The sequence below is a fragment of the Diadema antillarum genome, unplaced genomic scaffold (assembly GCF_040938485.1).
Source record: "Diadema antillarum isolate AM-2024a unplaced genomic scaffold, OU_Dant_1.0 scf00000100, whole genome shotgun sequence".
Lineage (NCBI taxonomy): Eukaryota > Metazoa > Echinodermata > Echinoidea > Diadematoida > Diadematidae > Diadema > Diadema antillarum.
Genome location: NW_027270989.1, coordinates 507,787 through 647,740, shown reverse-complemented (window position 1 = coordinate 647,740; position 139,954 = coordinate 507,787). Strand labels below are relative to the sequence as shown.

The 139,954-nt window shown below is 38.8% G+C and overlaps 4 protein-coding genes and 1 non-coding gene across 5 annotated transcripts; 2 read left to right on the top strand and 3 right to left on the bottom strand.

The window, feature by feature from the left end:
• Positions 1–28,773: 28,773 nt before the first annotated feature.
• LOC139718846 (TATA element modulatory factor-like) lies at positions 28,774–63,341 on the bottom strand. Its single transcript, XM_071630311.1, has 18 exons — positions 62,986–63,341; positions 59,775–61,043; positions 56,805–56,817; positions 48,591–48,648; positions 44,619–44,722; positions 42,624–42,797; positions 40,273–40,440; positions 39,155–39,240; positions 37,397–37,523; positions 36,500–36,656; positions 34,796–34,943; positions 33,828–34,122; positions 32,886–33,048; positions 32,360–32,482; positions 31,788–31,928; positions 31,102–31,227; positions 30,169–30,279; positions 28,774–29,290 (listed from the first exon to the last, which is right to left on the bottom strand). Exons 1-18 carry the CDS (start codon positions 63,215–63,217, stop codon positions 29,261–29,263), a joined length of 3,525 nt encoding a protein of 1,174 aa, XP_071486412.1. The 5' UTR covers positions 63,218–63,341; the 3' UTR covers positions 28,774–29,260.
• A 674-nt stretch (positions 63,342–64,015) lies between these two features.
• Trnai-uau (transfer RNA isoleucine (anticodon UAU)) lies at positions 64,016–64,124 on the top strand. Its single transcript has 2 exons — positions 64,016–64,053; positions 64,089–64,124. It is a non-coding gene; the product is annotated as a tRNA-Ile (tRNA).
• Positions 64,125–74,339: 10,215 nt separating this feature from the next.
• On the bottom strand, positions 74,340–75,779 carry LOC139718821 (uncharacterized). The gene has a single exon (XM_071630286.1). It carries the CDS (start codon positions 75,777–75,779, stop codon positions 74,340–74,342), a length of 1,440 nt encoding a protein of 479 aa, XP_071486387.1.
• A 5,281-nt stretch (positions 75,780–81,060) lies between these two features.
• On the bottom strand, positions 81,061–107,529 carry LOC139718841 (DNA topoisomerase 3-alpha-like). Its single transcript, XM_071630305.1, has 27 exons — positions 107,360–107,529; positions 106,653–106,786; positions 104,114–104,189; positions 103,143–103,251; positions 102,462–102,513; positions 101,658–101,749; positions 101,180–101,350; positions 99,711–99,811; positions 99,108–99,182; positions 98,357–98,439; positions 96,080–96,177; positions 95,690–95,856; positions 94,738–94,914; positions 94,169–94,247; positions 92,575–92,758; positions 91,164–91,251; positions 89,804–89,870; positions 88,768–88,952; positions 87,850–87,923; positions 86,722–86,816; positions 85,919–85,975; positions 85,411–85,765; positions 84,809–84,909; positions 83,940–84,195; positions 82,340–82,491; positions 81,873–81,998; positions 81,061–81,138 (listed from the first exon to the last, which is right to left on the bottom strand). The coding sequence occupies exons 1-27, from the start codon at positions 107,516–107,518 to the stop codon at positions 81,107–81,109; spliced, it is 3,345 nt and encodes a 1,114-aa protein (XP_071486406.1). The 5' UTR covers positions 107,519–107,529; the 3' UTR covers positions 81,061–81,106.
• Positions 107,530–108,983: 1,454 nt separating this feature from the next.
• On the top strand, positions 108,984–129,651 carry LOC139718840 (eukaryotic translation initiation factor 3 subunit D-like). The gene is made up of 15 exons (XM_071630304.1): positions 108,984–109,178; positions 112,742–112,787; positions 113,183–113,319; positions 113,804–113,953; positions 116,352–116,473; positions 117,484–117,616; positions 118,229–118,324; positions 118,636–118,684; positions 119,997–120,127; positions 120,455–120,537; positions 121,129–121,258; positions 122,839–122,981; positions 125,772–125,964; positions 126,678–126,762; positions 128,176–129,651. Exons 1-15 carry the CDS (start codon positions 109,053–109,055, stop codon positions 128,193–128,195), a joined length of 1,644 nt encoding a protein of 547 aa, XP_071486405.1. The 5' UTR covers positions 108,984–109,052; the 3' UTR covers positions 128,196–129,651.
• Positions 129,652–139,954: the final 10,303 nt, after the last annotated feature.

The window sequence follows — 139,954 nt, the reverse complement described above, 5'->3', positions numbered from 1 at the left end:
AGCAAGAGGCAAAACACTCTGTCCCTCGGATAGGACATAAAATGGAGGTCCCGTGTATGAGAGAGTCACAGCTCATGCACGTAAAAGATCCCGCTTCATTCATTCATCACAAAGAGCAGGGTGTCTAACTCGGTAAAGTGGTCCCACCCCACATCCAACTGGACCCCATGGAAGACCAGCTTAGTGTAGCTGAATATGGGCAATCCAGCCATCTTCACAGATGGAAAATGAACAACAACAACAACAACTCCCATTTTCACCAGCATGTTTGCGAGAAACCGCGCCTTCCATAAACACCAACTCGTCGCTGTAATGAATTTCATTTGCCTGTAACTAGAACTGTTTTCACACATGGTCTATATTTACATTATTTTGCTGGAGCTAAATATTTGAGTAATCTCTGTGACAGTATGAAAGCGTCCCAAAATTTAAGCTCTTCCACAATCAATTAGAAGAAAAAATTATTTACACATATTTATCTGAGTCATATCACCAACATAGATATTTATTCTATATCAACATTGTGAAATTGAAAATTTTCCAAAAAGAACCGGAAGAGCAAAATTCATTTTCTCTTAACATCAAGTATTTTACTGAGCGGCTACAATCATCCATCAATCTCTCTTGTCATAGTCATCTACCTTTTTATCTTCACACCACGTGATTAGTTTCTCTCTCCCTCTCTCCCTCTTCCTCCTTTATTGCATGACGGGGGGGGGGGAGCCAGTTTGAGTCACCAAATCCTGAGATTTCTTCTTCTTCTTCTTCTTTTTTTGAATAAGGATACAGAGAAAATATAATCCTTTAATAAAACATTAAAGTAGACTGACAACCAAGTGAAAATTGACAGGTATATGATAAAGTGCTTTACTTTAGATACCACTTACTGCAATAAACAGGAAAACATTAAAAGTATCGTAACTTCCTTAAAGTATGTGAAATGACTACAAGCATGACAAATGAAAAACAGCAAAACGGCTGATTGCAAGTATATTTAAACCATATATGAATGAAACAAATAAATGATAAAATTTCATGAAGATTGTCGGGTATGACAATATCTAAAGGGATTCAAAGATCGCACATTGTGACCAAGTCTCACCACTGCTCTTTATAAGAAAAAATCAGTGAGTCTGACACATTTGATATTGAATTGAGGTACACACACACACACACATACAAATGACACACACATCAACTGCATATATTCAACATTTTGAAACCTAGTTATATTATTGAATGCAAATACTAACTAATTTTTCGTAGGCCGGTACCATCAAAACACACCATTTTCATAAAAAGTGGTAGGTGTGTTCTCTAAGGGGTCATTCCACAAGACCGACACCCACGAGTCATACAGCCCACGAGTTCGACATTGAAAACAGGCCCACGAGTCATACAGCTCACGAGTCATAGCAGCCCATTATTAGTTCGACACTAGGTAAAAACAACCCACGAGTTCGACAGATAACAACACGGGGCTTAATGTGTCGGTCTTGTGTGGGCCTTGTTTGCTTAGTGTCGAACTCATGGGCTGTATGACTCGTGAGTTGTATATAACTCACGGGCTGTATGACTCGTGGACTGCATGACTTGTGGGTTGTATGGGTGTCGGTGTCGGTCTCGTGACGTGCACCCTTCTCTGCAGTTCTCATTAATACGTAAACTGTGACTGTGATAACCAATCTGTGTCTATATCACTGTCCTTCAGGACAGAGTTTGGTAGGATGGAAAAGTCGGTGTCCACAGTCCACGGTGGACGTTGAGATTTTATATAAGTCAAGAGGTTTATTGTTTATCATTTGTCCAAGGTAAACGCACATTATAAAAAGTTAACCCTCAGTTATGGGGCTAAACTGCGAAATGAGTTGTCACGAGATCTACATGTAAATCTAAATGCACTTTTTGATGGTTTTAAAGAGACAATGTTTTGAAAAGATTATAATAGAGCAACGTCTAAAATGTAACGTGAATAATGGGCGCTATAATCGGACAAAACAATTATCGATATCACACCGATAACATTTTAGAGTTACACATTTTGTAGTTCACTCAAATTTGAGCTATAATGTATTTTGTTGATATAGTACCTCACCCCGTGTTATTTTTTTCTTTTCTATGGTATCGTGTGTTCATTTTTTTCTATCACTTTCTAATTGCATTTCTGTTCTTTTCTTTCTTTTCAGCTACGCACAGACAATATGCTTAAGAGTAGCCTTGGCTGAAGCTTAGAGTGCTGAAATAAATTTTAATGAATGAATGCATTCTTGTTTTCCATCCCTTCTTTTTTAACGTAGAAAAAGAAAGTTTTGACATAGAAGATATATATATATATATATGTATATATATATATATATATATATATATATATATATATATATATATATATATATATATATATATATAATGTGAGAAATAGTTCCCTGGGTCCCGAACGTACGCGGTGCCGCATTGTTGGATGCATATAGTTGAAAGAAATTGGACTGAGGCGGGACGTTGCTCTCGATCTTAGTCTCCTTTTTATTTGACAAATAAAAGGGAGACTAAGATCGAGAGCAACGTCCCGCCTCAGTCCAATTTCTTTCAACTATATATATATATATATATATATATATATATATATATGTATATATATATATATATATATATATATATATATATATATATATTATTTTTTTTAAAGGTGCCAGTCACCGGAGAGTCAACTGCAAAACTGTACGATCTCAACGATGTGTGGCAAATCGTTTGATGGCGATATAAGACTTTTTTTTCCTTTCTTTTCTTTTTTTTAGTATCTTCCGATGTATCGCAGATACGAGCTCATTATATACCTGGGATTGACAATGATATCTTTGCTCTAGTAAGAGACATATCAGAATGGTTTCGATCCTGGGGACGTTCCAAACCTATCGATGACGAGGTTTAGTATATCATTTCTTTGTCTTTAAATGTCCACAGTTGATGTCGTTTTCCATTGGCTATTTTTCCTCTGTGGTTAACAGAAATGGAAGACATAACTCGATATCATATATCGACTGAACTGGCCGTATTGCTGACATAGTCATAGGCCAAGACTTGAGAATGATGGAGAAAAGTATATACACATCATAATTATATTCACGGGGAGACGTTTACTTGTTATGTGCAATTCAGCTATAGCTTTTATTTACAATCCTTTACCGACATGGCATGCATGGAGCCAGGCTGTATAGAACAAGTGACTGTGCGGTGTGCTGATCGTTGACCTTAACAGTACAAAGTTACTTTGTAGACCTACATTAGATTTTGCAATAAATTAAAATCTTCATGTTGAATTATATAGCATCAAGTTTTTGTTAACAGAATGGTTTACATATAGTTTCTCCTGTTTATGATACTGCTGGTCATACAAAGGCTATTAAAGCATCATTACGCATTATGTAATGGAACAATTATCACATGGAGTATCAATATATATTAATCAGAGGAACGTAATAAAATTTTGTACATTGACGTGACAACACGTGAATATATTATATATATTTTTTTTTTCCGGCATCAGTATTCCATTGCTCTAACCCAGTTAATACAAAAGTGCTTCATAAAAAATGGTCCCATAAGCAATCAAGGAACATGTTCTCAAGTAGGGCCAACGAGTAATTCAATCACGTATAAGTCAAAGATATCAGGCTATAAAGCCTAACATCTTTGTTTTCATATTGATTGTTTCAACTGCCACAATTATCATTCTTGCAATATTTTCCTTATCTATTTGCTCACAATTAGTTTTGCGTAAATTCAAGCTTCGTGTACTCAAAATGAGAGAGTCAAGTGTTTTAATGTCAGTCAAACAAGTTTACCATACACATTTCCTGCGATACTTTGGAACAGCATTGTACAAAATACTGCCATTGTATATATAGTATGCATAGTCCTGTCTTCAAGTTTTCAATTTCACTGTGGTCAGTCTGTAGCGGATGGATTTGAATCGGAATACAGGTAAATCAATGTAATGGAGCAGAAATTATTGACAGCTATTAATCGTGGTCAGTAATATCAGCAGCGCGTGACTGAATTGGAGTCACACCTGAGACAGAGATATTTTTTTCTCCACTTTATAAAGAAATTGTCATTGTACATGCATGATATTCAAAACTGAGAGAAAATATTTGAAAAAGTGGCTCATTTTAATTCTATGTACATGAAAGCAACTCGTTTCAGTTTGTCAGGTTTTGAAGTTGTGTTAGTTGTGAAAGGATATGCGTCGATTCGATTAAATAATACGTTTCCTTTTTACTGGTTAGACGAATGTTATATATATATATATATATATATATATATATATATATATATATATATATGTCTCATACATAACTACCCATATTTTTCAATAGTTATAACATCATGTACACATCTTTTATATCTACCTTTTAATTTAGGATTAAGTTTTGTTCTCCTAGCATTAGTCATTTTCTTTACTTCACATTACTGCAAAGTACAAGCTCTGCAATGAAACACCTCAAGTGCAGTGAAAATAATGATATTATGGCCAAGCTGAAAAAGACATTCCTTAAGAAAATAGAGAAATGCTTCTAAATATCGATAACATACGATTTTTTCTTCTTGTCCCACACTAAAAGCATATGAACTTGTATTACTATCATGTATACTGCATGTATAAAAAAGGTTGAATATTCGATTATCTTTCAGTCATTTCTTCTTCTCCTGGCTTGAGAGCATGAGTCTTTTTCCTTTATCATTTTCATTGTTATCACTGATGATGAAAGTGTCTTTGATGTCCCATGTGCAACAAGATAATTTCCTTAAACGTCGCTTACGTGTGTGCGAAAGTCACAGCCCACGCACGTAAAACATCCCGCGGCTTCATTCTTTCATAGCAAAGAGCAAAGAGCATCTGTAACCCGGTGAATGGTCTGACCATTCAACTGGACCCCATGGAAGACAGATCAGTGCAGCTAAATATGGGCTATCCGGCCATCTTTTCAGGTGAAAAATATAAAAAAGGCCTTTCATTTTGTCTGGTGTCAGCGAAGAGATTGAGGGCTTGATTACCCAATAAGTCTTGGCGGATTTAGCTGTAAGAAGTATCATTTGTCGACATGAACATGGTACGTCCGAATTTGCATATTGCATTAAAAAAAAAAGGTTTGTATAAAACTGTTAAAATTCATTAAGTTTGCAAACATTAAAAAAAGTGCTGCTAATTTTCAAATTTGAGAGGGACATGTAAACTATAATCTTAAAAAATGTTTCGGCAATTTATGAATTACAATTTGGGCAGTTAAGAAGCTTTTGCTATCGAAACAATGATAGTCTAACAGGAACAAAAGAAAGAGTTTTGTAATGTAGTTTTTGAAACCCTGATAATGAATGGTCGATGTGTAACACAAAATAAACAGCTTCAAACCCCAGAACGTTTGGATTTTTAGTGTAAATGGACTGTACCTGCGACAAAAAGACGAACGACGGACAAAACACACTGACTTTCTGATGTATCTGCTGGTATATATAGCCTTAAAATTTGAGTAACGAAGTTTTCAGCAGGACTGTGCATTGGCCAGGATATGACTTTGGGGAAAGGACTGAACTTATAAGGCGAAGTGGTACTGTTTTATGGTGTCTACTAACCACTCTAGTGTGATGAAATTTATCATGCCAGTGATTTTGATTTGGGTGTAAATCGTTTCAGGTGTGGTCAAACATTGATTAACGTATTTGCCAATACCAGATCAGTACGAGTGCACGATTTACATGTCGAAATCCTCCATAAATTTTTTATATCTGACAACATTGTTATATGTACCACAGTAAATCTGCCCCTGATAACAGGGATTCCTTCATAACATTTCCTCAGAAATGAAATCATCTTGCAGCACCTGTGGGCCTATAATACGTAAGGTAGGCCTTCTTTCCTTGAGAAGGGCTTTTTGCAAGATCAATGTGTAACATTCGTAGGCAATTATTGTTCCATATGAGGAGAACAGTATTGAAAATGGAACTATCAATACATCCATGACCTGTAGGATTTTCTCGCTGAAGAAATTGACTTCCACGTCACGCTCCAGTTCAGCAAAATTGAACCTTACCCACCTAGTGATGTTTATCGTCATAAAGAAAATAAGGCCTGCTAAAACCAACTTGATCTCCACCACTGAACTTGCTGTCATCCTCTGAACACGAAGGAGGAATTCAGTAGTCAGCCATATGGCTACAACGGAGACTAGCGAGTAGAGGATGGAATAAGTGGGACTCGCGATGCCGTACTTTTTCACATATGCATCACTGGAGAGAAGACCAATCCCCGCTGACACACGGAAAACATCTCTACAGAAGAGTCCACAGGAGCAGAGGAGAAGAAGAACATCGTGTGACTCAAGAAACACATGAGAAATGGGCTTTAGGTGAATATCTCGAGGGAGCTGTGTCCTTGCCATACGACGTCCATGAACTAAGATTAGCCCCAGTGGAAAGACCAACACCACCTCGAGGCTCTGCAGCACATAATTTTCACGAAGGCCTGTGTACTGGTACCGTTGGGACACCACAAGGAAGGCAAGAATTAAGTGGCACCCAGACATCACAACTGACAGAGTCCAAGTCTTGTAGACGTATGCTTGAAGTCCAGTGGTTCCTTCCATCCGTGGGAACGTGCGTCGGTCATCCTCGTTCAGAGGCATTTGATGTGGCATTAGCACGTGTCTGACATACATCTTGCAGTGATGTGCAATCGACTGAAGCAAAGATCGGACGCCTTGTGACTTTGAAGTTTCAAAGTGATGCTGGCCAAGAGAAGGTGACAGGGTATCTCGCGGAGTCAATGATGTAAACATCTGCCACAGAATTGCCACTGCGGTTATGAGACACTGTTGGTAGAATGGGGTCATTCTAGAATAATCAAAGACCTTTTGAAGTGTTCCGTTGAAGTCACAGGGCAGATCTCCCGTGCTATAAGGGTTATTCATGATGTTGGCGATTGGCTTTTGTATTATAGAGACACATACCGAAATGCAAACTGATAGAAAAAGGGCAAGGGTAGCACTGTTCCGTCTGGTCGAAACAAAAACGGCATCGTGGTAATTCGCAACAAACTTTATTGACAGCGGAATAAATGACGACGATAACAAAAGAGATACCTCCTTTATACCGAACAAAACAGTATCGCCTTTGTTTTGGATGAGACAAACCACTTCCACAACAAGAAGATACTGTAGTCCCAACGAAGAAAATAGGCAAAAGAATATAAAAGTATTCTTTAAAGAGTTGCGTAAACACAATCCAGTGATGTCTGCTGCTGTGTCATTCGGAGAAGTGGAGTCGAAGCTATGCTGAGGTCTACTTGATGGAGCCGTATTTTCCATAGGTATGATGTGCATCGGATGTGACTGCGACCAATCTGCGTCCTCGTCACTGTCCCCGTTTATTGATAACCACGGAGTTTGGTCGGATGATGGAGAAGACGGTGTCAACGGTCCGTGGTGGACGTCGAGATCTGACGAAGAATTCTCATTCGGTGATAGCATGCTAAGAACTTGCGCACATTCTTGACACCTTTTAGGCCAGAGGACGAGTTGCCTTTTGTGAAAATTTTCACGATTGCGAATAAAGTGTAGTAGAAGCAGTTCTATGGAGAGTGCAGCGACACAGTGTACGACTTTTACCACTGCGTATGTAATCTCCTTTATGCCGAAACTCTGTCCCACGTCAGAAGGAAGATTTGGAAGGAAAGCGAGGCATGCTCCCAAGCTTGATAGAAAACATCCCAAAATTGACGAGTGGTGATAAAGTCTACCTTCAGAACCATTCTTTTTAAGCACATTCCTGCTTTCCATCTTCTCTCCCTTTTTAACGTGAAAAAAAGTCTTGGCACACGAGATATTTTTGAAAGGTGCCAGTAAGCTGCGGAGTAAACTGGAAACTATGCCCTTAGTGATGCGTGGCAAATCATTTAATGGCAATGTAAGATATCGTTTTGTGATATCATTCGATATTTTCCAGAGAGAAACTAATTTTACCTGGGATTGACATTGAATTCCTCATTCTGGTAAGAAATGTCACAAGATATATATAAATGGTTTTGATCCTAGCGATGTCAGGGACTTAAGACAGATTTCATTTTACATGCCCCATTAGATAATGAAGTTTGCTATGTCATTTGTTAGTCACTAAATATCAAATGGTTTATAATGTATTGAAAAGAATACCTACGAATGTTATTAAGCGAGTTTTAATGAGTGATACTCTTTGGCATAAAAGGCGTTTTGATATGGTATAATGACACGAACAATACATCATCAATCATTTTGCCTTCTTTAAGACGTTGTTATTGTGGCCGTACTTGCCAAAAGATAATTGTTATTGGCCAGATATAGCATGCTCGTGTTCCTTGTACACAGCCGTTCTTCAGCTAGACTTCCGGGTAACATGATCATCCCCTGATTGAGCTGCAATTAAGTATAATCGATGGACATGCAACTCGCAGACAACCCTGATCGTATACAAGGTCTGCAAGGGTGCTCGAGAGGGTTGCCCCTGTACTGACTTTCCTTTTTCAAAGTTCATGTTTTCAGAAACACATTTTCAGGATTTTTTAGACGATTGTTCAGATGACTTGACAGTTGTAAAACCATATACAAATGAAAGTAGTCTTATACGCTAATCATCCCCTATATTTAAACGCATTTGTCTGTCTCGCGTGACCGAAATAAAAACTTGCGAAAACTAAATATTTCGAGGTTGAGCCCTGCGATGAATCAATGGAATTGTCCGTAGTTAATGATATATTCATGTTTTCCTGAGCGTGATGAAGCGAAAATAGCTATGATACTCTGTACGATCGAACCTCTGTAGATATTGTAGAAAATTCAATTGAAGAACAGAAAAGCCTGCCTTAGCGAGAACCTGTCTGTAGCGGTCACCTGATGTGTATTAATGCGGCGACTGCACAATCCCCCAATAGAAGAGGCATGTTAAAACCCTATGTATAATGCCACCTGTCTCACGCAGCTAGCGGCCACTACTTTTGTCTCCATCGGCAGATCTTAATCTTTCTATAGCAGTCACAGACCCATTATGGAGCCACACCCAGGACCACAACTCAGTGTGTTATTAGAAGCATATGACAATAACAATACACAAAATAGCGAATAACCCGTCTTTGGTGGCCACCTGTCTATAACGACTACTGTCTTTTCATCTCCCTATTAGGATGGCAAATAGAGACAGGTTTAACTGCATGTGGAAACACGTAATTATATTAGGTTGTTTGTATTTGTAGTTTTTTTTATGGCCACACCTGCTGTCATTTTCCATGTACGCCTACTTTTTACGTTTGCAGATCTCAAAGCCAGAAATGGAAGTCATACTTGATGTCACAATTTATTATAGCAACTACAAATCTGCCATATTTGTGTAGGCAAAGTCAACGATTTGATAAAGATGCCTGGGCATATACGAGGAGACGTTCATTAGTCATTATGCAATTCAGTTAGCTTTCATTTAGAATCCTTTATCGCGATTAAACAGACTGAGGTGTGCTGATCGCTGAACTTAACAGCATAGAATTACTCCGTACGTTAGAGTTTACATGAAATCAAAATCTTCATATTCATTTATTACCAATTTGATGCTGAATGATAAACACGATAAATGGTCTACACAATTACCGCTGTTTTTCATCCTGCTGGTCGTAAAAAGGGCACGTAGAAGAGCAGCACCCATATATGAAAGGAATATAACATTTAATTTCATTTCATTTCATTAATGATATGCACATACAAATTTGATACGCAATATCACAATAAGCATCATTACATATTTGGGGGAGCGTAATAACATTTTTGATACTAAATGACAACGCATGAACATCATTTTTTTCTTTCTATGGAAATATTTCATGACAAGATAGAGTTAGTTAACATGCAAAAATCTATAACACAGCAAAAAAAAAAAAAATGAAATATATATTTCTGCCAAGACACATGCTCTGAAGCTGTGCCGTTAAGATCAAGCTCTTTTAAGACTGACATGTTTTGATATTTTCAATTTCTACATTTGTCTTTGCACTTTGTTTCATGTTTATTTGCTCACAATTATTTAATTCATATCAAATTTCAAGTAATCACAATGCTCATTTCGTATGATATCTTGGAGCAAGTTTGTACAGACGGTAAATTTGGGGTAATAGTCCTGTGTGCAATGTTTTTTCAGACACTGAATTCAATTTAGATTAATTGAAGAAAAGAAAATTGAAAGTTTTGAATGGTTGTCAATAGTGTCAGCAGCACGAGGCCGTAAAAAAAACACAACAAAAACAAACAAAACTATTGAAACACGTGCTGAATTGGAATTATACGCCTGAGACAAAGTTGGTATTTTTCTTCATTAGAATGAAATTGCAAAAGAAAAGACATTACATTTGAAATAAGAGGTATAATAAATATTTGCAAATCTTACTCGTTTTATGTCACATACCAGTTGAAAAAAAAAATCCTCTAATTTGTCAAGTTGTGAAATTTTACCAGCTTTGAAAGCGGATGGATCGAGTCGGTCAAATACTTTAAATGTTGCTTTGTACAAAATTAATAAATGTTGGACACTGTCTCGCACTGTGTGACTGTCCTATGGCTTGTATGGTGCAGATGAAAATTTGCTCTTGTAACATAAACTCTTTTTAACCTTTACATTACTGCAAAGTACAAACTGTTGAAAGAAGCGCCTTTGGAGCACTGGAGAAACAACTCTTTTTTGTCCAAGCTGCAAACAACATTTTTTTTTTCACTATTTTGTAAATACCTCTAAAACATGATTTTATCTTGTCCCACATCGCCATTATTGTTATTATTATTATTACTATTATTATCATTATCATTGTTGTTATTATTATTAACATTATTATCATCATAATAATTATTATCATCATTACTATTATGACATCGATAATTTTTGTATATCTGTAAGGGATTTAAAGTTTCCTATGTTAATCATGTACAGTGTGCGGGATTATTATACTTTATAAGTGTACAAAAGAGTGCATACATTAGACATGAGTGAAGGTAAATTCCAAGCTTAAACATATACAGACTAGGCCATTCAAATCAAAATAGAGCTACTAAAAGATTTGGAAAAAGCCCAAACACCCACGCATTCGAATTATTCACAATTCATATAGTCACACTTGTTATACATTGAAAATGCCCCAGTTCTTAGAAAAAAAATCAGTTGATTACATTCAAAATAGATATAAACACCAGAGTGAATCAGGAAATGTTAGAATTAATTTCATGTACCTTTCACTGGATTGAATTTAAAAGTCCTTAACGAAATTTTATAGTAGTCTTACTCCGAATAGAGAACTCCATGTGCGATATGCACATCTCATTGTCATCTGCGAAGACATAGGCCCGCCTGTATGATTAAGAATTTCTACTTTTCCTGCACGAAAGTACATTCTTCGCCAGAAATATTTGATTACCCATTTGTACGCTTCTGTGTGCAATTTGCGTAGAGATCCGGCATCCATGAAGTCGTGTATCTCCCAACTCGTGAGGATGACACGAGGATTTCATAAAAGTTCATTAATGTGTGGTTCTTCATCAGTGTCTAACCAATCGATATGTATTTATTTTTTCTTAATTAGCCGTTTTGAAGACTGTCTGGAGATTTTCCAAAAGGTTTTCGTCATCATTGAATGAGACAAAATAATGACAGGGGACTGATTTTTGTTAGTTTCTTTTTGTGTCGAAAGTTACAGTACATGCGTCATTCACAGAAGCCATCAAATAAGTTTCTTTAACCGTTTAGTATTTGAATTAAAACATATTCTTGACAAATAACGTTTGAATTCCTCAGGATGATATTGTTTCCTAGAAAAACACATTTTGTTAAGTTTAAAAGCAAGAAGAGAAATTGAGAGTAACTTTGAAGGAGGGGGAGTCTTGAACGAGAGTCCAGGTATAGATTTCCTCCGTAACTTTCGTTTACCGAAAGGAGATCGGTCTTGTAGCACCTATCTACGTGAGGTACTTTCCTTCAGTAGGGCTTCTCGCAAGATTACCGTGTAAGATTCGTAGGCAATTATTGTTCCATACGAGAAGTAAAGGATTGCGAATGGAATAAGCAATACATCCATGACCTGTTTCGTTTTCTCGCTATAGAAATTGACTTCCACGTCACGCTCCAATCGAAAAAAGTTAAACCTTACCCATTCATTGACGTTTGTTGTTATGAAGTAAATAAGGCTGGCTAAAACCAACTTGATTTCCTTAATTGAACTTGCTGTCATCCTCTGAACACGAAGAAGTAAAGAAGTAGTCATCCAAATGGATACAACGGAAACGAACGAGTAGATAAGGCAATATATTGGACGTGAGATGCCGTATCTTTTCACATATGAATCACTGAAGAGGAGACCGATCGCCGCTGACACACGGAAAATAGCTTTACAGAAAATCGCGCACGAGCAGAGAAGAAGAAGAACGTCATGTCCCTCCAGAAACACATGAGAAATGGGCGTCAGGTGAATGTCTCGAGGGAGTTGTGTCCTAGCCATATGACGTTCATGAATCAACATAAGCATCAATGGAAAGACCGACGCCACTTCCAGGCACTGCAGCACATAATTTTCACGTAGGCCTGTGTACTGGTACCATGGGGACGATACAAAGAAAGCAAGAATAACATGGCACCCAAAAATCACAAGCGACAGAGTCCAAGTCTTGTAGACGAATGATTGAAGTCCAGTGGTTCCTTCCATCCGTGGGAAAATGCGTCGGTCATCTTCGTTAGACAAACGACGTGGCATAAACACGTGTCTGAAATACATTTTGCAGTGATGTGCGATCGACTGAAGCAAAGATCCGACGCCTTGTGACCTGGAAGTCTCAAAGTGATGTTGGCCAAGGGAAGGTGACAATGTATTTCGCGGGGTCAATGATGCAAACATCTGCCACAGAATTGCCACAGCGATTATGAGACACTGCTGGTAGATTAGAGTCATCCTAGAGTTATCAAAGACCTTTTGAAGTGTTCCGTTAAGGTCACAGGGCACATCTCCCGCGCTATAAGGATTATTCATGATGTTGGCGATTGGTTTTTGAACTACGGAGACACATATCCAAATACCAACTGATAGAAGCAGGGCAAGAGTAGCACTGTTCCGTCTGGTCGAGACAAAAACGGCATCGTGGTAATTCGCAGTAAACTTTATTGACAGCGGAATAAATGCCAACAATGACAAATCAGATACCTCCTTGATACTCAGGATCATTACATTGCCTTCTTTTCGAACGAGACAAACAACTTGCATTATTATTAGAAACTGCAATCCAAATGAAGAAAGTATGGAAAAGAACATGAAAGCATTCTTTAAACAGTTGCGCAAACTCAACCCAGCAAAGTCTGCTGTTGTGCATTCAGCTGTATTCGAAGAGGCGGAATCGATCAAGCTATGATTAGAACTATTAATTGATTGAATCGTGTTTTCCATAGGTCTGGTAAACGTCGTCTGTGACTGCGACCAATCTGTGTTCTCGTCACTGTCCCCATTTATTGATGAGCACGGAGTTTGATCAGGTGATGGAGAAGACGGTGTCAACGGTCCGTGGTAGACGTCGAGATCTGACGAAGAATTTTCATTCGATGATAGCATGCCAAGAACTCGGGCACATTCTTGACATCTTTTCGGCCAGAGGACAAGTTGACTCCTGTGGAAGTTCTTTCGGTTGCGAACGAAGTGTAGCAGAAGCAGCTGTATGCAAAGTGCGGCCACACAGTATCCGGATGTTACTACCGTGTATGTAATCTGCTTTGTGCCAGAACTCTGTCCCATGTCAGACGGGAGATTTGGAAGAAAAGCGAGGCATGCTCCCAAGCTTAATAGAAAACATCCCAGAATTGATGAGTGGTGATGCAGCCTGTCGTCAGAAGTCCTGCTCTGAAACGCATTTGTGTTTTCCATCCTGTCACCCTTTAAGAATGAAGAGTACTTTGACACAAGTCGACGAGATTGTGAACGATGGCCAACACAGTCAAGTCAGATACAGAAATGAATCTCTCATAGCAATACCGGATCCTTGCTTACTTGCAAGAATATCCATGTCCTATGTATGTATCCCGGAAACAAGTACTTATTTTCTGTTGATGACAGCGCCGATTAATGAAAGCACAATTGCCCTGGTACTTAAGGATAATCATCAGAGATAAAGATGGCATGGTTTCGGGTCTTGGAACATCATGAGACAAAGGCTGAGACCACCTAACAGTATTTCTCAATTAGATTATGATTACAAGTACCAATCAATTGCGATGTTTTGTGGGGGATAACTCATATACCCTTTTAGGCGAGGGCTATTCAACAAATCGTGATACAAGGGTTATACAGTATTTATATAAGTGCCCAAAAAGTACTTTGCATATCTTAAGAAGTGTTCTCATCGCTGATGCCTCCAGACATGAAAACATATTATCATAAGTGTGTCATTAGTGATGTTAATAACAATTGTGATAATAGTTTTTATGAAGCGCATTTCAGACTTGTTTAAAATGTCAATGTGCTTTACAGACTATTATTATTCCGGTCACTAGATACATTATTTTCAACCAGCAATGACAGTGCTCACTCTCCACTCCCTGCTGGGGAGCATTCCAGCCAGTCGCAGCCATTTTACCGGCGCGCACATGCTGATCAACAAACACTAACATTCTTATCCTATACATACCGGGCATGTGTGTATAATGTGTAAAGACAAAAGTGCGGAGTCAGAAACGTGAAGAACATTTGATTTGTTGAAGCAGTCAATTCACATGTTGTACATTCTACAGAAAAGAAAAAACTCAAATTGATTTACTTCCCAGAAAGATTGGGATGAATACTAGAAAGAAATGAGTCTGATACTTGCGCTTAAATAGCAATTAAAGTTGCAAGATATGTACATTAATATTCATTCCTGACTTTGAGAAAGATTTTAAGATCAAGTGAACAGAAGATGTAGAAAGTTTCCTCATAATCGAACAAACATCGAAAGGTTAGAGCATTTGAAATGTATAATGGTATTTCCTGGAATTAAGAATCCATCACATTTCCGGATGGAAATTAGAACGAAGTGGTGACGTCATACGTCATCATGTCTTCTGCTTGCTTTAAAGCACGATTAGTCACCGCAAACCATCCTCTCTCGACATGAATTCGAGAAAATGATGGGGACACTGGCTATAGTGGATGAAAGTCCTGACTTTCAGTCGGAGGACCCGAGTTCGTATCCAGTCCAGTTCTTGCGTCCCTGGACAAGATGCTCTTATATCAACCGCATGTTCTTTCGACCTATTGTAGGCCTATAGGTGAAGAATGAATGCCTGCCAGTGACAGGGTAATAATGACAGGGCAGTCTGGTAAAGCAGTGGCAACACTAAAGTGGCTACCATGGATAAAGAAGACCTATCATTTTTGTTATTGTTATTATTATTATTATTATTATTATTATCATTATTATTATCATCATTATTATTGTTATCATTATCATTAATGTTATTATCAAATTATTATTATTATCATTACAATTATTATCATTGTCATCATCATTATCACAATTACATGAAGAAGAATTTGCGATTTAGCAGTGTATTGTGACTTTGGAAACAGGATCTACTATGTCAGATTGCGACATTATTGATTGATTGATTGATGGATGGATGGATTGATTGATTGAATGGTGTATATTTCTTCATAAATTTCAGAGCACAACATGTCAAACAGACACACACAAATTTTAAATACGTATACCATGGACCTAACAAGGTCCAAGCGTATACGTAGCTTCCTTTCTCAGCCACGAGGCTGATTGGCAAGTGTTGCTGTACACTTGATGATCAATAACAAATATCAATCACTAGATCCATTCTTATGACACATAGTAAAGAATAGAAAAGGAACAAAGAGGAAATCGCTAGTACTAAAGAATATAGAGCAATTCAAGTCTGTGAATAAGTTATAATAACCATAATAAACTATAAACTGCGAATAATTAAGAAATACTGATATTATTTTCATGTATATACGGAGTAAAATATACCAGGATAAGTCATTATTACGTGAACTTAACTGAGAAACGGAGATAATTATTACGTTATGATTTCGTCTATTGAATATCAAGCCCACAAGTATCAATGTAATATATATATATATATATATATATATATATATATATATATAGGGCTATATACATATAATACAGAGGCGCGGATCCAGGAATTCCGTAAAAGGGATACCTTTACAAAATTAAAGGGGGCGCACGCCCCCCCTTTTCTCTTTATTTCTTTTGTTTTAACAAAAAAATAAAGGGCCCCCCAAGATCCACAACTGATATATACGAAACTGCTTGGATTATGCAATATAAAGGCAATACAAAATCGTAAATCGTAAATTCGCGTTAATTTTCTAATCCCCGTTGCATACTTCAAGTATACCATGAAGTGATAAGGAGGCCTCAATTGATGCCTGACATGAAGAATGTTCTCTACACAAACCATAATTATGAAGAGCGATGAGAGGATGCCGTTAGATTCTTCTTTCATAGACGCAATGTGTCGCAACATCAGTTAAGCTTCAAATTGTCCCAACTTTTTTTTTTTTCAAATTTAACCTACTTCAATAACAATCCACAAACTATAATGGCTGTTATGTTTAAATCATTTTTCTTTTCATCCCTTCAGTCATCTTGTAAGGGCTATTGTGCATAAGGCGTGGTGTGGGATATGTTTTAGAGGAGTATGGGCTGTCTGTTTATAAGGCTTCTTGGACTACCGCTAATGTCTTATCAATAGACCTACATCGTTAATATATAATTATAGTAGTTGACCCATTCATGAAATTGTGTGAGCGGAGCTTATTTATTTATTACATGACATCCTTGCGTGGGCAGAGAGAGAGAGAGAGAGCGATATTCAATATTTAATTCATAAGACTACATGCACGAAAGTCCTTTTGGTTTTCTTTAAAATTTTGTCTGGGGTTTTGTTTTTATCCATCAAGTAGTCACATGACACTGACTGAGTCACATGACACACTGACTGAGTCACTTCCGCATCAGGTGGGAAGAACATTGCGCCATAGCGTGAAACGTTTAAATATCCATGTGAATACTAGTAAGCGGCTGGCTATGCAGTGTGGATACTTCGTATAGCATAATGGTAATGCACTTAACTCTCCTTTAAACGATGGTAGGTTCGACTCCTACTACGTAACATCCACACGCGCCATCCAGCCCTTTTTGACTTTTTTCTTAAAATGATTACAGTATATTTCTTCTTTGTTGCTTCCTCAACCTGTCGATATGCTTATGTGCGGTTTTTTTAAGTCTATAGAAAGAGTCTCATACTTAAAGGGGTAATACAATCCAAATAGGTGTCTATAAGTTAATCTGATATAAGAAAGAGTAAAATATTACGAGTTCAACGGTAAAATTTTAATCGAAATCGGGTGAAAAATAAGGAAGTTATGACGTTATGAAGTTTCGCTAATTTTTCAGGAAACAGTTCCTGAACGGTCAATATATGCAAATGGCAAAGTGAGCACGTCATCCCCTCGAAACTTGCCATTTAGTTTGTACATAAACTTTCAAAATTTCCAGTATTTCATTCAAACGCAGTTATGCCCTAGGCTTAAATCCTGGTATATCTTACTGATCACTATTCTGAAGTTATTCAACTAGGACTAACATGATGCTTCAGACTTCAAAGACATTAACAGTGAATTGTTGTCATTGTTTGTACATAATCAATTGAATATTGTGAGGTTATGACATGGTTGGCTCGCTCATTTGCATATATACATATCCATTGTTCAAGGACTATTTTGCAGAAATTAGCAATTCTTCAAAATGTCATAATATCCTTATTTTTCATCAGTCAAATTTTCACTGTTGAACTCGTAAGATTTTACTCTTTTTTATCAGACCAACTTATATTTGGACTGGTTTTCCCTTTTAAGTTGTATGTGGCCATGGTGGTCACAAAACATCGGCACACCATCGATCACGCACAGCTGCAATCGTATACAATATCACAGGAGGCCTAGGTGTTCATGAAAGATCGTTGAATGGGCTGTTAAGATATCAATAAACATACATCGAAAAATTGTGTTTACATGCTAATATTAACACTTTCCAAAGCGTCAAGATTTTTTGGCATTCATATAGTTTCAGGGTATGGTTTCCTATTTATTAGGGAAAGGAAATACAGATATTCTGCATTGATGAGATCCCGAAGAGAGCTAGCGAAATTTAGAGCTCTTGTAAAAATGAATGAGTAGATGGATGATAAGCACATGAAACGTAACACAACAGTCACGATAGTAGCACCTATGGACTTTAAGTATAATCTGCATGAGCGAGCTTCTCAATGCGAGCAGAGCAATCGGTAATATATATCACAACAGAAAACGCACGGTCATGACGTCAGAGTACAAAGTGCAGTGACGTGGAGCGTGTCAATCAGCACATGAAACCTAATTATACACGTTTGTCGGTAAGAATGACGCAGCAATTGCCTCCGAGTCAATCAATAAAACCGCAAATGTGCACCACTGTCCGGCTGGCTAAGCAGTGTGGATACTTCGTATAGCATAATGGTAATGCCCTTTTCTCTCACAAAAGCGACTGTAGGTTCGATCCCTACTGCGTAACTTTCCACACGCGCTATCCAGCTTTTTTTTTTCTTTTATCTTTCTTTAGTCTTCCTTTAAGCAAATTCTAAAAGCTTGTCTTTTAAAATCTCATGTTTAAATTTGCCGTGATCACCTGATATATCTGTGTTTATTCGTAATGACGCCTCGCTCGGGTGACTACATTTTGCTTTATCAAAATTGCTTACTTTATTTATCATTGATACCTTGAGTTTTATCATGAATATTATATACTATTTTGCACATTCCGAAGATTTTGTCATAATCTCGACATATAGAATTATTGCACATTTCGTCACCTTTCGTAATTAGCATGATGTACTAAACGCTTACTATATATCTTTGGAACCTACATCCTACAAGCTTTGCTGTTTAGCAGGTTCCTCATAACACATCATTACATCATGATAAGTGTATTGTGTTCTTATACATTTGTGCAATTCTATCTCAAATTGACTGTTGTGTTAAACACATTTTTTTCTTCGAAATCAAATAGAATATAAAACCTGAATATGAAATGTGGAATATGGAACAAGAATTAAAAAAAAAGTGCAGATTAGTTTCAGAGTTGTGCATGCCATTTTACTATATTGTTGGCATTATTCTTATACAGATAAGGGGGATTTATGAAAGGGGTATTACTTAATAACCTTTCCCATTGTGTTCTTATACATTTGTGCAATTCTATCTCAAAATTTTCTTCGAAATCAAATAGAATATAAAACCTGAATATGAAATGTGGAATATGGAACAAGAATTAAAAAAAGTGCAGATTAGTTTCAGAGTTGTGCATGCCATTTTACTGAATTGCTGGCATTATTCTTATACAGATAAGGGGAATTTATGAAAGGGGTATTACTTTATAACCTTTCCCATCTGTATAAACTGAGTAATTCCTTTTCCATCTAAGTTAACTATCTAACACCAGCGTCCTCAACTCTCTCCCTTGCCTTCCCACGTAACGGCCTATGTAATTACATGGCAAACATATACGTTTTGTTAAATTTATGTCTTCTTTCAGAATTTCAGTGTTCAATGATTTCAATAATCTCAATAATGCGTATTTTGCACAAGTCTTGGTAACAAGTCAGATCACTAATTCAATTTATTTCGAACGTTGGTAGACATTCTATTTTGTACAAATTTGCCCTTTGCTCTTTTCTCCTTTTGTTTTTATTCTGTCAATAGTGTATCGTGTATACTCTCTAAAAATCGATTGAAAATATTCACTCTTGAAGAAGTAAATAACAGAAAAGAGTGAATTTAGAGTGAAATTGGAGTGAATTTTGAGTGAAAATGTTAATTTCCACCCATATAAGAGTGGCATAAGGGATCACTTCAAATTCTTCGAGTGATCCCTGAGGTCACTCTGAAATGAGTTTGAATACATTCATCATTATTCATTATCTATTATTATTAATTTAAATTCATAACCGAAATTGTCTACTATCATGACAGCCTGCGAAACTTGATACTCATACTAGAGTTCTGGCAACAACAACAACAACAACAAAAAAAAAAACACACAAAAAACACACAAAAACAAAAACAAACAAAAACAAACCGAAACAAAAACAATGATAAATGAATGACTTATCTAATAAATAAAGAGATGACATATAAATCAATGAACTGAAATATGATATTGATAACACTATTAAATAGCAGCTTTTGACTTGTTAGCAATGAGCTATAATTTGCAGGAGCAGAACTTCTATAGCAGCACAAGCAGAAATTGAACAATGAATGGGTAATATTTCACGACAAAGACACTACAACACGAGCTCCCATGCATGACGTGAAGTACAACAGCACAAAGTGCAGTACGGAACGGGAACAGTCAAATACAATGTGTAGTGTGTCAAACCTCTGTACAGGAAACGGTTCCAGTCAAAAGAAGAAGAAGAAAAAAAAAAAAGAATAAGCGGCGTTTTATTTTCTCCGTCGATTCAATCAATATAACTGCTAATGTGCACCCACGCTTGGTACTGCCCTTATCTGACACATAAGAGATTGTAGGTTCGATCCCTACTACGTAATCTTTCCACACGCGCCAACCAGCCTTTTTGGAGGCGAAAGTATTTTTACTTTTATCTTCGATATTTATCTTTTTATGATTTTCTACAGGAGCCCGTTTAAAAAAAAGAAGAAGATAATAATAATTTGATGACTGAATGGAGAGATTAGTCATGCTATTTCGGACTTTTCATATTCATTTTTCCTTTTTTTCAAGTGCATGATTGAATTATGGACGCCCACTTCGATGTGTAGTAGGTAGGATGTCTTGCCAAACCTACACAGTAGCGAGGTTTTTATATCTGTGACGCACATGCATAATATCACATTTATTATGACTGTGAGAGTATATAGGAGGGCCTAAACAGACAAGCACATATAAAATGAAATTTCTCTCTGTTTTTCCTAAGAAGAGAAAAAAATGATAAAAGAAATAGCATGATTCATTTTATTATATATAAAAACAGTTGAAGTTCTGTCCAATCAGCAATCTGTACTCTATCATTTAGCCTCAACCCTTTATATCTTAAGCTATCATGATTGTGTTGCTTATTATGTAACATAAATGCAGGCCATCTGCGGGTAGACGGCAGATTTTGAAGTTGATAGCCTGGAGTATTGCCTCGCATCAATAATATTCATGGTACTGATAATGACAACAGTCTGGGACATCTTCCACCTTTCTATTCAAATATCAAGCAGTGAACAGATAAAAAAACAACGACAAGGACTATGTACTGTTTGAAGAATGCTTCCCAAAATGACAGGAATCTTGAAGATACAATAGGCCTATACTACAAAACAAGCAAAGCGGTCAACGAGGTGTAAATACCCAACAGTTCCTTTCGCAAAATGGCAAGTTTATAATAATCTGCATGCGTTATGGATGTGCTGACCATTCAAACACACAACCACCATATTTGTATCACCACTATATCAGCGTCAATATAATGGGATGGTAAAAAAGAAAAACACAACAATGACTTCATTGTGTACAACTTCAGTAACTTGGACAATGTGAGAGAACCTTCAAATAGAATTAAAAAAAAAAGAAAAGAGCTGGGTGTTCTTGTTCACGTCGGCTGCCTTGGCATTATGGATTGCACTACAGAATAACGCGGGAAAGTTTATGATTTCAAAAAATCCCAATACGTACATGTGAACTCTCCTTCCAACTTTTTTTTTTCTTTGAATAAAAATGGTAACGACTTGAGAGCCGGAGGAAATGAAGCATCATTCTATTGATGTTTGAGAAAATTGACCCTCAAAGGCAAATTAGCAAAGGAACAATTATGAATCATTTCCTGTTGCTATTCAGCTGGACCGTCGTATCCCTGAACTCGGAGCTAGCAGTATTTCCGGCAAAACAACTTTAATGTCTCTGCGGAGTCGACGTCCAAAAGTGGAAAGAGACAAACTGTAACACCACACAAAATATCTTAGTATTATAGACCCTTACACTAGATAACGGACTTGGACTTTCAAATTTATTAGCTCACTAGTTATACGCGTTCGTTTATAGCTCACTCTTACTGCGATAGGTGTAATAGTTTCCACCTGTAAAGTTATAACATTGTACGTACGACGAGATTTACATTGATGAGTTTAGGTTTAGACCAAACAATGTTAGATGTTAACGTGTCATGTGTCTTAATTGATATTATGACTGTTATCATCCATGTCATCTCTTATCTTCAGGCGTTCATCGAAGTTATGCGATCTGTATAATTTTCTTTGTTCCTGAAAAGTTAACGTTTTTTCCCCATCCATTCTGAAAATCCGTTGAGCGCGCCGCGCGTGCGAAACTTTATTTCACTCTGAACACGAATGAATGCTGTACATAGATTTATATCCATCCTTGTGCACATATTTCTGGCTGGCTATGCAGTGTGGATACTTCGTTTAGCATAATGGAAATGCCCTTATTGTTCACATAAGCGATGGTGGGTTCGATTCCTACCGCGTATATGTTCCACACGCGCTGCCCAGCCTTTTACTAATCGAGATTACTTTCTTTTCTTCTTCTTCCAATAAGTACTTCACTCTCAAAGAGTATTGTCGTACTGGGTGCTATAAGTGTGACTACAGGAACAAACATAACATCTGGTGCAAGAAGATAAACTTAATGGTGCAAGTAAAAAAACCTCCTTAGTATGAGGGTTATCGGAGTGTAAGTGGTTTCAAACTGCTCCGAAAGGTCTCGAGAGACGGAGCTGAAACCACAGCTGTGGGAAGGCCGTTTCTTTTTTTTTACTCCAATTCTTATACCAATCCAATCTATTCAGTTCATGAAAGAAATGCTGAGTCAACATATTTTATCACACGCACAAAGTATGTAAAAGTTGGACATATCTTATCAGTGGTTTCACTCTGCAAAAAGAAGAAAAAAAAAAGATCCAAGTGGACATAGACACCAATGGATTACTTAACATACTAGTAAATTACTACTACTACTACTACTACTACTACTACTACTACTACTACTACTACTACTACTACTACTCCTACTCCTATACTATACTACTACTAATAATAAGAACAAAAATAACTATAATAATTATCATATTACAATCCTAATTATTATAAAAAGAAAATCTGTAGATTCTCTTTTCTATTTTCTATATCAATTATGTAAGATGTCGTTGTGCTACTGTGACATTTAATCGTTGTAGTCTTCTGCACCAGGATACACCCAGTCTGCACATACCATATTTGGGTGCCACTCGCCTTCAAGTTTTGCTGAGCAATTTCACCGTCAACACAGCAGCTCACATGGAACCAATCCAATGACAGAGTTATACAAACATTATGCTCTGTTGTCGGGACGGCGGTGCCGATATAATCATATTTATTGCAGAAGAAAATCTCATAAATTCATACACCAATGCAAAATTCGCATCATGTATACAGCACTAACAGCAATGTACATGATAAAGTTTTAACTTCATATTTAACGCAATGGTATCCCTCATCATACATGTATTATCCGACAAAGGTATAGAAATCAATTTCTGCCTATACTTCAACAAACAATTGACTGACAATCTGACCACGTGCTAAAAATCACCTGCGTAAAAAAAGTGTCAATGAACTTTCTGCCACCATAGGACTGAAGACAAGGAGACACGCCCACAATCTGGACGGTTATCATTAATTATTATGCATGAGTCTTCCTGCATATCAGCACTCAGTAATGAATTGTTGTTTGCTTCCACAAATGTATCATGATTATTCATGTCTTGATGTGTTTACCGGTGCTTGCACTACATGAGAGCATGGACTTTATCATAAAAACAAACAAACAAACAAACAAACAAACAAACAAACAAACAAACACACAAACTTTATGATTATAAACTGACAGTGGGCGTGTCTCCTTTTGAAGTCAGTTTGAGTAATACATGTAATGACTTTCCTTTCATAGACTGCTGTCAAGCGATGTGATAGGGAGAAATGGGGATCATAGAACTCAAATCTAGAGACCACCATTCACTCGGCTGCATGGCGTGGCTCCCGTTGTTCTGCTGAAATGTGAGTTCATCTCCCCTTTTCTCCCTTCCAAGCAAGTCAAAAACTTTGGTAAGAACAATATCGCACACTTGTCAACGTTCTGGCAGCCTTTCCCATCATTAGACCTATTACCACATAATCATTTAGCTACTTGCTTGCGTCACATTTATTTGTACAGCCATCATCACTAATAATTTAACCGTAGGCATTGGGAGGAATCATCAAAATAGCCATTCCAGCGAAGACTCCCACGAATTGGTGGTTAGCAATCATACACTGAATTGAAGCTTTCTTTCGTATATACGGGTCTGTTGAGCATGGTTCAAAACGCAAAAAAAAAAGAAAGAAAGAAAAAAAGGAAGATGTAGTTTTATTACCCAAAATAATTTTAGTGCAATACACTTTCGCAGTCATATTCATAACATGACATTGGAGACTACATGATTATTGTACTCTTGTAATGTGTTGCTTCTGTGAAAGTCACCTGACAATTTAGAATACATTGTATAAAATTTATCGTCAAATAATCATAAATAGTATTTTTGGCCCTTAGATCTGGAAAGTAGGTTCTAAATTTCTCCATTTGAACTATCAAACTGTTGTAATTATTTGCATTCTTCTAGAATAATCTCATATGAAACAAAGTGATTACATAGTGCACAATGACACTATATTTAATGCAAGCTTGTATGGCATATCCATTTTTGCCATTGGTGTTTTTCACAGAACAGGACTAAACTTTGGACCTCAATGACCTCCAGTGCTGACCAGAGCTGAATCCACAGTATATCTGTTTGACGTCGTATGAAGGCAGCAGATTTATCTGGTTCTAAGCTTTTGATGAACAGTGTGTTTCCATGAATAATTTGCTGTTCCTACAAGACAATCAGGTTTGTAAACTCTGCAGTGATAAATGAAGATTTCTAAGCCTCCAAAAAGGAAAACACACAATTCCTCACATCAGTCTTCCTGACCTTCCAAATACATGTGATGAAAGATTACATGTACTAAAACAAAAGCAAAAAGAACATCGCGAAATGACATTTTTACTGATGTACTCAATTTTAGCACAGAACATTATTCTCCTACTTCCGTAATACAAGATATCGCTACAACATAATGACATTTAAACTCTATACTCTCAACACAAGTAAATCCAAAAGTTAGGAGTGAAAATTCAAAAAAACACTTTACCACAATATTTCACCTTCAGCTTTAATGAATAAATATTATTTGAAAAGGCTCCTCTACTTTATCTTATTCTTTGCGCTCAAAGTTGGTCTCTGTTCACTGTTAACACTTGCTACTTTAAGCATTAAAGCAAGAGTTCAGCATAAGTTCCAAGACAAGTAAATCTCAATTTCAGTCAAATGCTCAACAGACTAGATAAGTCAACAGAAATTCTGACGTGAGACGAAATAGATCAAAGAGAAAAATGGAATGTCATATTCAGGAGGATACATTTGTGTTTTCTCGCTTACTGTACAAAAAAAAACCCCAAAACTAACTGGTTGACAACTATTTCTTACCGCTTCGTTCCAAGATTTTGAGGTTCTTGTCATCTTCTTACTTCTTTGTGTACACTTTAAATTAATTTTACTGAATTTTCAGCATTTTCTCCCACAAACTGATGTCACACAATATAAACAGGGCTCGAATGTGTTGCCCTTGAATGACGAGCTGCCAATTGACTCGGACACTCTGCTCTCATCAAAGGAAGGTTTGCACATCTTTCTGAATACAAGGTGTGGTGTTGCTCACGTAACATATATCACAAGAAATCTGCCTAGATTTGGTTCAATCAATGGGTTATAAAAAAAGTTCTTATAATATATTTCACCTGCGTGGACTGGCAGACATGGTCTAACAATACTGAACTTGCTGAAGATGATTTACATTGTGCAATTATTACAGTGTATTTTGTTTTTTCAAATTGCCACCCTCTGTACAAATGTATTTGTAAGATTGTAACAGCTGATCTATATTTTAACAAACATGTCAGAAAAAAGGAATCAGTGGGAATCGAACCTGTCATCTACTACTTTCCAGGCAGTGACACTACCACCAGGCTATCCCTGGTTGCCGGCAGTGACACAATGAACTTGGAACAAGAGTTTTGATAATCTCTTGCTTTCATAATGTACATTGAAAACCTACTAGCACAGTAAGAGACACACTGGTCAGAATAGAGTGAGTACCGGTGCAACTTCCTCTCTTTTACAGGTACAAGCAACTCTATTTAAGGTCAAAGGTCAAAGCTGACAGTGTAAACAAGCTTGCTCTATATGGACAGCACCATATTCTTGTGTCTCAGCCCTATCTAGAAACATGGTATGCAGGGCTTGACATCGGTGGTGGCATGATGGTCTTGCATCACTAAAAAATTGATGTCAGGCCACCAAACTTCAAAGAAGATCTCTTTTGATGGTCTGACTGACCAACCAAGGTTCAAAATGGATTGTTGGATTGTTATGTTTCCTTTTATTTTGGGCCGACACACTTTTTTTTTTTGAGCCAGCAAACTTTGAAATTTAAAGATATATTGTAATAGTGGCCAACTGGTCCACCAGAGAGAGAGAGTAAAAAGGTTAGTGTTGAGCCTTGTGGTATGCAAGGAATTCTCTCATGAAATTTAGAAACACTCTGTAGAGGTGAATCTTCGCTGTTATTCTTTTATATTGGGTTTCCCCAAAACTGTTCATAATCACTTGCACAGGAACAACACACAATAAGTTTGAGATTGTGGTCTCTCCGCTTTCTGTATAAATATGAATCCACTTTCTAAATAAATATGAAACTGCTCTACTTCTGGCTACTTGCGACACACATCTAACTTTCCTGTTGACTGTGTATAGCCTGTGGCTTAATCGCAGAGCCCCTAGTGCAAAAAGCTCGCCATATGAGCATGGGGTGATTTATGTCATGTCATATAACAATTTCAGTAAAATTTCAGCAATTTTTATTTGGCTACATTAAATTTTGGACTCTGTTGTTTGATAGTCTCGTTTTTTGTTTTTTGTTTTTTTCCTGTCTTTTTATGTTTCTCTTTCGTTAAATGCTGTTATTGGACTGGGGAACTAATAATTGTCCCCAAACATATTTGGTTGTTTGACAACCAAATATACCTTCACTCTCAGTCCATGTACAATGGTGTTCCATGTCAGAAAAATCCACCTATCAGTCACACTCATTATCACACACCGCAGACACCTACATGCTGTTGTTACTCTCAGATGAACTACGCCATTTCTAAAATGGTCCCATCTGGTGTTCTCAAAACAGATTCCAACATTCAGTGACACCATCATATCTTGCCTAATCTTGCATATCTCGCATAATCTGCTGCCATGCCTGCAAAATCTGCATACACACTTCTGTAAATTTCTTTACACTTCACTTCCCTGAACACTGCTTAATAATCAAAATCATTTCTGACAAAATTAAGAATGTACATGGCAATTACCTCATTTCTAGTCTCTAACAGCACCAGAGCTTTGTAAATAGTGATATACCCAATATAAATACTCTATTTCATCTCAAAATATAGGAAAAAGGTAGCAATTTACACAAAAACTCTTAATTGAAGAAAATCCTTCAAACTGATTGTGTGACCTTAAGCAATACAAAGTACACAGACAAATTTGACATCTTCATAACAAACAACCTTTTTGCTTTAAACATCGAAGAGGTTTAAAGAGAAGATGGCAATCCTTCAACAACAGTAAAATCGACAAAATCCATTATTTCTAATTTTACGCAATGCCTCAATTCTTCTTATGGTAGAAGAACTGCCTACCAAACATTACATGGCTTTTTAATGACAAACTTCTTAAGCTCATGATTAGACTCATTGTTGCATTACACTCTATACATAAATACAAACACACCAGGTGCAAATTTAACTAATTTCTATTAACAATATCATCAAAGGAAGGCAAAAAACAAAAGTCATAAAATATAATTCTTATATTTCATAGATCTGAACACTTAATTTAACCATATCATACATACAAAGGTTTCAAGATTTTAGTTTACATCAGCCACTAGCAAGTTTTCCTTTCAAATATGATACAAAATTTGCCCACGCTATACAACTATGCGCAATGAAAAGCTGATAGGGACACATTAATTTAATGTGCACTCATTTTAGATAAAAATGCAGTTTGATTCATTTTTGCTAAAACAAAGCTTAAATGCTACCTATACTGTCATTTTAAAACACACATAGATAGAAAAAAAAAAAATGAGCGGTCCAGAAAAGATAAGTATTTCTTCCAGCAATTGATAAGATCCAAGTCACAAAAGGCCTGGTAGCATGGGTATTGACCGATTCTGTGACGCGCAATGTGTATTTTTGGCATGGGCAGCGCCATTATGCGGTGTCTTAGCCGACCCCCCCTCTCCTCTCCCCCACCCCCTTCCGCGCACGGAATGAAAAACTGACGCATGGTTGTTTTAGCCAATGGGCATGTCGTACTGAGTGCGCGAATGCTTGCTTAGTGCGCGAATCTTTGTTACACGTGCGCGATAAACATGTTGCCCGGGGGGGGGGGAGAGGAGGGGAGGTTGGCTAAGACACCTCATGGCTGCGCCCAGTGCCACAAATTGTCTGCTGCCCTCAACGAACCCGAATCGGTCAATACAGTGGAGTAGGAAGGCTTGCCTGGCTCTTGTGTTCGAGAATCCTCGTAATATATGATGTACAGCTTCATCACTGATGATCTCCCTGTCAGTCACACACACAGCCAAAGAATCTTGACAGGAGCCGACAGTAATCAATGACCATAGGCTTCGATGCACACATTTGCTGACATGTGGCGAACGGGCACTGTTTGTGTTGTTTTTTAAATGTATCTCGGTGGGCAGCGAATTCAAGATCGATTCGATCAGACCGCTCATGTTTCTCCATGCTAGCAGGGTCTTTAATGATGATTCTATCATAACACCTCTCTTCTGGCTGACAGGATTCATTGCACGTGGTTTTCAGACTTCCGATTCAATTCAGAGCGATGACTTCAAGGTGAGGGAGCCCTCTCTTTCTCTCTCGATCTCCTTTCAAATCTATGTCGATCCTCTAATCAAGTCTTCGATCTGAAAGACGAAATTGAAATGGATAGTTAAAGTGACACAATTTTCCATTTGGAAAATGTGAGCAAAAATTGCACTTTCATCATTTGCAAGAGCTACAATAGTATGGTTACCGTAAAGCAAGATATTTTTGTGGCATGAAATTTTTGCAAATCGGACTTTTTCATGGTAAAAAAATTTAACAAATTGCCTCTGGCATTTAATGCGTTAAGTGTAGAAAAGAACTTGGCATGCATTTAATTTAACAAATTTTGGCTCTCTTGAAATTCGTGAAATCAATGCACTCAAACATTCCTCATTTTACAGTACTAGATACTTGATTCCCATCCTCAAATAACAGACAATGACCATTTCTTTGGCACATACCTATGGTTTGACAAATTTAAAAAGAAAAAGAGAGAGAGAAAAAAAGGATTCTAAAGGCATAGTGAAAAGAAGAACACAAAGACACGCATAAGCACACACACACAAAATCAAAGAAAGAGTTATGCATCTTATAAGTTGATCCATGGTTACAAGCAAAAATTGGCAAAGCTATTTCACTGGTATTCAGTTTTGTCAAGGTTTTTAATCTTACCTACTGTCGAAAAGAAAGATCTGCTGAGGTTTAGATCTTACTTGTCATCTATGACGAAATTTTGTCAAGGTCTGAGTCTTACCAGGGGGACATTTCATGAAGCATTTCGTCCGACAAAGTTGTCAGACAAATTTGCTCTCAGCCAATCAGATGCAAGGATTTCAGTAGCTTGTAACAGTTTGTCAGAAAAATATCCGACCAAAATGCTTCATGAAATGCCCCACTGTTGTCGTCATGAAAGCTTTGTTGAAGTTTTTAGTCTTACTTGCTGTTGATGAAGTTTTGATAAAAGTTTGAATCTCACCTGCTGTCGATACATCTCCTTGACGTCCTGAAGGTCTAACTTAAGCTCCTCCACTTCCTCCGCCTTCTCTCCATACATCTGGAGCACTGCATTGTATCTGTGCTGAAGATCCTGTTAGGAATGATGAGTACATCACATGCTACAGTACATCACGTGCTACACACTAGGATACAAAGGTATCAAAGATATTATCGTGTGGAAAGATTTGTACTGTACAAGTTTGCCCAAAGTATTTTTGCACTAAATATGTCTGCACTGTAAAAATATTGCTGAGGAAGTTAGCACTGTAGAAATTTGCATTTCTACAGTGAATTTCTGTACATACGTACATTTCTGAACATTTCTACTGTAGAAATTTTGCTTGTGAAGGTTTTGTAGGCCCAAAATTTTGCATTTAAATAAGTTTGTAATGAATAACCCTTGAAAGGTTGCAGTGCACTGGCAAGGCAACAAATTCTGCAGACCCAAAAGGCATTGACACATAGTAACATTGAAGGGAAAATGATGAATACTTGGGTGCAACCATAGTTGGATGAGCAGAATTCCAACATTTTGTGACATTACGTACAGAAAACCAAATAAAGGAAATTAAATTCAACATATTTTCACTTTTCTAGCATAATAACATAGCCCTTGATTTTCCTTTCATAGAGCTGGGGTATAATGTTAACATATTATATTACAAACAACATTAGATTGAACATAACGTCATTAGCATTTGGGTTTCATTCCCCTTAAGAAGCAGACACATCGCACCACTGCAATACTCATTATCTGCTCACTGCATGTACTGTACATAAGAACAAACAAGACAACAGGGACTACTGGAAGTCAAACTGTCTTGTACTAAATATGTATGCAATTTCCCTCTTGCTGATACAATGTCCCTTGTGGTTAACAGGCTCTGCAGAAGAAACGCTGAGATATCATTACCTTGAGCTGTATCCGCAGTTCCGGCACATTACTGACTTCGGACTCCAGAGTCTCCGTCTGGTTGGTGAGCTTGACGATCTCCTCCGCCATCGACGATCTCGTCCTCTCCAGCTGGTATATCTCATTCTGCAGGAGGGAAAAGTTGGATCAAAGCAAAAGTGAATGATTTCTCAGGCTACGGATGCCACAAGAATATCTCTACATGCACCTCCAGAAGGCAAAAGAAGAATAAACGTGCGATAAATATAATTGTAAAGCTGAGCTTCACAATCAGTCTCAACATTACCTTAATACAATATTGCATTTTTCTGGTTTGGCTGTTTGTTCACCTGGTACGCATTTTCCTGTGTTGTTGTTTTCTTCTCTTTTGTGTGTTTGTTTGTTTACGGTTCTTTTCTGGGGGGGGGGGGGGGGGGGTAAGAGTGATGATCAAAGCAATAGAGTCCTCTGAGATGAGCCCAATCCAGTGGGAAATTTTTCTTTCCCATTCAGAATGACAGCTCTCCTACAAGAAATAGTAATTTTGCTTTTAAAGGACACATCCTTCTTCAAAGAGAGGACAGGAAGGAAAGAAAGAGTGATTTTCTTTGGTAGACGATTGTTTTGAACATTTCTCTCCATTCCCAGACACTGTCCATTTCCACATGATGACTGTCTGGAATTTCATTTGCTGAATAGGTACATACCTGGAGTTGAACGATCTCCCCTTCTCTCTGCTTTAACTGCGACTGCAGGCTCTCGATGATGGACGCGGCCGACCCCGACACAACGCTGTCGTACACCGATCCGATCATGGATGAGGACATGGTGCGTTCCAATATCTCTCCCTGCAAGACACACAAGATGGGTGCTTTTAGTTAGACAGAATGGTAATGCTTGCAACACAGAGGCAATGAGAATCTCAACCAATCAAGTATAGATATTTTTTTATGCTACAACGGTAAATAAGACAGACTCTAGGATACAACTTCCTAAAAAAATTATGGTGTAGGGAATGAGCATGTAAACCAATTGCTTGCAACATGGGTTGTGAGAATTTACAACTTCTTTCTGCAGCAGCAACTGAACAACAACCGACCCAGTACAAGTATTTTGGCTGTTGCCATGGTAACCGAAACAGGTCCTAGGACACATTCGTTTTCAAATTACTGGGAAGGGAAAGAGCATGTTTAAAAGAGCAGTGGTTGCTATGGTAACTAAAACAGGCTTTAGGACACACGTCCGTAAGATGAAAGGGTACAAAAGGAGCATGGCTAACCTGGGATGGTGTCCTGGAGAGGCTAGGGTTGAAGATGGGCCTCATCTCTGAGTGGATAGGGGTGCTGGCCCTGGAACCTGGACTGTGGGAGCCTGACATCTCCTCCTGCTGGAGACGCTTCTCCTGTGATACAACGACAAAAGATCATCAGTCTTACTTGAAATGGCATTACAGGTTGCCAAGATCAGCAAGAAGTGAAGGGGTCACACACAGGATATAATTTACACTACAAATTGAATTTAATGCAAGAGGACTGATTCATAATTCAATATTTCTGATCCAACAAACAACAATCTGCAATTAGACTGTACAAGAGTAATCTTAATGAAATGGGTTTCCTGTAATAAATCTGACAAACTATGCTTGAGATAAAACCACCCCACATCTTCCAATAACACAAACATTCCCTCCCCACACACACATACATACACACGAAATAAGATTACAAAATAAGTTTTCCTCCCTCAGTCCCACATGCTTGATATAATGTAGGCATACTGGCACTTCACTTCTGCACCTCAATTACCTTCTCCTCCAAGGCCTCCTGTGTGATGGCCAGCTTCTTGCGTTCGTTCTCCAGTCTCATCTTCTCCAGCTCCAGCTGCTTCTCCAGACCCACCTTCTCCTTCTGGGCGTCCCCCAGGGCCTTCACGTAGGACTGGAGCTGGTTCTCCATGTGGTGGAAGTCCCTGGCAATGCACATTGAAGCAAGTGGTCTTTAATTCCCCTATGTTGTTGTTGCCTATTAGTTCATGGCACTTTCCATTCATTCTGAATATATATAATGTCTTTTATATGTTCTAAGTTTAATGTAGTCTTGTTTCCAGGCACTTTTAATTTGTTTCTATATCCATTTTTCAAAGTTTTCAACGGCTACCAATTGCTACATGGATGCAAAACCTACTCTTTGTTTGTCTAGAAGTTCTTTTGTAGCTACCTATTGTCATATCTCCTATTTTCTTTCCACACTGTATCTCATCACCTCCATTCATGTTCCTCCATGGATTCAAACTGGGTTGCCACTTAGATATGATTTTTAACATTCGGTGATGAGCAATAAGTATGCTCCTTTCAATTTCTAAAACACCTATTTGACATACTATTTTCCTTTATACTGTTAATATTAAACTGTAACAAATATCAATTATGATCTTGTATAACCATTTAATTTAGTATATCTTTACGGCTCTCGTTTCTGTTTCATGTAATGATGGCAAGCCTACTCTGAGGGCACAACAATACCTAAGCTTAACTGGCAGGTCATGTTCACACGATTAAGATATGAGGAATCATATAGGTAATATCCATTCACAGCCAGTTAGCTTCCAGACATCTGTGCCAATTGGTGAACAAAGTAGATAAAGGGTTGACATAAATTTGTGTCAAGCACTAAAAGGGCTGTGCAGAAAGAAGCAAAAAACCTCACATCCTACCATCGATTGATCTTTAAGGAGGCAACTCCTCTCACCTTGTTTTGGTCTCTTCCAGATTCTCTAGTCGTGCCTTCTCCACCTCCAGAAGGGCTGAGAGCCGCGACTTTTCCTGCCGTGTCATGGCCAGCTGCGATTCCAGGGCCGCCATCTTGGACCCTGCCCCGAGGGCACCCTCCTGTGCGGCACGCTCGCGCTCCGTGGCGGCGGCGAGCTGGGACTGGGCGTCGGCCAGCCGTTCAGTCAGGCTGCGCTCCACCTGCTCCCACGTGGAGGACTGGGCGTTGAAGGTGGACTGGAGGTTTTCAATCTGCCTCAGCAGAGGGCGGGTGGCTGGAAGGAGACGAATCATACAGAACAAACCAAATTTATTCACTCATTAAACATGTACATATATGCATTTATTCATTCATCTATATGCAATAATTCATTCATTCATTCATTAATTCATTCATTCATTCATTCATTCATTCATTCATTCATTCATTCATTCATTCATTCATTCATTCATTCATTCATTCATTCATTCATTCATTCATTCATTCATTCATTCATTCATTCATTCATTCATTCATTCATTCATTCATTCATTCATTCATTCATTCATTCATTCATTTATTTTTAAGCATTTATTCATCATTTTCTTTTCTCATTGTCAATTTGGGTCTCACAGGTTAATGAAGGTCACCCAAATACCTCTCCAGCCTGCCAACCTGTTCTTCAGTTTTCATGTATCCACTGTGCACAGTAAATATCATTTTTATCTTATTTGCCTCATCACAGTGACTAAAATCTGAATATATTGTTGATCTTAACTTTCTCTACAGTCTTGATGTACGCATATCTATATGAATTTCAGCAATTTTCGAATGTCACACGGCAATTTTGAAAATGATAAGATAGAGAAAGATAAAATGAGATAAAGAGAAAAAAGTAATGGAATGTCAAAAAAACCCCAGAAAAATGAATACTATCACCAGTGGGGCTGTGAGGGTGCCCTACCTACCTGCAGACACACTCTGGCTGAGCTCCTGGTTACGAGCCTCCTCCTCCTGAAGCCTCTGCTGGAGGTCAGCGACCTCCTGACGGAAAGACTCCTCCTTCCTGGCACTCTGCTGCTCCGCCCGGTTCAGACTCAGCTGGAGGTCGTTCACCTACCACACCCAACAAAAGGGGTCACTTTAGGTCATGTAACTTTCTCGCCTACTCTGAAACCCATTTTGGTTCATTGCTGTCATTACAATTTCTACATCATCCTTGATATTTTACAGGCCTGTGACATCCTTCCACTCTTCCTGGTCCTGGACTTGCTAAAAAGGTTCACTTGCCATTACTTCGGGTCATTTGTAAATATTTAGTTTCATAGGTCCTTTAACTGATCATATCTGAATACATTATAATACATTACATTAAATACATAATTTCTCTAATCTTTGCTGGAACTAGAAGTGAAAGCTTGAAGAACTAGATATATCGCTACTGATATGCCTCCGCCATAATGCATGGTTCTCCTAATAGGTCTATAGTACAATGTCTTGACAATGTGTGATGACAGTTTCACACAATTGGCAAAATATTAAAAGGACAGGTTTGACACAAATGTGCTGAATGTTCACTTTCCTAGAACTAGGTTCAATTGGATGAATGATTAAAATGTCAGAGTGCAGGTATTTGGGGAACTGATGATTTTTACTTGACTTTTGACCCTTTTATAAGTTTATGCATTGAGTAATTTTCAAGGTATTGAGGAAAAGTATAATTTCAGTATCAAATGGGAAAATAGCATTATCTAAACCTGGCCTTTGACCTTTGACCTCACAGTTCCAAAGAGAATCACTGTTAGGTTGAACATGCATAAATATGTAAGTTTCATGATGATACCTGGAGTTACTTTCGAGATATGGAGGAAAAAGTGCAATTTAGCACTTTCACTTGACCTTTGACCTTTTGACCTTTGACCTTTTGGCAAGAAACTTCCCATAAAATATATATTGGGTAATACATGCCATACATCAAGTTTAAAAAAAAAAAACCTTCAGGCATATTGCATTCTAAGGAAAGTAGTGATATTTTGAGGAGTTGACCTTGACCTTTGACCCCCTGACCTTTGACCCACGACCCCAACTTCCCTAGATAATCACTGCCCATCAGTACAAGCATATATACTAAGTTCCATGAAGATACCTTGAACCAAAAATAAGCATTGCTACAACAAATGAATAATTTTTGTATGCACAATTTTAATTTATGCTTGATATATGAAATTTACAAGATAACAGCATGAACTATGGGTATCAGATTTTCTGAAAGCTAACATAACCGCCCCATTTATTTACCATCCATCTACAGGTGAGTGCTCAGTAACACAGTGCATTAATCTGGAAAACTTTGGGAAAGAAGAATGATGGTATTTATCAGTATGGACTATGAAGGATCAGGTTTGTTTTTAAAAGCTAACATCACCACTCCATTCATGTTCTAGCCATCTACGTGCCAGTGCTGCATTACCCAGTGCATTAACTTGGAAAACTTTGGAAGGAAGAATGATGACATTTACCAACATGAACTATGGGGTTATCAGATATGTTTTAAAGCTAACATCACCACTCTGTTAATGTACCATCCACCTACAGGTAAGTGCTCTCTAACATAGTGCCTTAATCTGGGAAACTTTGAGGAAGAGGAAAGATGGTATATAGCTCCAGCTTACCTGCAGCAGCAGCCCCTCCTGCTGCCTCCTGGCCTCCAGCTGGGATCGCTCTAGGGCCAGCTTCAACTCCTCCTTGGCGTTCATCTCGGCACTGAGGGCGCTTTCTTGTACTTTGCTCTCCTTGGCCGCCATGCTGCGATGCAGCTCCGCGAGTTCTCTGCAGACGGGGGATTGGCAAATAGGCAATTCCACAGTAAAGTGCTCAATACATACTACATGAAGAATACCATTACTGTGCATTTTCATGAATCGCTTTAATGACTGATCAATTCCTCTATGATATCACTTTAATGATTGATCAATTCCTGTATGATATTTGAGGAACTGTTAATGGATGGTTTTAAATACAAGGTGGAATTCAATGAAAGTCACACTGCAGAACACTTGCAGTAAAGACACAAACAGTCCTACCAAATTATTAGACTGCACATCATTTTATTGAAGTGTTAAAGCATGCTTAAGGACTTTAGAACCAAAACATTTCAGAGTGTGGAAATGGAAACAAAATTTTGATTCATTAGATTGTAATGCTATACCAGCATTATTTTTTGTTTTTGTTTTTGTTTTTTTCAGCAGGCTTTCATGTTTTCATCATCACGTGACTTGAATGAGAATCAAAGTTATGATGGTCAGAGACACGACATTTGTTTCTTCAACAATTGCTCCATACTTACTTTCTCCAAGGACTTAGGGTTAGGGTTAGGGTCGTAATTGGGTTTTACATTTAGTTAGGTTAGAATATTGGGATTAGGGTTAGGTTTATGTTTGTGGGTAGAATTTAGTTTGGCTTAGCGTGCAGATATTTCATGAGAGCACATGTCACAGGAGCAAATGTCATGGAACCATGGAGAGTAAGTCTTTACCCCAATTACATTTTGAGACCGAGATTTGACTTACTTGTACGAGCCATCGAGGGCGTGCTGCGTGCTGCGGACCTTCTCTCGGGCCTCATCTAACTCCGTCTTCAGTGATGCGATCTCCTTCTCCTGCCTCTCTACTGCCAGGTTCAGGGTTTTGATGGCATCTGGAGAGGCATTCACATATTTGGAATACAATCAGACATTGGAAATACATGTACATTTGCAGGTTAGGAATGCAGTCCAATGTCAGAAATACATTCAGAGGTTGGGACTGCAGTCGGAGGTTGGAAATACATTCAGAGGTTGTGGTAACACTCAGTGAGGGGTTGGATATGCACTCACAGATTGGAAATTATACAATATGTTGGAAATACATTCGGAGGTTGAGACTACAGTCAAAGGTTGGAAATACATTCAGAGGATAGACATACATTCCTAGGTTGGAAATGCCTCAAGGGGTGGACTACAGTCACAGGTTAAGAATACTTGCCTGTTCATTCCATTGTATACTAGATTTTTGTTTAATGCTTATCACTTAGTACATCCTTGCGGTTGTACAGTTAATTTTGTTTGTTTTTTCTTGTCTGTGACTGTGAGGCCCTGTAATATATAATATTTCACTCGATTTTCAATACTTGTTTATTAGTACATAATTATTTGTAAATAATGATTTGTAATCGTGTATCACTTCAGCTGTTCACTCCTAATCATGTTAATGGTAATTGCCACACCATGAAATGGATCTCCTCATTAAAAAGATAAAATAAATAAAAATAGCTGGGTGTGTTTTGATGGTGTCTCGTTTCTAATCCCCACGAATATCTCTCCTCGGAAAAAGATTATCTTATTCATGAATGATCATTTTCCTTCAATGGAATCAAATTTCAATTTGAGTCTTTTTTTTAAACATTCTGTTACAAACAAAGCTCCATCTTTACAAGTCATTCTTGTGTAAGCTCATTTAAAATTACCTTTCTGCATTTACAGATTCAAATTTCAGCTCCATTTTTTAAATATTCATTTATCATACACTCTGTCTCTACTATTGCACACAAAGCTGTATGTCAATCATGTCTAACCTGTACTGTCCTAAATGGAAATAATCCTTCCTTTAAAAAACATTAAAGAGAGATGAGATCAATGACAATCTACTTTGAAATCAGCAAGCTTTGCACAAAAAGGATGTTAAAGGGCTCGTATAGTTTTGATCGAGACCTGACTTCAGGTTTTTAACATTTTTGGGTGAGGTATTGAGGAACCACTTATGAAAGACTATGTAATTTCAAAAGGAATTAAATGTTCATTTGATGAAAATTGGTTAGGAGATACTCAAAACACAGCAATACTATTAATAAAAGGGGGGACCCACCTTAATGATTGCTTTGTTCTACTTCAGCCATTCCAAAACCAATTTTCATTAGATAAACTTTGAATTCTTCTCAGAATGGCATGCTCTGTACTATTTCATAAGTGGCTTCTTGGTATCTTGCTAACAGTTAAAAGCCAAATCCACAGCTCCTCCAATACTATACTATTCTTTTAAAGTTACTGCTGTTGTGAAAACAGCAGTGATGCTGACATTGGCTATTGCTTTTTTTTGTTTGTTTGTTTGTTTGTTCGTTTGTTTGGGGGTTTTTTTGTCTGTGTTAGCTGTATATAATGAAGTATAATTGTGCCTCATCTCTAATCATTATGCATGGGAGGCAAACTGCAATGCTTTTTTGTTTTTGGTTTTTTAATATATGAGTATATGTCACCTCTCCTCCTAAACATTATATGAAATAAAGTAAATCACCTTTCTGTTTCTTTTCCACATCTTCCTTGCCATTCAGTACTTCTTCCAAGTGTTCCACTCTTCCTTCAGCCTGCTGAAGCTGTTCCCTGTATCACATTATGAGTGACATAATAATGGCATGAATTGGGGCTTGGCATACCAGGGATTTGGTATACAGAAGGAGTGATATAACAATAACAGCAGCAACAAAGTCATAATACTACACAGTATTGTAACATACCAAAATTATGTAACTCTGAGAGCCTGCAAGTGATATACAACAGTTGTACTGTGTCATAGGGCTAATCCCATCCCAATTCACTAAACTTTTTTTTTTTTTTTTGCTGCAGATTTTCTTCTTTTTTTTATGACTTGTGCTTCACATGTTCCCTATTTAATACTTCAACCTCTTTCAAATTGTAGGCAACAATGTTTGAACTTTACTCTTCAGTGTAATAAATCTCAAGGTGCCATATACTCTTCTGTTATGCAGAGCATCCATATTTTACTGCTATCTAGCTCATATTTGATATAAAATAAATCAGATGGTTTGCCTGATAAGGAGACTGTTATATTCCCTTAGGCTGGATGTATATAATTAGTTGATTATTAGCATGCATGTTCCAACAAGAGGCCAGATGAGATATGAACAAGTAATGCTGCATAAACACAACATGTGGCAGAATTCCCATAAGGGAAATTTCCCTTTACACCTATAAACTTTACAATGCATAAAAACATGCCCACTGAGTGACATTAACCAGATGCAGTATGGATCAATAATTCTGTACATTCAGTGTGGGCGTTACAGTACAATCCTAACTGCCAGATTGTTCATTGTTTTACTGCTTTAACACTCTCAACTTGTCTTTTGCACTTTAAAATATAGATTCATTGTCTATGATAGTTCCCATGAAAGTGAAACAGGGCCCGGGTTTCTGCAAAAACATTTTGCCTGAATTGCCAAGAAGCTTTGATACACTTGAGTTGTACACATGCTATACTCTTCCGGTATGTTATATCAGGAGATGCCATGTCAAAAAAAAACCAAACACACACACATATAAACAAAAACAAAAACAAAAACAAGAAAGAGCCTTGAACTGTAAACAAGACCAGCAAGGCAAGAAGCCACTCACTTCTGTGATTTCACGAGTTTGTCCGTCTCTTTCTCCTTGGCCCGCAGTTTCTTGATGATGGTGGAATTCTGAAGCTGTTGTTTGGACAGCTTCTCTCCTTCCGTCAGCAGCTCCGTGATCTGCTCGTCTTTTTCGGCAAGGAGCTTTCCCGTCGTGTCGCTCTTCTCTCTGCACCAATAAATCAGAAAACGGCACAAAATTTCTGACTCAAGTGGGAACAAAAGTGGACGATGCGGATACGAGATACTGACAATTGTGTTGTACGGCTTCCTCCGCCAAGAAACCGCAATAGAGGTCCTATTCAGCCTGAAGATTTTCACTTTAAGGACACCTTAGACAAAGGAGTAATTAACAGGTCTCCACTTGGTTCTGTTTTGGACAGAGACACCGTAGCTTCATGGAGTGTGGTGTTCAAAGAATAGTGCAGTATGTGAACCGCTCATCTTTCGCTAGGGTAACCAACTTTGTGGCTGTACTTTTTTATTCCTCTCAAGGGTTACAGGATGGTTTTCTTGAAACAACATGTTGCAGTCGGTTCACTCCTTTCTTTCACCTTAAGCTTTTCTTCACAATTTGCCATGAAGAGAAACAAGCTAACCTTGTGCACTGCAGTGCATCATGTGACACTTCACAGGCATCAGGGTAGAACGTGACAAAATGTCCGTCCTAGCAATTATCTATTTCATATAATATTGCGATCCAAAATTAGAGTCAACTACATTGGTTGCTTTTTCATCAGCGTGCATCAAAAGGGCTGAGCTGAGATTAAATGAACACTTTTCCTTGCGCTTATGTTTTATCTGTGTTTCGAAAATACTCAAATCTACTACGCACCATGCTTACATTCCAGACTAGTCACTCATCATGATCTTCAATACTTGGACATTTAAAACTAGTAGTAACTGATAGGCTAAAAAACATTCTGTGTATTAGAAAGACTTTACAGTTGCTCAACATGGTGTGCATTTCAAAATCTCCTCCCATAACATACATTGTAAGGCAAATGGCTGGAGCATGCACAATGTATTTGGTATATGAGACTCCAGCTCTCCTGATTATTCATCAAGAGATCTCCTGCTTTGAGGGCATTTTCACAAAATCTCCCACTCATCCACTTGAGTTTGTTTGAATTTCTCCTGTTTAAGGTTTAGCTTCCCCCTCCCCCACAACTTCAAACATAAAAACAAATTCAAACAGAATGAAAATATTCATGATCTTTATTTACTGGATTATACCTCATCCAGTTTTGTCATAAATGCTAAAAGCAAACGCTAAGATGGCACCAGAGATCGTCTACAGACTATAACCTTAGAACGGGATCCCTTCTACAAGGGACGTCGCACTTTGCACAGAATATCGTGTGCGTGTTCACGGGATCAGAGTCTCCAGTTTGCAAAGGGGGTCCCGTTTTAAGAGATACTTGGGGTTGTAAGTCTGTGTAAGTGTTGGGGGTCAATATGGCAATGGACAAAGAAAATGACAGGACCTTCTGGAAGAAAAAATGGGGTCAACTGCGGACATGACATCGTAACTACATGCATGAGGAAGACTTCAGGAAAACAAACAAGACACAGTGTGTCCATCCCAGGACCAGCAGTACATATGCTGCACTTTTATTGTGGGGCGAAGCATGCACATCAAGGCTTCACTGCCCCATTAAGCATTAATTAATGGAGCTAAAAAAACACATAGAGAACAAAAAGTCATTTAAGTGGTGATGTGACGACAAACAAATGACATCTGTTTCATCCTGTTTCATGAAAGCAGTCACACACAGAAGGACCTCCCCTTTCCCCAGTTGCAGAATCTTAACATCTACCTCAATGCAAACAAACTTTGCACCAGTAATCAAACTGCTCATCAATATCACACGTATCTACCCAAGGACCCCTCCCCCTGCCCTCTTTTTTCTTACTTTTTAGGTACTCTGAGAGTTAATGTTTTGCTACAATGTACATTGCGGCCATATTTTAATATGAAAATGCTAAAGATAAAAAGTGAAGATCCCAAAAAAATCCTGAATGACACTACACTATTCATGGCAGAAATCATCAAATGTAATGTTGATGAAACAATGCAGGTCATATCTATTTGTCTTTCCTGTGACAATGCCAAATAAGATACTGATAAAGTAATAATAATTTTGCTTGTAATAACAATATTTGATGATGATGATGATGATGATGATAATAACAATAATAACAATAATAATGATAATAATAATAATGATAATAATAATAATAATAACAGTAAGATCATCATTATCATAGTAATACACACTAATAATCATTATTACTATTTCTTCTAGGTGGGCAGGGAAGGTAGACGGATTCACCACAGACTTTACTCACATGTCATCTAGGGCCTTCTGCATCTTCTGCGAGTCCTTCTTGAACTGGTCTCGCTCCCGGTTGGCCGTTTGCAGCTTCTTTTCCATGGCGCTGATTCGCTGGGTGAATTCCTTCGTCAGCTCGTCCAAGTCGTACGACTCGCTCTTGCGCGCCTCTTCCGATTCATGCACTTGTCTGCAGTTGGTGCAAAGAAGTTGATGCATGCCAGAAACATAATGTGAACGTGCACAATGGATGAATGTGTGTAATCAGTTTGATCCATGTCATCATTGAAAATTAAGCCACCGTGTAGCTAGATGAGGTGAAAACTTGGCAAGTGATTGTTATAAGTCAAAATGAATGATACTATTGATAGTGCCCTATTAAATACCTAATGTGAGTACAGTGCACTCCCGTTATAACGAACACGGTTATAATGAAATTCTGGTTACAACGAAGTAAAAATTCAGGCCGCAACATTACCCACTCTAATGTATTGTTATGTTCATTTGTCCGGTTATAACGAAATTTTGATATAACGAAAGAAAATTGCCGGCCCCAAGGATTTCATTATAACGGAAGTCCACTGTACTACATTCCTCCAATGCCATGAACAATGAGAAGACACTATTGACAAGTACAGCATATAGATAATGATTATGAAAAAAAAAATGGGAAAAAAAAGAAGAAAAAAAAGGTAGGCAATGTGTTTTAGATATTTGACAAAAGTCATGTTACTACACAGTGTCTCAAAATAGCACCTTTACTTTCTCTTGATTTTGCATTCCCCAGGAATATTTGCTACGCTGGAGAGATATTTTGATATTCCTACTAGTACTATATATGTGACATTTCACTCAAGAATATGTTTATGAACTATACACTATTCCAAAGTAGAACATCATTACATTTAATTGGACTTCCTGTTTCAAATAATGACATTAAACAAATGAGTGCCAGCCAGTTGAAACATTGTCTACTAATGCACAAAACGTCTACAGTACCATAAGGGATACCCTAATTAGATTTACAGATTTATATGGCAGAGAACTTTGTTTACTTGACAAACACCACTGTGAATCAACAACCTTGGCTTGTCAGGCATGTATCATGCTCTACTAATTTCATGAAATAAGATTTACGAATTTTTACATTGTATATAAATTTCAAAGCACAAACTGCCTCACATCAGGCCAGTCACAGATGATATCTATAACAAATGAGAGAATAACTGACATTCCCAGTAGACTAAATCTCTACTCACAGAGTGTGTTCGTAATATACTATTTCTCCAGGATTTTCCATAAATACATGAAAATGATGATTTTATGAACATTTCAGTTATATTTCATTTCTCTGTGTTAGAACTTGCCGGAGAAGCAGAGAACACTAACTGCAGTGATATAACTATTATTTCTGTTGCTGATCTTATTGTTATAATTATTCTACCAATTACAACTTTATTTCTATGACTACAACCACTACTACGTACATGTAGTTTTGAGTGCTACTGCTACCACTACTAACACCACCATTACCACTGCTATTGCCAATAATTATCATCATCATGATCACTATCATTATCATTCTCATCACATCATCATCATCAGTAATATCATAATCATCATCCAATCATCACCATTATCACCATCATCATGATCATCAGCCACCATAATCATAATCATCCAATCATCACCATTATCACCATCATCATCATCACCATTATCACCATCATCATCATCACCATTATCATCATCATCATCATCATCATCATCAGTCACCACTATCATGATCATCAATCATCATGACCATCACTAATAATAATCATAATCATCATTATCATCATCACCACAGTATCATCATCATCATCATCATCATCATCATCACCAGTATCATCATCGTCATCGTCATCATCATCATCATCATCATCTAATCATCACCATTATCACCATCACCATAATCATCATCATCAGCATCATCATCATCACCATTCTCCTCCTCCTCCTCTTCACTCACGTTTTCAGGACAGAAACGGAGTCTTGCAGCTCTCCATTCTGCTGGCTCAGATGAATGATCTGTGCTTCCCTGGCCTCCAAAACTTGTGCCATCTCTGCCAATTTCTATCATTCCCCCAAAGAGAAGAAAAGAAGTACTCTGCAAATTTAACGATACTGCATAGCAATTGAATACTGTAAAAGTGGATATTTTCGCGCGACTAATTTTTCGCGCTTGGCCGGGTAAGAAGAGTTTCGCGTGTTTTTAATTCCCCAAAGTCAAGACATCAACTAAGAGAACATAAGGCATGCAAAAATATTCGCGTGCTTTTATTTTTGCGCTAGCTTTTGGTTGCCCGAAAATTTCAACACTGCGAAAATTTCCACTTTTACAGTAGTCTAGATTCTCAGTGGTTGGAAAATTTGACATTTTCACACATCTTGAGCTATTCATAATGCCACGTGCAGAGATACAATATTTTGTTGATCTTTGACGAAACCTCGCTCTTCTTCCTTGCTTTTACAATGTGCTACTGTGCGATATCAAATACATACCATATCCTTTCCTCCACATCAACAGCAGTTACAACTGCGGTAGTTACAAGAGCACATTATAAATTTCAACAAAACTAGGAAAATTTTTTACATTCATAAGTATGATAGAGTAAAACCTGGACCTCACCTCTCATCTCTAAACCCTAGGACTCAGAAATGCTTTCATCTCACTAAGAAAACCCCAACTCTATTCAAATCCTTGAAATCCTATACCCTTGAAGGCACAATCTTACATTGTAGGTGCACACATGGAACTCATTCCCCAAACTACATATACACACTTTATCCATTTTTCCCCTTTTTTTTTGGGGGGGGGGGGGGTGGTGTGAGGAAAGAAGATTGCATTACATATTTTCTTGTTGCAAACACCTTGAATTCCAAGATACTTGAAGATGACTCTAAGGTAGATCAATGCAACAAATCTATGATAATTCACAATACCAGTTGCAAGGTGATCATTCTTTATCTAGATTAATGACTTTCCTTGTTTCATTTTGTAACAAGAAAACAAATGTGGCAATTACATATCAAAAGAATATAACGCATTTCCGTCATAATGTTCTTTTACAGCAGTAGACACCAATAGACCATCCATACTTCACAGTTGAACAAATGTTAGCCGGATTTACTGACACATTACCACTACCTGTGCTAGATCAATAGACATCAAACAAATGACTGGAATTGAAAACACCTTTCTCACATACATACACGGTTGCATGAGATAAAACAAATAACATCACTTGCTACATTGTACTTGTACTTGTCAAACACAAGTTGCTGCACAAAACCTTTCCAAGGACTTTGCCTCCAGCAAGTTTGAAAAGTTTAGTAAACTTCTGGTTGATTGACAAATCAAATACTGCAGTACTAGATGGAGATTTATGTGCATCATATCAGCCTTCAATAACAACAGACTGGCAAATATTCTGCACTCCTTCTATTAAACAGCTTACAATGAAATTTCCATTAAAAAACAACAACAACAACAACAATAACTCCATACATTGTATATGCAAACTAACAGACACTTTGACCCCAAATTTTGATGTGAAATTCTGCTCCCACATGGTCTTAACTAGAGATCAAGTTTTGTGAAAATAAAGCTGACTTACGCTTGCACAACAGGGCCACACAATGATGTGGAAAGAAAATGAAGAAATAAAATGGATGCGACAGAGAACTTCACCCCAATGTGTCTTCTGCACCAGAGCAAATGTCTTTCTGCTGTCCACTCCCAAACAGCGCTAGTCTTGTACCCTACACTGGAAACCGATCAATGGCATGTTTATACAAAAAGTGTATGCCCCAAGAGTTTTTTCTCAGCAGATAATTAGGTGCATTTTCAGGCATCATACTGCTTCTGACTGAGCTCCTCTTTTATCTGCTCCAGATTTCACTCCTTCTGTCTTCTTTTAACCCCCTTTCATCAGTTTCACTAGACCACATTGGCTAAGTCTCAACACACACAAATAGAGAACAATGACACTGTTTCTACAGTGAGTGGCTACACATAGCTGTCAATAGTGTTTTGATTGCCCAATCTAGAACAAACAACAAGGTACGTAATACCCTGTCGGTGAGAAGAAAGTTAAAAAGCTGTAACGCCACCTCTTTTTTCGTTCTTTCTTTTTTTTCCCCTTTTCCGAAGAGCAAACACGCTGTTGGGTTCCTTTCAAATGCAAGAATCCACACATCTTCCATATTCTCCAATATCCATAATAGACTGCCACTTGCGAATGCACTGTTCTATTACGAGGGCTGCTAGAATGTGCAGTATGAGAACAAACAAGAGACCCGCTTCTAGACATGCTAAAATTCCTGGATGCTTTTGGCCCAAATGCCCCCCCCCCCAAAAAAAAAAGAAAAAAAGAAGAAGAAAGAAGTATGCCATTCATTCCAATGTGCAACATGCTCCAATTAACCTTATTTCTGCAGGGGACTGTCTTTAGTCTTTATAGATGGGTAGGAGTTACCAACATTTAGCATAAAATGTAAAAAATTTGATGACATGTTGATGGTTACCACTGCATATATATAAAAGATGTGATAACAGATTGGGGGGGGGGGGAGGAATCTGCTCTTTGGCACATTTTGACAAGTATTCTGGGAATTTCAAGTATTTGTGCACTTAATGCAATAGCCAACTTCTGGGGAACTATTAAAAGATGTGAAAAAAAAACCAAACATGTTAAAGTCTGCCATTACCATAGATGGGGCTTGACACTAACTTTTTTTTTTTTTTTTTTTTTTGGGGGGGGGGGGGGGGGGGGGGGGGAGCCTGTTTGAGTCACTAAAATCTCTTGAAATCTGAAATTTTGATGGCCCGAGAAAGATATGTGGTGGCCCCGCCACGAAAGCATATGTAACGATCCATTTTGAATTTCAGCTGCCCAAACAGGCCACCAAAAGACGACCATCTTTAAAATTTAGTGGCCCTACATCAATTTTTAGTGGCCCCAGGCCACCGAGCCACAGCTAACATTGAGCCCTAGCATTAGACAACCTGCTTGTATCAGGGACGCCAGTGGCATTTGTCTCCAGGGCCTGAAATTTTTTTGGGGGCATCACGAGCGCGAAGTCCCTTGCAGCTGGGGTCTGCGGTTGTGGATGCTCTCTGATGCAATTTCAGCCTATTTTGGACCATTCCAGAATACTTTTGAAACCTTTTTTTTTTGGTGGTAATTTTAATATTTGTACGCAAGTGATGTTTGTGAATGAATAAATTCACACTTGCAAACACTGAAACCCAAGGAAAAAGGATAAATTGGAAGAAATGAATACAGAAGTGGCAAAAATTATCAAATCAGAGATGACACTGAGAATAATAAACAGAATATGAAAATCACAATTTTTCAGACATTTAAAAAAAAAATCTGAAATCAGATTATCTATAAAACATGCCTTTAAAACTTGCTTTTTTTTTTGAAAAAAAAAAGAATGTTGCTATTTGTATTCCCAAATTCAATGGTATTTGAGATGTAGATGCTGAGTGGGTAGGGGAACTCTTTTTAGGGAAACCTGTGGGGCAATTTGTACGTCAGCTACGTGTAACAAATAAGAAAAAAGTCAGAGTTCAGTCTAGATTCTAGGTGATTCTATGGAGAAAAAGTCTGTCCTGAAGGCAGAATTTGAGATTCATGGAAACCACAACAGCTATCCACACTGTGCTATAAAGCTTGCCCAACCTAGCAATAACTATACAACTGCATTCAGAGTAACTCCCTGCATTAAAGAAAATATGAATTCACAGGTTCCAGGTATACACGTCAAACCTGTACGACTCATTTACATCACGACTCAATTGGTATTAAAGAAGCATCCACCAAACAAGAATGTTGGTCCATAGACGAATCTTGCCAAAGAATGTAGGAGTGTACTACAAGCATAGTATATTTTAAACGATTAATGTGTTTCCATGGAAACTGGAGCAGCTTACCTTCAAGAGTTTCTCTGGCTGCAGTGCATCACTCTCTTGAAGCTCCTCTTTGGGTGAGGTCGGACCACCAGCACCTAGCATCATAAACAGAGAGAGGGAGACAGCAAGAATGAGTGTGAGTGAGAGGATCACAGAGACTTCTACTTAGCCTGATGCTCCCGCAATCACTTTCACCACCCTTGAATACACGCCAATCGGATCTCGGAGCCGCCTTAAGTAGCAAAGTCTCCCTCAGTCCGTGACTGGCCGCTGACTATTTGTCCGTCACGCCGGCGTGACGCAAAGCCTTACCCACTGACTCTCACTTAAGCATGACAGCAAACAAGTCTTCTAGGAGCTTCTGCCTCTTTGCTCTTCTCCAGACACTTGTGGATCTTTTATAGTGAATCAATGTTTGGAGATTGTTGTTGTAATGTGTGACATGTACAAGCACATTGCATGTGTGTTTATAGTGTCCATAGACAAAGCCTACAGATGTAAACCAAGATCTACAATTCGAGAAAACACTAAAGAAGAAAACAACAAAAGCAACTTTGCAGTGAATGTGTATATAATTGAATGTGTGTGTGGCCAAACCCTAATGCTTGCTAAGGTCACTTTGAAGTGTATGTACTAGATCTGATTGTCAACTGTCAACATTGTACAGACTGACCCCTCTGTTAGTGATTAAAAAAAAAGTTACCCATCACTCAAGTTACAAATACAGTACATAGGCCTACATTGTACATACAATGCAAAGTTGATGAAATTCAGTCCACCAGACTTAAAAAAAAAAAGAAAGAAAAGAAAAAGCTCCTATACAGTGGTATGCAAACATTGCATTCTGGTAAGGCTGCAACCATGACTCCTTTTCTTCTTCTTTTTTTTTCTTTCTTTGTTCAGACATGGCTTTGAAATGACGCAGGTTCCAGTGTTGGCAAATGAATTGTTTACGGTAAGCTTTGAGCTGTCCTCATATAATCAGCACATAAAGTGTACCGGATTCGCTTCGACAGATGGTCTGTCCAAACACTAGGCCCATTCAGGCACAAGTTATGAGGTTCTGCATTGCCATGCGAAATTCAATTTTATTTGCCGCTATTATCAAAATGCATGGCCCCCCTCAAAAAAAAAAAAAAAGACTCATTCAGATGCAAGCAAACACTTTGAGGAAGTCCACCCAAAAAATAAATAAACTTCGAAAGAAAGAGAAAAATACTCCCTTCAGAACGATACAAAAATACAAACAATGGATAAGAAATAAGGAATCTATATGACATTTTGAAATGTCACATTTCTTTGGAAAACAGTTCTTGACCGTCAGTACCTATGAATATTCAAATGAGTGAGTTGATGATGTCCTGCTCTCACAATTTTCCATGCATGTTAAATATGAAATTCTGAAAAATTGTTTGTTTTTTGCTGATAGAGGTAAAAGTATATATCTCCATACTAAAATGATACTAGAGTTAACATTTGTTCTTTTTTATCTTGGGTGGTTTTAAGGCAAGTTTTATATTGCTACAGCTGAAATATGAGGGGGGGGGGGCTGGTCATTTCTGTATATGAAATGAATAAGAAACTCTGGTTGACAGTGTTTCCCACAAAAATGCTGCAATTTCAAAATGTCATAACTTCCTTATCCGATTTTGATCATTTGTGCATTGTTCTGCAGGGATTTTTTTTTTCTCTTTCTTATGAATTTGATAAAATTTTGGAGTGAAATTTTTCTTTAAATCTTCAAGCTGCACATGCTGTACCTAGACAAAGACTGGAGGAGTGATCCTGGGTACTTCCGCCTCAGATCGACCGATCTGTAGGCCTACATGATCAGTGCTAGGACCTAGTGCGGCAGGTTGCATCATGGGATTAAAAACAAGAGACCCGCGGGTCTAGCGCTCACCTGAGTATCGCAAGTTCACCTTTCACGCAGTCACTAATCTAAATTATTCACAGCTCTACCAAAATTTGACCAGGCATTCTCAAGTAGAAGATGAAAATGTACAATAAGGGCCCAATTTTTTTAAGATTCCTTAATTTGGGGGGATTGGGGCCCCCTGGGGCCCTCTGGGTGGGGCATGGTGCCCATTTTGATAAATTGAGATCCTGAACACCTAGGGATGCTACCTGCCAAGTTTGACAAAAATCCATCATGAGGTTTTCAGGAAGAAGATGAAAATGTACAATTCAGGCCCCCATTTGGACCCTTCCAACCACCACCCCCCCCCCCTACCCAAGAGGGGCACCCCTGGATCTCCTATGAACAAACTTGAACCTACAGTCATTAATGTACTCACTCATAGTATTATCTCAGCTCTATATATAACTTCTGATTCTAGAGAAGATTTATAAAGATTCCTTCATTTGGGGGATTTGGGACCCCTGGGGGCCCCCTGGGTGGGGCATGGTGCCCATTTTAACAAATTGAGATCCTAACCCCCTAGGGATGCTACCTGCCAAGTTTGGTGAAAATAGGTCATGGGGTTCTCAAGAAGATAAAAATGTACAATTTAGGCCCCATTAGGACCCCTCCTCACCCCCTCCCTCCCCTGGGTCCCAAGGGGGGCACCCCTGATTCTGCCATGAACAAACTTGAAACTACAGTCATCAATGTACTAACTCATAGTATTAACTTAGCTCTATCACTTCTGGTTCTAGAGAAGAAGATTTTTGCGGATATTCCTTAATTTTGGGGGGTTTGGGCCCCCTGGGGGCCCCCTGGGTGGGGCATGGTGCCCATTTTCACAAATTGATTTCCTAACCCCCTAGGGATGCTACCTGCCAAGTTTGGTGAAAATGGGTCATGGGGTTCTCAAGAAGACGATGAAAATGTACAATTTAGGCCCCATTAGAACCCTTCCCCACCCCCCTCCCCTGGGTCCCAAGGGGGGCACCCCTGATTCTGCCATGAACAAACTTGAAACTACAGTCATCAATGTACTAACTCATAGTATTAACTTAGCTCTATCACTTCTGGTTCTAGAGAAGAAGATTTTTACAGATTCCTTAATTTTGGGGGGTTTGGGCCCCCCTGGGGGCCCCCTGGGTGGGGCATGGTGCCCATTTTAACAAATTGAGTTCCTAACCCCCTAGGGATGCTACCTGCCAAGTTTGATGAAAATCGGTCTTGGGGTTTTCAAGAAGAAGATGAAAATGTAAAAAGTTTACGCACGACGCACGACGGACGACGGACGACGGACGACGGACGACGGACGACGCACGACGGACGCCGGACGAAGGGCGATCGCAATAGCTCACTTGAGCCTTTGGCTCAGGTGAGCTAAAAAAACCCTGAGCTGTTTTTCTTTTTGTTTGTTTGTTTGTTTGTTTGTTTGTTTGTTTGTTTGTTTTTTGCGTGCCACTCATGTACCCTGCATGAGGCAAATTTTGCAAGAGGTTTTTTTTTTTTTTTTTTTTTTAATATCAAGATGATGTGATGACTGCATCGCACAGAAATTAAATTGGTTTTTGCACCACATTGCAAAAATCTGTTTTTGAAAACTGTTCAAATTTCATGTGTGGGTATGGATCCACTATGCTATTTTTGTGTGCATCATGTGTTTGTTTGTGTGTGTGCATGTGTGTGTGTGTGAGTAGTGGAGGAGATGGGGAGGGTGGTCAAAGGACTATATTATAAAGCTTTAAAAAAAGATACACTGTACTACAACACTTACTATGTACATAAAACTGTCCAATTTCCATCTTTCCCTAAAAAGGTTGTAGCACCATGGATATGTATCATTGGCCCATACTGCCTTTAATCATCTCAAAGACCTATCTTGAAATCATAAACATTCCAAATTTCTTTTGAAATTTCATGTCAGTATTAAAAACACTTCTAGATTTAACATGTTGTGGTGCAGTCTGAATACAACTATTTTCTAGTTCATTTCTGACTGCAGATTTGACCCAAAATACAAAGGGCAACTTCTACAAATTGTGCAAATAATGAAATTCTTCAACTATTTCCTTCATATTGCTAGCTTGGTACAGTACAATTGTAGAGAGTTCACAGTGTGGCAAAAAAAGAAAAGAGAAAGGAAACAAAAATAAAATGTTTGTTTTAGGACAACTTAGGCCAAGTCTGTTCCCTTGTTTCTAAGGACAGCGTGAGGGTTTCATACACTTAAATCTTTGATTTGTGAGCTCTACACTTGCCTAGAAGGGTTTCAGTCCACAAAGTTGTCTCATTTCAATCACAAGACAAGTGCCATAATGTGTCTCGCCCATTCGCGTACAAGAAATTGTACGTGAATGGGATATACAACTTGTAACAGATTAAAAAAAAGAGACATAACAGATAAAAAAAGAGATATAACAGATAAAAAGTGATATAAAAGGGTAAAAATTTATGGCAAACAAGAAACGTGCCATGAAAATTCAACATTGGGCCCTTAAAGTTTGTTGACCCCTGCCTGTGACCTTTGACCTTGTGGTGACCATTCACTCACCAAGGGACATCTACCATCCAAGTTTGGTCACAAACGGACCTATGGATCAAAAGTTATGACCCATAATAGAAACGCGCCATAAAAACTTAACATTGGGCTCTAAAAGTTTGTTGACCCCTGCTTGTGACCTTTGACCTTGTGATCACCCACTCCCCAAGGGACATCTACCATCCAAGTTTGGTCACAAACGGACCTATGGATCAATAGTTATGACCCATAATAGAAACGCGCCATAAAACCTTAACATTGGGCTCTAAAAGTTTGTTGACCCATGCTTGTGACCTTTGACCTTGTAATGATCATCCACTCCCCAAGGGACATCTACCATACAAGTTTGGTCACAAACGGACCTATGGATCAAAAGTTATGACCCATAATAGAAACGCGCCATAAAAACTTAACACTGGGCTCTAAAAGTTCGTTGACCCATGCTTGTGACCTTTGACCTTGTGGTGATCATCCACTCCCAAGGGACATCTACCATCCAAGTTTGGTCACAAATGGATTATGGATCAAAAGTTATGACCCATAATAGAAACGCGCCATAAAAACTTAGCATTGGGCTCTAAAACTTCGTTGACCCCTGCATGTGAGCTCTCATGCTCATGCCTTCATGCTACAGCAGGGGGCCATCACATCTTTATCAATACCATTTGCAGTCCATAGCAGGTTGCTGTAAAACGAATGAAGGTTTGCGTGCATTTTAATTTTCGCGCATTTCGCGAGAGCCTAGATTCGTTGAATTAAAATGCACACAAAAGTTCTTGTCTACAACTCATCAATGCACTGAATACCAGAGACAATTTGTGAAAATCTGATGCCGTGAAAAAGCTGTCGCCTCCAGTTCACAAAAATTTCATGCCGCTAAAATATCTTGCATTAAAGTATGTGCTGCAGCTCCTGCTAGCACCTCAGTTCATTTCAGGGAATGCAGTTTAATACAGGGGGCACACTTTGACGAAGGTCATGTTATTTCTTGTCAAAATATTACACAATGTTCAGTTTGCATAGTATTATTGCCTGCGTACAACTGTCTTTTCGACAGCAGAAGGCATTCTATTAGTACTGATGTACAAACATACTCTATGGCTTCAATCAGCCATAACTGTTATTGTACTGTCTACAATTTTTTTTTTCATTTTTTTTTTATAATACGGGAAGTGCCTCTTACACATTTCAGTGTACAGTGCACACATCAGACATGTTTACTTTGCTTCGACATGAATGCTTGAGCAAATATTTGAAGAGGTCTCAAACATTTTTTTTTAATACTCTTCTTTTAACAGAAGCATCCATTTAATCATCCTGATTATAATGCAGTTGTGACTATAGCTGTATAAGACTACAGCTGTTAATAGCTCTACATAGTAATGTTGGAAACGTTTCCCCAGTATATTATTCATTGTGAGTGCTGCCACCAGCACAAAGTACTGACTGCTAACAATCAGTCATGATACTGGCACCATTCACATGTGATGCGTCCCCACAAAAGCCGGTATATAGTGTTGAGAAAATATATTTTTTGATTTTTGGCAGATCGGATGAATTTGCCAGATGCTAAGACTTAAAACGAACTTATATAACTGGCTTAATACTCCATTGCAAGGAAAATACAGTGTATGTTTAAAAAATAATAAGAGGTAGAAAACTGTGACGGTTATAAGACCTATAGGTGTATACTGCTAGTGACATTTGCTACTGTGACAACTGCTCTGGGCCCCGTTTTATCAAAAGATATTTAAGCGAGTGTAAATTCCCTTACCACACATGCTGCCATAGACTTTATGATAGAAATCAACTAACTATATTTATAATCAATTATAACTCTTCATAAAACAGGGCCCAGGTCTCATTTTCTAAAAGGACTTATGTCGGGTCAGGGTGAGAGTTGTGATAAGGTTTTAGGTTTAGTTTGATGCGAGAATTACGATTATACGTAGGTAGAATTTATGGTTGACTATAAGCGTGCAGATATTTCACGGGAGCCATTGTCACAATCTGCGCAAATGTCATAGAGCCTACTGTATACTGCCAAAATCACCTTTACAAGCATTTTTCTTCCTTTAATGATCTCTTCTTTTATATGGGTAACGTGATGACCCACACTAAAACCAATAAAATAATGGCACTATCAGAGACATGGCATTGCTATCAACACTGTCAGTGAGAATGAACCACTTCCAGAGATGAACATGGGTCATGTCACACGTCATGACAGTGCTCATGGCTTTTATCATAACCTTGATGGCACTGTGAGAGTGACAATTTTGGTTTGACTGTAAGGTTTGAGGTGCTGGTCATGTTTACGTACATCTTGTACACATTCTAGCAGTGGACTTGGCATTCTTTTAGAAATTTTGGCTCAATTTCATTTTTAATTTGATTGAAAAGGAAAAACACACACTTGTTTTGACTTTCTAGCTTTTAAAGATTGTACCTCTTTAAAAAAAAAAAATTAAAGAAAAATAATTACAGCCAGCAGCTTTGCGCTGTGACTGGGATACCACGACAGTGCATGAATGATGCACAGGTCTTTAAGTGCATCAGCAGGAATTGTGTACATGTACATAAGGTTACTTTGGAATGCTTTACCCCTGGACAACTTACTTTACATTGTAATTGTAAGCTGGCATTCTACACTAAATTTGAGTTGTCCTTAACAGCTAATCACTAGGCTCCAAAAATCTGACAGCATCTTGAGGCATGAATGAAGTACATGTATACACACCTCAACCAGGGAGGTGACGTTTCACCTCCCTGTTTCAACAGACCTCCTGTATTGTATTCTTAAGCATGACGTCACGGAACAGTTTAAACACTGGAGCACACAGGTGTGCTGAGTCTGCCACAAGTGACCTTTCAAGGGTTCAAGATACTGGTTAGCCTATAACAATGGCGTACATACATTTAATGTAAGTGTGCAGAGGGCATTTGTAACACACTGGTACACCAAGTGTAAAAATGAATCTAAAATATGAAGAATGAAAATATGGCTCTTAATAACATTGTACATCTGACATATTGCCGGAGTCAACATCTGTAGGGTACACGTATGTAGTTTCTATTAGTTTGTTTGTTTTGGTTTTGGTTTTCTTTTGCTCTTCTTTGAAAAACTGCACAAATACTAGTATTGAACCCTGCACTTAATAATGTATGTACTGTATACGCGTATGTGCGTGTAATGCACAGCTGTGCAACTGTATGTGTGTCTGTCTGTCTGTCAGTTTTTTTCATGATTGCATTCATAATTTATGTGTAGGTCAGAGAGTACAGTAGAGCTTTACAACAGTTTTTCCTTAAATCCTGTTTGTATGATAAACCTAGAAATTTGGCATTGCAAAAAAGAAACAACAACAAACAGACAATACATGCAACACAAACATGAAGGATTACACAGCAGGTCTAGATAAAATATTTACTGGAAATCCCTGTTATTTCTTAGCCTAACAATTCAGTCCATGGAAGGTGTTGCAATAGACACCCCACCCCCATTTGATTCTTTGTTTTTAAGGCACTTCATACATGATGTAACACCTAAACAGATCCTTGTCATCTGATTAGTTGTTTGATATTGATCATTTGTCCCATTTTATACTGTTACATCATCATTCGTGCATTTGTGGCTCCATTTACCATGTAATCTGGGATCTATGCGATTTGTTCCATTTGCATGCACACCGAGAGCCCGGCACACTACCTACAAAATGTAAGTAAAACGCTTGCATTTGCAACATTATGCATGCCATCAAGTATATTGACGGACAGTGCACTACAATATATACATGTAGTGCTCAGCACTCTCTCGATCTCAGATCTCACATTTTATTCTCCCTTGTTTCTAAATTCATAAAACATCAAATGACAAGAATTGATGTTTAGGTATTATTGAAAACAAATGATAAATGTTTTTCATTTGTGCAATGGACAGAATAGTTCATTGTGTGAAAGATAAAATCATCATTTCATCTTTCACCTAATGAAATATTCAGTCCATTGCACTCATAAACATTCATAATTTACACATTGTTGTCATTGCTGAAGAACAGTGCTTTAAAGGGACAGGTAATGTAAACAGCAGGGGAAAAAAAGGGCTTCAAAGGGACATTCCAGACAATTTACACATTTAATATCATATAGTACTACATAAATCAACACTGCCATGAAGGACCTATAGATCTGTGGAAGTTAATATGGTCCTTGACTAGAGATACTATGAAAAACCTAAAACATACTACACTGAACACAAATGATGACATAGCAGGCTCGATTCAAAAAATGTAGCAGCGCAATTCCATGAAAAACAATGTGCTTTATATCAACTTAACTTTCTAGAATTCATGTATGCTAGCACGAATCATCGTCTACTTCATCATCCTTGTTTATTGTGATTTGTTATGAATTTTGAAAATATTCTTATTCCTTAATCCCAATCACTACAAATTCTGGAACTCTGTACCCAATATACATGTTAAAAAGAATTTATAGAATCTGATGTTCAAATGCAGATGCATGAAATTCATCCATCTATAGGTCTCCTTTAAGCCTTTGAGATCATGCTCAAATGGTGTAAATGCAGTTGTACGGAGACAAAGTTAGCATTATCATTTTGATGAATTACATTGTGAGAGTTTTGTGTGTGTGTGTGTGTGTACACTGTTCTTGTTTTATGACCATGTGCCATATGAATGCTATACTGTATACGCTATATATTTCGCGTGGGTTTTATTTTCGCGAATTTCGCGAGTCGGGAGCTATTCGCGAAATTAACAACACGCGAAAATATTACCTTCCAAAATGAATCCCTTGCCTTGATGATATGAACATTTCAGTACTAGTATACCATGTCACGGCTTACCGAACAGACCATACTGGCTCAGCTTGTTTACGTTTACGCACGTCCACGTCTACTTACGAATACTGTAGAGAGCCAATCCATTATCGCAAGGGGACCACTCGTCAGAAATCTAGCGTGATGGACTTAACCACTTCAAAAATGTTGAATTCTAACTTACTAGTTCGCAGAGCTTGGTAAGTTTTTTCATGCAGTGTATAACTAGTATCATTCTTATTTGCTAGTAAGTTGAAAATTCACACTTTCTTTGCCACTTCATATTTTCTCTGGTCCCCCAATCGCGAATTTAACCACTCGCGAAAATGTGTGACAGCGGCAATTCGCAAAAATTTATGTACGCGAAAATTATAGCGTATACAGTAAATAGACCAACATACTTTTTACATCTTACAGTACTTGCACATAACTTCCTACAGTCAATAAAGCAAAGAGGCCATTCAGTCCAAATGAAAGCAATCTACTGTTTGTTTTCTACAGGTTTTTTTCCAAAGTGGCAGCAGAGGTTACAATGAAAAGTTCATTAATTTACAGAACATGGCTTGATGCTGTCGCAACGCAAGAATTGTCTATAACTTGAAGACATGCTCACGTTGAATGGCAAAGCTCATGTTGACTGTGTGTGTATAAAAAACTAATCTTGAAGAAATCAGTTACATATCGTTGCTGGGGCGACAAGACCTCGTATCTGAAATTTTGGTGAAAATTACTTTTTTGGATTAATGGTCAGATAATCGGCTAAAGCCTTACAATCGTATGGTTGTGCGGCACGGAGACGAACGCAACACGCTGCCTCCCCCATTCTGTATCAAATGTAGTGACACCGAATGAGAATAGCGCTGGCTCAATGGGTCAGCGAACAACACTTAGACTAGAAATCTCCTGACCCAAAATGGCTGTCCGAGCCACGAGAGCTTCCGAATGGACGCACACTCTCAGTGCGCATGCGCATGAAGAGAGGCCAAAAGAGCCACGCGTCTTCTGGCCTCTCTCCTCCAATCACCGCAGCTCGCGGTCACAATGTTTGTATATGATGCGTACACACACACGCACACACACACACACGTGCCTCAGTGGCAGCATTGTCCCACACATTTATGGATATAGCACCGAGTCTGGCATTGCGCAATTGCATGCACTAACTTTGGTCGTTTGGGAGTTTGCGAAGTAACGTACCATTAGGGGTGACGATCGTCCGACTTTAAGTGATGTCCTGTCCAAAGCCTAGCTGTCTTACCCAAAAAATAAAGCCACCATGGTATGTCAAAAGAAAGGTTCTCCTATTTCATACAGTGCTTTGGCTGCCACGCTTTTTTGCTCTCCTAAACATTTGACATTTTGTAGATACGAGGTCTTGTTGCCTCAGCGACTATATGTATTTGATCAATTCAACACGAGCAGTGTTTATCAATTATACGCTTTTACCAAACAATGTACAAATGTAAATACTGCCACTCCTTCTTTCTTATACTATTAATGGTCATATACTGTCATATACGTGTAGTACAAGGGAGACTTATAGCATGTTGGCCACCATACTGCATCTTCTAAATATGATGAGCAAATTCAACTCATCAGACCAGTTTGACCCACTTTGACCCACACACCAGAACTTGATGGCATTAAATCAGAGATATCATCTAAATTGCAAAATAAAGACCCTAAAATATATGTGATTTACGCTAAATATGGAGAAAAAATAAACACAGTTTGATAAAAAAAGAAATCATGCAACTAAACCTGATGTACGGTAAGCAAAAACAAAATCAGACATTTACTGGAAAGATATTTCTGCATTGTAAATTGTAATTTCGTTTTGTGGGGAAAATGAAAGAAACTGCATGAGAGTGAATAGTATTTCTGTATCGTAGGGATGATAATAGCAACAGCAGAAGCAAAACTCACCATCTTCTTCATCAGGAGGGAGTCTTGGTGTAACCTCCACCTGTCCAGCATCCGTACCAGATTTCTGCTGTCCTTCCTCATTCGGTGTGGGCGTCGAGTTATGATCGTCCCTGACAGTACTACTCTCCTCCGAACCGGACCGAGGTCGCTCGTCGGTGCTCGAGGATGGCGTGGTCTTGTCATCCTGGTCCTCGGACTCGACGTCGGCCGAGTAGGAAGGCGAGGCCCGTTGCATGAGAGCAATGGAGGCCTGCTCCACCAAGTTACCCACGTCTTGCGCCTGCGCTGCTGAGTGTATGGAATCGGGCATGTCGTTGAATCGCCCCTCCGAAATTATGCTGAAGTCGCTGTCGGTTGGGCTTCGCTTCCCGTTGGAGGACGACGAGTAATGCTTGGGAGACTCATTTTCGGGGGATTCACGCGTATCGTACAGATAGACGGATGACTGCTCACTGGCTGTATGCTCATTAATCACAACAAAGTCACTGTCGCTTTTGACCGAGGTCTGTTCATCGGTGTTCTCAGATTCCGATTTGACTTCTACGTCACTGCTTTTTCTACACAGAGGAAGACCTGCATCCGCTGCCTCCAATTTCTCGTCAGCCTCCACAGTCCCAGTGCTCGTGGAGTTACTACTCTCCATACTCTGACTGTGAACTTCATTGCCACAGCTTTCCCCTTCCTCTCCAAACTCTTTCACATCGCCGGACTTCACCAGCAGAAAACTGTCGGTTGAGCGGACTATATCTGCATCTATTGTACTTGCCTCCACTTTTGACGTCTGTTCTTCATGTTTCTGTACCTCCACTCTGTCAAGAGACAATCCCGTGGCTTCATCACTGCTCTTGGGACAGGCTCCCTGCCTTGGCAACACACTCTGTGAGTGAGATGAACCCACATCGACATGGAGGGGAGTTAAAATGGTTTCACTCTTGGATTCCTTAGCTTCAGATTTTTTCTGTCCAGGGTGAGGCTTCTTGGCAAACCTAACAGCCCGTCTTTCTTTCCCTCTTTCATCTGAGTCATCACTGTCATCTTGTACAGGTTTGCTCTTCACCTTCGAGGTCTTTCCGCCTGCCAGTTGCTTCCCCGCCTTTTCCGTAGCAGCCTCTCTGGCTGCTTCGTCGACTTTCTCTGGTGCCGGTGTCTGCTTGGCTGGAGTCCTTTTGGGCTTGGCAGTCCTTACAGGATCACTACCCTGGGCAAGAAATTCACTGAAGAAGCTGTCCCCATCATCCAAGGAAACATGGCTACTGGATCTTAGATTTCCTGTGAGATACAAGCAGAAATCAAATAGAAGAGTTCCAGTGGCATCATTCTATCAGTGTTTTCAGTTTGATCTGTGACTAGAAACTTACATTACAGTACCGGTATGTCACAAGTAGACAAGCACTTTCTATGTACACATGTATAATGTGTATCTCTTTCAAGAAAACATTGAATATCAACTGGAGAAAGAATGCTGAAAATTCTCAGATAATTCAACATACATTTGTATAACCATCATTTATAAACTGAGTAACATTCAATTGATCAAATAACATTTTACTATAAGTATTAGTATTCAGCTGAAAAAACTGAATGGGTAAATTATATAACATAAAAACAGCACAGGCTCTCTGTGAAATATGATAAATTGGCACAGAAACAACAGAGCGGTAATTAGTATTGATGGCAAACACAAAACGGGTTGTCATTTGATTGCAGAAGGTACAATATTAATTATGTAGCATTGTCATAAGACTAATTGATTCATGTGATCAAGTTGCTTAAAGGACAAGCTCACCTTCATAAACATAAGGATTGAGATAATGTAGTAATATTAGTAGAATACATCATTGAAAGTTTGAGGAAAATCAGACAATCCGTTCAAAAGTTATGAATTTTTGAAGTTTTTGTGCAGTAACCGCTGGATGAAAAGACTACTGCAGTGTATGAATAACTTAGATGTCACATGCGTACAACAATACAAGGAAAATATAAAGAGAATTTCACAAAATTTCATCTTTTGAAAAAAGTACACGTTCCCCTGACTCGTTACCAACAAATGTTATGGGAAATATTATTCCCCCTGCCTTTAGAAAGAGGCAAATCGAATGCTCTTTTATTATGTGAAAAAAGTGAAAATATGTTAAATTTTCTTTTACATTTTCTTTATACTGTTGTACGCATATGACTCACAAGCTGTAGTAGTCTCCTCATCCAGCGGTTCCAACACAAAAATTTGAAAAATTCATAACTTTTGCATCGATTGTCCAATTTTCCTCAAACTTTCACTGATGTGTTCTACTAATATTGTTGCATTCTCTCAATCCTTATGTTTATGAAGGTGAACTTGTCCTTTAATATTGGCATACATATGCAATGACTGGCTACTTGGGTGATTCGCTGTGGACATGATAAAATTTGGTTGTAGGCTGCACACTGTACCCCAAGTTCACGGCTTTACTTTATTTCTGTGAAAGAGAGTGCTATGTTTAAGATCGCCAGAAAATACTGATGTCGTGACGAATGTACTAGTAATACTTTTAGAGTAATTTTCTCTGTTTATGACTGGGTGCCTATTTGCAGCAGGGGCACTTTCATTCATTGATAAGACAGCTTAAGAGAGTCAGGTGTGCTTAGTCCCACTTCAGAACAAAAGCAGGATGAGTCACTCGCAAGCTTTGATTGGGGAGGGTACCGTACTTGATACCTTGATGTAATCCCTTGCAGCAGCTTGTACATGAAGCTATACTATAATTTACCGTTTGGTTATGGCGTTACTGCCTGGCCATCACGTTACTAATTGTTAGGAAAATTAACCCCTCTACACAATGTTCCAAAATTTTACTCTTTGAGGAAGTTTGAACTATTTCATACAATGTCTAGCAATGTCTAGTAGGCAGCCTTCAGAGTAACACTTTACTTCCAAAACAATCAATCCTGGAGATGCTTCTTTGGCTGTGGGGCTAGCCTTGCTAGCTAACACATACATGTAGAGTGTAGGCTAGAGACCAAGTTTGCCAACTCAGTCACACTCACAGCAAAACTGCCAAAACTTTAAAAAGCTAACTTTTCTGCCAGTTTGCGTCTGCCTAGCCTGGTCAACAAATGAAATGGGCTGACAAATGTGAATTAATTTAAGCTCCCCTTCAGATAGAATTTCTAGATTAAGGTCTCTCGTATTAGTAGCTAGGGGAAGAAAGTGGGGGAATAGCATTAAATTTACCTTTCCCAAAATTGCTTGCATCAACATCTTCTGTTGCGCGAGTCGAACTTTGGTCACTCACACGCGTAGACCCCGAACTTCTCGGTGGTCTGCTGCCGGAGCTGCCGCTACTCGAAGGACTGGTGTCCTCCTCGTCCTCCCTTATATCCAAAACTTTGTCAATTGATTTTTGTGCCGTCGAAAGAGCCGTCTTAGCAAATGAAGACAAACTTGCCTGATTAAACCAGCTCATCTTTGATCCACAAGACGTTCTAAGGCATCGTTTACGTGAAAACAACCCACTTTATCATTAAAAACTACAATTCTTCAGCTCGTTTTTCTTCGCCAACCAAGGAGCGTACACGTAAACATCAGCCATCCAGCCAGCCGGCCGACAGTGCAGTGACCTATGACATATGACAAGGCTTAATCGATTCTGCAATAGGTAGATGACAAGTTGTTACCGTGTAAAGTAGATATGTTGAGCTCATTTTCTCGAATTTTAACCAAAAATGTATTCACAAATATCCTGTATGTAGGTTTTATGCAAATAGTAGATTGATTTTATACCACAGAAGTTGAATTCAACATTTTTAGTAGAACACACTGTCTGAAGATAATATCCCCATTCTTATAATGGGAGGATCGTTCATCAAGTAATAGGTAACAAAAAATAAATGATTTGTCAAAATTCAAACAAATTTTAGTATACGTATCTTGTTTTAAATAAAAAAGTTCAAATAAATTTTTTAAAAAGTTTGTAATTATATATTTTTTTACAATTTATTCTTATGAATGTGATATTGAAAGCTGGTTTTGATAATATCGTCATTGTTGCCAATTTTAGACGCTCGTACAAAAACAGGAAAAAACTTTCAATTATCTTTCCAGTTTGCATAGATATGAATGCAATAGGTCTTCTTGGCAAAAAGATAGTACCAATATATGAAATATTGATAGGTGACAAGGATTGACGGCACGTGATACAACATGAGCATGCCACAAAATCTTATTAGAATCATGTCATTTTGGTACCCTTTCCCGCCAACCGTCCCCAGTGGCGCAATAGGTTAGCGCGCTGTACTTATAGACAGTACCCAGCGCCGTCTGGCTACACTGTAGGCATGCGGAGGTTGTGAGTTCGAACCTCACCTGGGGAAATAGGTTTTCTTTTGCTCTACACGTTACCGTTTAATTTCGGCTTTTACGAGTTGGAGCAAATCCACACGTCACGATTTAAAGACTCTCATGTCAAAAAAGTTATTATAAGAAGCTAGAACAACCTACTCAAAATTGCCATGTACTGTTAGCGAGGGAAAGATCAGTCTGAAATGAGTAATTATGTTGACGTTGCCATGGTCCAGAAAATGGGAAGTTTTGCCATTACTTATTATTGTGGTTCGATATGTGGTCCGATCATTTTTAAAGTAGTAAAAAGGCTGAAAAAGGCTAAATTTTTCATATGTCCTCAATCTGATTTGATGAAACATTCTAGCATTCTGTTTGTCTGATTTTATTGAATATCCCATCCAATGGACAACATTAGGCCTATATTCCCATATACTGTTTGAGAGCACTAAGGTGTACTAAAACAAAGCCACCCGTTAGCACCTGGTATTATAATCTGAACATGAATTAGAAATGGATACCGGTAGTTCGATATATAATTGAAATGTAGGCCTATCAGGCCTTATCAGGAGCAAATCCAGGAATTCCGTTTGTGGGGGGGGGGGGGCATAAAAAATAATTTTCTGACCACCGTACAATCGAAAATTAAAGAGGGTGCACTTCCCTTTTCATTTTTTTTTTTCTTTTCATATTAAAGGATGTGTACAGCTCTGGTTGAGGTGAGGATTTAGCTTTTAACGTTTTGCGAGATATTCAGAAACCACATACCCACATGAGAGTGTCAAAGAGCATGCAATTCTAAGGGGTATATCAAAAGTTTATTTGATAAAAATTGGTTTTGAAATGGCTGAGATATCCAAAAACAAGGTGAAAAAAGAGATCCTAATAGAAGGCGTGGCCTGTCGCCTTTTATTATCATCACTTTTATGGATATCTCAGCCATTTGAAAACCAATTTTCATTAAATAAACGTTGAATCCTTCTTAAAATTATAAATATACATGCTTTTTCATAGTGTAAATTTCATAAGAGATTTCTCATTATCTCACTTAGGAATGTTGGAAACCTGAATCCCCACCTCAACCAGTATACTGTACAGTCCCTTTGTTTAATCTTTTATTTTCAGAAAAATTAAAGGGGTGCGCACCCGGTGTTACCCCCCCCCCCCCCCCCCCCCCCCGAGTGATATAAATGGGTCTCACTCTTCGGTCTCTCACTCCACTACAAAAAGACAACGGATGCCGTCACAAGAGACACTGCACTCATGACTGCCAGGAGCACTTGATCAGCATGTGCTTTGTACCCAAAAGGTTAAATCAAACTAATCTCACAGAGGCCCCAAAACTTCAATGTTCATTGTGGAAAGTGCACTAAGAATGACACTGATATTCAGAAAGAAGTAGCCAGCATGTATAAGGCCTACACAATGTATATCATATTATGCATGGCCGGCGGAACGGGGGTGGGGGGGGGGGGGTGGGGCTCACCCCCCCCCCCCCCACACAGACACACTTTTTATGTGCACCATACAAATGAATACATAAGGTGTCATCACTTAGGCCCCCCCCCCCCAACACACACACACACACTTTTTTTTTGAAGGAGAAAGATGAGCTGAAGAAAACATTTTTTTCTTTTGCTTGTCAGCTGAAGAAACCCGGAAGTGGAAGGGGAGAGATGAGCTGAGGACCCTTTTTTTTTTTTTTTTTTTTTTGCTTGTTAGCTCATGAAACCTGGAAGTGGTCTAATGTGAGGTCATAAGACTGTTGTAGGTCATGCAGACAACGGGTATAATGATGTAATGCAGATATAGATTTGAGTGAGTATAATGTATAGGCTGACTGCAGCAACAGGACAATAGGCCTATAAGCTTGTTCTGCACATTTTTATCGTTATTTACTTACCACGGAGCTTCATTGCTATAAGCTCCTTGATATAATCATTACAGGTATTATGTTTATTCATTTAGGGCGGGCTGCTTGTTATTCTTCCACTGTATGTCGTGTTTATTTTTCATGCCACTACCAATGCATATTCATACCCCGTTGACTTGTGTGTCTTCCATAACCGTTTCATATGATGCTTAATATTCTCTCTAAAAAAATCGAGTGAAAATATTCACTCCTAAAAGAGTGAATACAAAAAAGAGTGAAATTGGAGTGAAATTGGAGTGAATTTTGAGTGAAAATGTTCATTTTCACTCATTTTGAAGTGACCTCAGGGATCACTCGAAGATTTTGGAGTGATCCTTGAGGGTCACTCTAAAACGAACTCCAATTTCACTCCAAATTTACTCTTTTTTTGTATTCACTCTTTTAGGAGTGAATATTTTCACTCGATTTTTTTTAGAGAGTTCAACAAATTTGTTTAACACAGTATTCTGTATAGGCCTACATAGTATTATGCTATAATTACTTTCATTGTAATTCATTCCAATTATTCCATAATACCTAGCTATTATTTCATTTTATGTTCCATCTGATTAAGTAGACAGTCCCTAGCATGACTATATAGTAATGATGAAGACATCAAAAAAAAGTTTCAATAAATCTGGCCTCCTGCGACATCCTTTGTCATCATTTTTTCATCACGAAATATTACCTACAAATAATATAACACACACACACACACACACACATATATATATATATATATATATATATATATATATATATATATATGATAAACAGTGTATATGTATATAAGATATCATATAAGTATAGGCCTACACGTATTATATCTATAAGTTTGATCGCGAAACAGGGACCTTTAAGTGTCATTTTAAACATTTTAAAGTAACTCCATCATCACAATAGACTAAGTGAAGCCAAATAAAACCTTTCCAGTGATGCTTTATTTTACGTAACGAGGAACATTCTATGTTGAGAATTATCCTATTTTTACGTTTCGCAAAATAAATACATGTATGAGGGATGCAGAACTTAACGTTTTGCGATATACGTACGTTGTATAACTCTTCATATGCGATATCTTACACGTTTATAATAGAATTACATACATGTGTGTGTGTACGTAGATGTAAGCAAAGTGCAGTCTGAAATTCAGTTCATTATACTTTTGACATGAAAGCGGAATACACCGCATATCGAATTGTATGCGCTATCATAGAGAGAGATATACGGTAGACTAAAATAACAGAGTGAATGGAATTTAGACTAGGGATGACGCACGTACCCGGAAGTGCGTCGGATTGCGCAATACGCCATAGGTTTATAAGTTCACTTTCACGTTCACTGTCGGTGTCAGCTCGATAAAGTGGTTACTTCGCCTGATTTTGTATTTACCACCAGCGGTGAATTATGGAACATACCGTGGGGATCGAGCCCCATTAGAAACCACGAACGCAATCTGGCACTTTTGCCACGCGAAGACAGATCCCAAGGCGTCGGCATAGAGTTCGGGTATACGCTACAGGCCGCTGCATGACCAAAATCGCCGACTACTATTTATCATAGTAGGCAGCTGTATGTCGGGCGAGAAGTCACTGCATGTCCTCAGTCCCATCACACATTCAGACGGGTCAGACGAAATCTCGTCAGCAAAAATTTATATTCGCAGATTACAAGGTGGCCATTATTATATCACCCGCAGTCGTGCATTCTCAATCATGTCGCGCTTCGATAAGTACAATAAGTACAAAGGCAATTCTAGTAAAATTGCTGTTGACAAAATTTAATTCCCCAGATATCATTTTGTGTTTCTGCTTTCTTTATTTTCAATATAACCGGCGTTATGCCTTTCCATCCAATGCGGGCAATCTATTGTACTGAAAGCAGGAGCATCTAATTGCTTTTTGTTGCATTAATGCTGCATTATTACAGGCGCCTGAAAGCTAGACATTGCACACTATTATAAATTATGTTTGTTTTGATACTTGTTAGTAGGCCTAAAAGGCATCTAATCTGACACATATAATGATGATGATGATGATGATTATCATCATTAGGGGCCTATTATTATTATTATTATTATTATTATTATTATTATTATTATTATTATCACTACTACTACTATTATTATTATCATTATTATTATCATTGCTGTTATCATTATCATTATGATCAATGATAACATTATCATAATCTAATCAGCAGTATAGAAGTAGTAGTAGCAGTAGTATAGTTGTAGTATAGTAGTAATATCAGTCATCATCGTTGTATTTGTCATTCTGTCGTTATCACCGCATATCCATGCAGTGCCTGATAATTTATGGGCCTAAATTTCTTCATTTACATTTCAACTTTTACCAAGATAACAATTTTAGATATTCTAATTAAGCCTTTATGACCGTATACAGGGCTTTTTACACTTGTGTTTCTTAACCCCGGACTTTCTCTGACCCAGGACTATCGTTAGTCCCGTACCAATTTTTTCAGCTTTTTACACTGGCCAATTAGTCCCGTACTATCTCTTGTCCGGGGCTAAGGAGAAAACTGACCTTTTTACACTCGTATTTCTTAGCCCCGGACTTTCCAAACCACATGAATATTCATAATTACGCTGTGTACTGTACACGTACACGCACGCACCGGCAGCACTTGATTGCCTCGTTTCTGATTGGTCAGTGAGGGTCGGACTTCGTCTCCGTCGCTTAGCCCAGGATTATTTTTTCGTTCTGTTTACACTCACTTGCTTGGCACCGCAATTGCGGTGCTAGCACCGCAATTGCGGTGCTAACCCCTGCTATTTTGCAGGGCCAGATAGTACCGTACTATCGGTGGGGCTAGCCCACTTTGGCAAAAACGAGTGTAAACAGAAAGTGGGCTAAGGATAGTCCCGTACCAACGGTGGGGCTAAGGCCCCCCCTTAGCCCCACCGATAGTCCGGGGCTAAGCAAAAATTTACAAGTGTAAAAAGCCCTTAAGTGTCCAAAGTCAAAGCAGTTTTGAATTTCTTTCTTCCTGCATCTTTCCGTTTTCTCCTCCTCCGCCGCATCCCCATCTTTCAATTCCTTTTCTTTACATCACCTTAATTGAATTTCCTGCTTGCCTTAGAAACTGCAACCCCGACCAGTCCTCATGTGTGATGAAGCCAGATGTTATATATGTATATATATGGTATCATGACAACCTGAGTTTTGTCGGATTTCTTAATAGCTGCAGCGCCCCCCCCCCAAAAAAGAAATAAATAAATAAATAAATAAAAAGGAGAAAAATGGGAACATTAAAAAAAAAAAAAATCCCTGACTCTCCGAGGTCAGTTCCACCCCTAAATTATGATAATATTGATAATGATAATAATGATAACAATGATAATGATAATGATAATGGTGATGATGATAATAATAGTAATAATAATAATAATAATAATAATGATAATAATAATAATAATAATAATAATAATAATAATAATAACAAAGAAAATAATAATAAGTCCAAAAAAAAAATAAAAACGTTCCGCGGCCATTCATAGGAGCGTTGTGCATACAAATGGAAATGTGAAATATACATCTGAACAATCTCCACTAGCGGTCTTCAAAGATGATAGCGAATGATTTGGACTTTTGCTGTTCTTATATTAATGTATTCAATACTCATGTACCTTTTAACTTGAATAAACATTCAAGGAACGAATTTCAAACGCTAATGAATTTACAGTAATTCCTTCAAGAGGCAGATTAATTCTATCTATAAAACCCTAAAAATCGCTCACAGAGGTGTGCCAGCTCATGTGGTTACTTCGCTTATAGTATTTCGCACACTATGTGGGGATCGAACCCACGTAAGGACCATGCGCGCAACCTGGCACTTTCGTTGCCATGACGACGAGCTATTTTACGCCTGAAACGAATTGTGATCATGAACAAAACTTTTCTAAAACTCTCTAATCATAAATCATCATGGATCGTTAAAAATTCAACAGGTTTCTCTTGAAAATTTGATACTATTGTGAAATGGAAAATTTTTCTTGGGGTTCCGTTTTCACCGGACACTCACTGTGGTCAAAAAGATTCTTGAGAAAATATGCCGGAAGAGAGGTTGGTTATTAATAATTTTGTTCTTATAATCAGTATCTTGTTTTACCTCCAAGTATTTTTGTCTTTTCTTTTTCTCATCTATCTCTTTTCTCTGGTTTGGTCCTAAGTTGAACCCGTGTTCCTTACCTAAATCTTTGCCCTTGGTTTCTATACCGGGACCTAAAACAAGATTACTTTTAAGTACATTTTTGTATTATTTCATTTGCATTTCTCCAGCATTTTTTACTCAGATTCAAATTTTCATAAGTTGACCTCCATGTGTTATGTTTGTAGTAAGGATATTATTCTACGTTCATCGTAGCTGGAGATGTTATGCCTCATTCTGTTTCGTTTTATTTGATGTACTTTTCAGTGGGAAATATGAAACTAAATTGAAGTGAAATTTATAGTAGTTTCTACATAAAATCAAAGAATATATCTGATCAATGTAAAGGAATGTATACAAAAAAAACCTTTATTCAGTTCTACGCCCCCCATGACAATTACAAGTCTTTTGCACTAGCAATAAACTGACACGCAGACCCGTTTTGAAAGAATGTTAAAGATAACAATGGTTGAAAGAGTACTTGCAAGAAAGCCCTAATTTATATGCATTTTGCCGCAAACTGATGATGTGATTGGGCTGCTTTAATGTTGAATGAAGTGCAATCCAATTCACTGAAACTCATCTCTTATGTTATTTGGTGAGTTTATCGTAATAAATTACAACGCATTTTTTGTTTTTATTTCACAGTTATTGAGATAAGATGATAAGGAAAAAATAATTAATTAAGGGACTTGATGTAAGACCCTAAATTTAAGAAAGAAAGAAAGAAAAAAGATGAGCAGTTTATAAACCAATTGTATTTCTTTACAGAGACAGGTCAGGTCATTCTCTCTTTTTTAACTTATCTTTTTTTTTAAACAAAGATGGAAATGTCAATGAAATGAAGTGGAATAAAATGAAAACACGGGATTTTTTTTAAATTACTCAATATTTTTGTCATATTATGTTGGTTTTTATATTACTGCAAAACATTCGGCCCACTACATTTAAGGTCATGAAATCGGGAGTGGGGTGGGGGTGGGGGTAGTACCTATCTTCATGTTGCATACATGGTACATGGTCTGAGCATGAATCATGCGCATCTTTACAACTGAATGGTCGCAGCTTAGGGAAGTGTGGGTGGGTCTCCCACATTCTTGGTCAAAGTACTCGTACAAGACAAGCACGAGTGTAGTGTACTCCTACTCGCTGTATAAATAGCAATTTGTGCGCCCTCTGTCGTGCCAGCTCGACATTGTGGTTACTTCGCTTTGCCTTTGATCTATTCGCCAATTGGATGGCTTCGGACGCTGTGTGGGGGGTTCGATCCCCACGTAAGAACCACGCGCGCAACCTGGCACTTTTGTAACCAGATTCGAGTTTTTCCTCCTTATTTCCACATTGCTCGTCAATTAATAAAGCAAGATTATGCTTGAAAATTCTTGAATGCTGTTCTGGACGATAAATCGTACAATCAGAATTTCATTTTGCTTGTTTTGTTTGCTTGCTTGTTTTCACCTGTTTGTTTGTTTGGATCTGGATCTGGATCTGGATGTTTACGATGCAGGGCCCTACTGGGCATAACGCATCGGATGAGAGAGGGCGCAGAGGTGATTAGAAAGTTCTATCAATGGCCTTTTTGAATGAGGCGATTGATGGCGAGTTAATAGTGGCGTCACTCAGGTGGTTCCACTCGATGACAGTAGACGGGAAGAATGAATTTCTGAATTATTCTGTTTGTGCTCTTATTTGATTAAAGCACTTACTGTTATTTGTCACTTGTCTGTCCAAGATATTTACAGTATCGCAGTTTGTGAATTGCTTAACACGGATACGTCGTCTAAGTTTTTTAGGTTGAGCAAAGGTTTGAATTGGGAGAGCTGGCACCAGCCCCCCGACCACTTTGAAGAAGAGGGTGAGCTTGAGATTCCTTCTTCTTTCCTTCAGGCTTGGGAGACAAAGTTCAGCCAGCTTGTTTGTGATAAAGCCGTCATCTCTGGACACGTAATCCCCTGTTATGAATCGGACAGCTCTTCGTTGGACACGTTCAAGTCTGTTTATTTCCTTTTGTAGATATGGGTCCCAGGCAGTGGCACCGTACTCAAGGAGTGATCTAACGAGTGAAGTATAGGCAGTTCGCTTAGCGTTGGCAGGGCAGAAGTAGAGGTTTCTCTAACTGCGACCAGCCCCAACACGCAGTGTTGGGGCTGCGCATTGTAGCAGACATGATCATGACAGGCGAAGTATAGCGCCTAAAAATCAATATGAAATCGCAAAAATTCTGCAATATGAAGACTTACAAGTGAAGATGTAATGTTGAAGACTGACTGCGTTCAACTTTTGGTTCTGGCAATAGTCCCTTTCTGCTCGGTTTGATGAGTTAAATGCGACTCGGTCGAGAGGAACTCGGGAGAACTACATCTTATACAGTCAATGGATTTGAGATTTGTGCGCATGCGCTGGCCGTCAAGTCGTGTAGCTTTGTGGCAAGGCCTTATCATACTGTTGGCAAACCCTCTCGCTGTATATTGCGTTGCTTTCTGGGTGGGTGCGCGCGCGCACGCCTTGTCAAAAGGCTAAACGCATTTCGACTCCGCCAGCACATGAATATTTACGTGCGCAGTGTACTGCATACTGATTTCGAAAATGGTGAATGGGATGGGGAGCTAGGACTACGGACCCGTATATGGCCGTGAAAAAAACGTTTTTCAAGATCATTGGACCAGTGTGAACAAGAACAAGGTGAACGAAGGGTATTAATTAGATAAGAATCTTATGTATACTATAAAAGTACGTTTTTTCCTCGTGATATTCGAAACCTACGGAGGTGCGAAAATCTGTGACAGACTGTGTATGTTTTTCAAGCTTACCGATATAGCACTCTATTGACTCAGGACGCTCCCACAGTGTGTAACTGTGTATACGGAGCGTCCCGGGGTTAAGGTTTCTCCGAAGGAGGGATAGAACCCAATTTGCCTTTTGCGTGGTCTTTGCGACATGCTTCTCCCACTTCAGGTCGTCAGAGATAGTGACTCCTCGGTAACGGATGTCGTGAACGTGCTGCAGGATATGGCTGTTGAGTTGATAGAAGTAGGATGATTTACTGCAGACACTCATAGTATAGCACTTCTCTGCATTGAAGCACATACCCCATTTATGTGCCCAAGAGACCAGGGCTGTCAGGTCGTTTTGAAGGATGAGGTGGTCTTCCTGGTTCCTGATCTGACGGTAAAGGAGACAGTCGTCTGCGAACAGCCTTATTTGCGACCTCACTGTGTCTGGTAGGTCGTTGATGTAGCAAAGGAACAATAAGGCCGGTGAAGGGCCCGAGTACTGTTCCCTGGGGTACACCTGAATCAACATGTGCATCGTGGGAGCTCTCTCCGTCTATGACGACTCTCATACAGCGTTTTGTTAAGAAATTTCTAAGCCATGAGTGGGTGGGGCTAGTGATTCCAATGGATGTAAGTTTATGTAGGAGATTTTCGTGGGGGACCTTATCGAAAGCCTTCGAAAGGTCCAGCACTATGATGTCTGATTGCTTCCTTTGGTCGTTTGCATGCAACAGGTCATGGAGGGCAGTGATCAACTGGGTTTCGGTGGAGTATCCAGATCTAAAACCGTGATTCAGGTGAGTTAGGATGTTGTTTTCTTCTAAATAATCAAGGAGGTGTTTACATATGATATGTTCCAGGAGTTTACATGTGACTGATGTTTTAGAGATGGGACGGTAGTTTGCCGACTGGTGGACATCCCCGGTCTTGAAAACTGGTGTCACGTTTGCCTCATGCAACCAGTCAGTAGGTAGTACCCCAGTGTCCAGGGAGAGCTGGAATATCTCACTCAAAGCTGGCGCAAGTTCGGTGGCACACTGCTTCAGGATAATGTTAGGGATGTTATCCGGTCCACAAGCTTTATGGATGTTGATGTTCTGTAATACTAGCTTGAGAACTCCATCAGCTGTGATTTGCAGAGGAGGGAGGGAGCAATTGTAGCTTTTTTCAATGCTGGGCATACGATTGGTCTGGTCCCTTGTGAACACAGATGTAAACTGCTGCAGGAGGGTGGTTGCTTTGGTCCTGCTGTCCTTCACAAGGTTTCCTTCCAGCATGAGGGGAGGAACTCCATTCCTGTCTTTCCTCTTGGCCTTGATGTAGCTCCAGAAGGGTTTGGAGTTCTTGTTGATTTCCAGTTCATCGACGATGGTGGAGGTGAGATGGTCCCTCTAAGCTCGACGGAACTCTTGTCTACACTGGCGTTGAAAGGCCTTGTAGTCGGCCCATGAGTTAGTCTTTTTGGCTCTCCTGTACAGTCGTGCCTTCCTCTTCACCATTCTTTTCAGCTTGTGGTTAAACCAGGGAAGTGACTGTCTGCTGCTGCTCGACTTGGAGGGGATCCTTTGTTCTATGATGTCTAACAGGGAGTCTCGAAGCATAGTCCATAGGTCTTGGACGTTTGTCCCTTGCCTCTTTCTTTCAATGACCATCTCAGATATGTTGGCTACATCCTTTTTCACCTCTTCCCAGTCAGCTTGAGAGTACTTGTAGATCTTTCTCCGTGGTATCTTTGCAATGGCTGGTTTCATGTCGAAGTCCGTGACCACCATGGCATGATCACTTATACCTGGGATGCTGTACGACGATTTCACTTGTGTTGGGTTGTTAGTGAGCAAGATATCTAGGATGTTATCATATCTCGTAGCTTGGTTGTGAATCTGGACCAGTCCGTGTTCCAATGAAAGGTCGATTAAAGCTTGTTGGACTTCTCTGTCTTGAGCATTGTGACGCAGGGTGAGAGTTTGCCAGTCTATATCAGGACAGTTGAAGTCACCTGCAATCACAATGGTTTTGTTTTCCTTCCCTTGAAATTTCTTGAGGGACTCGTCAAGTCGCTTGACATCTAGGAGACTGCGGTGAGGCATATAGAAGACTCCAAAATATGCCTCAGCTGATCTCGGCAGTTGGATCTTTGTCCACTTGATCTCACATTCCGTGACTGCGTTTGGGAGTTCACTGCACATAACTTCCTGTTGTACTCCTATGAAAACACCGCCTCCACAGCCATCTCTATCATTTCTGTAGATTTGGTATGAAGATGGGAACACCTCGCTATTCTTGATGGCATCTTTTCCTGGGTCCAGGCCAGGTTTGATTCCTTGGAGCCAGGATTCTGTGCCACAGATTATATCGGGTTTAACATACTGGAGCGCCGCCTTAAACTCTGCCGTCTTTCCTCTCAGGCTGCAGCAGTTCACAGTCAGGAGTCTAAGGTTACCAGTGTTTCTCAGGAAGGTTCTGCTGTTTTCTCCTTCCAGACTAGAGCCAGAGGTAGTACTTGGTCTTTCGCTGTCAGGTAATGACTCTGAAGGGGTACTCCGACGGGCCGTGGTCTCCCAGCTTGGGGCAGTCACACCACTAGTCGGACTTGGTGTAGATGTTCGCTGGCTTCTCTTTCTAAAGTTACGTTGTTTACGTGGGCTACTGGCAAAGGTGGGGCTAAAGGGCTCATTGGAGCTTAATGTATCCAGCGAATCCTTGAGGTTGGTGAGTGGGAAATAGATGTTTGACTCTTCCAATTCATAGCTATGGAAGGTGAAGCTGTCGATGTTAGCGCTATTACACTTGTGGCAGTGCCATACAACTTCTGACTTCTCTAGGTGAGACATGTCTTGCGAAGCAATGCTCTCACACGACTTGTGGTGCCAGATTGAGCAATTTGAGCAGCATACTGCAATTTGTGACCATGTTACCGGTCGTTCACAGACTCCACACGGAAAAACATTTTTCACTCTAGGACCAGGATTTGATTGGATGTCTCCGCTCAGTATCAGTAGTAGGACTACAGATCTCAGTTTACTTTGGTGTGAGTGGGTTATTTTCCATGCTGTTGACACTCTAGCACACTGGTGGAACTGCATGATGCTGAATGTAGATCTATTCCCACGGGCATGGCATTGTAGTACATGACCATTCACGACTGACATGCAGGTGTTAGACAGAGCAGTGTTTTTCTCAAACCCACAACTACAACATGTTACATAAAAACAAACAATAAGGACTAGGGTATGAAGGAGGATGTCTGAACGCACAATGGTGTCTCTACGTGAACCCATTCTGCTTATAGCCGGTCTGGGTTCTACTCACGTTGTACCGCTACCGACGACTAACGCAGGCCGCCATGTTGGATCTCCCAGTGACAGTGTGGTCGGGGGGTGGCAAACAGCTCAACCCAAGGAAGACTTAAAATTCCATTTTATTGCTCAACTTACGTTCCATGAAAAAAAGTAATCATTACAGTGACAAATTTCTCTTCAGATATTAACAAACAGTTGAATATAATCCGAGATTTCGTGGAAAACTGGGGTGTAAATCAGGAGCTCTCAAAAACACGTCCGTTCCCCGGCGAGCGCGCCCTCTCTTGGTTTTTTGTTTGTTTGTTTGTTTGTTTGTTTTTGCTATTTTTTAAACCAGTGGCAGATCCAGGGGCGGGGGGGGGGGGGGGCATTGGGTTAGCATCCTCTTTAATATTTTTGAAAATAAAGAAATAAAAAGAAAAAATGAAAGGGGCACTTTAATTTTTCATTCTAAATGGAACCAGAAAAATTGCACTGCTGCATAGGTGGCACCAGAAATATTTTTGTGCACTCCCCTATACAGAATTCCTGGATCTGCCCCTATTCCCACAGGAGAAAGAACAACAACCAAGATTATACTGTGGCTCTCACAACACTTGAAAGCAGGCCTGCATTTCATGGGCGAAAGCAAGAAAACACCAACAAGCCAACAACAACAACAACAACAACAACAACAAATAAGTCACCCAATCACTCGCATCCAGACATTCCGACTTTTACACGACTGGGGGCAGGAAAAGTCTATTACTCTCCATTAACAAGCAAACTAAAAGACTGAGGCAAAATGAAGTTACAATTACATTTGGCTATTGAGGACAAAATGATGTTCGGTTCAAAACAGAGGATCCAGAAGTGAAGGGCTTGATGATTGTACGCATATAACCAGGGAATTGAGTAATATGTAAATGAATAAAAGTGACATATAAATAAGAAGTGGCAGATGAATGAGGAAGTAAATTTAAAACAAAATATCTCAAAAGATTGATAATTGTAGAGAAAATGAATAATTACATAACAAAATAAGAAGAAGAATTTGAATGATGAGACTGGGCATCTAATTTGATGTAACTACGGGTGACTCCCATTAGAGCAAAATCCTTGGGACCAGCAAATTTCTTTTATCAAATCCGAACAAATGAAGTGTATAAAGTTATCAAAACTTAAATTTTGGGCCCTGAATTTTGCTTCCTTGTATCTGAAATTTTGTTATAGCCATGTTCATTATAATGGAAGTGCACTGTACACTTTACTAATTCAATTTGAAGATTGAGCAGAGTTCACCACACTATGGCTACATACATTGTACCAACACACACACACAACAACAAACATATTACTTCACCAAATAGACACAGAGATACACTCTTAACAACACAGTTCAACCATAAGCGCATGAATTTCTGTAACAGACTTAGAAAAAGTTCTCCCTTCCTGCATAGTTATTATGAATCATTTACCATCTTTCAGTAAGATAGTAACTTAATAGATACAGCTGTAAATTCATATGTCATAAACATATCACACTTTCCAGATTTGACTCTTTAAAGTGCATTTTTTAAGTTTTGTGCATGGAAAAATGATTCAGGAAACAAGGTTCTTCATTTCTATGAAAAACTCATTGCACTTTAATTCAAGTACAGACATATTCATGGCAAAAAGAATTAACATTTTTCTTTTCACAAAATGCCCTGACCCAGCTGATTACATGTGTTGTGCTGCCTAATATACGTTTATGACTCAAGTTTGGTTTAGAAATGTCCATTTACATTTGCACAGACATGCATCTTTGCCATAACTAATTCCAATCAGGGCTTTGTTCAAAGGTTATTACTGCTATGTATTTTTGTATACAATGAAAAATACATGAAGAATACTTTTTAGACAGTAGCTGGAAGACAAACTGAATACAGGTGTACATGTTGCTTTCTCTAGCGTATATAGACAATACACATGAGAATATATTTTCATGCATTGCAAATTTATAAGTCAGACTTTTCATTAAAAAAAAAAATTCAAGTCATTTGGAGCAATGCAGGCAAAAGTAAAGGACCATGAAACAGTTTACATTTTTTATTTACAGTATCATGTCTCATTGAGCATCAGTTTTCTAATACATCTCATCTTTAACAGACCTCAAAATCTGTTGTCTTCATGAAATAGGTGGACAATATTTGTGTAAGAATCCTTTTTTGTTAACGTGTAAGAATCCTTATTCGTTGCTAACATGAAATATGGCCTATATTCGACTGACATTTTCCCCGTCTTGGATGTTTTGTGACAAAGTCAAACATCTGTAAAGGAGTTGTGAAGACAATACATCTTTTGAGTAACTATGAAATGACTTTCACACATTTCACACAAAAACAAAGAACACTTTAAAGGATATAACACAGTGTAGTGGAAACTTAGTACAATTGCATGTAACAACAAAAAAGCTTTTTGAACTTACAAAAGACAGGCGCTACAACAGGTATCTTGTTACACGAGTACAGGACAGTGAAACTACAACCTGTAACATAATACATCTGTCATTAATTTGCACTTATATACACATGTAATATTAGTGTTCTTCATGATTAAAATTTGATAAAAGGAAAGATCTGAAGTGTCCATTATGACATAATGAGAAAAGAGGGAAACCCTACTATGACGAGGCTGCAAAGGATCAATGATTTTACCTCACTAAAAGAGGTACTTTGTTGTAAACATACTAACAAAATGATTAGCTCATTGCAGTAATGGGACAAGTGGAACAGCCAAATTCACCTCATTAAATGATTCAAAGTGGTACCTTGTGAGCAAGCTCGTTTCTGGGGTTTCCCTATACATGTACGTGATTAAGTCCCGAGAGGAAGCTACACTTCAGTAACCTATAACTGGGCTTGACACTAGCAGTGGCCTGGTGACCCAGAGCCACTAAAAATTGATGTCAGGGCTACCAAATTTCCAAAAGGGCTATCTCTTGGTGGCCCAATTGGGCAACTAAAATGCAAAATGAATGTTTATGCTTCCCTCTATTAAGGGCTGCTAATTTTTTTTTTTTTTTTTTTTGGGGGGGGGGGGGGGGGGGGGACCACTGAAATCTCAAATTCAAAGATTTTAGTGGCCCAAACAGGCCACCAGAGGAAAAAAAAATTGTCAAGCCCCACCTACAGGATAACCAAAATTCCTATATGTACTAAAACGTTTGATATCTGTATGACTTGATATGCCTCAATTCACACATCAACACTTCCACTAATTTGTCTCAAAAGCATTAAAGCTGTTATGCAAGATAATAGTGCGTCTCACAGCCTGAGCTGTCTTAAAGATGTTGCAGATGAAGTGAAGGAAATATGTAGTCTTACACACAGAAAAGTTATACACTTTACATGTGCCTGTCATGATTTTTTATACCACAGGATTTCCCCTCGTCTTACCTCTTCCATTAGAATAAAGTCCTTTGTGGTAACTTTAAAGAGTTGCAACTACAGCATCAATGACACAATGACGCATTAAATGAATTGTTGTTGCTACAGCAATTTACATCTTGGTATCAAGATATGATATAGTACTCTGATGTTAAGTCTCTCACTCAAGGTACATACAAAGCCTACTCTACCTCACCCTACACAGGGCATACAGTACTACAATCCAGTCCTGAATCTTGGCATGATTCTTGCTCAGTGATTAGAATTATTGCATTGTGCATCATTGCAAAGCTCTTTCATTTTACATGAGTACAATGCTCTAATCTTATCCTTCAGCTTGCATTCTTCTGAAGCTTAGGAAACATTGTATGCAATGTTTCATTGTAAAGCAAGACTTTGCAAATTCTACACAACACAGTTCATCTGATTATAATCTGGACTGCAGTGGTTGCAGAAAGCCATGTCATACTCTGAGCCCATTTCGTAAGGCCAGTTTCTATGTCGTGCATATAATACTGTAAAAGTGGAAATTTCCGCGGTGTGGAAATTTTCTGTGCATTTCACGCCACCAGAAGCCAGGGCGAAAATAAAAGCATGTGAATATTTTTGCATGTTAAATGTTCCACTAATACACGTCTTGATTCCACGGAGTTAAAAACATGCAACTCATCTTACCCAGCCAAGTAAGAAAAATAACTCCGAAAAAATGACCACTTGTACAGTACTTCATGTACCTGCGTCAGTAACCATCCTTGCCTTCACACGTCATCAGACGTTGACTGCCAAATACACACATCATTGAGAAACTGTTAAAACCCTACCACATCTGCAGAGACTCCAACCCCAAGCACCTTCTGATCGGGAGATTCTCCCGCCTGAAACCCCTAGCAAATGGGAGACTCCAATTTGATGTGCGCGCAAAGCGCAGTTCCTTGCGGCCGGGGCGCAGGGCACGCTTAAGGGCCCTGGAAGCTCTAGGGTTCTAGATGCTCTCTCATGCTATCTAAGGCTTATTTTTCAACATACAATGATATTAAGTAAGAAATCATTTCAAGCGGGAGGCAAAGAGCCAGGGCGGGAGAAATTAAATCTCAAGCGGGAGAACGGGAGATTTTGCAAAAATGGGCTTTCAGTGGGAGATCTCCCGTCGAAAACGGGAGAGTTGGAGTCTCTGCATCTGGTCTGGTCTGGCTGTACACTTATGCCATGTGACCATTACCTGTAGAGATAAATATCACACTTTTCCCATTCTACAAAATATTGAACACAGATTAGGCACTCTTTTACAAATACTGTATTTGTAAGATGGATTGATAGAAGGTCAAGCCGTATCTTCTGATGTGAATCCATAGTTTACGCACTTTGCTTTTTCAGTCAAAGCAAATGGAAATGAACTGACGTTGCCATCTTCTGTCCGTGTCAAGACCGTGGACCAATCTGCCTCCAAATTCACTTCTGTGGGCACGACCTTTTTGTGTGGCCTGTGATACAAGACACAAACCATGAAGCACATTTAAATTTTCATGAATAACATAAATCTCGATGATTTTGCTGATGTGTGTGTGTGGGGGGGGGGGGGGGGAATTACTGAATATTCTGAAACAACTATGCACTGAAGTACTTTTATTGGTGATAAGAATGTAATCTAGTGTTTGAGGAAAAGAAAAATCACTGACAGTGAAAACAGATTTCACTTAATTGAAGATGTCACCAAAAACAAAATTTACAACTGAATTATTTATATATATATATATATATATATATATATTACGTATTTACAGACTTCATGTAAGGTAGAGTGGGTAGAGTATGCATGAACAGCATACATTCTGCACTTTGTGAAAGTCTATGTTCAAGCTCATTTGTCCTCACTACTCAGCAGTACTGCATAAATCTTGACAATTCTGAAGTCTCTTCAAATTCTGACAAGTAAACTCAAACCATGCACACACAAACAGTTAAGCATCAGTGGGACTAGGCTTGAAATAACTCTTGATAAAATCAGGCGGTGCATACACATCTCCCTACGCATTACTTTTCCACAAACCCTGCATCCACAAAGTACATACTAGTATCTTGTCCATTTCTTTTATTTGACGTGAAAACACTGATTGTGAAAAATCCTATTGTCTTCAATCTGAAGCTACAGCCATATATACTGTATCACACTGCTTGCTCTGAATGCCCCACAAATTCGTAACTTCAACAAACTGACCCTCTTCGTGGCAGATACTGCAGGTTGCTTTCCTCCTCTTGTTGTCTTTGGAGAAACCCTTTCCACCCCATCCTCCTCCTCCTCCTCCTCCTCTTCCTCTACCTCCTTGAAATGAGGAATGGCCCCCTTTCAGGAAAGACAAAACAGTTGCAAATAAAACAGGAGAAATAGGATACAACTTTGACAATCAGTGCACTACAAGGGATACATGTATGTTGATGTTCAAATACATGAAAAAGACACCACAGCACAAAAACAAAAAATGTTTCTGATTTTGAGAAGATTCAATGAATTGAACCAGATCCACTGAATATTTCTTCAAGAAAAGATGCACACAGAAGTTCTGACCTACCAATTCAAAATGACAGATAAGCAAAATATCTCTAGGATTCAATGGCTCAACTGCCTTTTAATTATGATGACTAAAAATGAGTACATCTGTTGACATTCAGAGGACAGCATCATACCTCTCCCAAAGGATGAACTTCCCCCAAAGCCTCCTCCACTGGTCCTCGGCTCCTCATCAGCCCACTGGAAGAAGCTGCACTGCTTCTCCCGTGGCTTCCCACAGACGTAGAACTGTCGCCCCTTGTTTGGACCCTCCTTCTGGACTGTGCGTCTTTTCGGGGGGAAGCAAACACAGATGTAAAGGATGAAATAGAAATACAGTGGAAACTCGATATAACGAGATGGTCGGGACCGAGTCGTTTTCCTCGTTATAGCCGATATCTCGTTATATCAGTAGCATAAAAGAGAGCATAACATAAAGACATTAATTTGCACACGTGGGACTACCCATCATCTTTCAATCAATACTGATAACTTGGTAATGTGTGTGAGGTAATTACTCACCTTTATGGGTAAGAAGATGTTTTTTCCCCAATGAAATCCGATATCAAGAATGTTTTTCTTATTAATTGTAGACGTTTGAATTTGTAAATCTATATAGCTTGCGATTGTGTGAAGATCGTCTGTGGATTGGTATGTGGTTATGGTATGGGTGTGTGTTGTGTGTGGAAAGCTTGAATATGGTCTGCACAATGCTCTGTGTGTGTGTGTGTGTGTGACACATTCTGTATGTATATTATGACTGTGTGTGTGTGTGTGTGTGAAGATGGGGAATTCCCTACATAGAAAGCCAATCACAGCATCAGATGCCTCACACTTGCTAAACGTCATGATGATGTCCCACCACATTTTCTGCATGTATCAGTGCGCACACACACATACGTATACACGTACAACATGCGGTGCTAGCTGTAGAGTGAACTGAAGAAAATATGTGTGTACAAGACAGTTTTTGGCGCATCGAGCTTTACAATCTCGGAACATGATAGCACAGGCGAAGTAAAGTTTTACCCTAAGACATTTTGCTTTACCTCGCTATAACAGGTTTGATTGGCTATGTTTTTCTTTGTTTGGAAATCACAAAATTTATCTCGTTATAGCAGTTATTTCGTTATAGCCGATCTTGCTATAACAGTAGCATTTTACATAGACTTGTGTGGAAGGAAATTTGGGACCGGGAAAATTTCCTCGCAATATCCGATATCTCGTTATAGCAGTGTTCGTTATACCAATTTCCCCTGTATTGTTCATGAAGTTCAGTTTATTGATTTAATCTAACAGAGAGTATAGTTTAAAAGCAGTAAATCTTATCTCAACACTTCAAAAAGAAAGCAAAGGGACAATCGATGCATTTGACGGTTTTCTAACAGCTCTCATTATCTCATTAACAAGCAAAACAACTGTAGCATACCCAAACATCACACGCACAGTGGGTACAACTTGTTTCAATAACTCTTCTTTCCCTTCACATTCCACTCAATTGGTGATTTCACTCTGGTGTTTGTAAGGAGTTGTGCTGAAGATTGTGATTCTTGTACACATGGGTTTTAAGCTATGTCTATTCTCACAGAAAGCACACAAGCTAAAGATGCTGATCCTTTGTGGTTTGCCCCAGGTTACTAACAACAGTTAACATAACAATATCAACTGGGCACATGGTACCACATGACAAAAAGAAGAATCTCCCTAGCTCAACACAAGAGTGATGGTAATGCTCACTGTACTGCTGCACCACTGCACTGGCACATGATCTCCCCCCAGACGTTTGTGGAACTGCCCTGGTCACCACCATTCCTGCCATTGTCTCTGACCCTTTGGAATGTTCCATTTGTGGATCCAAGGGAAGAAGAGCTGAAGCCTCCCCTACCACCACTGTTGAAGTGAGAGTCATCTCCCGCTGACTGGCCCTGGGTGTTCTCATCCGACCACAGGAAGAAGTTACAACCTCCCGACTGACACTTGAAAAATTGACGACCTGATAGGAAAATGATTGAGCATGACATTAACTGAAATACTCTTGGTGAAATGTAATACTTCTTGTGCTTGTACAAAGAGGAAGAGGATATAATGCTTTTCTGTGGCATATTCCTTGTGAACTTGCCAATGAAATCTAATACTGTATGCCACTGAAATATACATATCAACACTTGATAATTCATATTTGTGGCTGTCGGGCACAAAAAGTAAATGCCTTTAAGAGGTTTTAAAGTGCTAATTATTTCTGGACCATGATGTACACCCCTCCTTTCTTTTGCAGCCAGGTAACAATTTCCCTCTCCCCCCTGAATCTCAGACAATGAATCAGGAAATATGTCTCTCAGTCAGAATCTCATTGATTTGACCAGGATTCTCTATACTCATTTATGAACCGCCATGATTGAACATGTTTAGCTCTATCAAAGATGCATCCCTTACCTAGTAAGGAACAAAAAAACAAAAACAAAAACAGAAACAGTACTTATGCCTGAAACCACTATGCAACCACAGTATAAATACACAAACTATACATTGAACAAGGTACTGAACAACGACGAGGATTGTTTTTACAATGCCTAAGGGTAAAAAATTAAATGCCAGGAGATTCAAACCTTGATTGGGCCCCTCCTTTCGAACAGTGAGCTGTATAGCATCTTGACCGCAGCTACACACCACAGCATTGCCAGAACTGTCGGACACATCTCTTCCATTCCTGTTCCTACTGGATGCGTGAGATTAAATGTGATCGAGGACTTCAACTGCATAGTTAATCCGAGCATCTTGAAACATGGGATCTCTACTAATATCCATTGTAGTATTGAAGATATTGCTGATGATGAAAGATGACTTTATTGCAAGAAAATCAATATAAGAAAATAAATCAGCCATGACTACCAGAAGGATCATATTTTCCTGTTTATCTTGTAATGCATAAACCATTCTACTATGTCATCAACAGCAAGGCGGGACAAACTGTTTGTCTTATTATGACAGGCCATACTTGTGAAGCATTGTGCGACCTTTCATGGGAAATATGGCTAATCAATTAAATGATAAAGAAAGATAAATAAAAGGCTAATAAAAACAAGATAAATAATTTCAAAGTATACTTTACAAATCACGATCAACTCAAAGTTATGCATCATTAAGATGCAGCCATCACGAGCTTTGTAAAGTTAAGTTTTTCTCCTGCTCTTGTTAATTCATTTCATACCTGGAAGCTATCTGAGACAGGGGTGCCCTTGCAGGTCCAGCAAATGATGATGTCGAATATGACCTAGATGATGACGACGAATTTCCACTCCATCCCCCTCCTCCACCTCCTCCTCCTCCTCCTCCTCCTCTTCCTCCTCCTCTTCCTCCATATGTCCTGTTATTGGCTGATGATGAGGATGATGTTCCACCAGAGTTGAACCAATGTGCTGCCTCCTCATCATCACCATCATCTCTCTGTGTTCTTCCACCAAACCTACCACCACCACCTCCTCCTCCTACTCCCCTTCCTCCTCCACCTCCTCCTCCTCCTCCTCCTCCTCCTCCTCCTCCTCCTCCTCTTCCTCCTCCTCTTCCTCCATATGTCCTGTTATTGGCTGATGATGAGGATGATGTTCCACCAGAGTTGAACCAATGTGCTGCCTCCTCATCATCACCATCATCTCTCTGCGTTCTTCCACCAAACCTACCACCACCACCTCCTCCTCCTACTCCCCTTCCTCCTCCACCACCTCCTCCTCCTCCTCCTCCTCCTCCAAAGCCATTCCCTCCTCTGTTACCAAATCCTCCATCCCCTCCTCCTCTGCCTCTTCCAACATGTGAGGCTGACATCTGTCCACCTCCTCCTGTAAAATTTGAGAATGAAAATACTTTGCAACAAGCTATCTATCGATGATGCCTACATACTGACTGCTTTACTTCAGTTGTAAATAGATATGACCCTATCTAGCAGGAACATCTAAGTTTGCAAATTGAAGATGGGCGCAAATCCTTTGTAGACAGTGAAAGACAAATACTTTTGCTTCATTTTACTTTGCAACAGCCTATCTCGCAATGATGCCAACATACTGATTGCTTTACTCCAGTTAAAAATGAGTATGACCTCACAAATTTTGCAAGTTGAAGATGGGCGTAAATCCTTTGCAGACACAATGAAAGACAAATACTTCTGCTCCGGTTTTTTTAATCCCACAAATTATCTGAAATTAAATCTAAGAGGTATAACTTGACTTTCTATTCAACATACTGGGCACTTTTCAGCATTAAATCATAAAATCAGCATTCTGCACATGCAAATATATTTTGTTACCACTATATCATGACTGCTATATGGTGTTTTGATTTTAAAATTTATATACGGCTTTTGTGCACACACTGCTCTGCAAATCTACAAACAATCTAACACTTTCAAACTCTCACATTTTAAAAAAAAAATTCTATCAAAAAGTTCATGGGATGGCCACCACCAAATCAACAAACGTGCACTTCGTCTTTGCTCGTTTATTTGGCCTTGACCATTTTCGAAAATCACCTGTAGCTGACTGGCTCCCTCGTCTGAGGTAACTCAGATTGAGATCGAGGACATCCTTGAGGGTGGAATCACAGCCTCCAATGCATCCTTCATACCTGGGGAATATCATATAAATAGACCAGATGGACTAAAGAATAAAGGTTTCCTACCAGGGGTCATAAGCAGTAGGTCTACAGTGCGACTCCCTTATAACGAAGTCCTCGGGACTGGCAGTTTTCTTTCGTTATATCGAAATTTCGTTATAACCAAACAAATAAACAATATAAAACATAGAGCTGATAATGTTGTGGCCTGAATTTTTACTTTGTTGTAACCAGAATTTTGTCATAACCATGTTCGTTATAACGGGAGTGCACTGTACAGGATTTTTAACCTCTGCACATGAAAGCAAACAAATAAACAAACAATCAAACAAACAAACAAATGATGTACTGATTCACAGGTATAAAGCTAAAGTTACACTCATATTTTGAACCAGTAATGGCAAGACACACAGCTTCTTCAGGTGAAGGGAGAGCAATCACTATTACACTGAATTTATTTACTTATTCATCTGAATAAAGATGCACTTTTCAACACTTGACTGAACGAACCCATTACTACACTGATTTAATATGTGCTGGGCCAATAGTCAGCACTGAGAATTGAAAGAAGAACGAACATATCAAACTAGCTACTTGCAATCATCCACACACAGTATTTAGAGCAGCACTCACAAACCGATGTGAAAAATAGCATCCTGAAATAACATTTCAAGTGGAAAATTTACAATCTGTGGACCACACAGTCATCTTGTCATTATACGTATGTAATTGCACATGCCAAATGTGAAGGAATAAATGAATGTTTCATAAACAATTTACATGTAACATCTGCATGGTGTTTAATCTTTATTATGCACCTCTCTCTATGAATAGACATTTGTACTAGGAGAGTTTTCTTGTCATGATAGTGAAAGTAGTCAGCTTATTCACCGCAAGCTGTTGTCTTTGATTACTCAGCATATATCATGAGTTTGAGTTTTGTAAGTGCTTTGTTTGGGAGTTTTCTGCATGCTGCCGTGAGAATCAACCATTGATAGCACTGAACACAGCAAAAATGTCAAAGAAAGAAACGTTTTTCACTCACTCCTGTGGCATCATTGGTGGAACTGATCCGCGCTTGAACTTGAACTTGATCTTGTGGACAGGACCGGGGCGACACTGGAAGAAAATTGAAGTGAAGTGGAGGTTTGACAGCTTTGGTGATTAACACTTTTTGCTATCTATTCAACACTCCACCTTTTTTATAGCTCACAGTGATAACTACTGAAACGGGACGAGATTTTGCTTTATCAGTGCATCCTTACTGGACTTCTGTAAGAATTGAAAATTTTGTGAGATTAATTTCTCATGCTGAGCCAATTCTAGTAAAAACTACATACAATTTTGCAGATGAAAGTATTTTTGTATATAATTCAAACAGCATCCCCTCCCTCAGATTTAGTAGAGGAGCTTTCAAGAACAGCAGAACACTTGCATGTACCGTCTGACCTCTTCTATCCAGAAATGTTGGGACCGGCGCTCATCCAGATAAGGGATTTGGCCGGATATGGGAGACTCAATGTTTAATACACACATATACATGTATCAATTTTGTGTGAACATGTCAAGTTCTCGTCAGCCGGTCTGCATTCTGAAATCTCTGATAATTTGCTCAATGAATGATTGCCTGCACCATGCCCTGATTTAACAAAGAGTTTTCTGTCCATGTTCTTGCTGTTATTTGGGGGTAGTATATGCATGTTATGTCGGCCCCCTAAATGAAAATTTGATGCGAATGTATATTAATTATGTGGGGAATAATATGTAATTCACGTGAGTTTCTGTATGAATTTCGTTTGAGTTTGAAATCCCCCTTTTCCCTGTAATTATTAGATTGAAAAAAAAGAAAAGCCGAGATCGCATCCGGAGATCCGGATAAAGGGAGACCGGAAAGGAGAGGTCGGACTGTATCACACAAAATAGAATGTTGCATTTGACACATATTGAGAGGTTTCACATGTACCTCTTGGCAGACCGTGTCTGAGAGCTCAGCCGACTCCACGGCTGCTGGTAGCCAGACCGCTGCCTTGCAGGCTGGGTAGCCCATACAGCTGACCATCCATCCCCCAGTCTTCCTCTCCTTGAGGGACATGGGCTGACCGCACTGGGGACACGTACGGACGATGGCTGGGGTGCTCACTGGTAGGGCTGGATGGGATAGGATGAGAATGTACTCCAACGTCTCTTCCTTGTTCCCTCCCATCAAGATTCATTTAAGTCAATTCACTTCCACTAATTCAGTTAAATCCCTACATCTGTCGATATATATCTAGAAACTTGTTTTGTTTTTTTCAAACAAACTGACCAACATTAAAAGAATGCATGGAATCTAACTTTAAGAAAAGAGTAAAGCAATTATACATAAATAATACCCAACATGCACATATCAGAGATTAAAAATGTACATGTAAAACATGATATGTTGACACCAAAATAATTGTAAAACATTGAAGTAGAATACTGTAGCAGTACTAATCTTGAAACATGCACACACACAACACCTTAACAAGGTATTCTTGAGCATCTATTCTGTTCTGTTTTTTTTTTTCATCAAAATCCAACCACAGTAAACTTCTTTTTCAGTTACACTTAAAATCCCACCTCCCCCCCCCCCCCCCCCAAACAAAAAACATGCACATACAAACATGACATCAACTGAAGGACAATGCTTCTGACAACCATTGCTCAATGTAGGGAGAGTAAAATGCATTCAACAAAAATATTACACTCTCTCACAAATGATTCTGAAGGTGTACTCATTAATCATGAACCTCTTTCAACCAACCCTGTGTAAATGATTGATTTCAATCCAGTCCAAATTGGGTTTCAACTTTATAGATTAGTCAACTTGCTGAACTACTTTAATTCATATGTATTTAATTTCTAACCTTCAATAATCCACTGCAATACTGATTTCAAATTAATTTTACATGACAGATTCAATTCTGAATTGCTGTGTCAATTCAAACTGAACATTCCCTTTAAGATTAATTTCTCACCAGTAGCATTCTGTGACTGGGCTGGCTGGCCCAAGTACTGCTCCAGGGCATTATCAAGTGTAGTGGCCTGCACAGATAGGTGAAAGCATAGATTCTTGTTAACCCGTCGAGGACGGTTTGATTTTGCTCAAACACGCACTTCCCATAGACACCTGCCCGAGTATACTCGGGACTCGTTCTCAACGGGTTAACTCGTTGAAGACTAGTTCTGAGTGTACTCTGACAGGTGTCTGTAGAAAATGTTATAGCAAACCCAGCTCACCTTCAACAGGTTAAAGAGGGGCAATGCTCATTTCGCTACTATCTACTTTGAGTGTTACACACATTGAATTTCTACCATCAAACAAGTATTTGGCTGGGGTACCAGGGCTCGACACTAACTTTTTTGTTTGGTGGCCCGATGGGGCCACCAAAATCCTCAGTTTCAAATTTTTGGTGGCCCGAGAGAAAAATTTGGTGGCCCCGAAAAAAAAAAATCAATAAAAAAAACATTAAAAGTTCTGTTTTTTTTAATGAGTCAAATATCTAAGTTTTATCCAGTCATAGTAAGAATTGGAAGATGGACATACATCTACTCATAAATAAACCTCAACAAACTCGCAACACTCACTCTCAGGCACTCATTCAGTCCTTTTCATCCATCCTTTAAACAAAGCGATTATAACTGCTAATTTCCGGCGCAAAAAGTTACGAATTAATTGACATACTTTTCAAAAAATTTTGGTGGCCTGAGGCGGGCCACCAAATTTGCCCTTTTTTGAAATTTGGTGGCCCGACTTTCAGTTTTGGTGGCCCCGGGCCACCGGGCCACCGTTAGTGTCGAGCCCTGTGGGGTACAATGAATTACTTCAATAGTCTTCATTACCAGTCCTAACAACAGCATCACCCTAATCGCAAAATCATGAGATAGAGTAGATTCTACACAATCGATGCACTTCTGAATGGAAAACAAGACAGTATGACCTGTCATGTCGGCCAAGATCCAAAAAGTTGTTATTGCTGTTCAGAGTGTTTGGAGAAACACCCTTCTTGTTCTCAGAGAGCAATACAAATTGTATCAGTAGCTGATATCCTCTACCATTTTAATACTCACATACCATGCTGACATCTTTTAAAATGTTCAGTATGGCAAAACCAGTGAATGATTGTGATGACTATATGCTACTCAACCTGCTGGATTTAAAAAGGTACTAAGTACACACAGATTTTACTAAAGTGATTTTAGTATTAATGCTACTTAAATCCTGCGGCAAGAAATGAAATGTGATTGTTCTCTCTGAGGACATGAAAACATCCATTCCTTTATGAATGATAAATGATATAAAGATCATGACAGGTAGAGTGATTGAAATGCACACACCTTCCGGGCTGCCTCAGTGAAAACTTGCTTGTACTTTTCCACTTGCTCCCCAAGGACTGCGTCAGGATTTTTCTGGCCATCACATATTCTGAAGAAAACACCACATGCAAGGTTTTTGGGTGCATATTTGATAACAAACAACAAGAAATTTCCTTAAACATATTTGCCACAAAGATGAGTTCTATCTTGAGGGAGAATGGTTCTACTTTTATGTATCATTTCATGGCATGTTGCATAAGCTCCAATTTTTGCTAGGACTTTCTTCCGAACACAAGTGTTTCAGAATATTTTGAGCATATGTTTTCTATTCTAGATCCCTTCATATTTTGCTGTCTAAAGCACTACTTTATGTTCAACAAAAACACAAGTTTGAATCACCATCCGAAGCTTGCTTGCTTACAAAATCTCTCTTGCCAATCAAAATACAAACTTCTATCAAATCTATCTGTCTGGGTTTTCTTGTTTCTGTCTTCACTGCATATCTTATATTTTCTTAGAAGAACTTTGATATTTTTAGATTTTCTATGACATCTCACACATATAAAAAGTAAGTTACTGATAATATCAGCAGGGATGATGATATATAACATGATATATTAAATGGGTTAGTCAAATACCGGTTAGTGATTGGCTAAACACAGTCACGTGATGGAGGTACATTCGTTATGTTCGCCCATGGGCGAACATTCTTGGTAATGTTCTCCCATGGGAAAACATTTTCACGTGACAAATGACAGTAGGCCTAGGACTGGCCATGCCACCCACGCGCGCACAGTGAATTTGGCTCTGCGCGAGCGAGCGATCGAGTGCGTTGCTGTGCTCTGCATGCATGCTGGTGGTTGCAAAGATCGAACACTGTAACTATACAGCCCAGTTGCTGTGTAGCGCACTGCGTATTAACAGCGTCTGGTCGGGCTACGCGTAAGTTTAAGTACACTGAATCTCTACGATCTTTGGTGGTTGACGTTGACGTATTTGACTAACCCAAATAATATAACAGATGATGACTTTTGTTGTCGGGAACATGTACCAAACGTTCCACCCTCAGGATTTGAAATGCTATTTCGGGAGGCTATAAGTCCCTCGACTTTGTCTCGGGACTTATAACCTCCCTCAATAGCATTTCAAACCCTTCGGGTTGAACATTCGGTATGTTCCCTCCCCCGCCAGTCATCATCTACATAATGGCTTCTAAATCACCATTTTTAGAAGTGATAGTAATATCACTAGTGATAATCACTGTCATGATCACGATCATCACCACCATCTTTGCAAAGGCAATCATTACAAGAAGGATTAAAAGAGCAATATACAGAAGAAGAAAAAGAGGAAGAGGAAGGAGAAGGAGGAGGAGGAGGAGGAGGAGGAGGAGGAGGAAAAAAAACGCACAAAGCACCAACAGGAGACTTACTTCTTGAGGTCAGACTCTAACTCTGCCCTCAGGTTAGGCTTTGAGAGCTCATAGCCCATGTTGTCGTATCCTTCCACCAGCCCCATGCCCAGTTCCCCTGGCACCAGCCTACCGTCTGGCCTCACCCCGACATACAATCTTGACTTGATCGTCTCGATGTGCTCTGCATGGGTAGCGTCAGTGCCTGCCAGGAGCAAGTTAAGGACATGAGTCACACTTTTGTCTCATCAAAGGATAAACTATGGCTGGACATGAAATGACTTAACCCTATTCTAACTGGGTTATTTGAGACCAAGTTTTTACTGGGGGGGGGGGGGGGGGGGTGGTCAATTTGACCCCCCCCCCCCTTCAGATCTCGGCCGCCGATCACCGCAAAATTTTGCCTGAAGATAGAGCCGGATGTCAACTACAAGATTACATGGTCATAAAAAAGAAAAATTTTGATTTTCTATCTTTAATTAATTAATTATGCAAATTTACCCATGAAATCATATTTTCACTTATAACTCCATTAAAAAGACTGAATGATTGCTAAATTTTTGTGTAAGAGTTCCTCAAGACACACTGAACAATTTTCTTGTAAAAAAATAGCACAATCAAAATAAGTTTCCTTTGTTTTTTATTGTTTTGTTAATTTCTTATGTATTTCATTGTTTTTTGACCTTTTGTTTTCTATAGTTTTTTGGCCAAAATTTGTTGCAGGCACTTTTTCAAGCTTATCTACATTAAAATTGATTAATTTCAACGGTTAAAAGTTGAAATAATCTAATTTATATCAATTTAACCAAAAAACACAATTTGCATTGGATTTGCACACGATACCATGAATTTGAGCTGTTTTTGGGTTGACATGCATACGCAAAACATTACGTAACTTCAGAACGGTGTACCTGGACATCGCAACTTCAATGAAAAAAGTCATGAAACGACGCGGTAAAATCTTTGCGCGTTGTGGAATCGCGGCGCGAAATGTCGGGGGGGGGGGGGGGGGTCAAATTGACCCCCCCAGTTAGAATAGGGTTAATCCTCTTAATTCTTTTTCTTTCTTTCTTTTTTTCACTGACTACCATGCATAGTCTTTATTGCATACAGGCAAAATGTGCAGCACAGCAAAGTCACCTTAACCATTTTGATATACTGGTTTAAACATCCATTCTGACTACATGTATATCCACATTGACGTTGTTGGATTTAATTCATTCATCATTGCCATCTATATAGATTTCTATAAAAGGAAGTCAATGTAAAAAAAGGTTGAAAATCTAAATAATATCTGCCATGTTTAGGCTTCAATGTTTCACATGATGCATTCTGCATATGTTGCATTGAGAATGTATCCTTCAAATAGTATTAGTCCCAATGACATTTACAGTTGTATTCGGGTTCCATATCTCCTGTGCAGAATAGAGAACAAGCATCATGCAAATAAATCACGCAAATAAACGACTAACATAAATAAAGTTTAACATGAAGGCCAGTTTCCTGTTGAGGAGCAGTAGTGCTACTGTGCAAGATGCTCATGTAGCAAGCAAGTTTCAGGAAACTTATGCTTCATCAAACCCTGGACGGGGAAAACGGGAGGCTGGGAGCTCACCAATGCCATGTTTGTCCATGAGGGAGATCAGGTCTGCTTCTGTGAGGAGGGGTGGTGGCTGGGTCTGACCGTCGGTCATCTGGACAAACATACAGGTACACACAGACAGAATCGGCAACACAATGACATATACAACAATAATCGCAGAATGGTTTCATCAAATTCATATTTTATGTCACATGAAGTGCGAAGATGTCGTCAATTGGAAAATGAATATCAAATAGCTGCGAAATTGGGGCAAAGATCATTTGATCACCTGCCCCACATGTACTGGTAAGGTCCTGCATTCACACAGAAAATCATTGTACTCATTGTCTTTGATTGAAATGAATCAAAAGAAGCATTACCTTATAATGTATGTAACGCATGTAATAAATGTATATTGGCAAATTAAATGTATGCTGAATTTGAGATCACGCTCTTTTTAGATTTAAATGTTAGCTTCAGACTATCACTGATTATGTCTTTGCATAGTTTGAGAACATCACATTCAATTCATGACCTACAAAAATAGCATGCAGTATCTAAAACTGCACATTTATTTCCACCTAGTCAAACAGGATTTTCACCTCTATCGTGGTTGGCTCAAACTGCTGTCCCTCTTCAAAGGTTGGAATGGTCTTGGCATTCCAGCGGTCGTAGGGGTAGACGTCGAGGTAGTTACGAGCGATGATCATCAGGCCGGTCGCAGTGAATTCCTCCGATGCTATGGTGATCGCGATGATGGTTTCCTTTCCTTGTGCATCCTGTGAGGGAATGATAGATTAATGTGAGACTAAACTAGAGAGTCAGTAGCCAGATGCAATACATGTATTTGGTATTATATCCTTCACTAATGGCAATCCTATTCAGTGATTGGTCTGCATGGCATAAGTGACTAAACATAACATTGCTATGATGCTAATAATGTTTAAATAAAATACAGATGGAGAAAAAATGTTATACCATGGCAATCCATTCATGGTGTAGTAAATTTTACCACAAATAGTATAGCAATAATTACATAGACATGCAAATAAATCAATGTGGTTTTTTTTTCTTGACAGGATGTGTAAAATGCTATCGGTACTGGCCTCATAGACCACCCTATAAATCATGTCCACCGCGGTGTTCTTTTTGTCTATGCTGCAATAGACAATCATATACATTCTAATACATTTACTATTTTTAATTCAAAGATTCTTTCATGTTGGAATATACACAAATATATACTATGCACTGTTTTGAGCCACTAGTGACATTATAGATGACAGAAATTGCACTTTTTTCTTTTGGGCTGGGCCCCTCAGAAGATACTGCTTTTCCTGCCTCCCTGGAATCCATAATTTCAATTAGAACCTGTAAGTGCAAGGAATATTTCCTGACTATGCCATGCAGAAAAAAAAAATGCAAGTGTTAACCACATAACAGCAAAGTGTGACCACTTAGTCAGGACAGACTTGCCTCCCCCTCCCCCACCCCCTTATGCTCTGGGGTTTTCCTCAAAGTCTCCTTTAAGCAGGTGCCTGCCACCCAACCTACCTGAGAGCAACAGGCAAGGAAGTGTCGAACCACCAGTTCATAGACCCTCTGCTCATTGCCCTGCAGGTTGCTGGCATGTTTAATGGGGTGGATGGGGGGATGGGCGTGGTCGGTCTTGGTGCCCTGTCTTGGGGTGGGGCCACGCTGAAGTATGCTGCCAGCAAAGGCTGATAGAGGAAAACAAATACATTGCTAATGTAAGTCCACTCCAAAGAGAAGTCAAATCAAGAAATTGAGCAAGTAGTCCTATGAATCTTACAGTGGTTGTGTCAGAGAGCATGATTTGATCTGATTAAATCTGATAACAGTTTAACTTACACATTAAAGTTTGTGGTTCATGAAAAAAACAGATAATGGCCAATACAGACAGCAGATATTCATGAAACTCACCACCCCACTGAGGATCTTGTGTTTGCTTCTCAATCAGAGGCACCAGGTTCAGCTCCTTTGGGAAGATGTTGGTCTCAGTACGAGGGTAGCTGATGTATCTGCAAGGGACACATGTTGTGAAAAAAAAAGAAAAAGAATAATGTACTTCATGATTCCTTCTCTTTGTGAAATAGGATCCAGTATATAGTGTAACCCCTATACAGTGCACTCCCGTTATAATGAACACGGTTATAATGAAATGCTGGTTACAACGAAGTAAAATTTCAGGCCGCATCATTTTCCACTCTATGCATTTTTACTGTTTATTTGTTTGGTTATAATGAAATTTCGATCTAACAAAAGAAAACTACCAGTCCCGAGGACTTTGTTATAACGGGAGTCCACTGTATTAAAAACTGAAATTGGACTCATGTAGTGTTTTGCAATGTGATATTGTTCAATGCATGTATTTTATCTATCCTAACAGAGCAGATTAATGACAAAGTTATGAGATGCATTATTTGAGTGTCTCACTCTGCTTCCCATAAAATATCACGGTTCAGCTTTATATCTCTGCTGCTATCTGCAATGTATAAACAACTATACAGAGCTAGAGAAAACAAACATGAAGCAAAGTTGAATGAACGTAGATGCAAATGCTGACTGAAGCCGAATTCCTCTCAAACTCAGTGGAAAGTTAGGAAATTTCTGAGATTCACACCAGACTACACGATAGAAGTCTTATCTTTTGCATTTTAGCTTTCATGCCATTGAACAAACTAGATATGTCCATTGCCGCGCAATGCTATTGTATCCCTCGGCACTAGCAGCAGCTTTTGCTTCATCTTCAAGTTTGAGCGAGGACAAAGATCCCCTCCCTTCTTCAAACATAAAGGTGAATATTGTGAAGACGAGGTGCAGCTTAGATCATGGTAGACCTTCATAGCAAATTTGAACAAAATCTATGTAGCCTATAGAGCGCACACAAACCATCCACCAACAATATGACTTTTGACCCTATAAAAGACCGAACACTGGGGTCAGTGTAGATTTTATCATGGTAGACCTTCATACCTAATTTGAACAAAATTTGTCGAGAAATGTAGCCTGTAGAGTGCATATAAACTATCCACCAACAACACGACCTTTGACCCTACAAAGACGGAACACTGGAGGCAGCAGATCCAAAATCTATAGGCTTGTAGATAAAATCATGATAAACCTCCATACCAAATTTGAACATAATCTGTTCACAAATTTAGCCTATAGAGCTCACATACAAACCATCCATCAACAATATGACCTTTGACCCTATAAAAGATGGAACACTGTAGGTGGCACATCCAAAAACTTTCGACTTGTAGCTCATATCATGGTAGACCTTCATACCAAATTTGAACAAAATCCATTTCGAAATGTAGCCTATAGAGCGCACACAAACCATCCACCAACAATATGACCTTTGACCCTATAAAAGACGGAACACTGGGGGCAGCACATCCAAAATCTATAGGCTTGTAGATCATATCATGATAGACCTTCATACCAAATTTGAACAAAATCCGTCGAGAAATGTAGCCTATAGAGCGCACACAAACCATCCACCAACAATATGACCTTTGACCCTATAAAAGATGGAGCACTGGGGGCAGCACATCCAAAATCTATAGGCTTGTAGAGTACATAATGATAGACCTCAATACCAAATTTGAACAAAATCTGTTGACGAATGTGACGTCTAGGGCGCACACAAACTATGCAAAAAAATATGGCATTTTACCCTATAAAAGACGGAACAATGGGGGCAGCATCACCCAAAGTTATAGGTCTGGAGATATTACCAATATGAACCTCCAGACAAAATTTCAATAAAATCTATCAAGGTTTGTGGCCGCTAGAGTGCACACAAGAATGTGATGCTGCGGCGTAACGCTGCTGAATCCAAAGTATCCTCTGCATACATGCCGGGGGATACAATTAATCCAGAGTGGTTCATTTTGCGTATACCCTCCAAATGACTGTCTTCACAACTACATTGATATTGAGAGGCCAAAAATGGTTTCAAATGTGAGTGTCAAAAGACAATAGGCAAATTTCACAACAATTTTACATTATTCAAAACAAATCAAAAGGATCCTTGTACAGTAAGAAAAAGAACAGGAATACATGTGCACATAACTCAGGAAAAATAGCGGAAGACATTTTGAAAAGCAAATGACATTTGCAGTTTAGTTAAAGCACATTTGTGACCACGTAGTAATATAAAATTTGATTGTGAAAAGCACATCCTTTACATACCCCTGCATGTAGAGCTTCTCTGCAATTTTCATGGCTTGCTGAGCACTGATCTTCAACTTTCTCGAAGCAAGTTTTTCAAGTTCCTAGTGAGGTTAAAGAGCAGTGAGACATTGAGCTCATGTACAGAAAGAGACAAATTGAAGAGAGGGAACACCATACGAGTGAGAAAACATATTGCATATTTACTGCATAGTAAGCAAACGAACTACATTGTAGCATATACCAAAAAGATTCATCATTTCCCCCATGATATGCTACATGTTATCTTAATCTTCATACTTTCCAGTTGCATACATACACTAATTTTCCCAAAATCTAATCGGTCAATCATCCTGTCATATTCTCATAGTGAAATGTACAGTGTAGTGCATACACAAACTCCAGGGCCCCATTTCATAAAAAATGTTAGGATAGCAACTCTTGCTGGAATGGCAACTTCCAATAGCAACAGCCAATCAGGAAGCTGGATTCTTGTCATTTCCATGACAATTGTCATCCCAGCAAGAGTTGCTATTATATCAACTTTTTTATGAAATGGGGCCCAGAAGAGTATTTGTAGTCATTCTAAAGCAAATGAAGCAACAAGAAATTATCATACTCACAAGGAGAATTAACACAACTTGGTAACACAGTGCTGTAGGTTGAGCTAAAAATTTTGCTGCCATTTGAGTGACAAAAGGACAACCAGTGAATGCTGTTTCATCAATTGACTCGTGTCACAGAGTATGGATGTACCGATACACAAACTTACCACAGTATCCAGAGGAAGGGGCCTCCACTTGCTCTTTGGTTTGCTACGCACCTCAACCACAGTAGCCAAGGGATTCTGAATATTCAACAGAGTAGTAACAGGTGGAATGCTCAAAAAGGATCAAGATGATATGTCAAACTTAAATCATTTTTTTTTTTTTTTAAACAAGGTAAGAAGGTTACAAAAATAGCATGTGAATGTACACAATCAAATACACACTGCCACATGTCCAAATCAAACTGTATTAAGCACATGTGCATGATGTAATACATATATTGCAAGCTGTATCATTTTATGTTATCACTTTACTTAGGATACCTTGTAAATCAAGTTACTTCTGTCAGTTTATTACCATTTCATATGAACTCATGCCTGGACAGTGAAGAGTAGAAAGGTTACACTCAGCAAACACAAATTTTACCTGAATGTGCACAACTGAAACAATATGTTGTGCGTACTGAATTGAAGTTAACAAAAATAAAATATCAATCAATCAATCAATCAATCAATCAATCAATCACAGTTTCACTTAAAGTTCCTGGGTTAGCTCTTCCGTAAGCATATGCACAGTAAACCTACCGGGAATATTCTGAGTTGACTTACCTCTGTACATATGTCATAGAACACTTGGCAGGCCAGCTGGTCAAACAATCGGTGTCTCTTCCAGTTGAAGTCCACCAAACCCTCTTCTGTCTGGTGGGAAACTGTCCATCAACAAATATAAGATATGAAAACAGATCAGAACTCAAAAATATGCACATAGTCCCATCCAAATACAGCCATGCTGGAACTATGTATGTGATCAACATTTGTAAAATGATTCCAGAATTGATTACATCTGACCACTAACAAAATTCATTTGGATTTCCGGCAGTTGGTGGAAACATAGCGGAATTTTTTAAAAGCAGCAAAAGTGGGAAACTGTGCTTCAACACATATAGGGTGGGACATCCAATTACCGGACGCTTTTTTTCGTGGCTTTGAATTCCGTACTCAGAGGATGAAATTTTGGCTAAAAATAACACCACTTATTCACAGACTTCTGAAAATTACGGATTCAGCCAACTTATGTCAATTGTTCGCTCCAGCTTTTAGAAAATATGCTTCAAACATACCCCTCTAAAAAAGTTGTCTTTTTGCGCGGTGCAAAATCGCATTGTATTACCGGACGCGATTTTCGCAATGAAATAATCGACATCTTTCGCACCTAGTCCTTGCACCAGAATCACAATTTATCCCACAAATCACCGTACAAATTCTCATCGAGCGGATGACAAGGAAAAAATCGGCAAATGAGGTTCAAATTTCGTATTTTACAGTAAATGTCTGTCTTGAACATTTCGAACAGTTGCACGCAATAAAACCTTGTGAGAAATCGACAACTGGTTAGACTCTGTTTCTAGTTTACGTGCTTTGTCTATGGGGACCTGCACGCGCGGGTGACGAGTTGCGGGCCCCTTGGCGCACAACTATTCCACATCGTTCGCATTTTGAGGACGAGAGCTGCAAATTTCCGATATCGATCAGTGAACTTTTGGTTCTATTGGCATCTTCAGCATTTTTCCTGTATGTGAGTGGGATTTCATAGAATTTCAGTCACGAAATGTGATTCAAACATGCATAAATATTAACTATGACGAGGTGTGGGTCACTCAACTATAAATTTGAGGTAAAGTGTGAATTTCTTCGTGTTTTTACAATTTTATGTTGCGTTTTTTGCGATTTCGGTCAACACAAAGTTCTGTGAGGCTAATCTACGAAGTCTCGCGCGTACAGAATGTCATTAGTATGCAAAACTGTGCGTGTCCGGTAATACCATGGTGTCCGGTGACACCATGCTTGCCTATACTACTGAATATATGACAACAGATCAGAATTCAGTTCTTGTCATCCCATTTCATAACAAACCTAACTGCCATGTATGCAAATACTTTGTCCTTGCAAATACAACAATGTTGAAAACTATGTAATCAACATTTGTAAATTAATTCAAGAATGAATTGTAACTGACCACTACTACAAATTAATTTCAAGTTATTCCTGGTAGATGGCAACCTTGTGGTTCAAAATACCTTTGATCTTGTAGAAAGTCTCTGGGATGAAGGCCTCCACCTGTTTGTAGCGCTCCACCACGAAGCCCAGGGTGGGGAACTGGCAGGAGCCAAAGCTGATGAGCTGATTGGCCAGAAGTTCTGGGAAGACTCTCTGGAGGCGGAGGGTCTGAAACCTGGTGAACGCTGCACCTGGATATTCAATTGCAGATGGATACTGGTATGAATGATGTTGCTTGGTGACTCAAAACTATAAAGATCAACTTAATGCACACAGATAGAGAAAAACTGACCAAATGTGCCAGTTGACTGGTCAAAGAGACATTTAGTCAAATTCAATGGTTCATGCCTCACAAGGCTATTACCAAGATTAGGCTGGTAAGAGGAATGTGTAGTCCTTGATGATGATGATGATGATGATGATGATGATGATGATGATGATGATGATGATGATGATGACGATATTGATAAGGGACTTATAGAGGTCTATTTCTCCTACCTATCCTGAGATCAAGCTGTTGCCTGACATCCACTGCTTGAGACACCCGCTGGTCAGGTCTGCCCAGATTACGACATGCATTGGCAATGGATCTGCAATCAGAAGAAACAAACAAACGAAGGATGGAATTGGGGGAGAGCACTATCACATAGCACATCGTACCACTCCAAAGAAACAGGAAGAGGTGTGACATGAAGTAGTGGACTAAGCATTCACACTTAAGTTGATAGACATGGATTGATGGATGAAAGCATATTCTATGAAAGCACAAAGGATCATTCTTTATTATTTTTCATATATATTTCATAATGTAACACGTTCATTCTTACACAAAACTTGAACATGGAAAGAAGTACCATGTGCTGCCTGTTGCCTTGTGGCAAAAGGTACAAGGATGCATGAACAGTCACATGATGGAGAAACCAGATTGGACTACATGCTAGATTCTTGTGTATAACATTTATCTGCGGTATGCGAACATTGTTATGCATTGAAGTACATTGTACATAGTCATTCATCAAGTCACAGTCAAATATTTGCAATTCTAAATTAAAAGAAAATGAGAAATATACTACATGCTTTATAGTAATATCCTTTTCATTTCATGACTAAAATTCACAGAGATATAGATTTTCCACTTTGGTTAGGAAAGAAATTGTAATTAACCCGTTGAAGACGAGTCCCACGTATACTCGGGGAGGTGCCTACGGGAAATGCATGTTATAGCAAAATCAAACCGTCCTCAACGGGTTAAGTTTGCTGTAGCATGTACAATGTCCAAAGCATACTATGTTTTATACTTACTGGGGAGTAATTTCAGAGAACCTTGCACGATACACCTGAAGGTTTGGTTTCACTGTTAGAATAGATAGAAGAGAACGAGATGTACCTCATGGTGCATAAATGATTCGTCAATGCATTTACTAGTATATGATTTAGAACAGAATGAAATAAAGAGAAATGCTTGCTGAAATCTCTTTTGGCATATCAGCAGCAAAACACATGCAGCATCCGTGTTTAGACAAGTCACATTCCATAAACCACAAATAGCGACATCTTGGACCAAGCAGGGCATTTCTTTACAGTGAAGCTCACATCACAGTTCACGGATAAAGAAACAGCCTTTGAATACATGACAATTACTGATGAAATGAAGGAAGACAGCTGTGTCTGGTGTCTGCACTCCAAAAGAAACCCTCACCAGACTTTATTTTCACTTGAAAGGAATGCAAAGTAGCGTATCTTCCACCCACAATTTGTGACTGCATAACATAAAGGGAAGTACAAATTGTACAATCGACCATGAGATACAAGTGTAACTTGAGAACCTTTCAGAAAAATGAAGGAAATATTAACTTAATTAGAATTAAATATTACTCCTCACCCAAAGATACTGACAACCATTAAATTTGCAATTAATGAATATTCAAATCTGAAAAACTGATGAGATTAAACAACAATTTTAAGAAGAACTTTTGAAGGTACCTGCTTTGCAGACATCTATGACCTCATATCCGATGTTCTCTCCTTCTCTGTCACAATCTGTCCATACAACCAGAATCTCCGCACTCCTTGCCTCACGCTCTAGAGTTCTCTGCAAAGCAGAAAGCAGCAAGGAATATGAAGTGACGGAAATATCACATTCGCCAATAAAAACGCAGTGTGCAGATATGGTTACAGCTCGTTATTCCGAAGGATTGTTATTCCGAAGACTCTTTATTCCTAAGATTCGTTATTCCGAAGGTTCATTGTTCCGAATTTCATTTTTGGATTAACCGATCTTCGGAAAACGGAACCTTTGGAATAACGCCACAAATTTTCGGATTAACGAACCCTTTTTCATTTTCGGATTAACGAACCTCTAGGTATAGGGAATTTGCGTGTTTCGGATTAACGACCCTTCGGAACAACGAACCTTCGGAATAGCGAACCTTTGGAATAACGAACAGCACCCGCAGATATATAGCAAAAAACAGTGACTTCTGACACACATACATTTGTAATTCATACGAATACACTTGAGTAGACACATCCATATTCATACATTATTGAGTAAATTCAAATACAGAATGCTCACTAATTCAATACATTACTTGGGTACACTACAAAGCAGAATTAAGCAGGATCAACACCACTTGAGGTTTTCAAGTAACATCATGTACCACTTGCACACTGTGGGATACATTGAACAGCCTTCTCATGCAAGTTAACAGGTTAGAGAAAAAACACAATAAATTCAGATGGAAATCAGTCTAGTCTACTTTTGTATACAGTGGTTACATTTAGACAAACTGGTACTCAATTATGCTTCTGATAAAGAAGCAACTGCCAATCAAAGGAAAAACAAAAATGGATTGGAACAGCTCCAGAAAGGCACATATTACATACGCTTGTCACACACACAAAATTGTATTCTACTTAACTAATGGCTACCTAGAATGCTTGTTATACAGTACCTTGATATCTCTGTAGTTATCTGGACATCCTTTTTGCACCGGGGCATCAAACAAGGCCACTGGGTTGCATGAATGCCTATGGGTAGATAAACAGGATCATTCAATCATTACCACATAAAAGTTACCCTTTCCTTCATTTTAGATCAGCATCTGTGATCACATATTGTTGTGTCATCTGGTTTAACTCTCTGAGGGTACAGGATAGGTTAAGGCTTGAGAGGATTACAAAGACTGCTGGGAAAATAATAGGTGAAGATGTAGAATGTCTCAGTAATTTGGCAGATGAACGGCTTCTGACTCACTTTCAAAAATTATTGAAGGATTCTTTACAACCACTAAATCCTCAGTGATTTTAAATGAGTCTGGTCGAGCACGTCAGATACGTGTCAGAACAGAACGTTTTCGGAAAACTTTCATTCCATGTGCAATACACTTATTCAATAGTTTACAGCGACGCTGAGTCAGTGACTGTTCGGTCTTTGCTGAAGTCCTTTTTATTATGAGTCTGTAGACTGACATATGAACCTTATGAAACTGATACATCCAATGTAACTATCTGTGAAGAATTATGTTAGGAATTTATATACTTCATGTATGCATTTAAATTTGTTATTGATGGGGAAAGCATGCAGTTTCTCTTCTAGCATATGCATTTTTCTCTCTTTTCTTGCTATCTTTCTTTTTTTTTCTTTCTTTTCAACATTTCTTTAACTGTTCTTTCTTTCTTTCTTTTCTTTTTCTTTTCTCCCTCCCCTTCCCCTACCTTCTTTTTTTGTATCATTAGATATTACAAAGAAGAATTTTTTATTCCAAGTGCAATATACTTATTCAATAGTACTCAGCGACACTGAGTCAGTTGGAGCTGTTTGGTTTCTACCGTAGTCACTTTCTTTAATCTTTTCTTAGGCGTCTGTAGATTTGACACATGAATTGTGTTTAGGGATTTATATGTATCATAAGATGCCATTTAAATTTGTTATATGCATTATAATATGTTACTTAATTTGTTATTGATGGGGAAACAATAGGGTACATGTAGTCTCTCTACCAGCATATGCATTTTTTTCTCTTTCTCTTTTCTTCTTTTTCTTGCTTTCTCCCTCTTTTTTTTTTCTTTCTTCCTCTTCTTTTCTTTCCCCCTCATTCCCCTCTCACCCTCACTTCTCGCCTCGTATCACTTGATATAATGAAGACGTTTGGTCATATTTATTTATTTTTACCACTCGATTTGTTTTAACCTCACATGCATTAAGCACACTTACACAAAACCATGGTAAATTGTTTGAGTAGATGCGGATTGTCTCGCCTGGAGTGTGCTGGGCGTTGATCGTGCTAACTACACAAATTTGCATGATTCGGTTGGCATGGTCACTGCCTGGCTTGCACCTGGTGGGACATTCCGCATCTGAAGTTACATGAAGTTACATGAAGGTATGCTACTCCTGAACACTGCATTCCAGCTTGTGTCCTTAACTAGGGCACTATCGACAGGTTGTCTTTGTGTCTTTCCCAGTGCAGTCTTTGTATATGTATTTCTTTCTTGTAATTCAATTTAAACACAGTGCAGTGCATAAATGATGTCCTTTTTCTCTTGTCTATATCAGACTTTTTCCTTTCTTTTTACCACTTCTAGTTGGGTGTCTCCCTTTTTTCTTTCTCCCTCACTCTCTTTCTTATTTCTTTCTCTCTCTGTCTTTTTATCTCTTATTAGTCTCTCTTCCTGGTTACTCTGTATTATGATTGTGAAGATATTTTAATTGTGTTTTAATTTATGTGGATTGTATATTATGTGCGACTGCTAATTTATATTGTTGTAGTTATATTTTTATGTCTGAATTATGTATACTTTGTATAATTTGTATTGTATTTTTTCACCTGGAAAATGATTATCCTTTTTGTTGGAAGAAAGACTAATAAAAATATCTGTATCTGTATCTCTATCTGTATCATTGCTAACACACAATAGTAAAATATTATAGTGTGCTTATGTTCAAATCTGACCAAAGAGTTATGTAGCATATCACCATCCCCCTTCAAAAAAGAAATAAAAAATAAACATTAAATCTTTCAATCTAAAGTGGGATGGAGCAATAAAGACTTAAATTGACGTATTTTGTACTGTTCCTAGAAGATACAAGTATGTTCATTTTGACAGATCTCACCACTAGTACTAGTAAGATGACATTTCACAGATGGAGAAAAGAGCAAGTGCACATCATTGAACTAGCAGCTAAATTTGATGTGCTATACAAGGCAATGGACAATAGATGTCCGAGTATTGCAACTCTAAACCATTATAATATACAATGTATGCATGAATGTGTGAACGTTACAAATTCAACTTTCAACTTTTCATTTCAAGTATTACTCCTACAGTACATGTCCAAGGCCTATGTTCTTGTACCTGATCTTCAAAGGCAAATTTAAATCTTTTCAACACAGCACTTCAAGAAAAAAAAAATAAACACCATATACTGCTGTAAAGGTAAAGATGTTCTCACTGTGGATGTAAAATTACATTTGGGTAAAGCCTACTTACCATTTTTGAAAAGCAACTGCAAACTCATAGTTGAGCAGATGTCCAGAAACTGAAGTCATAGTCATTTCACACTGCCGATTCAGAATGTTGTATTCGAACTCGTAGATCTTATTGAACTTTGAGAAACCTTCTCTCTGTAAATGAATGAAAAGCATGTGTGAAGACGATGGCGATCAATATCACTGTAAGTAAGTGATCTTCTGTTGCTCCTCATTTACTGCATGCACAACATATTTCAAAGTAAGTTTGCAAATTTTTAGTCATATACAGACAGTAGTCCGTAACAAAAGTGTGGTACATACCATCCCCTGTAATCTGTCCCCTCAAAAAGGATGATACTTTAATATTGTCAACTTCAATTCAGTTGGAAACTCTTTCAACAAATGAAAAATTGTTCACTAAATGTGAAGTAAATTAAAAGTGTAAAACCCATAATTGTAAGATTAAGACATATGAACTCCTAAACTGAAGTGCAGCTCTATTAAGGGTAAAATTCAAGGACTGAGTTTCAAAACAAATTCCTGATAACCTTGTAGGAAACCACATCTAACATCATCTTTTCAGTCATATACATAGTTCTCTGAAGTATTTCGTGACTACCAGGTACCAAACATTCAAGCGAATTAGTCAAGTTTTTATCAATGGGATGCTTTTATTTATGCCAGAAAATCAATGTCATGGAACTTCAATTATTGTCAAACAATTACCCTTCTGTATCTGCCCTTGGCCATCACCTCTGCTATTGACTTCGCAGCATCATTCTTTTCTGCCACATTCAGCACCTTGGTCGCATATCCTCGCGCCATCACGACAATATGAGATTTGGTGAACTTCCACAGGTTTCGAGAACAAAGAGGAAGTATCATACCCGCCCGCACCCAATGGCTGGTGGTAGATTCAATATCGCAAGTTTCATTTAATGTCAACAGACCATGCCCATACTGACATTAGTGACAAGTTAATTCTCTTGAGCCCGTTCTTGAGATGTATTATCAAATTTCAGCTTTGTGCAGTACAAAACTATATTTTGCAACAGCAATATACAAATTGTCAGATATCAGTCAAAGACTAGAGTACACTACACATCTTTCCTGTTTCTACTAACTATACACAGCCCAGTCGCTGTACGTAGCACGACAGTACAGCATATTATTAAACAGCGTCTGGTCGGGCTATGTTTCTACCTGATAAATAAAATGTACAGATCAAACAAGTTAGATCACCTTTCTACCGTTTTTTTACTGGTAGGCCTAGTTTAATTTAAAAAAAAAAATCCATTCTCTTCTCGGAAAGGGGAACCACATAAAAAGTTTTAAGTGGTCAACAAGTGGCAAGTGGCAACCAGAGTTTTTACAGAGCACACAGACCAGTGCAGTACCCAATGTTAATGACTCATGAGTGACATAAGAACAGGGAGTCAGGGACAGGGTTCTACTTCAGACTATAGTATAGATAAATAGAAGTTAGAACAACTGTGATTGTGAAGACAGCTCAGTCAGACTGGTCTCAGTCAGGCCTGGGCCGGCGGGGCGGGGCAGGCAGGGTCAGGGAAGGAATGCGGTGCTAGCTGCTGTGTGGTCATGTGGAGACTTTTTCTGTGTGGTTAGTGCATTCACAGTGTGGTGGAGTGGTATCCTCTCAGCTCAACTGCTCAATAAAAAACCTGGGTAGTCATTTTTTAGCCTAACGTTAGGCCGTGGGTGGAAGCGAGAATCACAGAAGCAGAAGACCCCGTGTGAGTCGGCGTGACCGTCCGTCCGCGTCCGTCCGCGGTTTACAACTGCGACCAGCCCGAACGCAACGCTGCGCTGTAATGGAGCGCCCCGGAGGAGTTAACCCCGACTCCGAGCTCCGGCTCCGTACCGTGACCGCGACCGTGGGACGTGGGTGCTTGGAAAGAAAAACAGGCAGGCAGCAGCGTCCTCGTAATAAATGATCCTCATACAACAACAACAACTACAAAAAACACGATTTTTTTAGGACGATGACTCCAAGTTTAACAAATGTTCACGACCTTTAGTCGTACGTTTTTTGGCTTTTTTGTTTCTGACTTGCGATGCATCGCCCCAAAATTTCGATCAAGGAGGCCGCCATCGCAATTGTTCTAGCCTCGAACTAAATATGTTTAGGACTACATACTATTTGATATATTTTAAGTCATTAAAATAATTTTTTCCAGAACATAGGTATTTGAAACGTGATAAAAGATTATTTAGAGTGTAAAATGATATTGGAAATTATTGAACATGAAATATATCTTTGGGTCCGGTTGTCCCTCAAGTATTATCCATGTGGCGCACGTAAAACATAGGCGCAGTAGTACAACGCGTATGTGTGCATGTCTGTAGGACATATGCGGCACCCAAATTCGACGAGATAGAGACAGATTTTGTGGTCAAAATGAGTGCTCGCTTTATTCCGCCAGATATTCAGGACAATCCTACAGGATGGGGACCATGCACGATTCCAAAGCAATTTAAAGATATTCCATATCAGCCTTTTTCGAAGGGTGATCGGCTTGGAAAGGTGAGTACCCTATGTAGTAGTAGGGCATGCACGCTGTGTGAAGCCTGACTGTGCTGTGGTAAATTCCCATAGAAGTCTACGTACTGTTGCTGTACTTTCATGACTGACGGATCTGAGCAGCTGCTGTGTAGTAAATGACAATGTGTGTGTCTGTGACTGTGTGTGTGCTGTCCATGCTCCGTCATGATCTGTATCTGAGCTGAGCTCTCCATATGCTATGCAAAATGGGAGGTCAAAGGCATCATGTTGCTGATCCTGATGAAATTGCTGGAGACAAGATCAAAATTTACCGTGGCCAAGTACAAATCCTGATATCGGTTCCCTCTCGCTCGTTCTGCGTGTGCGTCTCCACTAATGTGCAAAGACAAAGTCTGCTGTCTATTGTGATTGGATGTTGAAAGAAGTCCCTGGCTATGACGAAATGAACAGCGGTGAATGGAGTGGGGAAACTTTTCGCGATTGCCCTGTTACCATAGAATCAGTTAATGTAGACGTAGGGGAACCATACATGGGGGCGTAGGCTAGTTGACTGAAGGATCAATCTGTAGAGGTCAAGTTACTAGTAGCTGTAGAACGTCTAGAATAGATCTATCTCAAACTGGTCGTCGGGGATATATTTTGCAGAGATTTAGACTCCATCTGGCTTCACGGATCCCCTCCAATAAAGTCAAAAAATTATAAAAGACTCCTCGGGACACATTTTCTGTCTACAATTGGTCTAGGGGCCAGACACGCCAGATAATGTAGTTTACTTTTTTGCACCGCCACATCAATTGATCTAAAAAAAAACCAAACTGCAGACAAGCACAAACTCACTCTTACCTTAAATATCCAACAACCACAAATATTTTGGGCTTTGCATCTGAGTGAGATCCAAGTCCAGTAGAAATGAGTTTTTGCTGTTTTGACATTTTTTTTTTTTTTCAAATTTGTTGTGTTGGCCTATGTGTGTATGTGTGTATGTGTGTGAATGAAAGAACATTGAGAAAAATGTGGTCATATCAGGCAAGAATAAAAGATTAGGCTATAAAGAGAAAGGTTAGGAAAAGGTGGGAAAAGAAATGAATGAATACTGAAAAGGTAAACCTGGACAAAATTAAAAGGTTTAGGAAGTACACTTGAAAAAGATAATGGAAGAAAAGAACTAAGAGAAACTTGCATTATTTTCAAACTTTGTAAAGGAAAGCACAGGAGAGATGGATATGTTTGAAAAGAAGAGTTAAAAGCAAAGAAGAATTGAAGATTGAAAACGGCAGAGAGAGATGAATCAAACTGGACAAAAGCAAAGATGAATAGGAAGATGAAGAAAAAAATAAACGGGTTGAAAAGGAAATAAAGAAATGGATACAGCCGAACGAAACATCAGAAAAAGATATTGGAGAGGAAAGAAAGGAAATGTAAGTGGAGGGCAAGATAAACTATGAAAGAAACAAGAACAATTTAAGTCAGAAAGTAGGATTGAGTAGAAAATTTAGCAAATTAAACAAGTGGAAACCCACAAAGAAATGATTAGTAGGAAGTAAAGGGAAAGTTAGGAATACCTGAAATTAAAGATAGAAAAGAAAGAGAAAGATGTACAAGGGGCTGCTCAACTGCTTTTTTATATAGAAGCTACTACCGCTACCACAAGACTTGGCTGAGGAAAAGGGAAAAACAAATTTTCGCTTTTGAAAGACACCACAGAAAAAGCTGCTAAGATAGGTACTGTACATTCAGATCAAACCATCGACCCTCACTGCATTCACTGAACGTATTCCTATTGTGCCAATTGCTTGTGTACAGAGCAGCATTTCAAGCACTCAAGATTTATGACACTTGTGAAAGTGTTAAAACTTAACTTCTATTCGACTTCGGAGACTCAGATGCAATAATTTTAGGTTACTGAGTGACTAAGGGTGAGTTTGTGCTTGTTTCGGAATCATTTGATGAGGGGGTACAAAAGTACACCAGTGCCGAAATATGTTCATGACCAAGCAATATTTGGAATCGCCAATCGGATGGCATGATGGTGAATCATCAATTCTATGATTCATACGAACTTGGGCTGTTCACCAAATACCAATACGGTAACTTAGCTCACAAAGTCATGGTCGACAGAGTCAGCAGAGCATGTTTATCATGAAAGTCACCTTCAATCATATGATACAAGCAAGGCTTCAACCAAAGGAATAGTCTTGTGATACAAACAGTGATCATGGTGATACATCTGTCTGTGCTACAACATGTACCAGGTACAGTTGTGCATGACAAAATGCTGTGTAAAATAAAATTGAAATACATGTAGAATTGAGCAGCTCTAAACTGTGAGTGGGAATCCAGCCAGTGATTAGACACTAACCTCTGTGCACTGGGATTACTCATTATTGTGGTTTACATTTATAACAATCAGTCAAATTAAAATCTTGATACTATGCTATATGGATTGTCATGCAATTACAAGTAGCAATTATGTATGTACATGTACAGCTGTATATGCAATGCTGCACACTAGTCCGATGGTCCAGGACCAGTAAAAATCTCTGTCGGACCAGTAACCTTTTCTTGGAATGGAGCAGTCAAAGAAAATTTAGTACTTACTGGTCCTACAAACAGGTTGGAACAGTAGAAAAAAATGGGTTAATGTGCAGCCCTGTTATATGAGTTCAGGTTGTTTTGTGAGATAATAGGGTGCTTAATCAATTATTTCAAATCTGGAAAAAAAAAATGAATGGTGGTTTTGAAATGGGTGTCTTTTGTGTGTCCTTGTTGTCTCTTCAATCACTGCTTTGGCAGCTTCCAGCACACAAAAAAAGTATTGTTTGTAAAAGAAAAATGTTCTTTTTTTCATATCATGTTTGTTCAATACTGCAATGCTAGACTGATGGAACAGACATGTTACAAATAGGAGTTTCAAGGGACTGTACAGTGCTGGTTGAGGTGGGGATTCGGGTTTATAACATTCTCGTAAAGTGAGACAATGAGAAACCTCTTATTATATATGAAAGAGCGTGTAATTTTAAGAAGGATTCAACGTTTATTTGATGAAAATTGGTTTTCAAATGGCTGAGATATCCCAAAAAGTGATAATAATAAAAGGCGACAGGCCACGCCTTTTATTAGGAACTCTTTGTGTCAACTTGTTTTTAGATATCTCAGCTATTTCAAAACCGATTTTCATCAAATAAACTTTTGATACCCCTTAGAATGGCATGCTCTTTGACATCTCACATAGTGGTTTCTGAATATCTCGCAAAACGTTAAAAGCTAAATCCTGACCTCAACCAGAATTGTACACACCCTTAAGTTTGCTCACTTTGGTAAATTCAAATGCACTCCAAATGCCTAAAAGTAAAGCTTTTATTAAACTAATAAGACTAATAAGACATACACTGTACATGTACCAGTGCCAGTGTATATGTGGTTGTCTGAATTAATGAATCACCTTCTCTTTGAATGATATGAAATCTTTCTGCTTTTGAGAAGCTGTTTGACTTTGTTTTCAGTGCCTGTCAAGTCAATTAAAGTCCATTGTACATACAACATGTGTACTTTACACATTTTATTTGTTTGTTTATTTGTGGCAGGTATCAGACTGGACAGGGGCTACCTACCAAGACAAGCGATATCTCGGTAAACAAGACTTATATTGTTTTTCAGTGTAATTAAAGTGATTGATGAACACAAGTGAATCAACAGTGTAACTTCCTCTTTTTATTATGTTCAGCAAAGGTTCTTCTTTCTTTCTCAGACTTGTAGATTTTCATAGGGATATTCATGGACCTATGAGAGAGACTGAAATTGAGTTCATACTTTCAGACAATTCAGTTCATACATGATACATCAAGATATACCATGCTTTGGCTTAAGAAGCCTCTTTTAGTACTCAAGCCAGAATATTTTATACATCAGTTGAATGAATGATTTTGAGAAAAAAAATATATTGTCTTTACAGCTTTTTGGTTGGATATTGCCTTCTCAGTGTATAAGTGTTCTTGTCTTGCCAATGTTCCAATCTCACTCCATAGGCAAGTACAATTCTCAGTTTGGATCTGGCAACCAGTACACATATGTCCACGAGCAGGATGAGTCCTCATTCCAGCTGGTCGATACATCCAAGGTGCAGAAGCCGATCTACATGAGGAACAGGATACGATTCAACCAGGTAAGTGGGAGAAACTAGTACTTTGTCATCCCTTTTAAATATACAGGCACTTAGTCTCAACTGCAGTGTATCATGATAAAAAAATATGTACATTTTTTGTCCTCTTAAAATTGATTAGAGACTTTGTAATTTGCCATCTATGAGCAAGTATATGTACTGTACCTATTAAATGTAAATTTGATCAGTGTATTCTGGACTTGTCCCCTTTTGGACTGTGGATGTATAGATACTGCGTGTGCAGATTGCACTTTGTGCATTGTTGCTTTGACATACATAAGTCCACAGGTCATTTAACTTTGTGATGGCTAAATCAAGTGAAAATCAGCAAGGGTGAAGCAGAAGTGTTGTACTTATTCAATGAACAAAAAAAAAAAATTGAAGGAAATTAATTTGCACTGCCATTTATCTGATTCATCGGACATACAACAAAAATGAAAAAAAGAAATGACCACAAAGCACACATGTCTTTTTACGTTCCATCCAGCGTAATCTACGACGTGAGCGGGAGCGTCGGGAGCAGCGTGCCTCGGCGGGCATGCAGTCGCTGACCAAGGCACAGAAGGAGAGGCAGAGGCAGGTCCGGAGGTTACAGAAGCAGTACGGAGGCAGGAGATGGCCGGACAAGAACCAACATGTGAGTGACCATTGGAGGACAATGCCCAGAGTTGTCAAGTCCCCCACAATTCCAGATTAAAGGGGCATTGTTTCGAGCGTTTTAGCAGATTTTTTTTTTTTTCTGACAAATATGCTCTCAGCCAATCAGAAGCAAGGATATCAGTAGCGTGAAACAGTTTGTCAGATAAGATTTCTGACAAGATGCTTCATGAAATGCCCATCAGGAGGCTGGGGGGTGGGGGATCAATTTATATATCTCTTTATTATGCAAGGTCCTCTAATAGCCTCCCCAACTTCAGAAATAAATGTGTCTCTGTTGAGTATTGAGATGTATGTAGCACACATGTAATGCATCTTCCATATTGTTCTCTTGAATCTCCTTGATTTTGATATATGCAAAATTAGCAGCCCTGAACACCTTTTAGCCCTAAAAAGACTGGGCTATTTTGGTTGCTCGAAAGACTGGGGGGGCCTAAAGGGCCCCCCCTTAAGATCTCGGCCGTGGATCGCGCTATCGCCGCAGAAATTTGCACAATGGTAGTGTGCGATGTAATCTACAAGATCGTATATTCAAATTTTCCAAAATAGTCTTCTTTTATTTTATTTTGATTAATTATGCTGATCTATGTGAGAAATCAGACTTTTTTATGTAAATCAGTAAATAAAGCTCCAAATGTGCTCATTTTTGGTTTAGATATTCTTTGTAGCATTCTTAGCAAATGTACTTGAAAAAAAATTCGGTATCAAAATCAATTTCTTATTTATTTTATTGTTTTAAGAATTTCTTATGTATTTCTGTGTTTTTTTTTGACCTTTTGTTTTTGTTGATTTTTTCAGCAAAATTTGTGGCAGACCCTTTTTGAAGCATAATACTACTAAAACAAATTGATTTTAGCCATTGAGAATAAAAATAAGCATATTTATATGAACCATGTGATAAAACTCAATTTGTATTGACTTTGTACACAAAATCACATTTTTGAGCCATTTTCGGTCTCACGAGCATGTACAAAAAGTTATGTAACTTCAGAACCGTACCCCTGGGCGTCACAAATTTGGTGTCAAAATGTGCGGGAAACTCAGAAGAAAAAAGTCATAGAGCATCGCGGCGAGAGCATTGCGTGTTGCTGAGTAATCGCGCGAAATGTTGAGGGGGGGGCCTTTTAGGCCCCCCCCCCCCCCCCCCAGTCTTTTTAGGGTTAGAACTTCATAGTGGGTGAATGTAAAATTAGTACCCAGTAATACAACCTCTTTTGCAGGCAAGTAGACTGGCATACCTTAAATGCAAATCCGTCTTTCTCAAACGCAAACTTGATATTTCTTTATTTATCGGTTTGTAGCATTTAAAGGACAAGTTCACCTTCATAAACATAAGGACTGAGAGAATGTAGCAATATTAGAAGAACACATCATTGAAAGTTTGAGGAAAATCGGACAATCCGTTCAAAAGTTATGAATTTTTGAAGTTTTTGTGCAGTAACCGCTGGATGAGAAGACTACTGCAGTGTATGATTAAACTTAGATGTCACATGCGTACAACAATATAAGGAAAATATAAAGAGAATTTCACAAAATTTCATCTTTTGAAAAAAGTACACATTCCCCTGACTCGTTACCGACATATGTTATGGGTAATATTATTCCCCGTGCCTTTAGAAAGAGGCAAGTCAAGTGCTCTTTTATTATGCGAAAAAAGTGAAAATATGTTGAATTTTCTTTACATTTTCTTTATACTGTTGTACGCATATGACTCACAAGCTGTAGTAGTCTCCTCATCCAGCGGTTCCAGCACAAAAATTTTAAAAATTCATAACTTTTGCATCGATTGTCCAATTTTCCTCAAACTTTCACTGATGTGTTCTACTAATATTGTTGCATTCTCTCAATCCTTATGTTTACGAAGGTGAACTTGTCCTTTAAGCTATGGATAGATTAATGCAATTATCTTGACGTGTCCTATATAATCCACAGCATATGTGTGCATGCATGAGATTTTAAGAGTCGTAACACTCGAGCAAGTACTGTAAAAGTGGTTTCTTTCACGGTGGTTTTGTTTTCGCGCTTTGAGGTTGAACCGTGAATTTAACATCACGCGAAAATGTTTTGAACTTGTTGCTTGTACAACGCTATCATTACCAACCGCGAATTTAAACACAGGAGAAAAAGTCCGCACTGATGGAAACCGCGAAAGTTTCTGTATGCGAAAGAAACCACTTTTACAGTAGCTTTTAATCAGCAAACTTCACTGCACAAATAGCAAGCTATTTTTTTTTTTTTTTTAAAGAAGACATGGTTTTGTAGATCAGAAGGAAAAATAAAAGTCCTGAAATGTGGCTAGATATTGGGAGCAAGGTTGTGTCTTCAATTTCAAATGTTCCAATGACTACAAGTGTCTACGTTTTGTCAAATGCCAACAGAATCAGCAGAAGACTCGCAGTGCATCTGTCCAGGTGCGGGGTGAGTGGGGGGTCATCGAAGAGCTGGACTTCCCCCGACTGAACAAACTGCGGCTGCCCACAGTCGGAGAACCAGAGGATCTGTGAGTGTGTGTAGCTTGGTCAATGTCCAATCAGTCCTTTCCAAGGACATGCCAATTTGGCAGTAGCACAATCAGTGTACAAATACTTCAGCAACATTTGATGTTCCTCGATATAAGATCCAGCAATGATCTAGCTGAATGGTTTTCTTATAAAAGAGTTCCAAAAGTGTAGACTCAACTTTGTTTGTTTGCTCATATTTTTCTTTTTAAACTATGGGAATATATGTATTGGTAAGAAAATCTCTCTGTTACAGATTCTTTAGTATTAGTGTATGCTCTTACAGGCCATTCTTTGTCATGTATTGCTTTGATTGACTGATGCATGTCGAAAATTAATATTAAGTAATGATAAAGGTGTCATACAGTAAATCATTTGTGCGCATCATGCACACTTTTCCATATTCCACCATACCTCATAGATTTTTCATGGTATGTTCTTCTCTATTACCTGAGACAAAGGGTTAAAGGTGCATGGTCCCGGTGTTTTAGTCAAATGCGTAAGCGGGCGCACGGCACAAGTTTCCTATAGAAACCTACGCTATGGACTCCTCTTTGGCACTTACGCTTTGGCCCACTTCCCCGAGTCCGAAGAAGTCTGCTTCACTGTAGTTAGTGGTTGGATCACAGTTCGGCTCATAATTCGGCCTAGGGGGATGACAGCTTTAGCAAACTTCTTTTGTGATGTCATAATAACAAGCACAATTTGCACGCACCCTGGCATTACTACAGACTGCGCGATGCGCAGAGAAGACAACGAAGGCAACGTTACTTAGCAACAGCTATGCACTTTACTCTTGATGACAGCTGCAACTTCGGTAATCTTCATATCAATGCTAACGGTGATCGGCAGTATCATCAACAGCGCCCTCTTCACTACCGGGACTATGCCCCTTTAAGATCTGTTCTTACAGCTTCATGTTTGACATGGGAATAGTCTTTTATATTTTTTCCCCATACCAGAATGTTTGTGTGTTAGATGTTACTCTTCTGTTGGTATGTTGTTGTAACAGGATCAAATGTGGGAGCCTGGAGTTCTATGACAAACTTTTTGACCGCATCACCACCAAGACGGAAAAGCGGCTAGCGAGGGTCAACAGACTTTTCCACAAGGTCACCACCACCGATGACCCCATCATCAGGAAGGTGAGGTTTTGATTTTGGTAGTTGTGGCGGTATATTACTAACTTTTAATTTGTGTACGTTCATGTATCGAGTCCGAATCAAGTTTAGAAAATTGCTTGTGTATGTAGGAGAGTTTACTCTGCACATGTGAATTTGTTCAAGTGATTCAAATGTATTCACACAGATTTTAGAGAGGAGCCTTTAGTGGGTGGATGTCAGAAATTCAGAGTGTTCATGTAAAATGCATGAGTAGTTTTCGGTCTTGATTATAGAGGATGTTGTTCATGCATCCTTTTCATGGCTATGGCAGAAAAAACAACTTTTTAGCGTACTTTTTGTTTTGTATGATCAAGAGCCAAACCGTAACAGAAATAGCCATCACTAATCTCGGTGAACTGGCTTTATCAAGGAAATGATGCAGGAGAAAAACATTATAAAGATAGCAAAATTGTATATCACTATGATGAGTGGCAAACTTGTTACGTGTGTTTTGATGATTTTATGAAAAGCGTGTCTGTTACTCAAATGTTTGTGTCAAACTGGGATGTGCATTCTGCGCTACCTTGATCCATGATCCATTTATCCTTAGGAGGATTGGAACAAAACTCTTATGTTTTTTGTGTCTCTTCCCAGCTTGCATCAAAAGGCAATGTCTTTGCCACAGACATCATCCTTGCCTCCATAATGTGCTGCCCTCGATCTGTGTACTCTTGGGACATCATCGTCCAGGTGAGCAAAAGGCAATGAAGCAATGTTTTGGGGTTTATTCGTTTGTTTCTTATTTTTTGTTTGTTTATTTTATGTGATGAAGTAAGTGTTCATTCATTGCAGACAACTTGTCTGTGCTCAGTTTGTTATTTTTATCACATTTATGCTTTTGTAGAAAACATTTTCTGCATTTAGATTGTCCTGGACAGTAATCTCGAATGAAGTGTGTATTGCTTTGGATTTGATTTTGGTATGGTATCAATTGTTTTCTCAAGATACAAAGCGGAGAATTATATGTATAATTGCTTATCCATTATACATTTCCCCTGCAGCATGTTGGAGGCAAGCTGTTCTTCGATAAGCGTGATGATTCCGAATTCGGTAAGCACTGTTTAGAAATGAGATCTTGTCTTTTGTTATTGCCCTATACATTAAGTAGGTGCCATCTGTCAGTTTGCCCTCTGTTGAATACTGAGCATCATTGGCCATATAACAGCCAGTAACACAGCCAGTGGATAGCTGTATATGGAGTGCATGCATATTGCAGGAAGTAGCAGATGTTATTTTGGTGTTACAAAGTATGTCTGTATGATTTGGCTGTATGGTGCTGCATATGATCAGATACAGCTATTTGAAATGGTTACTTTCCTGTCATTAGACCTGAAAGGGTATCATCTTGTTTCGCCTTGAACAGATTGAACATCCAATCTGAGATCAAACTCTGTCAAACTCTCCTATATGATATTAACCCATTGAAGACTAATCCAGAGTATACTGGGCCAGGTGTCTATGAAAAATGCAAGTTATCACAAAATCAGCACACACCCAAGAGGTTAATAGGGAGCTTTAGATTTTAGAGGCGCGGACGTTCAGAGGGAAAAAACATGTTCTTAGCGTGCGCAGAAGCACGCGTCAAGTCAATCTATTTTTAGCTTGCATCGCCTGAGTTTTTCACTACGCGTACCGGGCTATTTTTACGTCCGCACAGTTTGCAACGTAGAGAGCTACTTCATGCACTGATCATATGGGGGCGAGATTTTGTTTTTTATAAGTTGCGTCCCAGCGTAATCTAAAGCTACTTTTCAACGCGACGCAGGGGAGAGGAGAACGTCCAGCGCACTTGTCGTCTCAAACGTCCGCGCGTCTAAATCTAAAGCTCCATAATATCTGTTGTGAAGAAGAAGAGCAAGAAGCTTGTAGGCTGTGTTAACACCAATAGAATACCAAAGGGTGACGTCATAGCTATTCATCATCATGGAAACTGGTTCTAAACAACCTCACATAACCCAAATATCTGTGAACACAACGGTTGCTGACCATGCTTGTGCCCAGTTCCAACTCATTGCCTGAAGCCTTGTGCAAGGGTATTTTGTTTGGAACCAGCACTAAGCTACTGTAAAAGTGGATATTTTCGCGCTTGGCCCGGTAAGAAGAGTTTTGCGTGTTTTTAATTCTGCAGAATCAAGACAGTAATTACAGGAACATATGACAAGCAAAAATATTCGCGTGCTTTTAATTTCTGATTGCGCGAAATGCGCGAAAATTTCAACTCCGCGAAAATTTCCACTTTTACAGTATAATGAAAGACTAAAATCATTACCACGGTACTCTATGCCATCATGATTATCCAAGTAATGATGTTTGTGGAGATGAAAGTAGAAATGGAGAAATGTCTTGTCACTTCTGGTCCCAGATCTTCTGACCGTGAACGAGACTGCCATGGAGCCCCCTCAGGACGAGGGGACCCACATCAATTCTCCCCGCAACCTGGCCCTGGAAGCCACCTTCATCAACCACAACTTTTCCCAGCAGTGCCTGAAGATGGTAAGGAAGAATGAGGATTGTACAAACATACTGACAAATATGCAAGCAAGCATGAATGTTATCCAAGAATTCTCCTGGATTAATGACTTTACTGAAGGAATGATTCTTAGTGGACTTGAGATCGATGGAAGCATGCTTGGATGGAAAATACAAGTAGATATGAATGACAAAAGGCAACAATTTTTGTTTGGTTGCACTTGAACAGAACTGCTTAGTTGTCATGCAGGGACTTTTGTGAGACACATCGCAAACCTTCCTTTCAACTGACAAATGTCTCTGCCGTTCGTTAAGTTTTTGTTTTTGTTTTGTCTCGTTTTTTATCCACAGGGTCATGAGAAGCACAAATTTGACACGGAGAATCCGTTCATCCAGGACGAGGAGGAGTCGTTAGTTGCATCAGTGGCGTATCGGTGAGTTTGACATCCAAATGTTGTCTGCGTCTATTTTGCAATGTAAATATGCTTGTTTTTTTATATATGTGCACTTGCCTTGGGATCTGCAAACATGCTGCGTGGTATGAATGTGCTTGGTTTCAGGTATATGTACATGTGCCTGTTTACTGGTTTTAGAGCACACTTCCTATGCAAGATTATATTCATGGGTACATTTACCACTTTTTCTGAGAATCTTTAATGACTAGACTTGTCGGTGATGCCTAGTTATCCCTGTCTGAAATTCAGTATCAAACTGAGTGTAGACAGCAAATGTGAACACTGAGACAAGTGAGTGCATCCAAGCAATGGAAGGGGGGGGGGGGGGGTAGTGGGGTGGAAGTGCAGTGACCCTTGGTTTTGAATTTAACATGACCATTGAAATTATTTATGAAGTGGACCCTCATGCAGGTCAAATGTCTGGGACGATGGTCATTGGGCTAAGCTGTCTATTGAGGTTGTCTGATAAAGCTGTCCATCGTTATAAAATGCTTCTCAGAAATTACTCATAACTTTGAGGCTGATCAACTTGGTTGATGATGCTCTAGAAACTTATTTTTTGTTCGCCAGATACCGTAAGTGGAACATCGGTGATGACCTGAACGTCATCGTACGCTGTGAACACGATGGTGTGATGGCCGGCTCTGGTGGTGAGACCCAATTCCTCAACATCAAGACACTCAACGAATGGGACACAAAGGTTAGACACCTATTTTGTTTGAAATCACACTATCAGGAAGGTGTTTTGCCTTTCTTGTGTCTCTTTGTCATGGACTTCTGGGCAAGAAATGAAGGAAAAGCCCTTCTTGTCTCATTAATTGTCTTGGGGCATGATTTGTGGGTTGACAATATACAGAACGTGGCATTTGTGAGGAGCTAGTATTCGGACCAAGAAAAAATTTTTGTGTATGACAGTACAGTCAACCTTGCTTATGTCGACCTTGCATAAGTTGAATAATCGCCTGAGTCAAAGGTCTTTTCAAGTCCTCTCTCTTTGTATTCTATTGATTGTAATCCCTCATAAGTCAAATTTTCTGTAAGTTGAAGCTATTTCTTCAGTTCAAATAGATTGAACTCAGGCAATGTTGACTGTATTGTTTAATTGTCTTGATCATAGCTTTCCTAAAATTATTCTGTTATGAATAGGAATGAAAGGCCAGTGCTGCTCACTTTCTTGTCTTTGCCAATGATGTTTAGTTATCCCTGTCAGATTGCAGTCACCAAAGACTGCTTTGTTGACAAGAATACTCTAACTGAGGCAAGATGGAGTACCATGATAATTCATGATGTATGAAGTTGGAGCATGAGATATTGGAAATAAATGTTTGGAATAGTTGAATTGTTACAAGGGCTTTCAATTTCTGTCTCCTGTGAATCTTTTTGTGGTTCACTGAATAGGAAGGAGAATGGACAACTGCTGTATCATTTTGTTCCAATGATTTTGATGTGGAGAATGAATGAGTGTTAGTAGAGTATGAGCATCAGCGTTGTTTACACTAATATTTTCCCCTCTTTCAGAGGCTTTCCCGAATGGTGCCATAATATGATATTAGTACGGTGTAGTCCCATTACAATGAACACACTTATAACAAAATTTTGTTTCATAAAATAAAAATTTAGGTTTCAGAATCATTACATGTACATTTTACTTGTCTGGTTATAACAGAATTTCAACATAACAAAAGAAAACTGCTGCTCCCGGAGACTGTTCAAAGAGGAGTTGGCTGTATTTTACATATTTTACAGTCCTGATTCGGCAGTGGCTTAATACCCAAAATGGGTCACAGTTTATTGGATCTATCTCATCCTGTTAACCATGGATACCTGCCTTGATTTCTCTAAAATTTAAAAGGTAAATGACTGATCAATCTCACATCTGCTTAGTTCAACCCAAAAGCTGAGGATTGAGCTCTACCCCTTTGGTCAAACTAGTGGTTGCTCATAAAGTGTAGTGACTTTAAATGCTACGAGCAACTATGTTAAATTTTATATTATCTGTGTCAACAACTCAGTGGGAGAGTTGTTGAATGACAGCCTCACCCCTTCTGTCTATGTCATTGTGACCCACATAAACTTTCAGTGAGACTGCAGAATGCCAAAACTTTCTTTATTTTAATCCACTTTTCGTGAAACTCCTCCCACTATGTCTGTCATATTTTACTCTATTCATGGAAGTTGAATTTAGCATGGGTGTTCAGAAGCAGTTTAGAGAAGGTTCAGTTGAAACCCTCATGGGTTGTATCAAGTTGTATCCATTATTGTTGTGATTGATGTTAACAGCAAAGCAGTGCCGAGGAGTGGCGACAGAAGCTGGACTCACAGAGGGGTGCTGTCCTGGCTACAGAGCTCAAGAACAACAGCTTCAAGCTGGCCAAGTGGACCGTCTGCTCCCTGCTGGCAGGCTCCGATCACATCAAGTTTGGGTGAGAACTGTCATACAGGAGTGTCTTTGCTAACCTGATCTCACCTTTTAGTGTAATTAAGTTTCTTTTTTCTTTCTTTCTTTTTTTGGCGGGGGGGGGGGGGGGGGGGTAAATTTGAATGTTGGGGGAAAAAATGATAATCTTTGACAATATTGTTTCTGTCTAATTAGCATACATATATGTGACCAACATCTCTTCATCTGGAAAATATGTGGAACTTTATTTTTTGACATCTGAGAACATTTCTGGTTTGAGTTTTACACTGTGTATGTAAGTCACCCTATACAGGAGGTGGTTTTTTTTTTATGCCTCCGCCACGAAGTGGTGCCGGAGGCATTATGTTTTCGGGTTGTCCGTCCGTCCGTCCATCCTTCCGTCCGTCCGTCCGTCCGTCCGTCCTTCCGTCCGTCCGTAATAAATTTTGTGGACAGGGTAACTATCAAAACCTTTTAAGGTATCCTAATGAAACTTGGCATGTATGTGTATTAGGGAGTGAAGTTGTGCCTATCAACTTTTGGGTGCACATGGTCAGGGTCAAAGGTCAAAAGGTCAAGGTCAAATACGTAAAATTTCACTATTTCCTCCATATCTATGCAATGCCTGAAGATATTTTCTTGAAACTTAGTGTATACATGTATTACCCAATTAAGATTCTCTGGTGAAAGTTTTGGGTCATGAGGTCAAAGGTCAAAGGTCAAAAGGTCAAGTTGAAATATTAAAACTTCGCTTTTTTTCTCCGTACCTTGGAAATTGTTCAAGGTATCTTCATGGAACATAGTATATAAACATGTACTGACTGGCAGTTATTATCTAGAGCATCTAGGGTTCATAGGGTCAAAGGTCAGGGGTCAAAGGTCAAGTGCAACACTTCAAATTGTTACTATTTCCCTCATATTTATGTAATGCCAGCAATTTTTTTTTTAAACACTTGGTGTATGCATGTATAACCTAGATTATATGGAAAGTTTCTTTTTCTCTCTTTTTTTTTGGGGGGGGGGTGGGGGTTTGCCTCAAAGGTCAAAAGGTCAAAGATCAAGGGAAGGTGCTGAACTAACTTTTCCCTCCATATCTCAGAAGTGGCTCAAGTTATCTTGAAACTTACTACATATTTATGCATGTTCTGCCTGACAGTGATTATCCTATGAATTTTAGGGTCAAAGGCCAAAAGAAAATGGTAACAGTGTACTTTTCAATACAGAAATTACACTTTTTCTCCATACCTTGAGAATTACAGTATTCATACACTTATGAATGGGTCAAAGTCAAGTTAAAGTCCTTGAATCCCCAAATACATGCTCTCCTATTCATCTAATTAAACCTAGGTAAAGGAAGGTGAACATTCAACACATTTGTGACAAACATGTAATTTTAATATTTTGCCAATATTGTGAAAATGTAATTATGCATTGTCCACATGTACTATAGACCTATTAGGAGAATCATGCATTATGGCGGAGGCATAGCAGTCGCCTTAGCGACATTTCTAGTTTTGTCTACAATAGGCTTTTAAGTACTTCAGAATGGGAAACTTTACAGATGCATTCTGGATAATTCTCTTTTAGTTCTCATTATTCTATCCCTGTATTATCATTATTCTACCCCAATAAATTGCATGCATACAACACATATTGTGCCATGTGCCTAGAGCTGAATTTTACAAGGTTGTTATTAACACAAATTCTACTTTCGTGGTTCGTACACCGTGAATGGTATCGTCATATGTGGACTTAGTGTAATGATAACCAAGAGATGACCATGATGGTTTTATTCCATTTCACTTTTAGTAACTCTTCTTTTTGCCAATGATGTCAAGTTATCCCTGTCAGACTTCAGTCAAGAAAGACTGACATGTTGACAAAAAACTTTACCTGAGGCAAATATAAATTTCTGATGTTTTTTTTTTTTTTTTTTTTTTTTTTTTTTGGGGGGGGGGGGGACTGGTCCCATCTGTACTCTTGCTAGTATTGTCATTACCTTTAAAAATTGTCCCATTGCTTTATCCCTATTCTAACTGGGCTATTTGAGACCAAGTTTTTACTTGGGGTGGGGGGGGGTGGGGGGTGTGTCAATTTGACCACCCCCCCCCCCCCCCCCCCCTTTCAGATCTCAGCCGCAAAATGTTGTTTGAACATACAGCCGGATGTCATCTACAAGATTACATGGTTATACAATAGAAAAATATTGTTTTTCTATTTTTACTGACTTAATGATGCAGATTTATGCATGAAATCATATATTCACCTGTAACTCCATTAAAAGGACTGAAGGATTGCTAAAGTTTTTGTAATTAAGTTTCCTCTTCTTTCTTTCTTTCTTTTTTTTTGGTGGGGGAGGTAAATTTGAATGTTGGAAAAAAAATGACAATCTTTGAAAATATTGTTCCTGTCTAATTAGCACATATATTTGTGACCAACATCTCTTCATCTGGAAGATATGTAGAACTTTATTTTTTGACTTTGAGAACATTTCTGGTGTGAGTTTTACGCTGTGTATGTAAGTCACCTTACACAGGAGTTTGTTTGTTTGTGTTTTTTTTTTCTACAATATGTGACTTTTAAGTTCTTCAGAATGGGGAACTTTACAAATGCATTCAGGATAATTCTCTTTTAGTTCTCATTATTCTATCCTTGTATCATCATTATTCTACCCCAATAAATTGCATGCATACAACACATATTGTTGAGAATTTATGTTGGTATTGACACATGTGCTTGGGGAAAAAGAAGGACATTATTGCAAATGTGTGCATGCAACTACCAACGACCACTCCCTCCCTCCCATTTCTCGCAGCTACGTGTCCCGCATCAACCCCCGCGACTCGTCCAAGCACGTCATCCTGGGCTCGCAGCAGTTCAAGCCCAGCGAGCTGGCAGCTCAGATCAACCTGAACATGGACAACGCCTGGGGCATCCTGCGCTGCATCGTGGACAAGTGCTTCCAGTTGAAGGAGGGCAAGTACCTGATCCTGAAGGACCCCAACAAGGTGAGCATAGACACCCCCTCTCCATCACTGGTAGACAGGGGAAGGCTGTAGAACCTTGTCTCATCAAGTCAATAGTACATAGAAACCCTGTTAAAACAAGGTTACTGGGCTGTTGATTTTACCGTGTTTTAGTATGAAGTAACTGGTATTGCCTTGTGAACATACAAAAAAAGAAACCAGCTGAATACAGTAATGAAAAATTGGTAGTGCGGAATTCACTCATTGAAGGCAGCACCACGATATTAGCAAGCTTGTTACAACATGGTTTCCCTGTACAGTAACCCTTCGTGATATAGCCAGTGAGTCATGCATTTTGTTCAGCCCTGTTAGTTTGACTGGAGGAAGTACAGTGATTCTACTAATTTTTTTCTACATTGGGTTTTATTTTACCTTGATAGAACTGAAAAACAGCATTTACAATTTTTCTTTTGTTTTTTAAAGGAGCGAAAATAGGATATTTAAAAGTTAGTTAAATGTTTGTTTGAAGTGGAAGTAGTCAAAGGATTATTTGCCCTGTCACTGAACATAGTAATCACTCATGAGTCATTCTGATTGTAAAGAGGGAATACAGTTTGATTGTACGCTGATCGACCGTTTGCATGTGTTCTGTTAATGGGGTATGAGGAATAGGCCATGTAGCATAAAAGATCTGATTTGTAGAGGCTTTCTTAGAACCATTTTGACACATTTGCTTTATGTTTGTTTCTTCACAGCCTGTCATCCGCATCTATGACATCCCGGACAACACCTTCAGCTCGGACGACGACGAGGAGGAAGACGATGAGGATGAAGGCGATGGTAAGAATCCGTAGCAATGTGGTGAAGGGACTTTTCCAAATACAATGCTTTCCCATTATAACAAACATGATTCCAAGAAAAAAATTCAGGTCCTAAAATGATCATCTGTACAATCTTTACATAGTCTATTGTTCGGCTGTTACAATATTTCGATACAACAAAAGAAAAGTGGCGATCCCAAGGTTTTTGTTATGAGGGGAGTTGCTGTTTTACTGGTATGAATATCAATTTTTCTTGAGAACAGTGAAGGCAATAAACAGACAGTAAGTGAGACAGTAAAGACAAGACAGTAAAGAGGCCAATGGATTTTGTAGTTAACTCCATAGAGAGCAGTGAAGTTTGTTCTTGCTTTTAAATCCTATATTTTCTGGCATCGGCATGACAAAATCAGTGTTCGTGTGTACCTGACATGTGCCTAAAGCTGGATTTTACAATGTTATAAACACAAATCCTTTCCGGGTGTATACACCACGAATGGTATCATCATATGGGGACTTTGTGTCATGATAACCAAGAGATGACCATGATAATTTTATTCCATTTCACTTGTACAGTAGACTCCCATAATAACAAAGTCCTCAGGACCTGCAGTTTTCTTTCGTTATATCGAAATTTTGGTATAACCGAACAAATACAAAAAATAAAAAATAAAAAAACATAGATTGAATAACATTGCAGCATTTTTACTTCGTTGTAACCGGAATTTCATTATAACCGTGTTCGTTATAGCGGGAGTGCACTGTATCGTCATTTGAGGACTTTGTGTATTGATAAACACTCATGATAGTTTTATTCTATTTCACTTGTAGTAACACTTCTTTTTTGCCAATGATGTCAAGTTATCCCTGTCAGACTTCAGTCAAGAAAGACTGGCATGTTGACAAAAAACTTTACCTGAGGCAAATATCAATTTCCAATGTTTGCTTGTTTGTTTGTTTGTTTGTTTGTTTGTTGTTGTTGTTGTTGTTGTTGTTGTTGTTGTTGTTGTTTTTTTTTGGGGGGGGTCCCCAACTTGCTAGTATTGTATTACCTTTAAAAAAAAAATGCCCCATTAACAAAGCTGTGCCACAAGCAGTGATATGTGAATTATGAACAGGAACGACAAGACACAGCGAGATAACATTGATAGTCTTCTGATCTAATAGACTTAAAATCCAAGAGAAATATTTCAAGAGAAGTCTATGAGTTTACAGGAATATATATTTACATTCTACAAGTTTACAGGAATATATATTTACTTTCTACAAGTTTACAGGAATATATATTTACTTTCTACAAGTAGCATTATAAACAGTACGTCTCGATTGTGCGGAATAATCTTTTGTGTTATAGGCTTTCATTTGGCTGTATTATTTTATCTTTTGTTTGTCAGTGAGATGTTTTCTTCCATTTTGTACCCATAAATATCGATAGATGAAGGAGATGACGAATAACTTCTTGGAAGGAGGACTGGAAACCTCATCTCACCTCTGAAGACGTGTTCAGCTCCCCCAACGGTGGCACGTTGTCTCTCAATGTGTTCGGATCGTTTCTTGCAACTTCATGGTGCTATCCAGAATCGACTAATGTAAATTCACAATTTTGGTGAAGCTCCTGATTTTTCCCTCATATTTTTTTAAAATCAGATGTTAACATTCTTTGAAATAGATTTATTTCTATTCTCGCTGTATGAGATGAGAAAGATGGTACAGGTATATTAACTGCATTTGGCTGCAAAGAGTAATGTCTCTGCAGTTTGACATTGCCAGTAAGTTCACTCTTTCATACAATATCTATGGTATGTAATTACAATACAGACTTAAATGTAGTTTGCATTGTTTGTGGAGTAACACAAATTCACACCTGAAGGTTTAGTTTTATCTTGTATTTTGGTGTGTCTTTTTATTTCCACCCCCAGATGACTTCATGACATGATATTTGAGGGAATGCGTGTGAAAAACAGACACACAGTTATACCTGGAATGTAGAATGAATTTGAATTTGTAATTGCACATTCCAAGTTAAGATTTTAAAGTTAAATGGCAATAATACAAAAAGTACATGTATGTACAGGCAAACCCTGTTCAAACAAGTTACATGAAGTTGCTACGGCAGGAACTTTCTCATGACAAAAAATTAATGGAAATTATAAGTTTTACTGTAAAATCCCCTCATTCTTATAAAATCTAATTCTGACAGGGTTTGCCTTTTCTGTTTCAGAAAATTTAGATTTGGTCCATGGCTCAGTGAAAGAGTCTGTACATGTATTTATGGTAGACTACATGTGTTGTGAAATATCCTATAGTGAATCAAAGTATTTCCCAAGGATAGTAAGTATGAAGTTGCAAGTTCGAATCTGTTCAGTCCAGTTTAATGTTTTATCAGTCTTGATGAAGAGATACGTTCTATAGAAACAATATATTTTGCATTTCCCTCATTTTAAGTTCTTTATACATGTGCAACAAAGGTGATAGAGCCTCCTGCTGTACTACCTTTGTTTTCCAAAGGTATTTTTTGCCACTTATTTTTTGTGAGAAAAACTCTGAATTTTGTGACTGACTAAAGTTGTAGGAATCTAGAAGCCCCAGGGCAATGTCACACTCTAATTTCATATTTAATGTTATGATACTCATAAAAAGGTAGATTGAAAGTATTTAGTATATTTAATTTTTGCTGTCATGTATCTAATGTTACCATTGTGTTGCTGTAGTGTCTTTGAGTGACATTCTGCATTGTATTGTTACATTTCATGGCGAGTCATACGTCTGTCACTGCAATACGTATCATGTTCTGAACTAGGAAGGTGACCTTTCTGCTATAGCACAACACATTGACATCATGCAAAATACACTGTATTAAAAGAGTTTCAAAAAGATATCCCCAACAAAGAGAATGACTCTGCTGTGTCATTCATCTTGAATATGTGTGCATGTCTGATAATTTTCTTTTCATAGTACAGTGCACTCCTTTAATAATGAACATGGTTATAACGAAATTCTGGTTACAGTGAAATGAAAATTCAGGTTGCAACATTACCGGCTCTTTGTTTTTTTATTGTTTATTTATTCGGTTTTAACGAAATTTCGATATAACGAAAGAAAACTGCCGGTCGCGAGTACTACATTATGACGGGAGTCCACTGTATTTGGTGTCTGCAGAAACTCTGTGGTTGGGATCTAATAGGGATCTTTGTGCCACATGAATCCAGCTTGTAATATTCACCGTGTGCATGAAAAGTTGCTGGAAAACAAACACTTGCTGATGACTTGTGACTTGTCTGCGGTAATCACATGAGTGTTGCTGTTTGTTTGTTTGTTTGGGTTGAGCTGTTTTTTTTTTTTTTGGGGGGGGGGGGAGGGGGTGGGGGTTAATGGGATGTTGCGATGTTGGTACTGTAATTGACTTGATGCCGATGACTATTGATGCTTGTGTATTTGTACTCCATGTGTGTTGATGTCATTGATTCTTCATCAAACAAACAAACAAACCACCATCACCAAAGAAAGCAGACTGAAGTGAACACATAAATACACTCATTAGCATTGACTGCAGTGCTTAGGGTGCTTATTACAGTAGTGGATAACTTTAATTTTCATGATTGTATGTACATCATTATGGCAATGAATATGATACAGTACTGTATTCAAATCAATGTATGGAAGACATCCAGCACTTACGTTATAATGTCTTTGGCACATGAAAGTACACGTACTGTATTATCAATATGGTATTTTGGTTTAGCTGATTGAAAGTGAGAGGAAACACCCAGTACATTTTTGTACTGTCAACTTCCATCTAAAGCAAAGCAAACTGTAAGTCTCCATTAGCAGATAGCATGATAACAAGTCTTTCTTGGCAACCATAAAGCATCATCCTATGTGTACACATACACTGTACATGTACTTTCATTCAACATAAACGATTAAGCTGTCATATAATATGCTGTTTTGCCATATCATAAAACCGGTTGAAACTAGAGGACAAGTATGTCCTGAGATCCAACAAATATAAAAAAGAAAACGATATAAACAAATTATAATACGACTGTAGTGCACAAAATATGCACACATACAATTTTAATCACTAACACCATGGTTGTAAGGGGACAATAAGAACAACCAGTTCTTTCTCAAACAACATGTGCGTTGATGCCATTGATTATCCTCCATGAAAACGAACAAACAAACAACCACCATCAAAGAAAGCAAACTGAACTGAACACTCAGAAACACTCATTGGCATTGATCGCAGTGCTTGGGAATACTTGTTCGATACATGCCACATCTTCATGATTCTTCATGATTGTATGTACATCATCATGGTAATGAATGTGGCATTCAAATTAGTATGGAAGACATCCTGCAATTATATTTCAATGTCTTTGTGGCATATGAAAGTATTATCAAGATGATAGTTAACTGATTGAAAGTGAGAGGAAGCACACAGGAATGCTAAATATGAGTACTGTCAACTTTCATCTAAAGGAAAGCAAGCTTTACGTTTCCATTAGCAAATACCATGAGAACACAAGTCTTTCTTGACAACCATAAAGCATTATCCTATGGGTACACGTACAGTCACCCTTGCCCAAGGTGAATCGATCGTATTTGGACTGAAGAAATAGCTTCAACTTACAGATAATTCGACTTATGAGGGATTAAATTAATAGAATATAAAGAGAAGAGGACTCGAAAAGACTTTCGACTTAGACGATTATTTGACTTATGCGAGGTCGACTTGAGCAGGTAAACTGTATTTTCATTCAACATGGATGCATAAGTCGTCATATACATGTACTGTAAAACATGATATATTTGCGGCATGAATTTTTCGTGAATTGGAGCCGACGGCCTTTTTTGCGGCATGAAATTTTCGCGAACTGCCACTGGTATTCAATGCATATAGTATAGACAAGAACTTTCGCGTGCATTTTAATTTCGCGAATCTTGGCGCTCGCGAAATTAAAATGCACGCGAAAATTCCTCGTTTTACAGTATGCTGTATTGCCAAATCAGAAAACTTCAGGACAAGTATCTCCCGAGATCTATTAAATACTGTATAAAAAAGACAAGAGACCCGTGGGTCTAGCGCTCACCTGAGTATCGCAAGTTCACCTTTCACGCAGTCACTAATCTAAATTATTCACAGCTCTACCAAAATTTGATGAGGCATTCTCAAGTGGAAGATGAAAATGTACAATAAGGGCCCAATTTTTTCAAGATTCCTTAATTTGGGGGAATTGGGGCCCCCTGGGGCCCTCTGGGTGGGGCATGGTGCCCAGTTTGATAAATTGAGATCCTGACCACCTAGGGATGCTACCTGCCAAGTTTGACAAAAATCCATCATGAGGTTTTCAGGAAGAAGATGAAAATGTACAATTCAGGCCCCCATTTGGACCCTTCCAACCACCCCCCCCCCCCCCTACCCCCAAGAGGGGCACCCCTGGATCTCCTATGAACAAACTTGAAACTACAGTCATTAATGTACTCACTCATACAGTAGTATTATCTCAGCTCTATAACTTCTGATTCTAGAGAAGATTTTTAAAGATTCCTTCATTTGGGGGGTTTGGGCCCCCTGGGGGCCCCCTGGGCGGGGCATGGTGCCCATTTTAACAAATTGAGATCCTAACCCCCTAGGGATGCTACCTGCCAAGTTTGGTGAAAATGGGTCATGGGGTTCTCAAGAAGAAGATAAAAATGTACAATTTAGGCCCCATTAGGACCCCTCCTCACCCCCCCCCCCCCCCCCCCGGGTCCCAAGGGGGGCACCCCTGATTCTGCCATGAACAAACTTGAAACTACAGTCATCAATGTGCTAACTCATAGTATTAACCTAGCTCTATCACTTCTGGTTCTAGAGAAGAAGATTTTTGCGGATTCCTTAATTTTGGGGGGTTTGGGCCCCCTGGGGGCCCCCTGGGTGGGTCATGGTGCCCATTTTAACAAATGGAGTTCCTAACCCCCTAGGGATGCTACCTGCCAAGTTTGGTGAAAATGGGTCATGGAGTTCTCAAGAAGAAGATGAAAATGTACAATTTAGGCCCCATTAGAACCCTTCCCCACCCCCCTCCCCTGGGTCCCAAGGGGGGCACTCCTGATTCTGCCATGAACAAACTTGAAACTACAGTCATCAATGTACTAACTCATAGTATTAACTTAGCTCTATCACTTCTGGTTCTAGAGAAGAAGATTTTTACAGATTCCTTCATTTCAATTTCAATTTCAATTTCAATTTATTTTCATATTTCTCGATGAAAAATTACATCAAATATAACAAAATTAAATGAAATACATGACATACATAGAATATTGCAAATATGTAAACATAATAGTGGTCGATCTATTCAGTTTGGAATCTGTGAATGAATGCTAAAGAAATATGAAGGAACCTACTTAAAAAGCGAGCTTGTTGAGCGTAGGTCCCGCTTAAAAACGAGTTTAAGATTGAGAAGGGGAGCACGGGTACAACAATGACCGGAACATAAGAGAAAACAAAAAAAAAAAAAGTACAAATATACAGTTATATAACAAATTCTTCTCTAGTGCAGGTTAGGGATCGGAAAAGCCACATGCTGTATATAGGCAGATGAACCATTGTCGTTCTGGCAATACAATATGACTTAATATAGTTATAATAACAATGATATCATTCAGACAGTATTAGAAATGTGTACATTGCGTGTATTAAGAAGGGAACACATGCACCTGCAAATCCATTAAAAAAGACATCGAACAACCAGTTGCAGTGCAGTGAGAATGTGAAATACCAGCTGTTTCCTCGTCCCAGCTATCTTTAAAGAAGGAAAAATATACATAAACACAGTGATAGAATTTAAGGGCGCAAACAGCTGGGCTCTTAAAGTCTGGTTTTACATGACAACAACCCTGGAGTACAGTATAACGGGATAGTCCTGGACAGCACAAAACAGAATTTCAATGAGCTGATGTAGCGTAATTATTCAATAAATACTGTCTTAATTTGCATTTGAAGGATGATACTGATAAACAACCTTTGAGTTCAGGGGGGAGGTCATTCCAGTATTTCGGTCCCGCATACATAATTGTTTTCATCGCGAAAATTGTGCGAGTACGTGGAAGGTGATAAGCGTCCCGTTGGCGGGTGGGATAATTGTGAACTGAGTAGTTTCTTTTGAACATGTGAAGAAAAACATCAGGAAGATCATTCGTTGAGTACTTATACATGAAAATACCTAGATTGTAATCAAACAAATCAATCAATTTCAGAATTTTATTCTTGTGAAAAAATTCATTTGTATGAGATAAATATCCGGCGTTATTGATAATTCTGATGGCGCGTTTTTGAAGAAGGAATAGCGAATCAAGTAAAAATTTGGACGAATTACCCCATGCTAGAATTCCATAGTTGAGGTAAGGGGAAATCATTGTTGAATATATAATTTGTAATATATGTATGGGGAAATTATATTTCAGCTTGTTTAAAATTCCAATGTTTCTGGACAAAATTTTACTTAAATAGTTAATATGGGTTTTCCAGGATAAATCACTATCAATGTAAAGTCCCAGAAACTTGATACTATCTACCTGGTTTAAATTGATACCATTGATCTTAACATAATCAGAAACAGAGTTCAGAGAATTGCTGAAAAGCATATAATGCGTCTTATCAATATTTAGTGACAACTTATTTGCGTGGATCCAGGACTGAACAAGTTTCAGTTCATTGTTTAACATATGTATAAGCGTGTTTGAGTTACGATGTGAAAGAAATAAATTTGTGTCGTCAGCAAAGCATATGAAAGAAAGAATCTGGGACGAATTTTGGAGGTCGTTTATGTACAGGATAAATAATAACGGGCCAAGTAGGGAACCCTGAGGGACACCACAAGAAGTTGTTTTCAAAAGAGACTCATATCCATTTACATAAACATATTGCTTTCTATTAGTAAGGTAGTCTTTAAACCAATCTTGAGCTGTCCCACGAATGCCGTAATGGCTTAACTTATAAAGCAAAATATCATGGTCTATCGTATCAAACGCTTTCGAGAAGTCGAGAAAAACACCTATAGTATGGGAAGCGTCGTCTAAAGCATGTGCTACTTTATCAATGAAAGCTAACAAAGCGTGGGTTGTGCTATGCTGTTTTCTGAAACCAAACTGAAAATTCGAAAGAATATTGCAGTTGATAAGGAATCTAAGAGTTCGTTTGTGAACAAACTTTTCTAAGATTTTTGAAATTGAAGTTAAAAGAGATATTGGACGATAATTGCTAACCGATTCTTCAGCACCCTTTTTGAATATGGGAACGACTCTAGCAATTTTCATCTTTTCAGGGACCTTTCCAGTCGACAAAGATTGATTAAAAATATAAGTAAGGGGAGTAATTATTTCAGTTATTATGTTTTTTAACAGAAAAACTGAAATTCCGTCATCACCTGTACTTTTCTTGTTATTTAGTTTGCGAACAATTTCTTTAATTTCTTCCTCAACAATGGGAACAAAAAACAAAGTGTGTGCATTCCTATCCCTTAGAAACGAATGAAAAGGTGTCCCGGAGCGAGGTATTTTCTTGGCAAGATCTGGCCCAAGGTTAACGAAGAAGTCATTGAATGCATCTGCCATCTCCTCTGGATTGTCTATCAGGCGACCCTCTTTCAGAATACGATTTGGAGAATTCGCCTTAGTGCTGGATTTTAAAGCTGTATTAATCACCTTCCACGTACTCTGTATATCAGATTTGCATCTATCGAACTGTCGGTAAAAATACTGTTGCTTAGCTAAGCGTAACGTAGAGGTCAGGGCATTTCGATAACAAACATAACAAGATTTAGTTGAAACATTTGGGGATTTACGGTATCTACAAAATAATCTGTTTTTCTTATTAATAGACCTAAGAAGAGATTTCGTGATCCAAGGCTGTCTTGGTATTCTTTTATAATTAGATTTAGAGCGTTTTAACAAAGGTATATGATTATCACAAGTTTCTATCAAAATTTTCATAAAAACCTCAAAGGATGAGTTTACATTTCCTGCGTTGTAGACAGGAGACCAGTCAACGGACCCAAATCCCTCCCTGAGCCTATTTAAATTGCGTTCAGACATGTCACGAATACCATGGTTAGATGTTGGAGTTTTTCTTGCTGTAAACTGAGGTACAAGGGTATAAATCGGGAAGTGATCAGAAATGTCAGAGACTACAATGCCAGATGTGACATCAAGAGATAAATTATTAACAAATATATTATCGATAAGAGTTGAAGTGACATCGGAAGTTCGAGTAGGTTTTCTTATAAAAGGAATGAAGGATTTGGACAACATAAGGTTGAGGAAATCTTGACAGACTGTAGTATCATTATAACTAAGGAGATTTATATTAAAGTCTCCCATGATAATGCATGTCTTGTTATCAAAATATTTATCAGAGAGGAGATCATGAAGCAACCCAATAAACTCAGTCGGGTTAGAATGCGGGGGTCTATAAATTTCCCCCAGTATGATGTTACCTTTGTTCGGAGTTATAACCTCCACAAAAATACACTCTATACATTCTGAGGTAATGCTGTATTCATGTAACAATTGACAATTCAGAGTTTGTGAAACATAAAAACCTACTCCGCCACCTCTTTTCCCGGTTCTGTTATTGGTAAGCAATTTAAAACGATTGATGGAGTATTGAGAAGAAGGCGACGTTTCCTTTAGCCAAGTTTCACTGAGGCCAATGATCATGTGACTAAATTGTAACTCGTTAACAAATGAATGAATTCATTTGGGGGGTTTGGGCCCCCTGGGGGCCCCCTGGGCGGGGCATGGTGCCCATTTTAACAAATTGAGATCCTAACCCCCTAGGGATGCTACCTGCCAAGTTTGGTGAAAATGGGTCATGGGGTTCTCAAGAAGATAAAAATGTACAATTTAGGCCCCATTAGGACCCCTCCTCACCCCCCCCCCCCCCCCCCCCCCCCCCGGGTCCCAAGGGGGGCACCCCTGATTCTGCCATGAACAAACTTGAAACTACAGTCATCAATGTGCTAACTCATAGTATTAACCTAGCTCTATCACTTCTGGTTCTAGAGAAGAAGATTTTTGCGGATTCCTTAATTTTGGGGGGTTTGGGCCCCCTGGGGGCCCCCTGGGTGGGTCATGGTGCCCATTTTAACAAATGGAGTTCCTAACCCCCTAGGGATGCTACCTGCCAAGTTTGGTGAAAATGGGTCATGGAGTTCTCAAGAAGAAGATGAAAATGTACAATTTAGGCCCCATTAGAACCCTTCCCCCCCCCCCCTCCCCTGGGTCCCAAGGGGGGGCACCCCTGATTCTGCCATGAACAAACTTGAAACTACAGTCATCAATGTACTAACTCATAGTATTAACTTAGCTCTATCACTTCTGGTTCTAGAGAAGAAGATTTTTACAGATTCCTTAATTTTTGGGGGTTTGGGCCCCCCTGGGGGCCCCCTGGGTGTGGCATGGTGCCCATTTTAACAAATTGAGTTCCTAACCCCCTAGGGATGCTACCTGCCAAGTTTGATGAAAATCGGTCATGGGGTTTTCAAGAAGAATATGAAAATGTAAAGAGTTTACGCACGACGCACGACGGACGACGGACGACGGACGACGGACGACGGACGACGCACGACGCACGACGGACGCCGGACGAAGGGCGATCGCAATAGCTCACTTGAGCCTTTGGCTCAGGTGAGCTAAAAACCCTATACATATGTAAATGATAATACAACGGTAGTGCAGAAAATATGCAAACATACAATTGTAATCACAAACACCATGGTTGTAAGGGGAACAAAAGAAAAAGTACTTAGTAGTTCTTTCTCCAACATTGTAATAAACTGGTGATGCTTTGTGCAAAGTATGGGACATTTCACTATTATATTTCAGGACTATATAGCATTGTTTAGGAGCAGCTGTTAGGATTTATTCTGACCTATATTTGTAATAGTTTATCTTCTCCCACATGAATGTCTTGCACATGAATGGGAGTCTCTGAAGAAGGCATCTGTAATAGTGACAGTCTATTCTACTTTACAGATGAAAACTAGAGTTTCTTCAGCATTAGTAGAGACATTCCACAAGATCAGACTACATGTATATATACAGGTGAATACAGATGCACCTACGTAAATGTTTCTATGAATTACATCATGTCCAGATTCTTAGCTACCTCCACAATCTGTATGAAACCATTTGCTTCCAAACGAAACCAAAATCAATATCCCCCCTATTAAAAAATGAATAAATCTCCACAAATGGATGAAAAGCCGAGTACATGATTTCTTCAGTATCAGTAACTTACATTCCACTGCAGTCTGATCGGACTATACATACATGTGTGAAACAAAGGTGCACCAAGCTGTGTTTATGAATTACCGTACATGTACAACCTGTACAGGTTCTTGGTCATCCACACATTCTGTGGAGTGTATGAAACCATTTGCTTCCAAACAGAACCAAACCCAGCATCCCTTTATTCAGAAATAAATAAATCTGCACAAATGGACGAAAAGCTGGATACATGATTTCTTCAGCATCAGTGACATAAAATCTACTGCAATAAGATGCGGTTACACGACACATTACCCTGATAATAGGAACTGTAGCCACATTCAACAATCTGTATGCACCGTCAATCAAATGCACCATCAGCTCACAAACTCTAGTCAACATGGTTCACTCATCGATTTTAGAAATCAGAGTGTTCTTTACAAAGCAGATGAAATGGGGCTTTCCCGAGTTTGGTAGGGGCTGTAAGAATCACTTCCTAAAACCTCATCACTTATCCCTACACGACACATTACCCTGAAAATAGAAACTGTAGCCACATTCAATGAATCTGTGTCAATCAAATGCACCATCGGCTTATAAAATCCAGTCAACATGGTTCACTCATAGATTTTAGAAATCACAGTGTTCTTTACAAAGCAGATGAAATGGGGCTTCCCCGAGTTTGGTAGTGGCTGTAAGAATCACTTCCTAAAAGCTCATCACTTATCCCTACACGACACATTACCCTGATAACAGAAACTGTAGCCACATTCAATGAATCTGTGTCAATCAAATGCACCATCGGCTTATAAAATCCAGTCAACATGGTTCACTCATCGATTTTAGAAATCACAGTGTTCTTTACAAAGCAGATAAGATGGGGTTTCCCCGAGTTTGGTGGGGGCCATACAAATCACTTCCTACAACCTCATCACTTATCCCTGTGCTTTTTGGCCTTCTCCCCTTTCTCGTCAGCGCCCTTCCTCTTTGGGGCTGTTCCATTTGGTTGATCAAGAATGGATGGGTCCAGCTTGTTGGCCATGTAGTGTGTCCACAGGGCTAGCTCCACCTTGTGTGGTGTCCACTTCATAGAGGAATCTGAAAACAACAGACTCTGGTATCATTCAACTGCCCAGAACACCTTCACGCTCGTCCTACTCAACATACCCTGCATATAGGGATGATGCATACAGCATTTGCAGCCATGTGCACAATGGACATATGTATTCAGCATGACTTCAAACTGGGATTCAGCATGCACATAGTCAGCTTCATTTGTTGCATGTCCTTCCTTCTTTTACAATAAAAGCAGTTCATTAAGGTGATACAATAATTTGGTCTTGTCATGTTCATGCAACAACAAAAGCAAACTTTGTCGTGGAACATTTTATCACATGGTTACCCTGCATAAATTCTTGATTCATTCACGAGGACAGAAACTGTTGAACGATTTCAAAATCTTGTGTTATCTCCAGGATGAATGAATAACTAAAAAAAAATACATAAATAGAGTAATGGCTGAATATGTGCATTTATCAAAGAGAAAAGGATAAATTAAGGGATGGGGGTGGCAGACAGGCAGCATACCTCCTTTATTCAGTCTGGTGACACACTTCTGTACTGCCTCGCAGTATCTCTTGTATGCAGCGTCGGTGTACGCCAGCGGAGTGCAGCCTGGCACGGCTAGCATGCTCTCGTCTGCCATGAATGGGGCACACTCTGGGGCACCAGCAGCCAAGACGGCTGTGAGAGTAAGAGGATTTCGATACAATAGTAGGTTCACAGGAGATGAATGTCATACATGCAATGTTTTGCACTTTCTTGAGCAAAATATCAGTGACAGCAGCATACAATCTACGCACATGATTGCAAGTATTCATAGGAAAGTAGAGCTAGAAAAGTTCTATTTTGTACCTTCACATGTAATTACTTGTACATTTTCATTCACTTCATGT

Coding starts and splice junctions, on each gene's coding strand:
- LOC139718846 (XM_071630311.1), bottom strand. CDS start 63,217: ATGAGCTGGTTTAATCAGGCAAGTTTGTCTTCATTTGCTAAGACGGCT. Junction 33,049..33,827: donor CTGGAAGAGACCAAAACAAG/GTGAGAGGAGTT, acceptor GTGCATTGCCAG/GGACTTCCACCACATGGAGA. Junction 31,929..32,359: donor TCTCCAGGACACCATCCCAG/GTTAGCCATGCT, acceptor TGTGTCTTGCAG/GGAGAGATATTGGAACGCAC.
- LOC139718821 (XM_071630286.1), bottom strand. CDS start 75,779: ATGTCTCACCTAGAGAAGTCAGAAGTTGTATGGCACTGCCACAAGTGT.
- LOC139718841 (XM_071630305.1), bottom strand. CDS start 107,518: ATGATACTTCCTCTTTGTTCTCGAAACCTGTGGAAGTTCACCAAATCT. Junction 96,178..98,356: donor GAGAAGCTCTACATGCAGGG/GTATGTAAAGGA, acceptor TGTCCCTTGCAG/ATACATCAGCTACCCTCGTA. Junction 88,953..89,803: donor CCAGTCACAGAATGCTACTG/GTGAGAAATTAA, acceptor TATCCCATCCAG/CCCTACCAGTGAGCACCCCA.
- LOC139718840 (XM_071630304.1), top strand. CDS start 109,053: ATGAGTGCTCGCTTTATTCCGCCAGATATTCAGGACAATCCTACAGGA. Junction 113,320..113,803: donor ACAGGATACGATTCAACCAG/GTAAGTGGGAGA, acceptor CGTTCCATCCAG/CGTAATCTACGACGTGAGCG. Junction 118,325..118,635: donor CTTGGGACATCATCGTCCAG/GTGAGCAAAAGG, acceptor TTTCCCCTGCAG/CATGTTGGAGGCAAGCTGTT.